The sequence below is a fragment of the Lepidochelys olivacea genome, assembly GCF_965140295.1.
Source record: "Lepidochelys olivacea isolate rLepOli2 genome assembly, chromosome: 3".
In the NCBI taxonomy this organism is placed as follows: Eukaryota; Metazoa; Chordata; order Testudines; family Cheloniidae; genus Lepidochelys; species Lepidochelys olivacea.
The window spans coordinates 19847616-19991794 of NC_140413.1; positions in this window are offsets into that span (position 1 = coordinate 19847616).

Below are 144179 nucleotides of genomic sequence, written 5' to 3' on the forward strand. Positions count from 1 at the left end.
GTCCTGGGTCTACAGCTGGACAGGTCACAGCATTGTGTACATTGTGTAATCAGAAGCAATGATGGGATCACAGAACTTAAGTTCAAATGTCACCTTCAAGATATACTTTTTGTTTCCACATTTAGGCATCTTAAAATTGGCTGTGCTACATGCTTCATATGGTCCCATCTTCATATTCAATTTTGTGTAAGGTAAAACTCCGTCCTGTTAAGGAATCATCACAACTGGCTTTATTTTGCCAAGTCTCATAGGGTATTTCATGCATGTAGGATGACCAGATGTCTCGATATTATAGGGACAGTCCCGATATTTGGGGCTTTTTTTAATATAAGCTCCTATTACCCCCGACCCCATCCCGATTTTTCACACTTGCTGTCTAGTCACCCTACATGCATGAGAGAAATTGAATTTGTAGTTGAGGAGGCATAGGGTTTACATCCTCCCCCCTTTTAGTCATTATGAATGGGCAACACATTTTTCCAGCTGCTAGATTGCAGTGAAGTTACTTCTGCCAACTTATACTCAAAGGTATCTTATTTCAAAACATCTTCCTCTCTAATTCCCTTAATGTGTTGCATAGGGCTGTGGATGAGTTCAGGGTTGGAGCCCAAGTCCATAATCTCTAAAAGGTCATTTGTGAATTGTTTTCTTGTGTTTGAAGGTTTAATACTGATTAAACTCCACCAAATGCAATTGTCAGGAAATTGGGGACATTGAGTTCTTGCGCAAATTCCCACCTGACATGGGTAAAGGTATGTGGTGTAAAGTTAGTGCAGTCCCATTAGTCCCTTCGGAAAATTCAATTTCTTTTCATGTTGTAGCTACTGGTCTTTCCTGTTTTTATGTATATTTCCAACCCAAAATTACCTCAGACCCTGTTTCAGGTTTTATCTCCATCTTTTCTCTCCAATGCCAAACAATATTTAGCAGGGAATATTTAGCACTTAGAATAGTTAAAACATTAAAAAAAGGGGAGTCCAGGGAAGAATTTGCTAAAGAATTGGTATGAAGTTCCAAGACAAACCCATGATTGACTCCAACAGCCTGTTCAATCTCCTCCAGAGGTGAATTTTGTTTCTGGTGTTCTAGCAGTTGGATGTCTGTGCGTCGTCGTGATTATTGGTCCTGGGCAACCTGTTGTACTTTTTGCAGTGTACAAGTCCCAATATTCTGATTTTGACTCATCCTCAAAGCAAAGATAAGGATATAATAAATGAGAAGCACTAGCATCCAGTTCCTGGTTGTGGCCTGCTGGACTCCACTGTTGTAGTTCCCACAGAGGGTTGTTCACCTAGTCCCTGGGAAGGACATTGCTTCTGTGCCCTGGATGGAAGTTCCTTAGCATCCCCCTCCTTAGTAGACAAGATATATATATATAACACCACAACAATACATACACTACTGTATTTTAATACAATGTGCCCCAAAAGTGTTAACCCTAATTCAGTAAGGTTTAATTAAATTCTGCAAAATTTATCTTAATTCCATGAGGCTTTGTTGGGACATTACAAGATATTACGGTACAGCACACATTATCTAACAAGTTTTTGTAATGCACTGGAGACAATTTTGCATTTCAGAATGCGGAGAAAGCTACCAAGGGAGAGGGTGTTCTAGATTTGATTTTTTTGACAAATAGGGAGGGAACTGGTTGAAATTTGGAAGTGGAAGGCAGTGTGCATGAAAGTGATCATGAAATGACATAGTTTATGATTCTAAGGAATGGTAGGAGAGAAACAGCAGAATCAAGACAATGTATTTCAAGAAGGCAGACTTTAGCAAATTCAGGGAGTTGGCTCCTATGGGAAGCGAGTCTAAGGGGAAAAATAGTTCAAGAGAGTTGGCAGTTTTTCAAAGAGACATTATTAAGGGCACAAGAGCATTATTAAGGGCACAGTTCTACTCCACTGTGTAGGAAAGATAGGTTATATGGCAAGAGACCACCCTGACTTAACCAGGAGATCTTCAATTATCTGAAACCAAAAAAGTCTCCCAAAAAGTGGAAACTAGGTCAAATTACGAACCATGAATATAAAAAACCAACACAACCTGTAGGGACAAAATTAGACAGGCCCAGGCACAAAATGAGATTAATCTAGCTGGAGACATAAAGAGTAACAAGAAAACATTCAACAAATACATTAGAAGCAAGAGGAAGACCAAGGACAAGGTAGGCTCATTACTCAATAAGGGGGAAAAGACAATAACAGAAAATGTGGAAATGGTAGAAGTGCTAAATGACTCTTTTGTTTCAGTCTTCACCAAAAGGGTTAGTAGCAGTTGGACATCTAACATTGCGAACTCCAGTGAAAATGAGGTAGAATCTGAGGCTAAAATAGGGAAAGAACAAGTTAAAAATTACTTAGACAAGTTAGATTTCTTCAGATTGTCTGGGCTGACTGAGGACATATCTGAGCCATTGGTGGGTATCTTCAAAGACTCATGGAAGGTGGAAGAGATTCCAGAGCACTGGAAGAGGGCAAATATATAATGGGGGGTGAAAGGACATCCCAGGAAATTTCAGACTAGTCAGCTTAACTTCACTAGCCAGAAAGAAAATTGAGCAAATAATCAAGCAATCCATTTGCAAACACCTAGAAGATGATAAAGTAATAAGTAACAGTGAACATGGATTTGTCAAGATCAAATCATGTAAAACCAACCTTATAGCTTTCTTTGACAGGGTAACAAAACTTGTAGATGGGGTGGGGGAGAAGTGATAGATGTGGTATATCTTCACTTTAGTAATGCCTTTGATACTGTCTCACCTGACCATCTCATAAACAAATTACTAGGGAAATACAATCTAGGTGGAGTTACTGTAAGGTCGGTGCATAACTGGTTGGAAAACCATTCCCAGAGAATAGTTCTCACTGGTTCATAGTCAAAGCTGGAAGAGCATATCAAGTGAGATCCCGCAGGGATCGGTAATGGGTCCAACTCTGTTCATTATCTTCATCAATGATTTAGATAATGGCATGGAGACTACACTTACAAAGTTTGTGGATGATGCCACACTGGGAGGGGTTGCAAGTGCTTTGAAGGATAGGATTAAAATTCAAAATGACCTGTACAAACTGGAGAAATGGTTGGAAGTATATAGGATGAAATTCAAAAAGGACAAACATGAATTACTCCACTTAGGAAGAAACAATCAATTATACACATACAAAATGGGAAATGACTGCCAAGAAGGAATACTGCAGAAAGAGATCTGGTGGTCATTGTGAATCAGAAACTAAATATGAGTCAACAGCATAACACTATCGGGTTAAAAAGTGAACATCATTCTGGGATGTATTAGCAGGAGTGTTGTAAGCAAGACACAAGAAGTAATTTTTCTGCTCTACTCTGCACTGATAAGGCCTCAGCTGGAGTATTGTGTCCAGTTCTGGGCACCATATTTCAGGAAAGATGTGGAGAAAGTCCAGAGGAGAGGGACAAAAATGATTAAATGTGTAGAAAACATGACCTATGAGAAAATACTGAAAAGAATTGGTTTGTTTAGTCTGTAGAAGAGAAGACTGAGAGGGGACATGATATCAGTTTTCAAATACATAAAAGGTTGTTACAAGAAGGAGGGAGAAAAATTGTTCTCCTTAACCTCTGAGATTAGGACAAGAAGCAATAGGCTTAAATCGCAGCAAGGGAGGTTTAGGTTGGACATTAGGAAAAACTTTCTAAACATCAGGGTAATTAAGCACTGGAATTAATTGCCTAGGGAGGTTATGGAATGTCCATCATTGGAGGTTTTTAAGAGCAGGTTAGACAAACACCTGTTGGGGATGGCCTAGATAATAATTAGTCCTGCCCTGAGTGCAGGGGACTGGACGAGATGACCTCTGGACATCCCTTCTAGTCCTACAACTGCTATGATTGTCAGTCTTTCCCAGGCTGCAACACTTTTGAGTTAGGAAGTTGTCATCATGTTTGGATTACGATGTATAATGTATTGTTTCTGCTCTCTGATTGCATGAAACCTGCTATTCAAATCAAGTTTCTGATTAAAAGCCTCTTATTTACACATTGGAAAGTAACTTTAATCAAATATCTCCAATGCAAGCTGTTTCTGTGCACAGTCCTGTCAAGAGATTTGTTCATTAGCCTAATTGTGAAAAATGAACGACTAGGACAGAGGTGCAGAGACATTGGCCAGAGTCTTATATCCTTACCCACACCAAATAGCCCCATACTCCACAAGTAGTTTCATTGAAGTCAGTGGAACTACTCATGAAGTAAGGTACTATTCAGCATGAATGAGGTAGTAGAATCTGGTCCTCAAAAAGTTCATGACATTTAGTAGTCTCAGCAGGGCCAATGGGATGCAGTATTTCTGAAAATCAGGTCACTTATTTAGGTGCTGAAAATATAGAATTTAAGGCATCAATGTCAAGATTCTCAAATATGACTGCTGATTTTGGATTCCTCAATGTTTCAAAGGCCAACTTGAGAGACCTCAAAAGGGGACTGATTAAGAACATCAGAACTGCCATACTGGATCATATCAATGGTACATCTAGCCCAGTAATCCTGTTTCCAATGGTGGTCAGTATCAGAGCCTCAGGGACAGTATACAGAACAGAGCGATTTTTTGGGAGAGCCACACCAGTCTTCCCCTCCTGTCTTTTGGCCGTGAGAGGTCTAGGGTCACCCTGAGCATGTGGTTGCATCCCCAATCATCTTGTCTAATAATCGTCTTGGCCATTGATTGGCCTATCCTTTATAAACGTATCTAATTATTTTTTGAACTCAGTTATAATTCTGGCCATCACAACATCCCATAGCAATGAATTCCACAAGTTAAGTGTTCATTGGGTGAAAAAGTACTTCCTCTTGTTTGTATTAAACCTGCTGCCCACTAATTTCATCAGGTAACCCCTGGATTTTGTATTGAGGGAAAGCGTATATACCACTTCTCTATTCACTTTTTCCACACCAGTCATGATTTTATAGAGCTTTATCATATCCTCCCTTAATCATCTATTTTCTAAGCTGAACAGACCCTAATCTTTTTATTCTCTCCTCATATGGAAGCCATTGACACTCAATCATTTTTGTTCCCCTTCTCTCAATCCTTTCCAGTTCCACTATATCCTATCTGAGCTAGGGTGACCAGAACTGGATGTAGTATTTAAAATGTGGATGTACTATGGATTTATATAGTAGCATTATGATATTTTCTGTCTTATTTTCTATTCCTTTTCTAATAGTTGCTAACATTCTGTTAGCCTTTTTGATCATTGCTGTGCACTGAGCTGAAGTTTTCATACAACTATCCATGAAGACTCCAAGATCTCTTTCTTGAGTGGTAACATCTAATTTAGAACCCATCATTATGTATGTGTAGCTGGGATTATTTTTTCCAATATTCATTACTTTGCACTAATGTTGAATTTCATCTGCCATTTTGTTGTCCAGTTACCCAGTTTTGTAAAACCACCTATAACTCATCACAGTCAGCTTTAGACTTAACTATCTTGCATAATTTTGTATCTTCTGCAAACTTTGCCACCTCATTGTTCACTCCCAGAAAATATGAGCACCTTCCCTCAGAAAATTAAGTCCATTCATAGATTCATAGGCCAGAAGAGCACCATAGTTATCATCTAGCCTGACCTCCTGTATCATACAGGTCACAGAACTTCCCCAAGATAATTCCCAGATCATAAATATTTTAGGAAAACATCCAATCTTGATTTAAAGGTTGTCAGTGATGGAGAATCCACCACAACCCAAGATGTTTCAAATTGGGACCTCCAAAACAGAAGAATCCAAAATCACAAGTCACTTTTGAAAATCTTTGGGTACTTGCAAGGAATATGATATTGATAACATTTGCCTCCATTTCCCATATCCCATTCATAACTAGGGCTGTGAATCTGGAAGAGAGATTCAAAGTTACTCCCCAAATTGCAGTAACTTTATTTTGAGCTCTATAGTTCTAAAATAGAAAGGCAAAAAGGGCAAACATCATAACATTTAAAATGTTTCTGAACTCACTAGTAATCATATTGATTTAATTCATCACACTGTGGTAGTACCATAACAGAACTAAAAGTGTTGGAAAGTTCAGAGGCATTAATCTTCTTGTCTGTGCACTGAAACTCAATCTGAAAAGATAGATGAGGGAGGTCTGATGAATACTGCTTCATTAGGAGAATTTAAAAATGCAATTTGTCTTCATGAATACGAGGGATTAAACATATCCAGCTTTCTTCTGGAGCCATGGAAGATTTTTTTAAGCGGTAACCTTTGATGCAGCATAGTCTTTATGGAAGACTAATAAGTTATAATAGCAAAGAGGCATGGATGGTTTCAACCAGTCTATTTTTGTGATTCAGAACTGTAGGAACACTTGTAACTACAATTTCAAGTATTCTAAATATGATGATGTGATAGCAAACAGAAAGATTTCCCTTAACCACTCTGGTTCTAAACCCGGTAGACAACCATAAAGATTTTAATAGTGCTCGAAGCTAGTGGTGCTAATGTAACCCACACACCTCCTGGGTGTGGTGTTCTGTCCCCTCTAGTGGCACCGAGACCACTTAGAGAGAGATGAATGAGTTTGCTCTACAGCCTTAGCTAATAGCCAGTTGGCTTTTAGCTCATGCGGTAGAGGCTCATGCACTAAGCTCCCGAGATCCCAGGTTCGATCCCAACCGCCAATGACCAGGGTCTGTCGGTGTTACACTAACAATACCGTTTTACCTCCTTAACTGGGGGGGGGGATCTTTTGACTGGACAGTAGAGGAATGAGAGAAGTCCAAATGCATGCTTGGCAGAGTGGGGAACTGCCCCACAACACCCTTCTTTGGTTCTCTGCTTAACGCTTGGCTGAGTAAAGGGGGATGGGGCCTGCTGATTGGCTGATATGTACCCGACTCTCATTCTCATCCCACTCGTATTCTGTGATTGTACATTACATATCCGGAACGAGGAATCACAATGCAGAGGGCCCAATCCTGAGACCACTGAAGTGGTGTGGAGTTGTTACGCTGAAAAGGGCTAGTGGCTCACCTGTTGGGTCCGTTGATGGATAAACACTCAGATCCCCATTTAGGTTGGTTTTGTGTGAGACCCCAGAGGTCAGAGAAACAGGACTTGTGTAGATTTTGTAAGTAAACAAACAACACTAGGAAAAAACCCTGGATTTATGCCACTGATTAGTGATCCAAATGGGAAACTGACCTGCAAATCCTAAAAATCTGCTATGGCTCAGCAAAAGGGCAACAGATTTTTTCCATGGACTTCAATCGGCTTTGGATCAGACCTAGACTTACAGACAATGCTAACTATAATGGAGAAATGAATCTGCCATCATAGTAAGGTGGAAGTGTTGTTTGAAGTGTTGTTGTGGCTGTGTTGGTCTTAGGATATGAGGGAGACAAGGTGGCCAAGGTAAGATCTTTTAGTGGCCTAACTTCTATGGGTGGAAAGGACAAGCTTTTGAGTTTCACAGAGGAAAAGCTCTGGGAAGCTCAAAAGCTTGTCCCTTCCACTAACAGAAGTTGGTCCAATAAATCATGTTACGTGTCTTCTTACACTTTTATTTCTCTTGTGTCTCTGTGGTGGTTCTCATCCCCCACCCCCTATATTTAAGCCTAGGCAGGTTGAGAGGGAGGAGGAAAATGATCAAAAAAAGGAATTTAAAATTTTATATGTGGGAAATGGAGTGTGGTAGTGTACTGACAAAAGTGATTCTAGGCATAGGCAGAAAGGATCTGAGAACAAGACCTAAGCAGCCATGCATAACATGTCTGAAACCACAGAGGAAATAGCTGATAAAATTAGTGGTAACAAGGTGAGCAGTATATCAAAATGGAAAAAAAAAATCCCTCCAGAGAAGACAAGATGGATGAACAGAGCAACGTACTATATGTGTGAGAGTGTGTTTAATACACTCTGCTGTGTAAGACCCTCAGGGAAAAGATCATAGAAGTTATCAGAAAATATACTGTCATTCTAGACTAATGCTACTATCAGATGAAGGGGACCAGAGAAATTATAGATGTATCTGATTCCCATCTGCACGGTCCATAAAGTTTCCCTGAGATACTAATCAAATAAATCCTTATAGCGCTGGATTTCATCCAGTGGTGTAATGATAATTTTGAAGGGGCGGGAGCTTTAGACCCACTTATTGAAATATGTTAAATGGTTACTGGAAATGACTGCTGGCTACCTGCATATCCATTGGCAGGGAGATAGAGTACAGGCAAGGAAATGCAGAATGAAATAAAGCAGGTGGGAAAGGAAAAGGGTGACATGACAAAGGAACAACAGAGCTTTCAACTGAGCTATGTTCCATGAGTCAGTCCTGCATTTTAAACCTTCTGTAGCAGATTGTCGAAAGACTTCAATTTCAAAGTGACAATGAATCACATTATCTGCTACACCATGTCTTGTAGCCTGAGAAAGTTCTTCCATCTGGATTTCTGTTTTGTCAGGCACCATTGAACTGTGGCAAGGAGCATGGTTTCACAGTAAAGCCACATATAATGTTTGTTTTTTAAACCATTGTATTCATTAATTTGAACTGGAGAGGCAAAGTCTGGATCTGAGTCTGAAATTTCTCAAAGTTTGAGTGTTTCTGGATTCTGGACTTTGAATTGGGCTGGTCTCATTACTAATGTAAATATTTTTATAATGGCAAATATTTACTCCTAGGTAACTAACAAAAAAATCCAAACCAAAAGGCTTGCTTGCATCTATTTATTAATACAAGTTTAAAGTCACATAGCTGAGTGCTCGACAGTCATCATAGAATTATAGAATATCAGGGTTGGAAGGGACCTCAGGAGGTCATCTAGTCCAACCCTCTGCTCAAAGCGGGACCAATCCCCAATTTTTGCCCCAGATCCCTAAATGGCCCCCCTCCAGGATTGTACTCAAGATTGAATAGTCAGGAAATGCTGAAGTTAAGGTTGTGTGTTCAACTTTAATTCTGCCCCATGTGTTTACAATCACATGCTATTTTCCCAGACATATAGTGTCCAGTAGTGTGTGTATGTCAAACGAACAAACACTATGAAAATCATTAATGTTAAAAGGAAACAGCATGCCCTGTTTATCCTCTGTCTTACTTTCCTTATCTGTAAAATGGGGATCATTATGCTAACTACACTGCCCCATGGGGGTATCACAAACTTTAATTAGTTAATTTTTGTTCAAGATTCTGAAATAAGCTCAAAACGTAGTGTTTTATTATCTTATTAATAAGCTTAAAGATATAACAATCCCATCACTGGAAACATTATGATATGGCAAAATTAGGGAAGTGAGTAGATCCCAATACATTTTAAAAAGTGCAGACATCATAACAATTTAATATAAAAAGCCATATGAACATGAATATAATTGAATTGGAATATAATGTTGCTATCTTAAACCAAGGGAAAGCACAGCAGGAGGATTTTAAAAGTGATTTGGAAGCAAAATCCTCTCATCAAATTAGAGTAAAAATTCAGTTAGGGACCCTGCAATATAGCAAAGTCTAGTAGAGCTTCTATAGTTAAAGGCTTGTCAGCATTTACATTACAAACCAGTATTTTCTGGGGATTGCAACTCATCTAAAAAAAAGTTTACTTTGGGCTGAAACTTGGCATAAAAATTCTCAGCCATGCAGAAATGTAATGTTAACAATTTTTAAAAATGAAAATTGTTGGGTCTACATTAAGTTTATAGCAAGTGAGTGTAAGAAACCAAGTCTCTAGTTTCAAATGCTATTAAAGGAAATCTTTACTTTTTTGTAAATTTTTAACTTTGTTTGCAAGTCATGAAAGTATTATGACACATATAGAAAAGTAAATATTGTGTAACAAAGCAGGTGTGAGTGTGTTCTCCATTGACTGAGGCGTGATGGTTCAATAGAGAGTCAGAATTTACCAAAACAATTAATAACGTATACACGGGTACATTACTATTTTTATTTTTACCACATTGGTAGTAAGGGACCCGGACTCCTTTATTGTAGGAGCTATAGTAAAAAAATTAGTCCCTGAAACAATCAGCAATCTTGAATGAAGACCAAATTCAACAGGTGGAGGAAACAGACCAATGGGGAAGTCAGGAGAATGGGAGGCTGTGGTAATCATAAAACAAAACATTTTGTGTAAGCTGTGGCTTCAGCTCATCACCTGCCTATCCATGGTCAGATGGGAATGTTACGGAAGTAGAGGTATGTTTTAAGGATGGAGTTGAAGGAGGGTGATAACTTTAGAGTTTTTTGTTGTTTTTTTTAGGGAAGTCTTCCTATGCATAAGGTATGCCACTAAAGAACATAACAAGGAGTTTGTTGGAGAATTGCACTAGAACCATGTTTTTCCTTTTCTGGCTGATGACCCATTTATTCAAAATCAAAGACTTTCATGACCTATAACATAAAATTAAGAGTAAAATCTGTATCAATTATATTAAATTTAAGTCTGTGTCATTTACTCTCTCTCTCTCTCTGTGTATGTTTTTCAAGAGATTGAGAGAGAATCCTTGACCTAGAAGAATATGGATGTGTAGGGACAGGGGAAGGAGCTTTTCTTTGCAATCTAAACATTGTAATACATTTTTAAATACTTCACAAACCCCCTTTCATGACACCTCCTTCCCCAGGAGGTAACACCTAGAAGACAATCTAGGATGACAATGTTGGTGGACAAATGGCATGGTTGAATGTTAGGATAAGAGAATAGATCTGATATGAAAAGCAGCACTGAATACTGAAGAAAGGAAGCTTGTATCTGATCTGGTAGATAAGAAGGAGCTAATGGATGGATGCAAAGAGGGTAGTGATATACACAAATACAGTACTGTTGCAATGCAATCACCTCTGGGGTGGAAAGAGTCAACTGACTGGCACTCAGAACAATGAGAAGAGGGAAAACTTTATTTTTTAAGTTTTTCTTGCAGGTATCCAAAAGAGCCACACACAAAAAGCTGCATGGTATTCAATTTATCTACCTCAGATGGAATATTAAAACTGAAGCTGTGTCTATTAAACTATCCACATTACCTTTTCTTATGTTTTCAACAGGATCCATAAATGTATGAAAAACTGCTAGTTAATCAAATTATGTTCCCAGTTTAACCATATCGAAAATAGCTGTTAATCAAGGTTGGCAAAATATTTACAGTGAACTGAATAAAAAAAAAATAGCAGCATTCAATTTCAGATGAAATAATAGAATCAATAAGCAAGAGACTACAGTTCTCTGGGACCTTTACAGGCTTTCCAAAGTTGACAAAGTAACAGTAATCCAGAGTACATCACCCATGAGATAATCTCATCTCCTGCTTCAGTTGTGATCAGTTTCTTCATCCATGACTGATATCATCAAGTTCTTAGCTTGCTCAGGATTTCTGAAGATATACAGCCTTCCATGGTAACAGAGCTGCAATTTTTGCTGACCATGTACGCTACCACTGTGTCTACTTTTTTATTTCTCTCTCTCTCAGAAGGTCTTGCTAATGTTTCTTTTCATAGATTCATAGTTACTAAGGTCAGAAGGGACATTATGATCATCTAGTCCAAACTCCTGCACAACGCAGGCCACAGAATCTCATTCACCCACTCCTGCGAAAAACGTCTCACCTATGTCTGAGCTATTGAAGTCCTCAAATCATGGTTTAAAGACTTCAAGGAGCAGAGAATCCTCCAGCAAGTGACCCGTGCCCCATGCTACAGAGGAAGGCGAAAAACCTCCAGGGCCTCTGCAAAACATTATACTAGGAGTTGCAATATTTGTATTCTTGCCTTTCCTGAAGAGCTTTCGGAAAAGGACGTAGGCACTTATTTATTCAAGCCTAAGTTAATGGTGACCAGTTTGCAAATTAATTCCAATTCAGCAGTCTTTCACTGAAGTCTGTTTCTGAATTTTTTTGTTGTAATATTGCGACTTTTAGGTCTGTAATCGAGTGACCAGGAAGACTGAAGTGTTATCCGACTGGTTTTTGAATGTTATAATTCTTGACGTCTGATTTGTGTCCATTTATTCTTTTATGTAGAGACTGTCCGGTTTGGCCAATGTACATGGCAGAAGGGCATTGCTGGCACATTAAATTAGGCTTGAATAAAGACTGGGAGTCGATGTGTCATTACACAAAGTAAAACTATTTCCCCATGTTTATTTTTCCCCGCTACTGTTCCTCACACATTCTTGTCAACTGCTGGAAATGGCCCACCTTGATTATCACTACAAAAGGTTTTTTTTTCTCTCCTGCTGGTAATAGCTCACCTTAACTGATCACCCTCATTATAGTAAGTATGGTAACACCCATTGTTTCATGTTCTCTATGTATATAAAATTGTCCTACTGTATTTTCCACTGCATGCATCCGATGAAGTGGGCTGTAGCCCATGAAAGCTTATGCTCAAATAAATTTGTTAGTCTCAAAGGTGCCACAAGTACTTCTGTTCTTTTTATCAAATATTGTGATACTCAAGAGTGTTGGCAACACTGAGTTACAACAATGGAAGATCTTGTCCCACATGTTTGGGAGGGGGGAGGGTTTAAAAAGGGATGGAGAGTAAATGTAAATGAGGCAGAGAAATATAGGAAGTCTGTTGCAGAGAGCAGAAGAGGAATCTTTGCCAGCAATCATAGTGATATTGTGTGAAGACAGAGATTAAAGTAAGGGTGAATGAGGGAGAGCACATCTCCCCCTTCTCTGCTAACTCAAGAAGGAAGGTTCCTCCTCCCCTCCCGGGCTTAAGTAAGCAGTTTCCTGCAACCCAATGGCTCTCAATCAATATGTGTATCCTGGGGGTATGCAGAGGTCTTCCAGGGGTACTCAACTCATCTAGATCAGTGTTTCTCAACCTGAGGGTTTCTGCCCCAAGGGGAGTCATGGGACGGGTTTAGGGGGGTTGCAAGTGCAGGGCCAGCATTAGGGTGAGACAAGCAAGACAATAGCCCAAGGCCTCATGCCATAGTGGGTCCTGAGAAGCTAAGTTACACGCTTCAGCCCCAGGTGGCAGGCTTTGGTTTCAGTCCCAGCGCCTGGGTTTCGGGCTTCAGACAAGGCTAACAAGTGAAAAACAGGCTCAGGTATCACACTGAAATGTAAGTACAATATTTATATTCCAATTGATTTATTGTATAATTATATGGTAAAAATGAAAAAGTCAGCAATTTTTCAGTGTTAGTATCGCTGTGCCACTTTTGTATTTTTATGTCTGATTTTGTAAGCAAGTAGTTTTAGGTAAAGTGAAACTCGGGGGATGCAAGACAAATCAGACTCCGGAAAAGGGTACAGTAGTCTGGAAAGGTTGAGAACCATTGCTATAACCCACTCACTGAGGTGCTGTGTCCCCTACTGCTGGCACAGGCTCCTAAAAGTGTATCTGTATCAGCAACCAGTAGAGGGGGACAGAGTGTTACACTGAGTGAATTCGGGTTACGTGCCCTACATCTCCCCTTCCTCTCTGGTTAATGGGATAAGAGATCTCTCCTATTTGAATCTACTTTCACCATGGCAGGAAGAGACAATCCAGGAAGTTTTTGGAAAGGGTAGGGAACAATTTCCTGGTGCAAGTCCTGGAGGAACCAACTAGGGGCAGAGCTCTTCTTGACCTGCTACTCACAAACTGGGAAGAATTAGTAGGGGAAGCAAAAGTGGATGGGAACCTGGGAGACAGTGACCATGAGATGGTCAAGTTCAGGATCCTGACACAAGGAAGAAAGGAGAGCAGCAGAATATGGACCCTGGACTTCAGAAAAGCAGACTTCGACTCCCTCAGGGAACTGATGGGCAGGATCCCCTGGGAGAATAACATGAGGGGGAAAGGAGTCCAAGAGAGCTGGCTGTATTTTAAAGAATCCTTATTGAGGTTACAGGGACAAACCATCCTGATGTGGAGAAAGAATAGCAAATATGGCAGGTGACCAGCTTGGCTTAACAGTGAAATCCTTGCTGATCTTAACCACAAAAAAGAAGCTTACAAGAAATGGAAGATTGGACAAATGACCAGGGAGGAGTATAAAAATATTGCTCGGGGATGCAGGAGTGTAATCAGGAAGGCCAAATCCCACCTGGAGTTGCAGCTAGCAAGAGATGTTAACAGTAACAAGAAGGGTTTCTTCAGGTATGTTAGCAACAAGAAGAAAGTCAAGAAAAGTGTGGGCCCCTTACTGAATAAGGGAGGCAACCTAGTGACAGAGGATGTGGAAAAAGCTAATGTACCCAATGCTTTTTTTGCCTCTGTCTTCACTAACAAGGTCAGCTCCCAGACTACTGCACTGGGCAGCACAGCATGGGGAGGAGGTGGCCAACCCTCTGTGGAGAAAGAAGTGGTTTGGGACTATTTAGAAAAGCTGGACGAGCAAAAGTCCATGGGGCCGGATACGCTGCAGCCAAGAGTGCTAAAGGAGTTGGCGGATGTGATTGCAGAGCCATTGGCCATTATCTTTGAAAACTCATGGCGATCCGGGGAAGTCCCGGACGACTGGAAAAAGGCTAATGTAGTGCCCATCTTTAAAAAAGGGAAGAAGGAGGATCCTGGGAACTACAGGCCAGTCAGCCTCACTTCAGTCCCTGGAGAAATCATGCAGCATGTCCTCAAGGAATCAATTCTGAAGCACTTAGAGGAGACGAAAGTGATCAGGAACAGTCAGCATGGATTCACCAAGGGCAAGTCATGCCTGACTAATCTAGTTGCCTTCTCTGACGAGGTAACTGGCTGTGTGGATGAGGGGAAAGCAGTGGACGTGTTGTTCCTTGACATTAGCAAAGCTTTTGACACAGTCTCCCACAGTATTCTTGCCAGCAAGTTAAAGAAGTATGGGCTGGAAAAATGGACTAGAAGGTGGACAGAAAGTTGGCTAGATTGTCGGGCTCAACGGGTAGTGATCAATGGCTCCATGTCTAGTTGGCAGCCGGTATTAAGTGCAGTGCCCCAAGGGTTGGTCCTCAGGCCGGTTTTGTTCAATATCTTCATAAATGATCTGGAGGATGGTGTGGATTGCACCCTCAGCAAGTTTGCAGATGACACTAAACTGGGAGGAGAAGTAGATACGCTGGAGAGTAGGAATAAGATATAGAGAGACCTAGACAAATTGGAGGATTGGGCCAAAAGAAATCTGATGAGGTTCAACAAGGACAAGTGCAGAGTCCTGCACTTAGGACGGAAGAATCCCATGCACCGCTACAGACTAGGGACCGAATGGCTAGGCAGCAGTTCAGCAGAGCAGGACCTAGGGGTTACAGTGGATGAGAAGCTGGATATGAGTCAACAGTGTGCCCTTGTTGCCAAGAAGGCCAATGGCATTTTGGGATGTATATGTAGGGGCACTGCCAGCAGATTGAGGGTCGTGATCGTTCCCCTCTATTTGACATTGGTGAGGCCTCATCTGGAGTACTGTGTCCAGTTTTGGGCCCCACACTACAAGAAGGATGTGGAAAAATTGGAGAGAGTCCAGCGGAGGGCAACAAAAATGATTAGGGGACTGGAACACATGACTTACGAGGAGAGGCTGAGGGAACTGGGATTGTTTAATCTGAGGAAGAGAAGAATGAGGGGGGATTTGATAGCTTCTTTCAACTACCTGAAAGGGGGTTCCAAAGAAGATGGATCTAGACTGTTCTCAGTGGTAGCTGATGACAGAACAAGGAGTAATTGTCTCAAGTTACAGTGCGGGAGGTTTAGGTTGGATATTAGGAAAAACTTTTTCATTAGGAGGGTGGTGAAACACTGGAATGCGTTACCTAGGGAGGTGGTGGAATCTCCTTCCTTAGATTTTTTAAGGTCAGGCTTGACAGAGCCCTGGCTGGGATGATTTAGTTGGGGATTGGTCCTGCTTTGAGCAGGGGGTTGGACTAGATGACCTCCAGAGGTCCCTTCCAACCCTGATATTCTGTGATTCTATGATTCTAAGAGTAGAGCAGAGGATTGCAGAGAGAGAGAAAGAGAGAGAGAGAGAAACACACCCACATATGTTTAAAAAATAAAGGAAAAATAATAAGAAATTAGAAACTGATGTTGACAAAAAGCCTAGAGTCAATGTCAAAATAGTGAGAAAATTTGCTAATTTAGTGAGACCTTCAGTAAACTACATAATGATGAAGTGAATAAGGAATTTATATTTACCCATCAACTTTTATATGAGTAAGGCAACAGAGCAATCAGACTTTCAGAAGCAAAAAGCATCTGGAACAGCAGTTAAAATTAAACTCTCTTTGACACAACAGATACTTGATCTTGAAGATTTTTACTTCCTTTTATAAGACTCTGTGTAGTGATTTCCTCCATTACAATAAAATAGAGAGATATTCAGAACTTTATTCATTGCATTGCAGAAGGAAATATTGAAAGAACCTACTTCCCTGGAAGAAACAGAAGAGACAATTATACCTCGTAAAAGACAGTAAAATGCCAGGCTTAAATTAGTATAGCATGAACAGCCATGGGGCATTAATGAAGAATTACTTCCACTTGTGGCTAGTATTGCTGGTGTATATTAACTTGACAGAAATTAACTAGAGATAAACTCATAGTGCCTAATTTACACCTAACCATCCAGTTGAAAAATTTCCATTGAAACTGTTTTTTTTTCCACAGAAAATTTTGTTGTTGGTTTGTTTTTTAGAGAATGAAATTTTCACAGAAAAAGTATCTCCTTTCTGTGGAGAATTTTGATTTTATGTTGCTAAAATAAATTCCTAAAAACTGAAATATTTCAGATGAAACCCAAAGAAATATTTCAGGTTTTGACTGAACTGTTTTGGTTTATGGACAAAATACCTCAGTTTTTAAATTTCTGCCAAAAATTGATATTTTCAATGGAAAATTATGTTTTTATTGACATTCTCCTTGGGAAAACAAACCACTGTTCACCTAGATCCACTTTTAAAGTATGATGTGGCCACGTTTGATAATGGGGTAGCAGAGAGGGCGGAGTGAAAAAGATACAGAGAGGCTGTGAAAAAGGAGCTGAGTGAAGGAAAGACATAACATCCTAGGAAAATCGATGTACTGCATATATGCCTTATACAAATCACTCCAGTATGCCAGTGTAGCTTTGCACTAGGTTGAACCTTTTGGCTCAGTGTTGAATAAGGGGCAGCATGTAACTGCGCTGTCTCAGGAGCAGCCTGTAACTGGCATTGTGAATCTGAGAAAAAATCCCTTCACTATTGGTAATGAGGGAGGGAAAGAGGTTGGAATTATTCACAGCAGCTCTAGAAAGGCTGCAGGGTATACCCCCTGTTCTTAGGGAGTGAGTGGAGGAGCAGACTCAGGCCTCCAAACCCTCCCTATCCCTCTTCGCTCATTTGTTTCATTTTAAGCAGGGGCTGTGCCCACATCCAGATTTATACTGAAGATCCAGATTGGCTGAGCAACAGAGATAGGAGATTTACTCCCCATAACTCCTCTGCTTGTCGCAGAAAGACAGGGCACAATTTAGTCTGCTGTGCACATGTGCATTTGTGTTTCTGTGGCTTCTCATCGCACACAGTTCCCTTTAGTGAGGAAAACAACTGTTTTCTTCCCTTGAGGGAGACGAGGAGGTTAAATTTTAGGAAAAGATGTTCTTGGACTTTGATTAGTTTTGCAAAGCCAGCTGAAAGAGGTTCATAATACTTTGGGCCCCACTGGATTTGTTCATTTCTCTGTGTAACTCCTGGAGACATGGCAGAGAACTGTGCTCTGTTATTTCAAAAGAAAGAAAGAACCCACTCTGTGTGGGCCATAGTAAGCATTATCTTTACTAAATATTGATTTTAAAATCTTTAAGTCACTAAAAGCTTGAAGTCTGTGATTAAATTACTTGTTAATCTAGAACAAACTTGTTCTGCTGTAAACAGAATCAACTCAAATACTCTCAGGAGGCTTCTTTGTCTTATGGGTAAACTAAAAAGGCCACATATTTTTACCCTCAGATACTGGAAAAGCTTTGGGACTGGTAAACATGCAATATTCATCTCTGATGAATCTCCCATCTGAATTTATCCCATAAATTAAGAGAATTTGTTCCGATCGTATCTCCTCTCTCAGGTAAAATAGGTTACAGTTTAGTGCAAAGATCACTGAGTATTATACAAAACTCCCAGGGTGGAGCTCATCCTGACACTGCTTACACTTAAAATGGGACATCCACACATAGAACAATAGTAAGGAATGGCCCTAAGACCCACCGATGTTGGCAGGTGGATCGCTGTGATAGCTACTACTGACAGGCTAAGGATTGTACATATCCTGTTTTATTTACATGTTACCCCATCTCCCCAATACCACCCTGGCCCACTTTGCCTCAGCTGGGTATTATATTGCATCATGTATATTGTAAACTCTTTGGGGCAGGATCTATCATTTATTATGCTTTAGCAGCACCTAGCGCAATGGGTTCCAATCTGATTATGGCTTTTAGGTGCTACCAAAAGACAAAACACCTAATAAAAAATAATTAATATACTGGGTGTTACATCTAGGAGAAATGCAGTGCTATTTCAGTGACAGCCCCATTTCCCACCAAGAAGCCCTATATCTCGTGGGGACATATTATAGAAAATAGTAATCTTTCTAAATACAGTTTGAACTAACTTATAGAACTCAATAGCAGAATACATTTCTTTATTTAATTCTATGGAAATAATGTCATTCTTTATATGGTAGATTATATAGGTTTTTATAGTAATATATTGAATTTATATAGAAAAATTGCTGTCAGGAAAATGCTTTTCTCTCCACAGAAAATTTTTAGGTTTCTTTTGGGGGGAGGGAGTGAGTGAAATATAAAGGAAACATAAACGTTGTTGGACAAAAATCATCAATGTTTAGCTGAACACCTAAAATTTTGATTGAGAAATGCTATCACCTTGCCTCATGCGAGTTGTAGTTCGGGTGCCTCCTGCGTCCATTCTCCTCTGTTCATTGGGCTCCCTGGCCAGACTACATTTCCCATGATTCACCATAGTCTCTCTTCCTGATGCAATTATGGTGTCTTTGGAGATGTTGACCCACCGGGGAACTCAGCTCTAGAGGAGAACTGGGGCATGAGGCAGATGAACTACAAATACTGTGACACTTCAGGATTGAATCATAGATTCATAGAATCAGAGAATCATAGAATAACAGAGTTGGAAGGGACCTCTGGAGGCCATCTAGTCCAAACCCCTTCCCAGAGCAGGACCAATCCCAACTAAATCATCCCAGCCAGGGCTTTGTCAAGCCTGACCTTAAAAACTTCTAAGGAAGGAGATTCCACCACCTCCCTAGGTAACGCATTCCAGTGTTTCACCACCCTCCTAGTGAAAAAGTTTTTCTAATATCCAACCTAACTCTCCCCCACTGCAACTTGAGACCATTATTCCTTGTCCTGTCATCTGCTATCACTGAGAATAGTCTAGATCCATCCCCTTTGGATCCACCTTTCAGGTAGTTAAAAGCAGCTATCAAATCCCCCCTCATTCTTCTCTTCCGTAGACTAAACAATCCCAGTTCCCTCAGCCTCTCCTCATAAGTCATGTTTTCCAGACCCCTAATCATTTTTGTTACCCTTCACTGGACTCTCTCCAATTTCTCCACATCCTTCTTGTAGTGTGGGGCCCAAAACTGGACACAGTACTCCAGATAAGGCCTCACCAGTGTCGAATAGAGGGGAACGATCACGACCCTCGATCTGCTGGCAATGCTCCTACTTATACACCGCAAAATGCCATTGGCCTTCTTGGCAACAAGGGCACACTGTTGACTCATATCCAGCTTCTCGTCCACTGTCACCCCTAGGTCCTTCTCTGTAGAGCTGCTGCCTAGCCATTCGGTCCCTAGTCTGTAGCGGTGCATGGGATTCTTCCGTCCTAAGTGCAGGACTCTGCACTAGTCCTTGTTGAACCTCATCAGATTTCTTTTGGCCCAATCCTCCAATTTGTCTAGGTCTCTCTATATCCTATCCCTACCCTCCAGCATATCTACTTCTCCTCCCAGTTTAGTGTCATCTGCAAACTTGCTGAGGGTGCAATCCACACCATCCTCCAGATCATTAATGAAGATATTGAACAAAACCGGCCCCAGGACTGACCCTTGGGGCACTCCGCTAGATACCGGCTGCCAACTAGACAGGGAGCCATTGATCACTACCCGTTGAGCCTGACAATCTAGCCAAATTTCTGTCCACCTTCTAGTCCATTTATCCAGACCATACTTTAACTTGCTGACAAGAATAATTGTGGGAGACTGTGTCAAAAGCTTTGCTAAAGTCAAGGAATAACATGTCCACTGCTTTTCCTTCATCCACAGAACCAGTTATCTCATCATAGAAGGCAACTAGATTAGTCAGGCATGATTTGCCCTTGGTGAATCCATGCTGACTGTTCCTGATCACTTTCGTCTCCTCTAAGTGCTTCAGAATTGATTCCTTGAGGACATGCTGAATGATTTTTCCGGGGACTGAGGTGAGGCTGACCGGCCTGTAGTTCCCAGGATCCTCCTTCTTCCCTTTTTTAAAGATGGGCACTACATTAGCCTTTTCCCAGTCTTCCGGGACTTCCCCGGATCACCATGAGTTTTCAAAGATAATGGCCAATGGCTCTGCAATCACATCCGCCAATTCCTTTAGCACTCTCGGATGCAACGCATCCGGTCCCATGGACTTGTGCACGTCCAGTTTTTCTAAATAGTCCTGAACCACTTCTTTCTTCACAGAGGGCTGGCCACCTCCTCCCCATGCTGTGCTGCCCAGTGCAGTAGTCTGGGAGCTGACCTTGTTCGTGAAGACAGAGGCAAAAAAAGCATTGGGTACATTAGCTTTTTCCACATCCTCTGTCACTAGGTTGCCTCCCTCATTCAGTAAGGGGCCCACCCTTTCCTTGGCTTTCTTCTTATTGCCAACATACCTGAAGAAACCCTTCTTGTTACTCTTAACATCCCTCGCTAGCTGTAACTCCAGGTGTGATTTAGCCTTCCTGATTTCATTCCTACATGCCTGAGCAATATTTATATACTCATCCCTGGTCATTTGTCCAGTCTTCCACTTCTTATAAGCCTCTTTTTTGTGTTTAGGATCAGCAAGGATTTCATTGTTAAGCCAAGCTGGTCACCTGCCATATTTACTATTCTTTCTCCACATCGGGATGGTTTGTCCCTGTAACCTCAATAAGGATTCTTTAAAATACAGCTAGCTCTCCTGGGCTCCTTTCCCCCTCATGTTATTCTCCCAGGGGATCTTGCCCATCAGTTCCCTGAGGGAGTCAAAGTCTGCTTTTCTGAAGTCCAGGGTCCGTATTCTGCTGCTCTCCTTTCTTCCTTGTGTCAGGATCCTGAACTCGACCATCTCATGGTCACTGCCTCCCAGGTTCCCATCCACTTTTGCTTCCCCTACTAATTCTTCCCGGTTTGTGAACAGCAGGTCAAGAAGAGCTCCGCCCCTAGTTGGTTCCTCCAGCACTTGCACCAGGAAATTGTCCCCTACAGTTTCCAAAAAATTCCTGGATTGTCTGTGCACCGCTGTATTGCTCTCCCAGCAGATATCAGGATGATTGAAGTCGCCCATGTGAACCAGGGTGTGCGATCTAATAGCTTCTGCGAGTTGCCGGAAGAAAGCCTCGTCCACCTCATCCCCCTGGTCCGGTGGTCTGTAGCAGACTCCCACCACTACATCACCCTTGTTGCTCACGCTTCTAAACGTAATCCAGAAACTCTCAGGTTTTTCTGCAGTTTCATACTTGAGCTCTGAGCTGTCATACTGGTACCTTACATGCAGTGCAACTCCCCCACCTTTTCTGGCCTCCCTGTCCTTCCTGAACAGTTTATACCCATCCATGACAGTACTCCAGTCATGTGAGTTATCCCACCAAGTCTCTGTTATTCCAATCACATCATAATTCCCTGACTTTGCCAGGACCTCCAGTTCTCCCTGCTTGTTTCCCAGGCTTTGTGCATTTGTATATAGGCACTTGAGATAACCCGCTGATCGCCCCTCGTTCTCAGTATGAGGCAGGAGCCCTCCCCTCTCACACAATCCTGCTTGTGCTTCCTCCCGGTATCCCACTTCCCCACTTACCTCAGGGCTCTGGTCTCCTTCCCCCGGTGAACCTAGTTTAAAGCCCTCCTCACTAGGTTAGCCAGCCTGCTTGTGAAGATGCTCTTCCCTCTCTTCGTTAAGTGGAGCCCGACTCTGCCTAGCACTCCTCCTTCTTGGAACACCATCCCATGGTCGAAGAATCCAAAGCCTTCTCTCCAACACCACCTGCGTAGCCATTCATTGACTTCCACGATTCGACGATCCCTACCCCGGCCTTTTCCTTCCACGGGGAGGATGGACGAGAACACCACTTGCGCCTCATCCTCCTTTATCCTCCTTCCCAGAGCCACGTAGTCTGCAGTGATCTGCTCAAGGTCATTCTTGGCAATATCATTGGTGCCCACGTGGAAAAGCAGGAAGGGGTAGTAGTCCGAGGGCTTGATGAGTCTTGGCAGACTCTCCATCACATCGCGAATCTTAGCCCCTGGCAAGCAGCAGACTTCTCTGTTTTCCCGGTCAGGGCGGCAGATAGATGACTCAGTCCCCCTGAGGAGAGAATCCCCGACCACCACCACCCGCCTCCTTCTCTTGGGAGTGGTGGTCATGGAACCCTCAACCTTAGGACAGTGCATCTCATGCCTTTCAACTGGTGAAGTCTCCTTCTGCTCCCTTCCCCCAGACGTATCATCTGGGCCACTCCCCACAATGGTATCTGTGGAGAGAACATGAAAACGGTTACTTACCTGTATCTGCGTTGCTGGTACATGGACATTTCCCCTTCTTCTTCTGGAGGTCACATGTTGCCAAATTTCTTCACCGTCCTCCTGTCCCCACTGCGCAGCCTGCTCTGAATCTTCAGAACCTTGTGCCTATAGAAGCATATCCTGACGTCTGTCCAGAAAATCTTCAGTTTCTCTTATGCAGTACAGGGTCGATACCTGTTGCTCCAGACCTTGAACCTTCTCTTCCAATATGGAGACCAGCTTGCACTTTGTACACACAAATTTGCTTCTGTCCTGTGGAAGAAAGACAAACATGGCACATCCAGTGCAGGTCACAACAGCTGAACACTCCCCATCCATATTACCGTCCTACTACGAGCTTCCTTAGGAGATGCAGTAATTACTCAGAGAAGTCGTTAGGGTGTAAGCCTCAGTGGGCTCACCCCAGGTGAACTCCCAGGCAAACTCCTGCTGTTTGCTGCTCTGCTGTCCCCTGCTGCTCAGCTGGTTCCCCGCCGCTCAGCTGCTTCGCAGAGCACCGGCTTTTTTAAACAGCCAGGCTCACCTGAAACAAAACACTCCCAAGTCCCGCCCTTTTCAGCCAACCAATCAAGCACTCGCTCAAACTTTCAAGCTGCCCTCACTACAAACACTCCGATCCTCTCACCAAGCACACACTCAGATACCCAGATACTCACCAACACAGATCCCAGGCAAACTCCTGCTGTTTGCTGCTCTTCTGTCCCCCGCTGCTCAGCTGGTTCCCCGCTGCTCAACTGGTTCGCGGCGCACCGGCTTTTTTAAAAAGCCAGGCTCACCTGAAACAAAACACTCCCAACTCCCGCCCTTTTCAGCCAACCAATCAAGCACTTGCTTTGGAATACTTTTTGGTGTTGGCTGACATTTTTCAGTTTTTGGATGTTCCATTTTTAACAAAAAAGTTGACATTTTTTGCAAAAAAAAAAATCTGTTTAATCAAAAATCTAATTTTCCACTGAAAACGAGTTTTGATGCATTTTTTTGACCTGGCCTTTATAGAACTACTCTTTCAGTCCTGTTGAATTCTTTACGATATTGATATAACAAATGGGACAGTTGAAAGCACAGAAGGGGTAGGGTGGGCTGGCCAAATTGTGCCAGATCCTCCATTTCCATATATCCGCAGTAGTATAAATGAATACTGTCCACTCCGTGACTGCTCCCCATTTCATACCATTCTGGTGACAGTCAGAAGCCAGGAAATTCATACTTCCAAGGGGTGTAGTAAGGGGGAATTTGTGGCAGATCCATTTGGTTCTGGTGGAGCCCCTGAGATCTGTGTCTGATGGTGGTGTCACCAACTCCTTCCACAAGGGTTAGTAGAAGTGCTCAACATCCTCTCCCATTTTACTATTTATCCTGGCCAAAGGAAACAAAAAGCTTTGTGAAATCTTAATAAATAATGTTCAAAACAAGATTTTTTTAATACACTGAGGATAATAATTTTTTCCCTTATGCAAATGTATTGTGTTTACAGAATCAGAGTATTAATTTGATGACTGGCTAGAAAATAAATGAATCAAAATCATAAGCTCTTATGTTAAGTGGACAAAGACCATCAGTCAACTATCACAACTGGTCATGCTAGGTAAATGAAACGCAACAATCTTCAAGTATTAGGGGGTATACATAAGTGCTAAGGTCAAGGATTTAAACAGAGGCAACCATGAGAAAGTATTATCCAGGATTAATGAGGATTTTGCTATGTGTGGGATTTTGTACATGTATCACGATTAATATGAAAGAAGACCATTAAAATAAACTTGCTGTCCCTAAGATTGTTATTATTCAATCATTATCTTCTTTGAAATGGTTTTGCACCTTGGATAAATATGTCTCATTTAATTCATCAAGGGTCTAAGACACCAGCTATCTAGATTTAGCTTTAAATCCTTGCAGACCAAAAGAAATCCAAACAAAACAATTCAGAAAAATGAAACCAAAGTTTCAGTCATGGGTGTCTAATGTTAGGCTCCTAAATACTTAGTTGGGTTCCTATATGGGGGGTGGGAAGTACTGTGCACTTGCAGCTCCCATTGACTGCAGTAGGAGCTGAGGTTGCGTCACTGCGCAGCACTAGGGGCCTGAAATGTGGCCCCCAGCATCTCTGAACATCAGCCTACTTCTGTTTAGGGCGCAGGCTTGAAAATTTGGTCTAAGACAGTGAGTGTAGAGACCCAAAGTGTTTGGTTCCTTTTTTTTTTTGTTTTGCCATCTGTGCCTGTCCAGAAGGTCCGGACCATCTCTTTTAGCTGCAGACCTCACCTCCATCTACATGCACTAGGGTAACAGTTCACAGTAGCAGCCATGTTAGTCTGTATTCGCAAAAAGAAAAGGAGTACTTGTGGCACCTCAGAGACTAACCAATTTATTTGAGCATAAGTTTTCATGAGCTACAGCTCACTTCATCGGATGCATACGTGCTTTGTGTGTATAAAAAGATCTTCTACACTTTCCACAGTATGGATCCGATGAAGTGAGCTGTAGCTCACGAAAGCTTATGCTCAAACAAATTGGTTAGTCTCTAAGGTGCCACAAGTACTCCTTTTCTTTTTGGTAACAGTTCAGTGAATAATGCAATCATGTGCTTATCTTTAAGTATGTGGCTATTGCTAGATAATTAGGCTATAAATAAAATATTCCGTTTTTTTTTTTTTTTTAAACAGTGAGAGTAATTTACCATTGGGTCAAATTAACAAAGGATATGGTAGATTCTCCAGAATTTGAAGTCTTTAAATCAGTGTGAATATTTTCCTAAAGCATATTCACTAGCTCAGCAAGAAGTTATGGGTTAGGCTATGTTTTAGTCATGGGTATTTTTAGTAAAAGTCATGGACAGGTCATGGGCAATAAACAAAAATTCAGGGCCTGTGATCTGTCCATGACTTTTATTATATACCCCTAACTAAAACATGGGCGGGGAGCCATGGGTGCTCTGGGGGGGGGGCGGTTTAAGGGTGCCACAAGTGCTTGGGGAGGTGGCCCGGGACCCCTGCTGGTGCTGGGGCGGGGGAACGCAGATGGTGGCACATGGCCCAGGACCCCTGCTGGTGTTGGGAGGGAGGGCTGGGTAGAAGTGCACAGCCCGGGCCCCCTGCTGGTGCTGGGGGATGGGAGGTTGGCAGGGCTGGCAGGCTCCCTACCTGGCTCCATGTGTCCCTGCAGCTCCTAGGGGGAGGGAAGGCCGGGGGACTCCGCATGCTGCTCCCGCCACAAGCACTGGCTCCCCAGTTCCCTTCAACCAGGAACTGCAGCCAATGGAAACTGTGGGGGCAGGGCCTGTGGGCGTTGGCAGCGCACGAAGCCCCTGGACCACTCTGCCTAGGAGCTGCAGGGACATGCGAGTGGGAGCCGGGAAACCCCCCATCCCAAGCTAGAATCATAGAATACCAGGGTTGGAAGGGACCTCAGGAGGTCATCTAGTCCAACCCCCTGCTCAAAGCAGGACCAATCCCCAATTTTTGCCCCAGATCCCAAATGGCCCCTCTTAAGGATTGAACTCACAACCCTGGGTTTAGCAGGCCAATGCTCAAACCACTGAGCTATCCCTCCCCCCAACCCCTACCCTACTAATACATCCCAGAATGATGTTCACTTCTTTTTTTTTGCAACAGTGTTACACTGTTGACTCATATTTAGGTTGTGTCACCATGCCTCAGTGGATCACAGCTGAGAATACTAAATTCAGAACAAACTGCTGAGAAATGGAGCACCTCAAACTGGTGGTTATTCTTCCATAAGATATAGCAAACCAATAACAAAAGTAAACTTCTGTCTCACCACACTGACTAACAAGAAGTCAGAAATGCAATCTCCTTAGGTATCCCAGCCCTTGTTTCACTACTCAGACACTAGACTTAATGATGAGTGTTTGTTTAAAACCAATTTCATGAAAGAAAGGGTTCTTCTAACCCCTAGAGATCAGCCACACAGACAGGCCAATACATAACTTGGATCTTGCCCAATAACCATGCTGTTGCCAATCCTTTAATGTGTCTAATATCTAAAGGTTTATTTGTAAGAGAAAAGAAAGAGGAGAGAGTTATAATGGTCAAGAAAAACAAATACCTACACTCATTGCAAATTTCTTGGATCAGGTTTGTAGCGGTGATGAAATAAACTGCTGGCTTTAAAGTCTCTGGTAACTTCTAAAAGCTTAGAAGGTCCTCAGTGCATTGATTGGAATATTCCTTCAAGTGTAATTCCATAGTCCAGAGATTAGAGCAGGAAAAGAGGCAAAACTGAGATGTTTCTGTGGCCTTTTATACTTTCTCCCATGTGGAGGGAATGCTTTCAGTCTTAGTTTGTGGAAAATTACAGGTACAAGATGGAGTCCAGGGTCACATGAGCAAGTCACATACCCTTGCATGCTTTGATGAGTCATAGGATCAGCCAATACCCATATTCTGGCTAAGGCGTCCACAGGAAGACTCACTGGGTGGGATAAACTTCTATGGCCCACTGTGTTCATTAATGGGCCATCAACTTGAATGGTCCATCACAATGGACGTAAACTACCTACTTGGTGTTACCCAAGAAGCAAACACATGGCCCTGGGGCATGGTCAATATTCATAACTTCAGTTACAAAAATGATACATGCCTACAAATAGGATAGTCATTTTCAGCAAGTCATAACTTTTCCATTAATACCTTACATGGTATACTTTGTACAAGATTTCTTGCAATTGACTAACAGTGGCAATATTAATGATATAACTGATCATGTTTCAATCGTATAGCATCACAGCTTGTCCACTATGACCCCAGATCCCTTTCTGTAGCACTCCATCCTAGGTAGTCATTTCCCATTTTGTATGTGTGCATTTGTCCTTATTGAATTTCATCCTATTTACTTCAGACCATTTCTCCAGTTTGTACAGATCATTTTGAATTTTAACCCTATCCTCCAAAGCACTTGCAACCCCTCCCAGCTTGGTATCATCCACAAACTTTTATATGTGTACACTGTATGACATTGTCTAAATCATTGATGAAGATATTGAACAGAACTGGACCCAGAACTGTTCCCTGCGGGATCCCACTTGATACACCTTTCACCTTCACTGTGAACCACTGATAACTACTCTCTGGGAATAGTTTTCTACATTGCTCTTCACCCACTTCAGAATAGCTCCATCTAGGTTGTGTTTATGAGAAGGTCATGAAAGACAGTCTCAAAAGCCTAACTAAAGTCAAGATATACCACATCTACCGCTCCCCTCCACCCCCTGCCATCCACAAGGCTTGTTACTCTGTCAAAGAAAGCTGTTGGGTTGGTTTGACATGATTTGTTCTTGACAAATCCATGCTGACTGTTACTTATCATGTTATTATCTTCTAGATGTTTGCAAATTGATTGCTTAATTGTTTGCTCCATTATATTTCCGGGTACTGAAGTTAAGCTAACTGGTCTATAATTTCCTGGGTTGTCCTTATTTTCCTTTTCATAGATTGGCATTACATTTGCTCTTTTCAAATCCTCTGGAATTTCTCCTGTCTTCCATGACTTTATAATCGCTAATGGCTCAGATATCTCTTCAGTCAGCTCCTTGAGTATTCTAGGATATATTTAATCAGGCCCTTGGTCATTTGAAGACATCTAATTTGACTAAATAATTTTTAACTTGTTCTTTCCCTATTTTAGCCTCAGATCCTACCTCATTTTCACGAGCATTCACTGTGCTAGACATCCAATTGCTCCTAATCTTTTTGGTGAAAACCAAAACAAAAACTCATTTACCACTTCTGCCATGTCCACATTTTCTGTTATTATCCTCTCCCCTACCCCCCCCCCCCCGACACCCTTGAGTAACTGGCCTACCCTGTCCTTGGTCTTCCTCTTTCTTCTAATGTATTTGTAGAATGTTTTCTTGTTACCCTTTATGTCTCTAGCTAGTTTGATCTCGTTTTGTCCCTGCATACTTGTGTTGTTTGTTTCTATTCATTCTTTGTCATTTGATCTAGTTTCCGCTTTTTGTAGTTTTTGAGTTTTTGATCATTGAAGATCTCCTGGTTAAGCCAGGGTCATTCCTGTCTTTCCTACACAATGGGATAGTTTGTTCTTGTGTCCTTAATAATGTCTCTTTGAAAAACTGTCTTGAACTGTTTTTCCCCTGAGACTTGCTTCCCATGGGATATTACCTACCAACTCCCTGAGTTTGCTAAAGTTGCCTTCTTGAAATCCATTATCTTTATTGTTCTGTTTTCCCTCCTACCATTCCTTACAATCATAAACTCTACCACTGGATACAATTAACTTAGGCTTGAATAGAGACTGGAAGTGGCTAAGTCATTATGCAAGGTAACCTATTTCCCCTTGTTTTTTCCTACCCTGCCCCCCCCCCAGACGTTCTTGTTGAACCCTGGATTTGTGCTGGAAATGGCCCACCTTGATTATCATACACATTGTAAGGAGAGTGATCACTTTAGATAAGCTATTACCAACAGGAGAGTGGGTTTGTGTGTGTGGGGGGGGGTTGGGGGGGAGAGAAAACCTGGATTTGTGCTGGAAATGGCCCAACTTGATTATCATACACATTGTAAGGAGAGTGATCACTTTAGATAAGCTATTACCAACAGGAGAGTGGGGTGGGGGGAGGTATTTTTTCATGCTTTGTGTGTATAAAAAGATCTTCTACACTTTCCACAGTATGCATCCGATGAAGTGAGCTGTAGCTCACGAAAGCTTATGCTCAAACAAATTAGTTAGCTTCTAAGGTGCCACAAGTACTCCTTTTCTTTTTGCGAATACAGACTAACACGGCTGTTACTCTGAAACCTACCGTTTAATGATCACTTTCACCTAATTTGCCTTCCACTTTCAAATTCTCAACAAGTTCCTCCCTATTTGTCAAAATCAAATCTAGAACAGCCTCTCCCCTGGTAGCTTTCTCCACCTTCTCAATGAATAAATTGTCTCCATTACATTCTAAGAATTTGTTGGATAATCTATGCCCTGCTTTTTCCCAACAGATGTCTGGGTAGTTGAAGTCCGTTATCACTACCAAGTCCTTCCATGATGATGGTGGGTTCTGCTCAATAACAATCCTAAGCAGTGCGGACTGACGCACATTTATTTCCATCATTTGATTTTCTTTCTTTTTTTTTTTGGTGGTCAGGTTCTGTAGTTTCTGCATTGGAGTGTTGCTCTTTTAAGACTTCTGACAGCATGTTCCACACCTCATCCCTCTCCAATTTTGGAAGGCACTTCAGATTCTTAAACATTGGGTCGAGTGATGTAGTTATCTTTAGAAATTTCACATTGGTATCTTCTTTGCGTTTTGTCAAATCTGCAGTGAAAGCATTCTTAAATCAAACAACATAGGCTGGCTTGTCATCTGAGACTGCCATAACATGAAATATATGGCAGAATACAGGTAAATCCTCAGAGTCGGAGACATACAATTTGTCCCCAAGGAGTTCAGTCACAAATGTAATTAACGCATTATTTTTTAATGAACGTCATCAGCAAGCATGTTCTCTGGAATGGTGGCCGAAGTATGAAGAGGCATATGAATGTTTAGCATATTTGGAATGTAAATACCTCGCAATGCCAGCTACAAAATTCCATGTGAACACCTGTTCTCACTTTCAGGTGACTTGTAAATAAAAAATGGGCAGCATTATCTCCCATAAATGTAAGCAAACTTGTTTGTCTTAGAGATTGGCTGAACAAGAAGTAGGACTGAGTGGACTTGTAGGCTCTAAAGTTTTACATTGTTTGCTTTTTTGAGTGCAGTTATGTAACAAAAAAAAATCTCCACTGTAAGTTGCACTTTCACGATAAAGAGATTGCACTACAGTACTTGTCTGAGGTTAACTGAAAAATATTATTTCTTTTGCTTATCCTTTTATAGTGCAAATATTTGTAATAAAAATAATAATGTAAAGTGAGCACTGTACACTTTGTTTTATGTTGTAATTGAAATCAATATGTCTGAAAATGTAGAAAAACATCCAAAAGTATTGATAATAAATTTAAATTGGTATTCTTTTATTGTTCAATGGTGCAATTAAAACTGCGATTAATCGTGATTCATTTTTTTAATTGAGTTAATTCGTCTTAAGTAATCGCTTGAGTTAACTGCGATTAATTGACAGCCCTATATAATACATGTTACTATACATGCTCAGGGGAGATTTCTTTCCTTCAACTCTGCCTGTCTGCTGCCTCATTTACTGCTAATGAAACAATAATATGTTTATTAGATTGTAAATCCTCTGGCGTAGAGAACATGGACCAGATTCTCAGCTGGTATAAATCAGCTTAACTACATTGATATCAATAGAACTATGTTGATTTATACAGTGATGTCACACAATTTTATTATTAGTCTCACCATGTTTGATGTCTTTCTTAAAGCCTCAGCTCCTGGAGGCATGTGATTAGATGAGAAACTCAATTTTTAACCCTCATGGTTTCAGCAAAAACCTTTCAAACATGACCACAGTGTACTGTAAAAACTTGGAAACCAAAAGGTGAATAAAATATATTCCTTTACAAAAAAAAAATCTCATTTTTAAGGCAATCTGATTATTTTGGGGGCCTTATTCGTGAATTTTGAATGCTTGGGATTACTAATGCTGTTTTTACCAGTGGAGAATAAGACTTATATATATATATATATATATATAATATGTATTTCTACTGCATGCCCTCGCATGCTTCTGGGCACTGTTGAAGTAGTAATAGTAATAATAATAATTAATTAGTTGCACAGTAAAATCAGCGGGAAACACTTGATGTCTATTTCATTAGTGAGCCTGAAGCTGAGTAACAAACACACAGGTGTATCTTACTCACAACACATCAGATGTGTGGTTAGGCAAGATACAATAGCTTCCTCCCCACTGCCCCACCTAGAACATGAGGTTGATACTCCAGTGACACATGCTGTAATGTGTTCTTTGAGGATGAAGACTCCAGGGTGGCATATTTGACTGCACTGTCTGAGAGCATCCACTCATCTTTGTGAAGTGAGATATATTGACTTTCAGAGCCATAAATAAGTGGAAGGAAGAAGGAGTTGTCTATTGGTGTACAAGCTGAATATTTCATTATTTCACCTGTGGCAGAGCTCTCTTTCACTCACCTGAGGGGACAGGTGTCCCTGATATTCCTGCTTTAATAAGGTGAGTATAGAGGGAGGCATGTTTTTGCTGCACTATTATGTAGTGAAAAAAATTGCTGGTTGCCTCCATTTTATCTGTAAAATATATTTTAAAAGTAAAAATAACAAACCCATAAATATTGTTGTTGTCTTTGGTGAAGTGAGGGACTGGAGCATGGCCATCAAATTAAATCAGTTTTTTTTAACTATTTTACATTCTTACAAGAGAGAGAGAGAGTCAAAGTTTTACATCAAGTTCTGTAAATGGGGACTCTGAAACAGGAGACCTTTAAAACCACTCATGATTATTGTTACCTAGTGTGTCAAGAATAAGATTTAAAGAATAAGATTTAAAAAATCTGCACTGTTATTCTCAATTTGGCTCTCAATAAGAGGTTCATGAATGACCCCTCAAACTGTTACAAACACAGGATACCTAGAGTTTGTCGAAAATATTTTATCATTTTTTGTTGATGGAAAATGGCTTTTTGGTGAAACTAAAATATTCATGAACAAAAATCTGTTTTCATCAATGTTTGGGTTTTTGTTGAACCCCTAATCCTGAAAACGGAAAATAAAAACGATGAAGGCTCTCAAAAGCTGTTGAAAAACATGTTAATCATTTTTGACAATCTTTTCACAGGAAAAACAAAAATTCCTACCAGCTCTAATGAAACCCCTAGAGATTCCTATGACACTGTTAGAACCAGCCTTCAGTGCTCAAGAAGCAAAATCTCTGCTGGTAAAACTCTATTGAAATCTGTGGAGTAATTCCAACAGAGAATTAGACCCCAAATATTTACAGTGGCAGTGAATAGAAATATTTTCACTAATTTCCATTAATATTGGATTGCTCTTATTTATTTTTTTGTATTGCAGTAGTACCTAGAGGCTCCAACCAAGTCAGGAACCACACTGTGCTAGTGGTTGACAAGCATCAAGTAGCAAAGAGTCCTGTGGCACCTTATAGACTAACAGACGTATTGGTTAGTCTATAAGGGGCCACAGGACTCTTTGCCGCTTTTACAGATCCAGACTAAAACAGCTACCACTCTGATGCTAAGCATCAAGTAGAAGACCCAGAGTTTACAATCAAAGTACATAAGATGTACAAAGTGTGGAAGACAAGAAGTTTTATTACCTTCATTTTACAGATAAGAGATTAGGAGATTTGCAGTCACACACGAAACCTCTGGAAGAGTAAGGAATTGAATCCAGATTAACTAAATTCCAGCCTCAATCCCCAAACCATCCTTTCTCCCTTGGTTATTTAGTGTCATAGATAAAAAAGTAGGAAACAAACAATGTTGATTAGTTAAAATTCAGATACTGAATTAAGCAGACCTCTGTCAGAGTCATTGTCATGGGGTGATTACTGAATACAGCACTGTCATGGACTGGTTCTAGTCTGCAGTATAATGCAACACAGTGATTCTGCCCTACAGCTACTGATAGATTACTGGAAATTATGTCACCCAGTCCCATACGTTGTAGGATTTAGGGATGCTTCAGTCTGGTAAAGAAGACCATGAAGATAAAATTCCTTGAATTTAATCCTCCAGGTGTGGAGAAGCAACAGATTTCCAGTCATCTACGGAATCCAAGTAGAAGAAAGCAAAATACAATAGTAGTTGGGCCTAGCATTCAATACAAATAGATGTGGGTCATAAGAGAAGAGTTAGAAACATATTCCCAAATGCTTCACAGCCTTTTTATTATTTCTGTCACGCATTATGACCAAGCGATATTATATCTGTATTTTCCATACATGTGGGGAGAAAATCCTGTTTTGTGCATGAATGACTTGTTATCTGGAAAGCTCATTTCTGCACTGCTATGTATGCTGCATTTTAGTGAAATGTGCAGTTATGAATACACACCAGACAACTCTTGCAAACAACAAAACATGCCACTCTGTTTAAGGGGTCAAGTGCTATATAATTCACTGACATAAATCAGCAGATAGCATGGTGGAAGCAATGTACATTGTGACATGGTTACAGTATATTCTGAATAGTAGCATTGCAATGTTTTTGAAAAGCTAATTTACCCAGACATGGCATGCTACAAACCACCAGAACACTACTGAAAATAAAAGGGTAATTTGTATGGGGAGTCAAGGCTGGAAACCAGTCTCAAGATTCCATTCTGCATATCTCATGGTTGACAAAGTACCAGGAGTTTTCCAGTCAATCTTTCTTCAATTCCAACTTTCCTTTCATTTACAAGTCTAGTACTTTGTGCTTCCACAATTACATGCAACATTAAAGATAATTTCTTATCATTAAGAGATTGTAGCTTTTCAAAAGCTTCCACTTGATCCATCATAAAGTAAAATACCTGTTTCATATATTAGGACTGTCACCCTTAATAATCTGTTATCTTGTAGGTTACCACACTAACTGTGTAAGGAAAGTCTTCTGTAATTCACACACGAATATAGAAACTTTAGCATTTCCTCTTGGTTTGTTTTTTTTTTTTTTCCAGTCAGTGCCATTGTAGTCTCTCATTTAGGCCTTTGTAAACATTTTCATTATATTTCCCTATGCACCATCTCATCATGATACAGATGTTTCCTTCCCATCTTCCCATTGGTTTCCTCTCCTCTGGTCTTTTGACTTCTCAGGATTCTCTCATGGACTTTGTGGTGGTTACAGGTAAGGTATCAGATCTCTGTTATGGCTCCAGACATATTGACCAAATTGTGACCTCAGCCACTGGACCCTGGTTATAACAAAAAAAAATAAGACCTAAAGGTATATAACTATGAGCTTTACTGATCATGGGTGAGATCCTCACTCTGGCCCCTTTATGTGTGGTGAAGGGACATGAGCAGAGTAAAGGGGATCTAAAAGCCCCATAACCAGCTGGGGGAAGATTCCCTGGCACAGGCATGGTATCGGGCACATTTGAAAATTTTCATGCCGGGGGTTGGGAGGTATACTGGTAGCAGGTGTGGTGGGGTGGGCCTGCAGCACACAGCACTCTGGGCATTCCAAGCTATACTACAGCCTATAAAGTATCCTGGAGAGACTTCCATAGCAGGAAGATCTAAGTTGCATTGGGACTGCTCAGACCCCTGAAACAGCCCAGGTTCAGAAGTGAGAAAAGGTGGCTTCAAACCTCCTTTCCGCTAAGAGACACAGCAAAGAATCTCACCCCATGTCTGCTTTGCGATGGGTATCCATACATTAGAAGGCTTGCCCTGAGATTTCTGGATTATGCTTTTGCACAGTGGCTTTATCGGCTCTATTTGCGTGCCTATAGGTTGGGCTGCAGTAAATCTTCAGGTGTTTGGGGGTTGTTTTTTTGCACTGCATGTGGTTTAGGATCTTTTCTGGTCATTGAAAAATAATTTTGTCACTTAATTCACTCCTTAGTGTGGCACCCTTGATATTATTTTCTCTCGGTTTTCTCTTAACTTCTTCAAACACCCTTTGATTGCATTCGATCTCCACTCTGATGTCAGGATAAAAGAATAAAGCATGCTGTGTTGAGGTTTAATGTGGGATTTTCCTCTGGCAAATCACAGCATTGTGTCCTTCTACTTGTAGTTTATATCACAGAAGATCAAGGTGTTGAGTATCCAAGTGGGGCCATTTTTCCTGGTGGGAATTTTATCCTGTGGGGATCTTTCAATAATGGAGATTTGCCCTTTTTAAGAGATTTTGCACCCACAGGTAGGCCTGCTATTCTGGTATTATTTCTTCCTGACCTGTTTTCCAGTTCCTCTAGTTTCAACAATGTAATTTCCTTAGGTGTTTATCTGTGGAGCCCAGGTTTTGTGCTTGGTCACTTGCCTATCCTCATTTCGACATCTGCAAGAAGGTCAGTTTGGTGTCTAAATTGTATAATTACTTTCTGTGAAATCCAATTTCTCCTCAGCCTCATTCTCTTCAATAGCACCCAGAATCTCTAGTTCTGGGTGCTCCAGGGTAGGTTGCTCTGATGTTAATGCTGCAGAAACTGCTGTCTTTGTGTTCAATGTGGCTTTCTTGAGTGCTGGGGAAGATCACTTTGTGATTAGTCCATGGAGAGCCTGGTTTAGCTTTTGGATAATTTTTCTGGTTCCATTTCTGTCCCATGCACATCTGTCCTTCACGGATCAGAAAAAGATTTCTGAGGAAGACTTTTCTTCAACCAAGACTCTGGTCCATAAGAACTGGATTCCATAGAGCTCAGCCTTGGATTAAGGCATTCATCAACCTTATCTATGTATTTGTACAGCTCCCATCTTGTGGTTTCTGCTGATCAGCCCAGTATAGTACTAACGAGGGTAGTGCAAGGTCACAAGGTGAAGTGTAAAATTTGTTCAATGAATCAGCAAAAACAACAGACAAAATGTTACCTCCAGGAGGTTCAAGACCACCTATTGACTGTTGTTGATGAGTATCAGGAGAGAGAGGTCTGATGTTGTGCAAGCACATAGAGTTCTGATGTTTGAATCTGAGCAGGGACCAGTCTTTAATATATTATCCATACAATATCTTATGAAGTAAGGAAGTACTGCAGTAAGGCGACAAGTCAGTCACAGACGTCATGGATTCCGTGATTTTACAAGACCTCCATGACTTCCTCAAAATTCTACTAATTTAGCACCTGGTGGTGGGACTTGGGCTTAAGCCCCGCCACCTAGGGCTGAAGCCCGAGACCCACCACCCGTAACTTAGTTTTGAGGAACCCGCTCTGGTGTGGGGACCCAGGCAGTTGCCAGACCTGTGTGTATTTCCATGATTTTATTTTTTATTGTCCGTGTCCTGTCTGACTTTTAATAAAAACACCCATATTAAAATCTTAGCCTTACTTATGAGCCAGGCAGAGGGGAGAGTGTGGTCTTATCTCATGTGGCCAAATAGGACCAGGTTACAATCAACGCCCTTCGTAAATATAGAAATAAATATTACAAACTAGGAGAAAATTGTAGAGCTGGAAATTATTCTGGGTTATTTGCATGGTCCACCTGAAGGGTGTGATTGGAGAAGATAATTAATCATTAGTGATCTGTTGCTTCAGATTATAGATGGTTACAAATATGTGATTTAGTGGTGATTTTTTTTTTTGTTTTCTTTATGCCGTACTGAAGATAAATGTTTCAACTATAAAATTAGGCACCATTCTGGAAACAGATGGGGTTTGAAATTAACAATAATAAAGTTAACTTCCTGCATGGAATGGCAGCATGTTTGCAGTCTATCCAATTTTTGTAGGCTGATTATTAATAATATTAATTAATTACTAAATAAATACAAAATAAGAACATTATCAAATGTGCTATTCCATTGCATCATAACTTTCCATTTATGTCTTCTATGATGAAAGCTTTGTGGGTCAAGCACTTTTGATATTCGTGGATTGTCCAATGTTGAGAAAATTGTTGTTATTTAACACATAATACTAGAAAAATATTTTGGAGTGTTTCTTTACAGGCATTAGGTTGCAGATTGATGTAGAGTATGGACTAGACCCTTTCACATTTGAGGCTTTGCAGGATCAGCTTTTTACATGACTCCCTGAACTTGCTAGAATGTTTTGGGCTCATTTGAACACACAGAATGAAGGAGTTTGTGAAGGGAATCCTGTGATTTGACTTACAGGTCCTGGAAGCCACCTGGTTCCATCTGGATAAATGTCAGCCCCTATTCTGCAAAGCACTTGATCATGTGCTTAGCTTTGCTCATCATGGGATTAGCCCCATGGACTCATTGGTGTTAGTCATGTTGTTGGGGGAAAGGGAATGTCTGTTTGGTGGAGAGAGGTTGGCCAGTTTCCCAAGCCATGCAAAGAGTGTCACTATTTTGTTTTCTGTAAGCATGGGCTAATTTTCACAAATGCATCAAAGCTCAGTTTCAAGGCTCACTTCAAATGGGTTTAAGGCTTGATACAGGTATTTCATACTGCTCTAGTTTTTGCATGAACTCTCCCACAAATAAAAATCCTGAAGAAAATAAATTATTTCCTGAGACTAGGTCTTTGGACTCCAGGAGAGGACTATAGGGGGACTCTAGCTATTTCTCAACACTAATAATAACAAACGCCTTTAGGAATCCAATGCATTAGCGACATTTAACACGCTTGGCTAGCAAACAGGAGTGGCTAACAGGGGACTTATGTGAGGAAGTTCTCCAGGTGAAGGAGGAGCGATTACATGACCCTTGGGGTAAGTTCATTGGCTGTAGTGTTTGTGTTTTGTGGTGTGTTTGCTGCTCGACTGAAATATACTGTGTAGTCTGTTTATTTGGGGTACCATGTGCTGACCATGTGGGTGCTGAGCCTAGCGGCCTGCTAGGCAAGGCTTAGAGCTGAGAGCTTCTTGATGAGGCTTTGGTCCCTAAGCCCTTTAGCACCCATCAACCCTTAACTGGGGGGTGGGGCTATTCAGGAAGACCAGGGCTTTAAAGAGCCCGCTTCTGAGAGACCAGAGGAGCTAGCGAACAGGAGTGGCTAACATGGGAGTTTTGTGAGGGAGTTTACAGGGGGAGTATGAGGGGAGCTAGATACACTTAACATTCCTTAAACTTTTCTAAACTTAAAGCCAAAAACACCCCCAATAAAAACAAAGGAACAACAAAGGAACGAGCTTCAGGAGTTAAAAGATAATGCAGGCAGAAGTCCAGCAACGGAGTGTGGGCTATCTAGTTTATTGCACGCAATGCAGCATGTATGATTACCTGCCCTATGGGCAGGTGGCATATGTGTGCATTCAGCACAAGGAGCTCCTGGCCCTCAGAAACCGCGAATGGGCTTTGGAGACTAGAGAGGCTGAACTGGAGGAGCTAAGGGAGACAGAGAGGTGCATAGATGAGACTTTCTGGGACACAGTAGAATGGTCCCACCCCCGGTCTGACAGCCTCTGTGCTGTTGAAGAGGATGAAAGTCTCAGGGAAGGAGAACATCCAACTGGAGCCGAGGGAAAAGATCTCATAGTCGGGACCCTCCTTCCAAATGACGTTGTGGTTTCCTCTCGCACTGAGGATACCTCTCCAGGGGAGGGAACTCCAGTTATTAGGAAGAGACAGGTATTAGTAATGGGCAAGTCGATCATTAGAAACACAGATAGCTGGGTTTGCGATGACCGGGAGAACCGCATGGTGACATGTCTGCCTGGTGCAAAGGTTGCAGATCTCCCGAGACATCTAGCTAGACTTCTGTGTAGTGCTGGGAAGGAGCTGGTGGTCACAGTACATGTAGGTACCAGTGACATAGGGAAGGATAGGAGACAGGTCCTGGAGACCAAATTTGGACTACTATGTAAGAGATTGAAGTCCAGGACCTCTATGGTAGCATTCTCTGAAATACTTCCACTTCCATGTGCAGGGCCAATAAGACAGGCAGAACTGCGGAGTCTCAATATGTGGATGAGATGATGGTACAGGGAGGAGGGGTTTAGATTTATTAGGAACTGGAGAATTTTTAAAAAGGGCTCCAGAGGTGATCCTGGCAATTACAGGCTGGTAAGCCTGACTTCAGTACTAGGCAAACTGGTTGAAACTATAGTAAAGAACAAAACTGTCAGACACATAGATGGCCATAATTTGTTGGGGAAAAGTCAACATGGTTTTTGTAAAGGGAAATCATGCCTCACCAATGTACTAGAATTCTTTGAGGAGGTCAACAAGCATGTAGACAAGGGGGACCCAGTGGCTATAATGTAATTAGATTTTCAGAAAGCCTTTGTCAAGGTCCCTCACCAAAGGCTCTTACGCAAAGTAAACTGTCATGGGATAAGAGGGAAGGTCCTCTCATGGATCAGTAACTAGTTAAGAGATAGGAAACAAAGAGTAGGAATAAATGGTTAGTTTTTAGAATAGAGATAGGTAAATAGTGGTGTCCCCCAGGGGTCTGAACTGGGACCAGTCATATTCAACATATTCATAAATGATCTGGAAAAGGGGATAAACAGTGAGGTGGAAAAATTTGCAGATGATACAAAACTACTCAAGATAGTTAAGTCCCAGGCAGACTGAGAAGAGCTACAAAAGAATCTCTCAGAACTGTGTGACTGGGCAACAAAATGGCAGATGAAATTCAATGTTGGTAAATGCAAAGTAATGCACATTGGGAAACATAATCCCTAATATACATATGTAACCTTCTGCCCGTCAGAGTTGGCAGCAACAAGGGCCGGGTTCAATATCTAGGGGTTCCATTCCAATAACACAATGCAAACCGGCTCGAGCCCCCACCCAGTGACCTGGGACAAATATATACCACCCCCGCTGGGCGCCTCCAAGAGGCAATACTTCCCCTCTCGCAAGCACATAGTCTGAGTGTAGCAAAAGTCTTTTAATAACAGAGAGAAACAATGTGGCATTATGTTGGGGAAACACCACCAACAGGATTCATAACACAACCCATGAGCAAAAAAAACCCACCCCAGGCAAATTGGGGCATGCCCTTTTCCCTTTGGTTCTTGAGTCCAGCAACCCCAAATCACCCAAAGTCCCAAAAGTCCAATGCCCCAAAAGTCTCTGTCCCTGGTCAGGGCAGCCCCAGAGTTTGAAAGTTTATCTGCGGAGCTTTACCTCCCAACCTGGGTGGAAATGGGACGGGGATAAGAGGTACCTTACGTGATCTGAAGCTGACCGCCCCATAGCGGCACTCCACTCCGCCAGCCGCCCCACAAACTCCTTCGCTCAGCTGCGCTCCGCTCCGCCAGCCGCCCCACAAACTCCTTCGCTCAGCTCCACGGCCCACAAGCAGCTCCTGCCATCCACACACTGCTCTGCGTCGAACTGCTTCACCAGCCGTCCCGCAAACTGCTCCACAATATATCTTCAGGCTCCCCCACTACTTAACACAACACTCAGTGATTTCAGCTCTTAGGTGAATTCAGCTTATAATAGGGGAGCCCCAGTGCTGGTGCACTGTCAGCCCAAAGTGAGCTCAGCAGCCTATAACTAGACTTCTAATGAAATCAAAATTAGCTCTGATATTCCACAGTGGAGAGAGGAGGAAGTGCAATTAGCATGTAAGGCCCTCACCAAGGGGCCCATGCCACCAAGTATTAATACTTGTCCCCAGCCTCTCTCCATTCACACAGTTTTGGAACCCATGACCCTTGCCTAGCGAGTGCTACTTAGTTGATGGTGAATCCCTCCATCATAACAAAAGGCCACGTACAGTTCCAAGCACAGTTCCCATAATCAGGGTAATAACAATTTATTCTTCCTGCCCCAATAACAGAGACACTGGGGATCCCACAGCAGCCAAAGTGACCATTTGGGCAGCTATGGTCTCATTCTAGGCGTGGTGGGTGTGCCTATGCAAATGAGATCGGCCCCTGAAGTTCTTTTCCACAACTTGCCACACCTCACCACCAGATGTCAGGGTGGAGCTCATCCTGACACTGCTTACACATATAAAATGATGGGTCTAAATTACCACTCAAGAAAGAGATCTTGGAGTCACTGTGGATTGTTCTCTGAAAACATCCACTCAGTGTGCAGCGGCAGTTAAAAAAGCGAACAGAATGTTGGGAATCATTATAAAAGGGATAGATAATAAGACAGAAAATATCGTATTGCCTCTATATAAATCCATGGTACGCCCACATCTTGAATATTCTGTGCAGATGTGGTCACCTCATCTCAAAAAAGATATATTGGAGTTGGAAAAGGTTCAGAAAAGGGCAACAAAAATGATTAGGGGTATGAAATGGCTGCCATATGAGGAGAGATTAATACAACTGGGACTTTTTAGCGTGGAAAAGAGACGACTAAGGGGGGATATGATAGAGGTCTACGAAATCATGACTGGTGTGGAGAAAGTAAAAAAGGAAGTGTTATTTACTCCTTCTCATAACAAAAGAACTAGGGATCACCAAATGAAATTAATAGGCAGCAGATTTAAAACAAACAAAAGGAAGTATTCTTTTTCACAATGCACAGTTAACCTGTGGAACTCCTTGCTAGATGATGTTGTGAAGTCCAAGACTACAACAGGATTCAGAAAAGAACTAGATAAGTTCATGGAGGATAGATCTATCAATGGCTATTAACCAGGATGGACAGGGATGGTGTCCTTTGCCTCTGTTTTCCAGAAGCTGGGAATGGGCAACAGGGGATGGATCACTTGATGACTACCTGTTCTGTTCATTCCCTCTGGGGTACCTGGCTTTGGCCACTGTCCAAAGACATGATACTGGGCTACCTGGACCTTTGGTCTGACCCAGTATGGCTGTTCTTATGTTCTAACACATACCACTCAATTTATAAAATCCTTTAACAGAGTTACAGCTTGTGGATAAAAGAAGCAAAACAATGAACCACGGAAATACAAGAACTACAGAAACAAGCTCCCTAAACAGTATGGAAAGAGGATTTTTTTGAAGAGCTTTAACAAAGGCAAGTAAGCGATCAAAACAAGTATTTTTGAAGGAGAACAGCATACTGAAGGAAATATCCCTGGTGCTAAATCAAAGTAAAGGCTGCCTGAGTCACCAAAGCATCTGAGGAAGTGAGCTGTAGCTCACGAAAGCTTATGCTCTAATAAATTGGTTAGTCTCTAAGGTGCCACAAGTACTCCTTTTCTTTTTTCAAAGAATAACTTCAGCCTTTAATTTATTTTTCAGTCATCTTAAAAAACAGAAGTCCATAGGACTCTCCACATACAGTGGTTTGTTTGCTGGATCTGCACTGTGAAAATAATCAAAAGGCAGAATACTCATGGGTAGCTACAGAACAACAGAATATTTCTTCTTTTAAAAAAATGAGAAAAGCAAATTTTAATCAGAAGAAAATTTCAATACTTTTTTATTTTTCATGATAGAAAAGAAACAAGTTATCAGCTATCATTTGGGTCAGGGTAAATTACAACTGCATTAACTTTCTTTTCTGTGCCCTGGAATGTATGTTTCCCCATAAAATTACAGGGGAGATACTGGATACTCTGCTACTGCTGGATTCATTTCTAAAGCACTTTCTAAATCAAATGTTCATTATTATTATTTACATTACAGTCATGCCTAGAGGCCCCAAATGAGGTCAAAGCCCCATTTTGTTACTGTATATTATTGTTTATTATTTGTATTGTGGTAGCACCTACCCCCAGTCATGGATCAGAACCCGGTTGTGCTAGGCGCTCTACAAACATGGTCTCTCTCCCACAAAGAGTTTACAGGCTCAGTAATCCCATTGTGCAAGACACCATCCATACACATAGTAAGAGACCCTACTAATCTAAGCTCCACCACTGATTTGGTGTGCAACCTGGAGCAAGTCACTTCAGCTCTCTGCATCAGTTTCCCCAGCTGTAAAATGAGGTAATAATACTAGTCATTCTACCTCACAGGGTGTTAGAAGGATTAACTAGTTAATGCCTGTCCAGTGCTTTGAGCCTGTAAAACACTGCATAAATGTTATGTGTTATTGCTATACAGTTATTATTAATAACAGCAGAGGCAGTAGTTAGAGCTAGCTAGAAAACAGCAATTCTGTTTCGTGATCCATAGCATGGTTCTCAAATCGGTTTTCTTTCCTCTGCAGAATGGAACTTGTCTCAAAAAAGGAAAGAGAGAATTATTTAGAGGAAGGTCTTGAAACTTGCTATGCCACACCACATGCTAGTGCCCAAACCACTAGGTTATAGAGAGTCTCTCTGATTCTACCCCTTGACATTTCATCCTGAACAACAAAGCCTTCCTGAGAAAACTGTCATGGAAATGATATATTTTCACAAAATAGCATTTTTCAGTGCTATACCATGTTAAGTCAGATCTTACAATGCAATGAAACGTAGGCACTGCAGTGTACATGCCATATGGCATCAGACTCTAAAAGAAACATTGATCTTTTAAAGTGATCTTGTAGTCACTGTGGAGGTTTTGGCATGCCCTTCTTCACAGTAGGATGATCTTTAATTCCAGTCCACACAAGATTCACTATTATAATTCAGACACTTGACAAGGAGATATAGTACATAGCCAACAACTTTTACCCAGCCGTAAAAAGCCTATATAGTTGACCTTCTCTCCAGTTTACCAGGGCTGCACAGATTTGTGTGTGTCAGCCAAAGTAAGGAGCTAGAGAAAAGGGATGTGGGGCAGCCCTCCTGCTTCCAGTAGTTATTTCCTTTTTACCTGAATTATTATATGGCAAATCAATTATAATTGATTACCCCCACTTAGTACTGAAAGGCCTTTAGGACATGTGCACCACTACACAGGGAAATCTGATGTGGAAATTAGCTCCCTGTTCATTGCAATAGGCAAAAATATGACTGTTGAATTTGAGCAGTGTTATTTATGCACTAATACAAAATTTACAAGTATGTGTTGCGGGTGTTGCTTCACAGTCAGAAATCAAATTACACTCCTGCTAAAATACTGGCAGGCTGGTATCAGCTACTGCTGCTGCTTTGCCTTCTCTGACTTTTCTCACTGTTGCTGCAAATTAAAAAGGAGGCCACTGCTGCTGTTTCTCTTACCAGCACCGTGTTCTCCTCCCTTGAAAGCAAGCAGACTGTCTGGGTTATCTCATGGCACAAAAAGAACAGAACACTTAATTGCTGCTGAAGTGCTTGTACAAAAGGTCACCAAACAATACGAGTTAGAATTATGGATTGTAGAGCAGGGTCCAGCAATTTGTTGGTGTACCAGATGTCTGATATATAGAAAATAAAGCGAAAGTAGGATAAACTTGATGGGAGAGGTCAGAAACGAGCTAACCAGCCATCCATAAAGCAGGTGTTCATGAAACAACTTGAAAGAAATCATTACAACATCTCATCTGTGTCCTAGAAAATGTGATCAGTGTTGTTACTGAGTATGCACAAACTGTGGGGCCTAATAGATCTGTTAAGAATGAGCCCAGCCTCCCACCTTGCACTTGAGGCGACAATGGAAAACTCAGTACTTCCTGCTATGTCGAAATAATCCACATTCCTTGTAGTGAATGATTGAATGGAAATGAGGTCTAGCTCAATGATGGGGAAATGAACATGCTGTATATGACAAATGATAAAGCTGAAGATATTTTACAAGCATGATCTTTTAAATAAAGTTGAACAAAAGGCTCTACCTCCTCTCTTGGGGCTTTATATTGCCTCCCATCACTATCACCTTCCATGTAAACTGAATAGCAATACTGAAGTCCCTGGTGGACTTCCTGGAGTCTCTTCCTCTCCTGTTTTTTGGGGTAAAAACCTAGTTTGAGGTATTTTTATTGGTATTGTTTTTGGTTTGTTTGGGTTGATTGATATGTTTGTATGTTACAGGGCTTTTATTTATGTATGTATTTATTAAATTTTTAGGGGGAGGATTTGGGTAGATGGGGCGTGTCAATGTTGGGTGAGAGTCATTTTTCCTACATTGCAAATGTTTTTTCAAAGATGAAGGCTTTGCTGCATTTCCTAGAGAAGTTGTTCCATAGCTGGATCCCTCAACCAAGAACACTTTGTCCTTCCTCACATGCACTTCACCTTGGGCTTTGTGAGCTGCATTTTGTGTAGTGAGGAAATCTGTATTCAAATGAAATTCCAATCTGCCTGAGCTTCTATACAAAACTTAAATCAAATTCAGTCTTACTTTTTAAAAAAAATTGTCTTTAACTCTCTTCAGTCCAGTGAGTCACTCCTGCTCAGAACTATGCCATCCTTCCTTTCTGCCCTCCCTATCTAAAGCAAGGCCCAGGCTACACTGCTGCTTACGTTGATGTAAGTTATGTCACTCAGGGGGGTGAAAAAATCACACATCCCCCGAGCGACATAGATTACATTGACCTAATGCAATATCTACACCACTCTATGTTGGCAGGAGACTCTCTCCTGCTGACTTAGCTTCCACCTCTTGGGGAGGTGGACTACTGAAGTCAACGGGAGAGCGCTCTGTCATCAACTTATCAAGTCTTCACCAGATCCACTAAATCGTGACCACTGCATTGATCACAGCAGTGCTGATTTAGTGTGCCAGTGTTGACAAGCCCTGAATGTCTAAAGCTTTAAAGTCTATATGTGGGAAAGGTGTATTAAAGTACCAGTTACATGGGAAGCTTCATCAACACCTTTCTCCGTCCACATGGAGAGTCAGGATTACCTGATTTTAGGTGCTAATGCTGCCAGGATGCATGCTGATTTCTTTAAAGCTAGCAAGCCTTTGATTAGGATCTGAGAACAAAGGTAAAAAGACAAGATTTTTTATTTTCCCATTGATTGATGAATTAATTAAAGACATCTAGATGGAATTCTTTAATGCTATAAATGTGCCATGTTGATTGTTTTTTAGCATTGTAGAAACATTTTCTGGATTAAGTATCAGTCCAACATTGTTTTCCAAAATAAAGCAATTAACACGGTATTAGATTGGTATACATCTGTAGAAAACAGAGAGACTCTACCATGGTAAATAAACAGGCCTGCAAAATCCCTAGTAAAAGCCTGATTTTCTGAGATGATAAGCAACTGCACTTCCCATTGATTTCTTTGTTCATTCTAGGTGCTCACTACCGCTAAAAATCAGGCTCTATATAGGCAAGAATCCAATGAGAAATATGTATCAGTCTTAGCACAAGAGCAAAGACTACAGGGCCAGATCCTCAGCTGGTGTAAACTGACATGGCTGAATTGAAGTTAAAAAAGCTCTGTCAATGTACACCAGCTAAGGATCTTGCCCATATCTTTGCTTGTAACTGATCCAGGAACACTTTATTTTTTGGCTGGCTCACTTTAGTTTTTCTTTTTCAATGTTCCCTTGGCAACAGACTGGCAAATTAACCAACTGTATATCAGTGGAAAAAAGGGTTACAGATTGAAGGGAACCTATGACGTCTACTGCTTTCTGTTAAGAGGGACCCATGCCTGAAATAATTTTGTCCAGGAGAATCAAAATAAAAGCTCCATAACTGCTCTGAAAATTAGGCCTGTTGTTTTTGCTATATTAAAGTAAGATGATGTATCAGCAGGTGCTAATTTTGCATTGGTAGCTGGCAACTTACCATGATAGGGCTGATTTGACTGACATGAAAAAAATGATGTACCTCTAAATCAATTTTTATAAAAGAATTGAAGCCAGTGGAAAATGGATGATGGAAACTCAGCGGAATAGTCTGTTATTTAAAAAGGACTTGCTGAAATATTTTAAAGACTGTAGTGTTCTCTACCCTTGTTCAGATGAGTGTAACTTTTCCTTTCATTGGTTTGACCATCCATGGCCGGAATTCCTTACAATGCTTACAGCTTTCTATTATTCCCAAAGTATATTTTATTAAGCTATGTTGGTTTTGGTGTAGACACTGTGGACATTTAAAACACATTGTCCTTATACAGGAAATGTCCAGCATTTAAAAGAAACAATTGTAGCAGGCCTAGAGTCCTAATCCTGCTTCCTAAAACCATTATAAGTCAATAGTAAGGGAAGCAAGAAAAACTCAGACTGGAAAAGTTAGCTTTTTGAGCTCATCAACAAACTGTTTAGGCAGCATTTAACTTGGGCTTGTATGGCTTCAAGGACTGGCAACAATGGATTAAGGACCTGACTCTCCATTGCCCTACACTTTGTGTTGTCATTCATACAAATGCAAAGTGGGTACAGAATACTACCAAATCAGTTTTCTAGCACTTTGCACTCAGTTTGCATTGGTATAAATGATGGTACAAGGTGGAAGTCAAGAGTGAATCAGGCATAGAGTCTGAGGGCATGTCTACATTTGCCATTTAAAGCAGAAAAAGTCCCTTTTTTGTGCAAAAACCATGGGAGTGTCTACACTTGCCAATGACTTTTTGCAGTGAAACTCAGAAGTTTCATAACAAAAAGAAAACCACCTCCACCAGAGGCATACAGATCTTACCGGTGATGCTTTTGCAGTGATCTGCAAGTGAAGACATGTTCTTCCTGTTTACACAGCTTTTGGCCTCCTGAGGATATCCCACAGTGCCTAGGTGACCACTCTAGCCAGCAGCTCTGCTGCTCTGTTGCCTGGTAATCAGGCATCCACCCTTCCCCCTATAAATTCCTGGGAACTTGGAAACTCCCCTTCCTGCTTTCTTGGCAAATGCTCACTTATCTGGCCAGGTGACAATGCTTGCTCCACGGAGCAAATGATCCCCTGCTTGGAGCAATGCTGAGCTACTGGAGCTGATCAGTGTGTGGGAAGAGGAGGCTGTGCAGGGACCCAGGATGCCCCCCAATCAACCCATCCCCCCTTCCCACAAGACCCATCGTCAAACTGGAGAGAGCTGCACTGTGGGATAGCTGCCCTAGAGCGCTGCTCTCATCATCCCTATCACCGGTGAAACTTACAGCGCAAAAACTCTGAAAGTGTAGACATAGCCTCATATACCTAAGTCACTATCTAAACAATATATCTGACCCTAGTAGTGGTTACTGATAGCTGTAGACAGTGTACATGTAACTAAGTGTGGAACTGCATAGAAGTTAGAAGAGAGAGTCATAAAAATGGACAAAAAAAAAACCCCTTGACTTTTTTGTGATATTTCATTTCAGGTTTTTGTTACAATTTTGTTTTTGTCATTTTTCATTTTCCAAGCAGCACCAATTAGACATGAAAAATACCTATTGGATGTGTCTATCTTAGACATTTACAAAAGCTTCCATGATCATACTGTCTAGAGCCTCAGTTTGACTCTACTTGGAGTAGGGAGTAACAATTTGTAGGACCAGGCGCATATGAGATTCCACTGTAAGAACAAACTAGGCCCCTGATCCTGCAAAGACTTATTTTTGTACATGTTTAAGTTTATACACTTCAGATATCACACTGAGGTCAGGAGGACTATTCTCCCTGTGTATAGTTAAGCTCTTGTATAAATCGTTGCAAGATCAGGGCCTAAACTGTGTTTCTGAAAATCCAGAGTAATCTTAATAGATGGGCATCACATATTGTTCATGATTGGCACACTGCAAAATGGGATGAGGTTGGTTTGGACGAGTAGTCAGAATATTCAAATGATCATCCAAGATATTCTCTGAACTCTCTGCACCTCCTGAGGGTATAAAATTAGATTGGAAAATCTCACAAAACAAGCTTTCTTGTGATATTTTGGCATTCCAGTTATGGCTGGTATGGAACAATGTACAGGGTGTGGAAAAATAATAAAATAGATAAATGGAACCTTGGAAAAATCTTAGTTCAGATTTGGCCTGAGTGTCTGCTTCACTTATCCAGTTATTATTTTTGTCAGCCATATTTTCCATCATAACATGCCATCATTGGCAGGTGCCCTTTTCACTGGCTAGATGCTACCTACATCTGAATGTCCTGGAATGGTTGCTACAATGGGAAGATTTTATATTAATGTTTTTTTAATGAGGTCATCCATCATAAAATGATCATATTGCCTTAGTTAGAAATCAATACTGATGGGACAATAAAGATGAAACATTATATTATAAGTCCTTAGTACATTACAGACTACAGTTAGCAATAGTAGCGATTGCTAATAGAAAATGAAAAATAGCTAATATAAAAAAAAATTGTTCACGTGAGATGATAGATCTCTCTATTTGGCAAGAACAGGGAACAGCAAATCATTTTCTGATTGTAATGGGAGGAACTTTATACTAGTTTTTTATTAGCATTACAATCTTTGGCACTGGATAGAATAACTGTATAACACTATCTCTTCTTAGTAATGTCAGTGCATATATATATATATACATAGAGAGAGAGAAAGAGAGAGAAAATGAGACACACGCACATAGGGATGAAATCCACCACCTGTACAGAGGCCCAACACAGTAATTATGCATCTCTTACATCCATTATTATTTTTATTACACCTAGGTGCCCAAACCACAATTGGGGCCCATTTTTTTGTGTGAAAAATCACAATTTTGCAAATATCTGGCCTTCCTTCAATCTCTCTTTACATTAAAAAGTGGCATTGCACGCTCTTCAGCCATGTCACCAGAATGGACAAAACCATCGCAGCACGTCATGCTCTCAAACTTTCCATTGACACGTGAAGGGGTGCATGTGCTGACCCTACCTGGAGTGCCCCACACCCGGCCCCCACAAGAGGTTTGTGCGTTTGTAGGATTGAGCCAGGTCTGGGAAATTCACTACAAGATGTCTGGTGCAACGCCATCAACCATGGTTACTCTGGGTGGGTGCAATGTTTGAGGTTGATTTTTTAAACTTCTATTACTGTAGTAGCTCCTGTGATGTTGGCAGACAAGGTGCCAGCTCATGCCAAAGCCCCTAGATCTTAACTGAACACTGGCAAATATGTAGCTGGAACCAGTCTGGCTCACCTGTGTGTTAGGATTGTTAAAATAGGTAGTAGAGTTATAAAAATATTACTAATGTTTAGACTTTATGGAATGCTTGTAAAAGTTGCTGCATGAATTAATCTCACTTCTAATATCTGTATCCCATGATATATGGTAATATTTGAGTGTTTTCTCTGTAACTGTGAATCACCAAGCAGGAGAGGAGCATTAATGAGTGTGAAATACTAGATTCAAACAGAAGGTGTTATCTTCTGCCCAACAAAAGAAGGCCCATCAACACCAGATGAACCATTGTGGAACATCAGAGGACAAAGAGATGTGCAACTGAATTCCTCCCAACAGCTGAATTAGCAACTCGAAGCAGAAAGAGAGAAAGAATAAAAAGTCCTAACAAGGAGGAACTGTATTTTTTATGCTGCTTGGACTCTGAGGGGCAAGGATTACTAAGCATAAGCCAATGTTCCTTGTGCTTAGCCTGGGTTAGCCCTAAAGGACATATAGAGTTTGCTTATTATAGAAACTTCTATTACTTTTTTAAACTTAAGACTGGAATTCATTTGTGTGCATATATGTCTACATGTTTTAACCTTGTAAATACCTCTCATTTCTTTTTCCTTGTTAACAAAATTTTCAGATAGTTTATTATAGAATTGGCTAGAAGCATCTTCTGTGTGACATCAAAGATGTAATTGAACTAGGATAAGTGACTGGTCCTACAGGACTGGGAATAACTGAATATGGTTGTGATTTTTAGTGTAGGGGACTGTCATAAATATAAAGGGAAAGGTAAACCCCTTTGAAATCCCTCCTGGCCAGGGGAAAGCTCCTCTCATCTGTAAAGGGTTAAGAAGCTAAAGGTAACCTCGCTGGCACCTGACCAAAATGACCAATGAGGAGACAAGATACTTTCAAAAGCTGGGAGGAAGGAGAGAAACAAAGGGTCTCCGTCTGTCTATATGCTGTTTCTGCCGGGGATAGACCAGGAATGGAGTCTTAGAACTTTTAGTAAGTAATCTAGCTAGGTACATGTTAAATTATGATTTCTTTAAATGGCTGAGAAAAGAATTGTGCTGAATAGATAACTATTTCTGTCTGTGTATCTTCTTTGTAACTTAAGTTTTTGCCTAGAGGAATTCTCTATGTTTTGAATCTAATTACCCTGTAAGGTATCTACCATCCTGATTTTACAGAGGTGATTTCTTTACTTCTATTTACTTCTATTTCTATTAAAAGTCTTCTTGTAAGAAAACTGAATGCTTTTTCATTGTTCTCAGATCCAAGGGTTTGGGTCTGTGATCACCTATGCAAATTGGTGAGGCTTTTTACCAAACCTTGTCCAGGAAGTGGGGTGCAAGGTTTTGGGAAGTATTTTGGGGGGAAAGACGTTTCCAAACAGCTCTTCCCCAGTAACCAGTATTTGTTTGGTGGTGGTAGCGGCCAATCCAAGGACAAAGGGTGGAATATTTTGTACCTTGGGGAAGTTTTGACCTAAGCTGGTAAAGATAAGCTTAGGAGGTTTTTCATGCAGGTCCCCACATCTGTACCCTAGCGTTCAGAGTGGGGAAGGAACCTTGACAGGGACCATCTATACCAGGGATCAGCAACCTTTGGCACGTGGCCCATCAGGAAAAGCCGCTGGCGGCCCAGGACGGTTTGTTTACCTGTAGTGTCCACAGGTTTGGCCAATCACATCTCCCACTGGCTGCAGTGGACCATTCCAGGCCAATGGGGGCTGTGGGAAGTGGCATGGACAGGTAAACAAACCATCCCGGCCCGCCAGCAGATTTGCCTGAGAGGCCACGTGCCAAAGGCTGCCAATCGCCAATCTATAACAAAGGCAGGCTTACCTGTGTGGCAAGATAGATCAGAGTAGCCAAGGGGCTGCCTGTGACTTCATGTAAAGTCTGTTATAGTGCCTGAGGAGTTTACACTCTCTTGAGCCACTGCAGGACAGCTTGACCCCTCCAATCAAGAATGAAGTGGTGCCCAATGCCCACACATACAAGGACCCTTTTGATAGTTAGCTCAGTTCATGTTTGTTGGTACTTTAGGAATAGTTTTGTCATTATTCTGATCTAATGAAAGTCACTGTACTTCATTTAAAAAGCATATTAGGGTCACTGTATTTTCAGAAACAATTTTGGAACTCCAAATTTCAAACTCAATTTCATTGCTGTCTGCAGAAGTATGCACCTTGCATTTTGCGGTGATGCTGGGAATCCCTTTCCCAGACTTCAAAAAGAGCTTTGTGTGGCTCAAAAGCTTGTCTCACCAACAGAATTTGGTCCAATAAAAGATATTTCCTCACCCACCTCGTCAAATTAAATTTCAGGTTGTTTCATCAGATTTCAGTGAGAAACTTTACATCAGGCCAGATTCACTACAGGTTATGCCCTGTTTCACAAAAGACAAGAAGAACATTGATGACCTGGGTTGAATTTTGTGTTTGGAAGGAAATCCAAGACTAATGCCTTGTGTAGTTCCGGAACTAAAGTCTTGCACACTTCTACCAGAAAACCAAATGAAATCCCCCCAAAATGTCCCAGCATCTTTCATTCTGGTGGTCTTTTAAACTGATATCTCTGCTATTTGGGTGCTCAGCTACTATAGGACTGCCGGTAAGTACATACCTAGAATATAAATTTAACTTTTAGAGGAAGCTATTCTTTTCCCATTTTATTCATAGTTTGAAGAAACCCTCTTTTTTGCTGATGTAAGAAATCCTCTGAGATAGAGCAGGAGTAATTTTATCATAATTAGGAAGACAAATCTGAGATGAGGTTCAATCCAAAGGTCTTTTAAATCTCCAAATATAACTTTGCCAGATAGTTTAACTCAGCATAACAGCTCAAGAAGTCCAGCCAGTAGGAATCTGTCATTTCCGCCCAGATTATCACAGTTATAATACAAAAGTGGCATTATGCATGGAAATTAATTTTATCACATTGCAATATATGTTCTGATTCAGCAGCACTCTTCTCTACAATGTAATAAAGCAGGCAGAAGTGTAAATCATTTAGTAGACTATAAGCATAATGGGAGAAAGGACAAACCAATGTGCAGGGTGGATAAGAATGACATCAGTGTATTCTCCTTTGACAGATTAAATTTAGTAAAATATTGGAACTTGAAGTTATCATAAGTGTGATATGATCTCAGAAGGAAAAATGATTTTCTGAAACTGCAGGAAAGAGGTCAGTATGTTATTAGCAGTTCAGAACTAACCATTGCCATATAAAAGGAAAAGCATTTACGGCAAGATGATTGAACATCTCCTTTTAAAAGACCCAATGTCAGGTATCTTTAATAACTTTAATTTTAAAATACTTTATTTGCTTTAAAAAATTCCAGAGGATATAGCTTCACTCCTTGTTTTACTGTATTCAAATCTCCCGTGTAGTTAATGAAGGTCAGTTTAGATGCACTATATTAATGAAAGAAATCCTAATTAGACCATAGAGGTCTATTTAAAAGGGCCCAAACCTACAGACCTTACTCTAGTAAAGCCCTCATTTAGGGCTAAATTGTGGGTACAAGAGATTTAGAATCCTAAGCCTCATTTTCAAATGTGATTTATGTACTTAAGAAATTAGGCACTTTTGCAAATGGCTCCTAAGTCATATAAGCACTCAAGAAAAAAATTAACTGGTGTGTTTACAGCCTTGGGTAGGGGGAGAAGTGAATATACAGGAGCACCGGGATCAGAGGATCACCAGATGGTATTGTGCCTCTGAGATTCAAGGCCCCAGTCCAGGATAAAGACCCTATTCTGTAACACAGGGGTCTCAAACACACGGCCCGCGGAGTTATTTGCTGTGGCCCACCACGCTCCCTGCGCCCCCCGAGTTATTTCCTGTGGCCGCCAAGCTCCCCTCACCCGTCACTCCCCCTCCCCCGCAGCACGCCACGTCCTCATTCCTCTACCTACCTCCAGGCACTTCCCACTGCCAAACAGCTGTTTGGTGGCACTTAGCTCTTTCCAGGAGGGAGCGGGCAGGAGCGGAGAACTGTGCACTCAGGGGAGAGGCAGAGAAGAGGCGGGGAAGGGGTGGGGATTTGGGGAAGGAGTTGGAATAGGGGCAGGGAGGGGGCGGAGTTGGGTTGGGGACTTTGGGGAAGGGGTTGGAATGGGGGCGGGGAAGGGGTGGGAAGAGGCAGGGAGGGGCGGGGCCTCATGGAAGGTTTGGAGTGGGGGTAGGGCTTTTGTACCTTTATATAAAAAGGTGTCCATGATGCGGCCCTCGGGCCAATGTACTAGTCCTCATGTGGCCCTCATGGGATGATTTGAGTTTGAGATCCCTGCTGTAACAGGAAGACAGTCCCTGAGTCAAATAATTTATTATCTAGGCTTATGATAAGATGCATCAGGTGGCTGAGACTAGCAGATGAGGAGCATGTGTGTTGGAGGAGTGGGTTCATGGCAGTAATAAATGAGTTTTTTTCTGCATAGGGCAATGAGACAATCCTGTTTTGTAGATGTCATGGCAGAGCTGAGTCTTAAGGAGAGATATGAAGGAGAGTAGTGTGATGGTTTTACTGATTTTGATGAAGCTGCTATTTCTGCATTTGCCAGAGGGTTGCTCTAGATAGTTTGTTATTCTGGTTTCTTGGGAAGGGGGAATCTCTCCCCACAAAGGGCTAGCTTTTGTCCCATTAACCAGGCTGAGCAGGACTTTCCTCAAGAGTTCAGTGCAACTATCCAAGAAGTAAGTTACTATTCAACATGATGGGTCTGGCAGTGGGGGGAGAGGGAGAATTGGGACCAAAGTGTTTGTAGGGAGAGGTTTCCACGAGGTCTGAAAGAAAGGAGGAGCAATTGTAATGCCAACACACCCCAGTCATCGGCAGGCAGGTAGGATCAAACCTGGGACCTCTGGAGTTAAATATACGAGCCTCTATTGCATGAGATAAAAGCCATATGGCCTTTAGCTAAGGTGGTAGATCAGACTCATTAATCTCTTCCTAAGTGTTCTCAGTGCCACTAGAGGGGACAGAGCACCACCCCCAGAAGGTGTGTATGTTACATACTCCCCCTGGCTGAGAAGGTGCGTCCCGAGCTTCAGAGACTTCCCAGTTGAAATCCCAGATGAGCCCCCAATTGTAACGCCGACAGACCCCGGTCGTCAGCGGGCAGGATCGAAGCTCCGACTTCTGGAGCTAAATACATGAGCCTCAACTGCATGAGGTAAAAGCCATATGGTCTTTAGCTACAGCTGTAGAACAGACTCATTAATCTCTCTCTAAATGGTCTTGGTGCCACTAGATGGGACAGAACACTACACCCCAGAGGTGTGTGGGTTACACAATGTCCTGTTAATTCAGTTCCCTGCTGCCCACAGCCTTGAACTGTTTGCTACTGGTTTCATCTTGTCCCTTAGCTAAAGTTGACCTTATGGTTCTAGGCGATGGAAAAAAAATGAAAATGTGACTTATTTGTTATGCCTAAAGGTACTAACTAAGTATAACTAAAGTACAGGTTAAGTATAAGTACAACTAAACAAATAGACTGAAGAAAAACTAAAGATGGAATAGAGCAGAAGGTGTTAGATCAATTTCCCAAAGGTTTTTCAACTGCTATCAAATTGCAAGATCAGACAAGAAGTCAGATAAAATATTACAGCATAGAATGGGAATTGAAGCATAAAAGTTAGAAATAACCAAAGTATTATATGAAAGCTTTTAAAATATGTATAAAGAACACTAAAATATGCTGACTGTCTGCTGTGCACACTTTGCATCCATTTCCCTACCAGACATTAAGCTCTGCAAAGCAGAGTTTTGAATCTGAGTATGAAAACCAGCAGATCTTCATACCTGGTGTTTAAATCGATATTTGGGTATCTGTTTTGAAAGCACAGCTCCACTCTGAAAAGTGACTGTCTTAAGTACTGATATGGTTCCCCTTACTATAGTATACATATGCCCCACACTCTTTAATGTATTTATCCTTGCTACACCCCTGTTATGTAGAGAAGTATTATTATCCTGATTTTACTATTGGGGAACTTATAAGACAGAGAATGAAATCCTGGCCCAACTGAAGCCAATGGCAAAGCTATTCACTTCAATGAGGCCAAGATTTCATCCAGAAAAACAAAGGCCAGGATTCACAAAGGGACTTAGGCATTTTGGCACTCAGGGGGTGTGTGGGGGGCACCTTTTAGGCACCTAGAACAATATTGGGATCCACGAAGTCAGAGTTAGGTGCCTGGGTTCCCTATACAATAAAGGGAGAGAGATAGGCACCTAAGAATGTGATCCACAAAAGCCAGCATGCAAGGAGGGGAGCCACCTAAGCTAGCTATGGGAGATGCTGAGCAGAGAGTGTGTTCTAAATCCCACCCATTTCACATCTATAGATGCCAGGCTACAGGGAGGCACCTATCTCCGCTAGCTGTCCACTACAATTAAAGAGTCTTTGGGCCAGAGAGAAAACAAGAATGGCTCTGTAGCCTGGTGGTTAGGGCACCCAGGCGGGAAACTTGAAGTCCAGTCCCACTGCTCCAATGACTAATTATTTATTCACATTGCAACAGCTTCAACTGGGGATGGGGCTGGACTTGCTGACCTCTCAGGGCCCCTTCCAGAATATCCCTTAGCTCAATGGTTAGAGAACTCTCCTGAAAGGTAGGAGATCTCTGTTAAAATCCTTTACCCCCTCTGGAAGAGGAGGGAATTGAGTGCTGTAACCACTAGGCAAAGCCAGATTGGGAATGGGACCCAATCTGGTAGGCGCCCTCTGAACACACCTATTAGATCAGGCCCTGCAAGCAAGGTAGGTGTTTGCCCACCTAGCTTCCCCTGATTCACAGATCACTGTGGGCCTTAGCTGGAAGATAGGTGCCCCTAGAGTGAGGCAGCAGTACACACGTCCAGAGGCAGAAATCTAAGTGCCAAGAGAGTTTAGGCACTGACAGGGTTCAATGGGAGTTTTATGTATCACAATGAAACCTAGGTACCAAGGTGAACCCCACCCAAAGTGATTGGCCCAAGGTCACACAGAAGGTCTGTGGCAGAGGAGAGATTTGAACGTGGATTTCCTGTGTCCTAGAGTAGTGCCCCACCCTTCTCAGCTGTGAAAACTGGCACAACAGGGTTCCATGTTCAGTTCTCATGACTCAGTCCCATAATACATTTGTTCCATTTACCGGTAAAAGGATGTTTTTCTAACTGCTGGCTATGCAAAATCAGCACCCAATGTGAATGTCAGACTGTATTTTTTATGCTCTACATTATTGCTTGCCACCATTAATAATGATGGCTCGGCGGTGTCCCTACCCTCGGTTTGCCAGAAGCTGGGAATGGGCGACATAGGATGGATCACTTAATGATTTCCTGTTCATTCACTCTGGAACACCTGGCATTGGCCACTACTGGAAAACAGGATACTGGACTAGATGGACCTTTGGACTGACCCAATATGGCTGTTCTTATGTTATGATTACACAGCTGGGCCTAATTAGAAGTGAATGAGCCTGAGAAGAATCTAGCACATTCTCACAGGGCTGTGTTTGCAGTGCTAATAGGAGTGAGAAGATATTCAAAACCTCTTGTAGTCATGGTGGGCTAGATTGTTCTGCCTGGGCAAAGCCCAAAGTAAGGGGCTGCACATTGCTGTCCTGCCTTAGGAACATCCCATGAAAGGAACTATGTCACACTGAGCCTGGATCTCTTCCCTGCTCTCCTTTTGCTCCAGGAATAACATAACAGCCTGTGTTGACTCAGCTTTCCAGACCAGTCCTTTGCAGAGAACAGGGGAAGAGGAGAAGTATGGAGACACATGGGAGAGGAGGATGCTTTTGGGAATTCCTCCAAACTTTATGGAGACCCTGAAAGTACTAGCCCACTCAGCCTCTATGCCAAGAAGACCAGAATGATCTTGGAGCAAGACATGTTGGGAAAAATTGGGCTATGTGGTGAAGACGAGAGCCAGGCCAAGACATGGCTGTGGGATGGGGGCTAATAAGGTTCATATGATTCAGATAAAAATCACAGGCCAGATTGCCAGCTGTTGTAAATTGGCATAGTTTATTGAAATCAATGGAGCTGCATTAATTTACACCAGTGGGGGGGCCTGGCCCCCAAAACCTTTAGGAGCATTAAAGTGAAACCTAAATGTTGAACCTTTTGCATTTTGTCACTTGCTAACTGAAATCTATTTTTATTACATTCTCTCTCTCTTTGGGGGTGTGGGGGGGAGAGAGCAGGGCACCTGCGAGAAGGAGGGGCGAGGTTCTTAACTACAGTGCTAACAATACTAATTATCTCAATACCTCATTTGTCTGCATGGAGAGCTAGTATTTTTTAAACTATTTGGTCTTCTCAGTTTACTAGCTAAAGCAAATTTGCTCGCTCGTTCAGCTGCTTCTTTGTCATTTGTTCTATCAATAGGACAATTGAGCACAGCCGTTGAACAGCCACTCTTCCTCTTGTGGATCTAAATGAGTGTATTCCAGTCTGTCTGTAATGCACAAAAGTTTGGAAAGTACAGCTCACACACCAAACTCCCAGTATAAGGCTGAATTCTAATAAGGGTTCATAGAATCATAGAATATCAGGGTTGGAAGGGACCTCAGGAGGTCATCTAGTCCAACCCCCTGCTCAAAGCAGGACCAATCCCCAATTAAATCATCCCAGCCAGGGCTTTGTCAAGCCTGACCTTAAAAACTTCTAAGGAAGGAGATTCTACCACCTCCCTAGGTAACACATTCCAGTGTTTCACCACCCTCCTAGTGAAAAAGTTTTTCCTAATATCCAACCTAAACTTCCCCCACTGCAACTTGAGACCATTACTCCTTGTTCTGTCATCTGCTACCACTGAGAATAGTCTAGAACCATCCTCTCTGGAACCACCTCTCAGGTAGTTGAAAGCAGCTATCAAATCCCCCCTCATTCTCTCTTCTACAGACTAAACATTCCCAGTTCCCTCAGCCTCTCCTCATAAGTCATGTGTTTCAGACCCCTAATCATTTTTGTTGCCCTTCGCTGGACTCTCTCCAATTTATCCACATCCTTCTTGTAGTGTGGGGCCCAAAACTGGACACAGTACTCCAGATGAGGCCTCACCAATGTCGAATAGAGGGGAACGATCACGTCCCTCGATCTGCTCGCTATGCCCCTACTTATACATCCCAAAATGCCTTTGGCTTTCTTGGCAACAAGGGCACACTGCTGACTCATATCCAGCTTCTCGTCCACTGTCACCCCTAGGTCCTTTTCTGCAGAACTGCTGCCTAGCCATTCGGTCCCTAGTCTGTAGCTGTGCATTGGGTTTTTCCGTCCTAAGTACAGGACCCTGCACTTGTCCTTATTGAACCACATCAGATTTCTTTTGGCCCAATCCTCCAATTTGTCTAGGTCCCTCTGTATCCTATCCCTGCCCTCCAGCATATCTACCACTCCTCCCAGTTTAGTATGATCCGCAAATTTGCTGAGAGTGCAATCCACACCATCCTCGAGATCATTTATGAAGATATTGAACAAAACCGGCCCGAGGACCAACCCCTGGGGCACTCCACTTGACACCGGCTGCCAACTAGACATGGAGCCATTGATCACTACCCGTTGAGCCCGACAATCTAGCCAGCTTTCTACCCACCTTATAGTGCATTCATCCAGCCCATACTTCTTTAACTTGCTGACAAGAATACTGTGGGAGACAGCGTCAAAAGCTTTGCTAAAGTCAAGAAACAATACATCCACTGCTTTCCCTTCATCCACAGAACCAGTAATCTCATTGTAGAAGGCGATTAGATTAGTCAGGCATGGCTTGCCCTTGGTGAATCCATGCTGACTGTTCCTGATCACTTTCCTCTCATGTAAGTCCTTCAGGATTGATTCTTTGAGGACCTGCTCCATGATTTTTCCGGGGACTGGAAGAGGTGAGGCTGACTGGCCTGTAGTTCCCAGGATCCTCCTTCTTCCCTTTTTTAAAGATTGGCACTACATTAGCCTTTTTCCAGTCATCCGGGACTTCCCCCGTTCGCGACGAGTTTTCAAAGATAATGGTCATGAATCATGTAGGCAACACAATGAGAACATTTGAAATGGTGTTTGCATCGGGTATAAGAGTTCAAATGTAATGGATTTTTAAGTAATTAGCATGAGCTATTTATCACCCTGAGTTATACTGAAGTAGTAGCTGAATATAAAAATAAAGACAATGATGATGATGTTGTGCATAAATTGTTCATTTCTTGCAGTGTTGTTTTTTTGTTTTTGGTTTTAAAGTCAGTGCCTAGGGAGGCTATCCAAACTGTCAGTGAGAATATGAAATATCTATGTGCTCTTTTTAAGATGTTCTTTTGTCATTTACAAGATGACGGGCTACTTCACTGCTAGCTTCGGTTGGGTATAATGCAGTGCATCCATAATGTAGCATGTCCAGGACATTTTAAAAACATACTGAACATGTTCAGCTCGTCTAAGGAGTCTCACCAGATGATTCCTTCCCTAGATTTCTCTATAGCAAGCCTATGAGTCTGTCATTAAGGCACAAGACTGGCTGTCAGGTTTTTACTTCTCGTTCTGCCATTGACTATGTTAAAGGGGTCTTTAATTTAGCAGGCTAAGGGTTAACAACAGCCAATGCCTGAAAATTAGAGCCAGACAAATTCAAATGGAAACAAAGGCACAATTTTTAGCAGAGGGTGTGATGAACCATTAAAACAAACTATCAAGTGCAGTGGTGGATTCTCCATCTCTTGATGTCTTCAAATCAAGACTGGGTGTCTTTTTAGAAGAGGTCACAGCCTTATTATTGGGTAACTTACTCTTAGAATTTCATCCAGCAACCCCTACAGGCTATGTTCCATGTTATACAGAAGGTCAGACTAGATGATCTAATTGTCCCTTTTAGCCTTAAATTTTATGAATCTATGCCTTCCTGTGAGACTTTAGGGAAGTTACTGATCCTCTCTGTGCCTTGCATCGGCACCGACTCGATAGGTGCTCCAGCGGAGCACCCACAGAAAAAAAATAGGGGTGTTCAGCACCCACCAGCCACAGCTGTTTTGCAGACCCCCAGTCAGCTGTTTGGGAGCACCCCTGATTAGCTGATTGAAGGCATCACCAAACAGCTGTTTGGTGGCTGGGAGAGGGGATTTAGGGAGGGCTGAGAGCAGCAAGCAGGCAAGGCCCTCTGGGAGCAGGGGGAGTGGGGGCAGGGCAGCCCCTGGGAAAATAAAAACTGAGTGCCTAGGGTGCCTTGATTTTCATCTCTGAACGAAATAAAAAGTATGTTGGGAAGCTTAATTCCTAACGTTCATGTAGTGGATAGAGTTTGTCAGATGAAAACTGCTATAAAGGTGCCAAGTAATACTTTAATGACTAAAACCCTGATTTACTGATAAAATTATTGGCCCTTATAAATCAATACTATGAAAATGAGGTGTTTGGGGAACTTTTTCTGAGAACAACTTGAAAATATAAGTTTTGAGTTTTCAGAAGAGCTCAGGGTTGGTCTGACTCAGCATGCTTGGCAGTCAAGGGTAAAACTCCAATTGGCCCCAATAGGAGCAGAATTAGGCCAATGCTGAATGCTTTTGAAAATGCCACACATACTATTTAGAGCTAAATTTTGCTCCTGGATGTACCCAGGGCTCTCAGTGACTTCAATCTGACTTGCTTAAGGAGTAAACACCTTGCGCTGCCCTTCAGTGAGCACCTCTGACTGACATTAACAGTGACAATGATCAAATCCTGCAGCAGCTATTTCCTTCTTGATTTCCTCAGCTGTAAGGGCTGGGCTGCTGTGATGCAGGACCTTGGGGGGGGGGGGGAGAAGGAGAAATAAGAGTGGGATCACTCCAGAGAACCTTATCAATCAAAAGTGTAAATAACACTTAGAAATAATATGAAAAAAAGGACATTTACTAAACAAGAACTAACAGTTACTATCTACATGTCACTAATTAGTAAACCAAAAAATGAAGCATGACTATGTGGTCTAGAGTGCTGGAGAGCTATCCCGTGGTGAGTGTTGTGAGCCTGATGAGTCATCCCTGAGCCTGAGAGTTCTGAGTGCTCTGCGCCGGATGAGTCATCTGAGATAATTACCCATGAAACCTGAGGGCCCAGCCAATCCAGAAGCAAGGTTCTAAGCAGGTGACCTCAAAGAAGGTATATAGGCTTTTAATGAAAGCAGCCACTCCAGTCTGCTGAAGGTCACTACCTTGTTGAGAATGTGCCATGCTACAAGGTAGTTCCGACAGACTACTCCTGTTCCTGTTCCAGCCTCTGCCTGCTCCTGCTCATGCCACAGCCAGTCATCCAGCTGTCCTGGTAGTTTGAGCAGACTGGTCCCTATATTCTTGGCTCCAGCAACCAAGACGGAAACCCCTGGCATGTCTGTCATTGAGATGACAGAGTTGGTCCACAACCTTCAGAATCAACATGTCCAGCTGCAATGGAAGAATGCTCCCTTCCACTCACACATCCCAGCACTTCCAGTACTGCCGCATACAGTCCCTCTGGAACATGGCAGAAAGGTTCCACTGCTAGAAAGATTTGATGGGAACTGCCAGAAGTTCTGAAGTTTTATTAAATAATGCCATGATGTATCTTGGTGACCAGATTAAAGCGGGGCTTATCAGTTTATTGACTGGTGAAGCCCCAGACTGAGCCTCACCATTTCTGGAACAGGCAAGCCGACCCTTACTAATTTTGATCAATTCAGCCATGCTTTTTCCATCCTATTCAATTATCCAAATCGTACTTGGACTACAGAAACTGCCTTGCAGTTTCTCAGACAAGGCCATCATCCTATCTTGGCACACATTGCCCACTTTTAGTGTCTGGTTGCCAATGTGGCATGGAACGAGGCAGCCCATTTCCACCAGCATCTGGACAACAACATAAAAGATGAATTGGCCCAGGGTGAGTTCCTCACTATTCTGAACTCATTATCAAATTGTGCAGCTGTATTGACAGTCCTCTGTCTGGAGGATGCCAAGAAAGAAGGGGGCACACACACAACCCCAGCCTAGCCCTGCTCAGCTTCAGCCATTCACACAGGCTGTTCCAGAGCTGGAGACTATGCAGACTGATCCAGCATGAAGTATCTCACTGCTTAGGAACAGCAGTATTGGCAGCAGAATGGCCTGTGCCTATATTGTGCCTATATACTACTTTGCTACTGAGTATCCCTGTAAATCCTGGCTGTTAGCAAATCTGGGAAACGACCACATCCAGAGGGGTTGCAGCTGGATGTAACCATGGAATTAAGTACTCCACACACAGGGCCCTTCTTTCATCATGGCTTTGGCAGGCACAAACTGTCATCCTCCATTCCTGCAGGTCTTGCTCCACCTCTGTGTCCCAGCTACACCTGAGGGGAGCTGAATCCAGATTCTGGTGCTTCTAGTAATTTAATGGAGTGGGGTTCGCGAAAGCTAACCAACTGCCAGTGCAGAAGAACCTCACCCCAGACCTAGTGGAGTCAATTGATGGCAGCGAACGGTCCTGAGTTCCAGTCACCGATGAAACCTCACCCTTTAAGGTCAAAATCCAGGACCATCAGGAAACTCTGCAGTTTCATTTAATCAACTCGCCACATTTCCTGATCAGGCTCAGCATTCCTTGGCTCTCTGTGCTTGATCCAGACATCTCTTGGAAGATGAGAGAGGATTCAAGATGAGCTACTCCTGTCAACTGTGCCTAGACAAGTCAGAAGTCCATAAAACAAGAAGTACAGGGGGAGAGAAAGGTCACTGCCACAAAATAAATGACAACATCTTACCCCTGTATAGATCTTATGATTGCCCCATCGACCTCCAGCCAGGGACCTGAATTCCATTTGGATGGATTTATCCCTTATCAGAACTAGAACTCAGGGCCTTACGAGAATACCTTGACAAGAATCTAGCAAAACATTTCATTAGTCTGTTCATGTCTCCCACTGAAGCTGTGATTTTGTTTGTTTAAAAAAAATGGCTTCTTGCATCTTTGTGTAGTCTATTATGCATTGATCAAACTCAATATTAGGAACAAGCATCCTTGGCTTTTGATCAAAAGGGTGATTCAGGCAAGGGACTTAAAAAGCTCCATCTCTGTGGCACTTACAATCTAGTCCACATTTGGGATGGCAATGATTAGAAAACCACCTTTCACGCTCCTCATGGCCATTTTGAGTACCTCGATACGTCTTCCCATCTCTCCAGTGTCACAGCCCAACACTTGATCAATGATATTTTTTAGAAATGTCCCAGAGCAGTTTGTGGTGATCTATCTGTCATGATCCACAGATCTCAAACTTGTCCTGCTCAAGCCTGTGCCTGATCCTACTGAAGACGTGGCTGGTCCCTGGGCTGTCCTGACATATGCTCTTCTAGATTCAGTCTAAGGTAGCCACCTTTCTACAACACTGTCTAGGTCTAGACTATGTTTGGACTATATGCCTGCACAGGGCAGTAAGAGCTCCCCTTCAACTCCAGTATGGACTTCCAGGACCTTGGGGCTGGACACAGAGGAAACGTGGCAGCCACTCCAGAGCAGGTGGATGAGGAGTGGGCAGAGCCTTGGCTCCCCCAGCAATAAGCCAGCCAGCACTGCAAGCCAGCATATGATGGTGCTATAATTTATTACTGGCATAGGCCAGCAAATTACTTTCCCCCTGGAACAAGAAGGAAGCAAGATAGGAACTATGGCCCAAAGAAAAATCTCACAGGCACAGTGCCTTCCAAAGCTACTCTTGCCTTAGGACTGTGCCTAGAGGTAAGCTCTAACCCTTACTCAGAAGGTGAGTTTTGCCATTGCCAGGGTTTCCTAAATGTTGTTAAATCAAGATGGTGATGATGTTGGAGGAAGTTTTTCTTCCAGTGATTTGCTTGAAGGGAGCAAGGGACTAGTTTGTGGAAAATCAGTATGGAAAGGGGCTCAGATAACATGGTGATGGGTGACCTTATAAAAACTTGGCTAGCTCGATGGGGTGGTCAGGGGTAGAGGTGGAGCTTTTCCATTCTCATCTAGGCCAGATAAATCCCCTGTGAGTTTGGCTGCTGCTCAAATGTGCTGTGTGTGTTTGCATGTGTGAGAGAGAGTGTGGAGGGGAAGCACTTCTTGCGCAGTGTACCTGCCTCACTGAATGCACCTGCACCATCTGTTTCCTCGGATACAGGAATCTGATCAAATACATACTGTGCTTCTGCTTTCTGAAAACCCTGCACTCAAGGATCATGTGACTCACAACCAGAGAATACATTAATTAGGTCAAACCAAACTTTCCTCTCTCCCCCCAGAAATCTTCTTCCTCACCACAGCAAAGTTCAACACTTTTTGTTTGCAATCAGAATTGCAGCATCTCTCTTGTCACAGGTTCTTTCTTAACTGGTTTTTGCAGTTGTTGCCATAGTAGCAGGGTGGTGACTTTTTTGACCCGAGAGGGAGACGGTAAAGTCTCAGTAGCTCTCAGGCTGAGGTTTTGATTGATCTACTCTGTCCTGGAATTAATTCTTCCACTTATTAACGTTTTCTGTTGAATTAAAACTTTGAGACCTGATGAGCCTAAATTGATTCAGATTGAATGCAAGGCACAATTAAAAGGATGACTAGGGGCCTGATAGAAATTAAAAAGAGCTACAATGAAAACAGCAGCTGAACCTGAACCTGACAAGACCATACATATCAGATGATTGATCTGGGGGAATTACTCATTGAATGTTCCATTTCCCCCCCCCCCCCCTCTCTGCACTAGATATACTTAAAGGAACATTGTGGTGAGAAAAAAAAGTGTAGGCCCAAATCCAGACCCACCTTGCACAGCCTTAGAAGCCCTGGGCCCAAAGTGCAACGCGAACAATATGTTTCTGTTGTACAGAGCAGACAGCCCACAGAGGGGCCCACCCACTGCTGTGCACTGTAAAGAGGAAGGCTGTCTGCAGTGGAATTCTGAAAAGGGACGGCGGTATGTTGGGACATGGTGAGGGCATAGTCAAGTGGTCAGTGAACAACAATCATAGTTTGAGGCCAGGAGAGAGCATTAGATCATTTAGTCTGGCCTCCTGCATAACACAGGCCATTACATTTTACCCAGTTACCTGTGTATTGAGCCCAATAACTCGCATTTGGCTAAAACATAACTTTCAGAAAGGCATCCGGTCTTGATTTAAAGATTGCACAAGGTGGAGAATCCACTACTTTCCAATGGTTAATAACCCTCACTGTTCAAAATGTGTGCCAATTTTTTCTTATTTGCATTTGACTGGGTTCAGCTTCCCCCAATGTCCTTTGCTATGCCTTTTCTGCTAAGTTAAGGAACCTTTCAATACCTGGTATTTTCTCCCCATGAGGTACTTACACACTGTAATCAAGGCACCTCTGAATCTTTTTGATAAGTTAAACATATTGAGCTCTTTAAGACTTACTGTAAAGCATTTTTGCCAGCCCTCAAATAGTTTTGTGGATCTTTTCTTTACTCTCTAATTTTTCCACATTTTTAAAATGTGGACACCAGAACTGTACACAGCATTCTAGTATTGTCTCACCAGTGCTGTCTAAAGGTAAAATTATCTCCCAGCTCCTTCCTACCCACCACTCCCCTGTTTATACATCCAAGGAATGCATTAGTGTTTTTGCCTTAGCATCACACTGGTACTTCATATTCAGTTGGTGGCTATGACCCCTAAAACCTCTTTCAGTCATTGCTTTCCAGACTGCAGTTTTTAAGAACAGGTTGTACGTACACCTGTCAGGGATCATCTAGGTATACTTCATCTTGCCTCAGCACAGGGCACTGTTCCAGCTGATCTTTCAAGGTGCCTTCTAGACTCACATTTCTATGTTTATGACTTTTTTATAGCCAACTCATAGGTTGTCTAACCTGCAATTGCTACAGTTGCCTTTTTAAGGGCTCAGTCCAAAGACCATTGAAGTCAGTGAAAAGACTCACTGGGCTTCGGCTCAATTCCACCTGGGAAGAAAAGGTGGGCAGCCTTGAATAGTTTTTAAAATGTACATTTTAAAAGACATTCCACACCTTGATTTGATTAAATGCAATGTTGCCTGCCTAGATGGGAGCCTCAATATATTTGGATTTTATTATTTATTCTAAGCCTGTACCTGAGCAAGAGAAAAAAAATGAGGTGGAGACTCAATACCACCTTGTAGCAGGGTGGGACTCACCCCTGCAGTGCCTCTTGCTGGTCATCCAGGGAATTAGCATTTCCAGCCTCCAGAGCACCCTCTGCAGGCCAGTGTCCCACTTGCCACTGAGACCCTCAAGGACCCCAGTTGCCCCTTATCTTTGGGTGCTGCCTCCTGGCAGTACACCCACTCACTGGGTCTCCCCACCCAGGGGAACCCCCACCCACTATCCCCACCTCACCTCAGTCTTTGGCTACTGCAGGTAACCATCAAGCCCCTGCACACTGGGGCAGACTGAAGTGTATAAGCCAATCATCACAGGCACAGGGGGTTTGGACCAGCTGCCTCTGCCTACCCTGGGCTGCAACCTTGCACCCTAGTACCTTTCTGGCCTTTGACAAGGCTGCAGCCTGGGGCTTTTCCAGGCAGGAGCTCCCCAGCCCTGCTCCCCTCAGGTACTCTGTTCAGCTTCCCAGCAGCCACACCCTTCTCCCTCTAGAGATAGAGAGAGACTGTCTGCTCCTGGCCCACTACCACCTTATAAGGGCCAGCTGGGTCCTGGTTGGGACATGGCCACACCTAAGGCTGCTTCTCCATTCAGACTTCCCTAGCCATAGCCCTCCCCCGGGGCTGCTTTTAACCCCTCCGGGCAGGAGCGTGGTGACCACCCCACTACACACCTGTTGTATAATTAAATCAAATAGATCCTATGGAAAAAAAATAAACCTACATTGCCAGGGCACAAGGGGTCAAACAATAAAGTACCCATTGCTACCTGGCAAAGTAAATCACACTAACAGGCTGCTATGGCACAAGTAATAGCAATGTTTTAACAATGAGAACTCTATCGTACATCAGAGTAGGATCTGTACACTGAGAAATACTTATCTCAGCCTCTGAGTATAAGCAGACAAATGCCATGTGTGGCCCAGTATGTGACTTACATTTCCCTGGGGGCTGTCTTTCTGGTGGTAATTGTCAGGCATTTTTCCTTCCCCAAGCTGCCTATAAAGATATTGCTTGATCATGTCATCTGCTTTCATCCATTATCAGGGGGTAGCCGTGTTCATCTCTATCCACAAAAACAACAACAAGACTAACATTTATTTGGGCATAAGCTTTCGTGGGTAAAAAACCACTTCTTCAGATGCAACTGAAAAAGTGGGTTTCTTACCCACAAAAGCTTATGCCTAAATAAATCTGTTAGTCTTTAAGGTGCCAACGGACTCTGTTGTTTTCATCCATTATGTGAGTGGTGATAACGGGTCAAGTCCTGCAGTTCTTTACTCAAGCAAACTCCTGCTGGGGGTGCAGTTGCACCCTGAGCTGGGAGGGGGACAAAGCTGCACCTACCCAAGGGAAGCTCAGGGATGATTTATGCCTCCATGTATAACACCAACAGACCCCGGTCATTGGCGGGCGGGATCGAACCTGGGACCTCTGGAACTTAGTGCATGAGCCTCTGTCTACAGCATGAGCTAAAAGCCAACTGTAAGACTGTAGAGCAGACTCATTAAGCTCTCTCTTTAAGTGGTCTCAGTGCCACTATATGGGACAGAACACCACAGCCAGGAGGTGTGTGGGTTACACGTGCTCATCTCTACACACTGGGAGTATACTGGGCCTCCTCTGTAGTCCAGTGTGGACTGATGTGGGGCCATGGCCCTTTCTCCTCCTCCTCTCTGCTTGCCATACCCTGTGGGATATAAAATAAGCAGGCTTCATATTCCCACTAATGCAGGGATCCAAATTGTCTCTGGCCCTTGCCTGAAGCATGAGAATGGTCGGGGAGGAAGGCTCATTCCGCCTTCCTCCTGTGCACAGGTAATCTGGCTCTGAGAATTTCCAAGATGGGATGGTGTGGCGAGCAGGGGTGTGTGTGAGGGAGCTGACTCCCTGATTCTGTGGGTAAGCACCATGCCAGAGCAACGTAAAACTGCTGACTTGCAGTTTTTACTTGTACAATAAACCCTGAACCTATCCATGATTTCCATGTCAGGGTGGCGCTCTGGCACACCACCACCCCCAGACATCTCGCCTCTCCCGCTCCCTGAAACATTCCCTACCTGACATGTCCTTGTATGTCAGAAGTGGGGAATCAAAGGTGCAGAGCCCAGAGCTACCACAACTGTGCCAGCAGGGAGTAAATTCATCACGTCAGAGTGTGTCTCTTTGTTGTTTGTACAGCACCCAGCATGACTGGGGTCCCAAGGCACTGCCATAATAATAATAGTTAATAATAAATAATCCTCTGCTGCTAAATTGCTGCCAGTTTCTGTCCCCTCAGTGCCTCTTGGCTGGTGCAAAGGAGCTGGATCCGATTAGAAAATCTGACCCAGTGTACTGACTTCAGGCTTTGGGCTATTCTGTACCTTGACAGATGGACCTTGGATGGTTATGAGACTATTTCAGAGCAAAGAGGCAACAAATCAGCCAGCATGAATACCCAGATTTCCAGTTGGTAATTACACTCCTGCACCTGATAATGTTCCCTTCTTCTCTAGCTTTCTTTCTATACATTCTGCACTTTCACAATACCTTGGGTTCCGTAAAGCTTCACTGTAAGTGCTGAGGTCTCCCTTCTCCCACTCTACACTCTTGTAATCTGCCCGTTTGAGCAGAACCAGGGTCTGTGTTGCCAATGCAGCACACATGGAAATGAAAGACTTGTGATTTCTCTCACCCAGGCTTTTTAGCTGGAGTCCATCTGCTCACCAGTGTCTATTTGAGAATGCACAGCACCTCTTTCTTCTTTCCTAACAGCCAGGGAATGGGTTGAAATATTCAAATAGCACTTTTGAACTGAACCGTCGCTCTTTATTAAATACAACAATTTGTTTCTTCTTCTGAGGCTAAAGAGGAGCTGCAAAGGAAAGAACTGGCCATTATCACAAACAGGGCTAAATTTTCAGTGGTAAGCAAACCTTTACCTTTAGCACTGACTCCCATTGATAACTACCACATATCTAAAGTTACCCATGTAACACTTTGAAAATGTCACTTTTGTTGATGCCCATTATGCTGTTAGAAATAGAAAATCACATTATATCATTATTTTTTGAGCAGAACTGCTCATTTCATTCATTGGGTAGTTCTGCTTAAAAGCACAGGGCAGAAGGTTTAGAAAGGTTAAATATCACTAAACCTAGGTTATTTCTTCATTTAGCAAAGAAATGTTGTATGATGTTTTACCCACAGCTAAATGTGAATGCAAAAATTGGCTGCAGGCTATTGCTTGGAACGTAGAGGTGCTAGTCAATATGCATGCATTTAAACTGAAAACAGACAGAGCCATGGAAACACTATTTCCTATCACCATGTATCTCTTACCAGTCTATTGTAGTGCCATAGTGAACATTTTACAGCTCTCATACAGAAAAAAAGATAATTGACATTACACAAAGCAGCTGCTAGACACATTCATTTGCTGTCACTTTCACTTCCAATTGCCATGGCTGCTGTCATATTTTGCTGCTTTTAAAGGTGTGTGTCTATTGTGTATCTTCCTCTGCTGGATTTTTCAGAAGAGATGTAAAATCAGAAGCCCTGAGCACTTGTTGTCCCGAAAGGTCTTATAAACCTATATGTCCAGGTGCTATTGATGTCATGCATAACTCCTTCTGACCTAATGGTTTCTCGGACACACCTGGAAGGGGCCTGAATTTCAGGATATTCTATGCACCCAAACTTTGAAAATCAGCTTCTTTAAGATGTCTTGAGTGGGGCACCTGACGATCAAGGCATCCAAAATCAGTAATCACTTCAAAAATCTTGGCCTTGGTGCCTAATGTCAGACACCTAAATAAAAGTGGGCTAATTTGCTGAAGTACCAAGGACCTACACCAACTATGGATTTCTATGATAGCTGTAGGGATTTGCTCTCTTAACAAGACCACTTATTTAGGTGCCTACATTTGGACTGAATCTATCCATCTCATCCACTCAGTCTATTTAATCTTATAAAGCTCTCATCACCACAGTATCTTGATCGGTTCCATGTAGAGCTGGTCAGAAAAATAAAATAAAATCACAAAAATGTTCATTAACATTCTCCATCCAAATGTTGTTTTCACTGAAATTTTCCAGCCAGCTCTACTATTGCGCCACATGGCAACTCAATGACCCAGTCATGGAGTTTGAATTTGCAGCCAACCAGAACTCAGTATTAATAAAATAGAGAGCAAGGAACTGGATAGTTAATGATTGCTGCTCAGGTCTGAGGCTTGGATCCCAAGCAGAATACTTCTTCAGAGCTTCTTTCTCTTTCTTCAAGGCAGTAAACAAGTTCAAGCTTACTTTAACACATGACAATTTGTAACCCTTCTTGTTTAGGGGCCTATATTTCTTCATCCACCATTTATACTCTGATTCACCCTGTACATGTACTGTGCCTTTCTAACTGTCTAATTTCGCTTCCTCACCTTGGGTCTGAGCCAGTGCCCAGTGAAGTCAGTGGAAAGACTCCCACTGGTTTCTGTTAACTTTGGATTAGGCCTCTTACCCACTGTAGGTGAAAGTAATTTTCTCTATGTTCCTAATTGAACAATTGAGGCTTACTGTGTTTACATTTCAGAGTAACAGCCGTGTTAGTCTGTATTCGCAAAAAGAAAAGGAGTACTTGTGGCACCTTAGAGACTAACCAATTTATTTGAGCATGATGTTCAAATAAATTGGTTAGTCTCTAAGGTGCCACAAGTACTCCTTTTCTTTTTGTGTTTACATTATGACTGCTAACAATGGGACAGTGGAATTGTGTAACATGATGTGAACTTCTCTTTTATTCTGTTATAACCATTTTTGTGTGTTTGTCTACGTCACATGCAAACTGACAACACATTGATGTGGTTAACATTGATGACTAACTGATAAAGAACAGGAGACATATTGCAGACAAATAATTTTCGGCCTCTGATGATCATTGCAAGAAAGCTTTTGAAGAGAATGTTTTGCATAAGTCACCACTTCTGAAAGCATTATCTTCTCACACTTTTGGCAGGCAGGGCATTGTCCAAGTTATTCACCTCATGAGTACATGATTCAGTGTGTCTTGTGCTCTATATGAATGTACATTAGCAGGGCACCATTACCCAAAGGCTTGAAAAAAGGCACTTAATTCTTAATAAGAGTGTGCACTTGATGGCCAGGGCTGGCCCACAACATTCTGGCACCTGAGGCAGGGAGCTCAAATGACGCCCCCATGCCCCCTCGCTTGGGCCAAAACTTTGAAAGGTCTCAATTCTGCCTTCTTCCTGTTCTACTCCTCTCATGATACTGCTCTGCTACCTACCCCGATAAAGGAGAACTAACAACTTAAAATGACTTATTCAAAAACTTTAAGTAACACTTAACTTTCAAATGCCTGAACAGCAAATGTAACTTTTCTTGTATGCATAGTAAATACTGGCATTTTTATCTGTTTGAATAATCAAAGTGGTGCATTCCATGCTTTCTTGGTTGCAAAGATTTGAACTGCTTCCTGCTGAAGGTCAACAGTTTGGGCCAGCTCATGCTCTATTGAGATGGTTGGAAGGTCAACCAGCCTCTCCTATGTCATTGTGGAGCATAGATGTGTTTTTATTAACTTCAGCTTGGAGAAGCTGTGTTCTCCTCTGGCAGCTGTTACAGGAAGTGTTAGAAGTATGCTTAGAGCAACAAAAGCATTTGGAAAGAGGGTGGTCATCTTATTTGTGCACATGTATTACAGAACAGCCTTTGGAGTTGATCCTGCTGAAATGTATCTTGAAGGGACTTTCAGTTCATCACCTAAATCACTCACATCAATATCGCGCATGTCATCATGTGTCAACACTGTCTCTAGTGCCCGGCATTGCTGGTGTAGGTCTTCTTCAGGTATAGTGAGGAGTTTTGGAATATCATACAACATCCCAAATAAACTGCTGTGTTCCTTGAGCTGCATGAAACATTCTTCAACTGACTGTATTGCACAATCTAGCACCTGATTAAATAATTCAACTTCGAATTGTTTTTTGGGGTCTCTTATGGGATTATCCCGTGCCTCGTAATCAAAATGTCATCTTCTTCGGTGACTCTTGTATTCTTGAATGGGTGGGAAAATAGCCTGTTCTCCCACGAACAGTTCCTGTCAGAGCATTATCCTCCATAATGGCAACTATGGCATCATCTGTCTTCCCAGTCTGGTGTTTGATAGGCTTTATCACCTCCATTCGACTTTCCCATCATGTGGCACTCAGTGGTTTCAGTGTCAGAGAGGATGTTCCAAGATGTTGCTTCAAAATTTGCCATTGATGAGTTGATGCAGAAAAAAATACATAGATGCTTTGAATTACATTAAGAAATTCAGCAGCCTCACTAGAAGCTGATGCTGCATCACTGACCACCAAGTTCAATGAATGAGAACTGCATGGGACACTAAAAGCTCAAGGGTTTAACTCTCGGATCTGTGTCTGCACTTCTCTGTTCTTTCCTCTCATGTTGGCACCATTATCGTAGCCCTAACCTCTCATGTCAGCTATCGCAATTCCCATATCTTCCAGCTTTTTAAGAAGCACATTTGTCATACCAGCTCCTTTAGTATCATCAATAATAATACATTCTAGAAAATGCTCTCTGACAGTCACCATTGCAGGGACATTTTCACTAGCTTCTGTTGTTGTCACAAAACACATCATTAAAGTCATTTGTTCCGTATGGCTGATGTCAGATGTGCAGTCCAGAATAACAGAGTAATATCTTGCTGACTTCAGATCTGCCACAATCTTCTGTTTGACTTTTGTAGTCAGTAACTGCATGATCTCATTTTGAATTGTTTTTCCAAGGTAGTGGTGTGTGTACATTTCTTAGGTGGTGACACTTCTTAGATGCTCCTGGAGTACAACATCAAACTCAGCCATCAGCTCCACAGTTTTAAGGAAGTTTCCATTGTTTGGCACATACAGCTGATCTGAAGTGCCATGCAGTGCTAGGTTTTGGGTCGTAAGCATTCTCACAATAGCAATGAGCCTTTTCAGAACATTTTGCCAGTAAAGAGACTCTGATGCAATCTTCCCTTGATGCTGATCATCTGTGGTGGCCTTTAACCATAGTCTCATCTCAAGCTCTTTCCACCTATGGAATGCTCTCTGGTGATTTGCTGCCTTCTCATGGCATGCCAGATTTCTAGCCAGATTTTCCCAGTCCTTTGTTCCTGCAGAACCCAATGTGGCTGGAACATTAGACTGGAAGAGTTTGCAACAAAAACAGTATGCAGCATTCTGGGTTTTTGAGCACATAAGCCACGACCTCTCCACTTTGTCACCATTGGGGATTTCATGCCAGTAATGTGTTGGATGGAAACTTCTATTTTCATTATCTTTGGGGAACATGAAGATTTTCACTTGCTGTGGCCCATGCAGTACAAGGAAGTCCCTCAGGCTACTGCTCAAGTGGGTCCACAGTCCTGGATCATCTAGACTTAAGGAACTAAGCTCAGTAGCAGCTGTTTCTTCCGCTTCTACCACACTTTTCTCTGATCTACACGTTTCTTCAGGAATGTGCATGGTTACATCCATTTGAGATGGAGATATGGATGCTGCAGTAGTTGCCAGGTCACCTGCACCCTGACTAACTGGAAGATCAGGCATCTCCTCACAACTCACAAACTCACTGGGGCCAGAAGGCTCACTGTGAATATTTGTGTCTATGTATCTCAGGAGAGCTCCTTCCTGCTTAGATAGAAAAGCTTCCTTTGCTTTCTTTCTTTTTCTGAATGCTGCCCCAGAGGGGTGTTTTCTTCTTTCCCTCATGACTGCTGTTCTGTGCCAGCTATAGTGGCTCTTAACACTCAGTTGAAGGGGACAAATAAGCAGGCTGGTAGCAGGGCCTGAGTGAGGGAAGATATCAGCGTCTTAAGGGGCCTAACTAGCTCCTACTACTTCAGTTGACTGCCTGTTCTCCTCAAGTGGGTTCAGGGAAGAAGTGGGAAACAGGAAGCTCCCTGAGAAGCTGGCGTTAATCAGTCCAGGCTCCTGGGGGTACTAGAGAGGTACATAAGAGGCTTCTCCTCCTCTCTCTCCCTGCAGCTTCTGCTGCTTTCTGTTATTCCCTCTCACCTTTTCTCCTGTCTGCCTGTTATGTCTCTTGTGACCTCCTTCCTCCAGCACAGCACTCCACCATCTCTTGACATCTAGAGCAGAGAGAATACATATGCACCAGCAACAGACACAATTTTCTACACTCTGGGTCCTAGTGGTGCCCCCCACAGTCCGGTACCTGAGGCGGCCACCTCAGTTCGCCTCATGATAAGGCCCACCCTATTGATGGCTACCACTGACAGCATAAAGATTCAGTGATAACACAGTACATAGGTTCAGATATGCAAGAGTAATAGCCAAAAGTATGGATTTGATTCTTAAAGACTTCCTTACTCTCCATATGAGGGAAGTTTTTGACTCCCCACCTTTCAATTACTGAATCCAAGATAGCTGCTCAGCATGTGCCTTGGCATTGCAAGCTGACCTATCAACCACACATGCTGAAAAATGAGCCTAGATTTCAATAGACTTGTTTTTTGTCAGTCCAGATTTCTCAGAAGCAGAGGGAAACAGGCCTGTGAAACATCATTGCTGAAGAGTGAAAACTCCTGTTGCCTTGGTAATATATTGAAATTGTTGAAGGTGAAGAAATGGCCTGTGGGGGTCAGGCATAGGGCAGCCAGAGTGTCTTTTAAATAATATGGAATAATAATGTTACTTAGCATTTATAGAGCATGTACATTTACAGGTGAAGCATGGCATTACATTTATTATTAATTAATTACTATTTATTATTGTTATTGTTATTATTCCAAAGGAAGAAACTGAGCCAGGGACACTGAGTAACTGAAGTGGGGCTCAAAAGTGCACACAAGCCTTGTATACACAAATAGACGCTATGTTTTGAGATGTTAACCCTCTGCGAACTTCTGAGGAATTTAGTCATACATTTTCCACTCAACATAAAAAAAAAAGAAAAGAAAAAGAAATAGCGTGCCTAGACTTTACAAAGGGAGAAATAAGCCAAATCCCATTTTCTTTGTTGGGATAGTACGAATCTCTTAGAATCTGCCTGATGGCCACCATCACCTCTTTATGCAGACATTAGCATCCCATGCTGCCATGCTCTTCTCATTATTTGATTACTCTCATGGCACTTTTTTTTCTCTCAAGCCTTGTAGCCTGCTCTGAAGTCTTGGTCACTGACTGCAGGAGAAGAATCTCAGAGTAGTGCAGCTAAGAATCCCAGCATGTTAACCTTTACTCAACAAACCCATGACAATGTACTTGGGGACAAATTTAAAGGTGACAGCTGGATAAATGGTTTTATGTGTTGCCTGTTAGTGTAAATTGGTTGGTGCAAATTATACACTGGTGGGACAGAAGACTAGAGCATGAAAAGCAATCATCGGGAGAATGTAAGAGAAAACCCTCTTGCATGTTGTTTATCCTTGTAAAAGTCTATTCCCTCATCTCTACAGCATGTGACTTATACTGTAGTACTCCAACTTAAACTCACTGATGCTGAATGACACCATCCTACTGAGTTTAACTGATACCACCATTTATGTGACTTCTGAGTTTGGGCTTTAGTGTCACACCAGGTAGCTCTTTGATCTGAATATTTTTCACATGGCAGAGAAGAGCTTTGCAGAACTAAAAGTCTAGTGGACTTTTTAATGTGAAAATTTTGCTTACAATGTAATGCTAGAGTGACTACTATGATTAGCATGACCAGTCCACTGCATTGTTGTGTGACACACTAAGGGCCTGGTTCTCATTTACAGAAGGTTTTTACATCAGTCCAACAGTGTAACATTGCATTTACACCCACTTTACACTGTCAGAGTGCTGTATGTAAAGGGCTTTAGTGGAAATAAATATTAGGCCCCCTAGACTTTAAGAGCTTTTGTGAATTAGGCCAAAGGTGAAAAGTCACCATTTCATCCAGTAAACACAGTTCCCAGATCCTTAGCTGGTGTTAAAATTGAAGCCAATGGAACTTTGCTGATTTACAGAGCTGGGAATCTAGTCAATAATTTCTGTGGTGAGAAATCCACCATTGAACTAATCCGAGATCTGTGCCCTGTGAAAGTTAAAAATGAACTTCAGTGCTCACTGACTTCAATACTCAGTATCTTGAGGGTTTGCTGCTAGTTTCTCGTAGAGCACTTCTTGAAATAATCTTTTTTCCCCTTAAAGGGAAACTTTTCTCCTTTTCCCATTTGACTCACTAGGTGTCTAAGAATTCTTTTCAGAGGATGACATTTTGTTTTTCTCGATAGCTAACAGATTTTTATTCACTTATTATTCCTGTGAACTTTCAGTTCCTAGTCCTTATGGAACGAGCTGCCACTCATATTTTTAAATGACACTGCATAATAGATTCATTGTCTGCTGGTCTATTTCCTACACTGCTTGGTGCATCATAAGAATACAGTTACTTTCTTGTAGCTACATGCTATTTAACCTTCACAAAAATCCCTTTTCCCTGGTTTCTTTTAGTAAGAGAATTATTTTTCCCTCTCTCTACACAAAATATTGTATACTTGTTCCAGAGATATTATGGAAGAGATTATAATTAACATCAGATTTGAGGATGTATATGAATGTTACCCAATTAGAGAGAAATCATCAGACAGTTTAGATTTCCTAAAAGCAGGCTAAATGTGCGCACATCCATCATAGATGCAGTATGCTGGTCAGTCTAATTTTTTGATGTGACTCCTTTCATTCTATTAATATTATATATTATTCATATAATAAATATCTGTACGATTATGAAAATAAAACACTGTTGCTTCCCATACTAGTTATATAATCCACCTCCTCATCAATGAGGCTGGTAGATTTATATGAAATAACTACCTGTGATTGATGTTCCCCGCTTCTGCTCTCTACAGGGCAAATTTTGATATAGACATTGTGCCCAATATTATTACAGCTATAAAAACAAATGTGTTCTACCTTGTGGTTATATGGCATATACTCAGTACTTACAGCACAAGGTCAGCAGTTATACAGTGATTACATGGTTATTTATGTCTAGCAGTATATAAAGTGCTAAGAAAAAGATATCCAAAAGGTAATTAATTCTAACCATTTTATTTGTATGATAAAAGAAATGAATCAGTCTGCAAAATAATGGTGCTGGAGAATTAGAGAAAAGGGGGAAAATAGCAAGACAAAATGTTAAACTGCTAAACTGTCTGGGCTAGAATGTGGCACTTTTTCTTCAGAGACACTGTTCTGAGGCACATTTCCCTCCCAGGTTTCCCCTTGTTCTGTGGGAGTAATATTGGCATATACCTATACTACAACAGCCTGTGAGTGTGGTTCTTTCCTGACACTCTCTAACCACCTGCTCTGATGATGCGGGGAGTTAGTGAGAGTGCAGTGTTTGCTTACTCAAGTCTTACACCCCAACTCAAGATCCAGGTAGCTTGTGTAGGGTTGCTAGGGGGCTTCTTACTCCCCAGGAAGAATTGTGTAGTCCATGGCACAATCTAGCCCTTCAGTAAGGAAAATATGAAGACACAATGTATTTAAGATGCATTTATAGGGACATGGCAGTAATTAAGAAATTGAGGAGTCATATGTTACAGTGAATCAGATTCAACATGATAAAGTATACTAACAAATATGAGCTAATGTATGAAGAATCCAGAAATATATCCCATTTTAGCCAAAATGTTTGTCACATCTAATTAAGACATTAGAATCAACTCCAACCATCACTTTAAGTCTGAACCAAAACTTTTCTGTGGTTCAAACAATAATTTCCCCCCCACCCGATTTTACATACCTCTTCACTTCCTATCTCCATTTGGAAGTGCAAATACTTGAATGAGGTCAGCCCAGGATTTATATGATATGTTAGCATTAGAAAAATATGACAGCTAAAAAGGAATAAATAACTATAGCTGAACTGTATACAGATGGTAAATTAGTATAATATAGTTTTGCAGAGACATGTCTTTACAGCAGTGTCCATTATGAAAGAAAAGTGCCTTTAACAAGTGTTTGTGTTTCTTCCTTCCAAATCATGTGCTAATATGAGTCCAAGGTGAAGGTTATTGCCCAGGGTGCAGTAAAACAGCACCATTATGAATATTATTCTATTTTTAGCAATTGATATCTCTTGCCCTCCTATTCCCATCTTTTTTTCAGGATTAGCCTTGTTGTATGTACAGACTTGAATTTCTCCTCTTAGTTTGAATTTGACTCTTTTCCATCAACACTGCTGGAAGCCAACCCTATGGCTGTAGGATGAGAGTAGTGACAGAATGGCAGAATGGTGATAGCTGTTGGAAAAGTTAAAAAAATAATAGGGAGAGCCAAGGAGGAGGAGAAGAGAAAGAGAAGGGGCTGTTTACAGTTGACTTCAGTGGGATTTGGATCTGGCCCTAATTCCTACTGAGGCTTACCACTCTGTATCTGCAGTGTTCTCAGCCTTTCTGGCTCATAGAGTAAATTGCTAACAGCAGTCTCTGGACGGAAACCCATTCCCCAACCAGTTGGAGCTTCTGAGCAATTACCATACTAGGCTGCAGGACTGGCTAATTGTACTGATGTTCATTTAGTTGCATGTTGACCAAATTACCCAATTTTTAGAAACAGCTTACCATAAACCAAGTCTTGCTCTATATTCTCCTCACCTAACATCATTCTAAGGGTATGAAAACCCTACAATATACCCCAGTGCTGCATGTGTTCAAGGGCCACTTTGACTGTGGGGAACTATGTGGTCCACTCCATTGTAGTAATAGGAGCCGCATACTCTCCTCCATTATCTGGTGGGGCACAAATAGAGGGGAAAAGCCTTGCAATATGTGGAAGGGAGGGATAGACACTTTTTTCTTGATAGTCTCTCCTTCACAATCCCAAGAGATGGCAGAGACCCCACAGTGTGAATTCCATATGGTAAAGCAGATGGGAGAATAGCTGCAGTTCAGGGAATGGGATTGTGCAGAGACTGCACACTTTTGAGGAGAAATCAGCAAGGGAGCTATTCAATTCCTATTGCAGTCAACGAGCTTTCGATTGGGCCCCTATTGCTGACCTGGCCAGCTGTGCCTGTCCTCTGAGCCGTGGTCCCTGCTACAGAGAGATCACAGGTGTCAGCTCCATAACTCATGGTGGCTCTTTAGGGTAGGCCCAATGGCAATTAAATAAATAATAATTAATAATGCACTCAGAGCTGGAATCCTCACTAAATCAAAATTCCTATTGCAGTAAATGGGAATCTAGCTCCTGATACACTATCGTTTATGGATATGTTTACCTTTAAGCAAAAGTAGTCCCATTAACTTCAATATGTGTATTTGTAACTCATTGGCTGTTGTATTGATTTCAGTAGGACTACTCAGATGCTTAAACATAAGTGCATTTGCTGGATCAACACATTAGATTGAGTAAGGGTTTAAGGATGGGGACCAACAATAATAATAAATATAATAAAATATATAACTACAATAGTTACACTAAAGGTACAGCTAAACTGAACACCACTGGCAGAGGTAGGGTTTCCATATGTCCAGATTTTCGCACACAGAGCCCCTTTTTGGAGCCTGCTTTTCTGTCTGGGTGGGGTTTTCAGATAACAGCAAATGTTTAGGTTTTTGCAGAGCAGATATTGCAGCTCAGAAAGAGCTTCCATTGGTCTGCTTCCCGACTGGACCATTCCCCTGCTTCCACAGCTGATTGATCCATTCTGCTGTATCCGCAGGTGACTGGTCCATTCCCCTGAAAGCCACAACTTCAGGATCCTGTCCACCCAGGCCCCAGCTCTCCCACTGTGAGAGGGTCCTGCAAGAAGGCACTGATTGATGGTTGGCGCTGCGTCCTGGGCTTGTGCCAGCCACCCTGCCACCATGACAGGTATCGACACTGCCCTCCACCTCCAGTGAGTATCCCGCCACAGGTACCCCCTCTCTAGCTCGCCCTCTGCCCCTCCACCTTCCCCAACTTCCCTCAACTCCCCCTCTCCCCCACAGTGTCCTCTTTTTGGAAACCTGAAATATGTAAACCCTTGGCAAGGGTATACAGGGTATGTGTAACTACACACTGCAGTGAAAGGCAGGCTTCATTCACACCGTGGTGTAGCTACATTTGACACTGAAAGGCTGTGGTAGGGTGAAGGCAACAGGGAAAGGCTCCAACAATAGGGAGCTGTCAGAGCCTTGCTCTGTGAAGAGGAAAGGCCCCAGCAGTTCCCTGCAGCAGGAAAGGCTCCAGCAATGGGGAGTGTAGATTTGGGAGGCACTAAAAATAGCGGTGTAGACATGAGAGACACTGATTGGGTGTGTAGAGGACTGTGTAGGGGGCATACCTTAAGGGTTATGGGGTGTGTGATGGGTTGAATCACAGAAACCCCCTTGGGAACTACCAATCGATGTACTAAGACTACTTGTGCTCCTGCTTTTCTGCCCTAGCAGCTTAGGACTTCAGTGCCTTACCTGGTTTGAGACACACCCGCTAGCCTGCTGCAAGCCCAGACCCAGGTCTGAACCATGTTCCCTAACAGCTGTAGGCTTAAACTGAAAGCAATTTAAGAAGTGTTCCTGTCTTTAACACTCATATGCCCAACTCCCAATGGGGTCCAAACCCCAAATAAATCAGTTTACCCTGTATAAAGCGTACACAGGGTAAACTCACAAATTGTTCGCCCTCTATAACACTGATAAAGATATATGCACAGTTATCCCCCCCCCCCAGGTATTAATACAAACTCTGGGTTAATTAATAAGTAAAAAGTGATTATTAAATACAGAAAGTAGGATTTAAGTGGTTCCAAGTAATAACAGACAGAACAAAGTGAATTACCAAGCAAAATAAAATATAACATGCAAGTCTATGTCTAAGACTAAGAAAACGGAATACAGATAAAAACCTCACCCAGTAAGCTTCCTTTTACAGACTAGTCTCCTTCCAGTCTGGGTCCAGCAATCACTCACCCCCCTGTAGTTACAGTCCTTTGTTCCAGTTTCTTTCAGGTATCCTTGGGGGTGGAGAGGCTATCTCTTGAGCAAGCTGAAGACAAAATGGAGGGGTCTCCCAGGGGCTTAAATAGACTTTCTCTTGTGGGTGGAGACCCCTCCTCTCTCCTATGCAAAGTCCAGCTACAAGATGGAGTTTTGGCATTACATGGACAAGTGACTTGTCCATGCATGTTGCCCCCATACTAACATTCAGTGGGGGTGTTTTAGTTGCTTGCTCCCAGTACTAAAAAGGGGGAAGGGTCAATGGGGAATCAGGACCCTGAAACTGACAGCCCCCAGGAACAATGGGGAGAGGCCAATGCTCCAGGTCAGCCTGAACGACAGGGCGGGCAGGCTAATCAGGGAGTCAGGAAGCCAGGGAGGTCCCGTCTTCCGTGTGAGCTGGAATTGCCTTGGTCAGACAGAGTGGGGCTGAGCTAAGAAGAAAGCAGGGGCCCAAGCTGAGCTGGGGAGCAGAGCTGTGCCAGATCCCCAGAGAGAGCAGACCCTGTCCTGGGAGCAGAGCTGCAGCCACAAAGCCAGAGGCACAGCCCAGAGAGAGCAGACTTGTCCTGGGAAGAAAGCTGCAGCAACCAGAGCCAGAGGGGCCAGAGAAGCAGCCCAGGAAGCAGGTCAGTGCTGGGAGCAGAGTCACAGAAGCAGCCTGCAGATCAGACCTGTCCTGGGGGCAGAGCTGCAGCAACCAGAGCCAGAGGGGCCAGAGAAGCAGCCCAGGGAGCTGGTGGCAGAGCAGCAGCAGCAGCAGTGCAGAGACAGAGTGGTGCAGCTGGGGCTGGAGCAGTCCAGAGCTGGGTGCGGTGAGCAGCTGGGGAGAGCGAGGGGGACCCTGGGCAGCGGGCCCAGCACAGGGAGACGCCTCAGCCAAGAGGCTCTGGAGGCCAGGCTTGGATCGTAACCCCAACAGGCGGGGGCAACACTGGGAAGAAGGGTCCTACCACTTAGAGCCTGAGAGCGTGTGGGCACCACCAGAGCAAGTGTCCAGCCCACAGCATCCTTGCAGCACAGCCAGGGCCTGAGAAGGAGGCCTGGGACTTACAAGGAACAGACTGTGAACTGCCCGGACATTCCAGAGACACTGTTTGTGATGTTCCGTGCCACGAGCGGGGTGATGTGTTTCCTTTAACCTTTCCCATTATTCCTTATTCTTTTTAAAATTAAGTGTTGATTAAATAACTTGCATTTGCTTTAACTTCTATGCAATGGTCAGTGGGTCAGAGAAGTGCCCGGGGCAGAGAGAGTACCCCGGAGTGGGGACACCCTAGCCCCTGTCCTAGGTGACCACAGCAGGGTTAGAATACAAAACGGATATATGCATGCAAATAGGATTAATAGATTCAGTAGATCATAACCTTTACATAGATATGTTACATGGCCTATGTAGCATAAAAGATATTCCAGTTATATCATATATATATTCATAAGCATATTTCCATAAAGTCTTATGGGGGGCACTGTCACAGTGTGTCTTTACAGTACTCGCCTAAGCAGTGCCTCACTGTCTACACAGCTATTTACACCCATGCTAGGGGAGCGTGCAATGTATGTACTCTACTTGCCACTGTGAGGATTGTGCAGCGTACACATACCCTTAGATAAGTGTTTCACAAACTGGGGTTCGCGAAATGTTACAGGGGGTTCTCGGGGAAAAAATTCCCTAATGGCAGACAGAGCTGTCCCTACAGACCCTGGGCAGCACGGGACCAGCAGCCCCGGAGCCCCTGGACTGCCAAGACCTAAGCAGATCAAAGCAAGCATATCTATCACACTGAGGAGATTTAAACTTCAAGACTCCTTATAAGAAATGGAGAGAGGTGGATATTTTTTGCTCTTTTTAAAATTAAATAGGAAGCTAGTATTGTTTTAAAAATTATTATGAAGAACAAGTTTAAGCTTTGTTGTAACGTGTGTTGTTTGCCTGAACTCCTCAAGACCTGAATGCTTCTGTAGGAGGAACTGTTTGAGTTGGCTTCTTAAATACCTTCATGCTGTTTCACATCTGATGCTCCTTGATAAAACATAGGAGCCTTGTCTTGTAACAGGCTCATTCAAAGTGATACAAGCCACGAAAGTGAGATCTTGGAAGAGTGTTGCTGTTTTCATAATGTAATAAAAATACTGTAATGATAAATATTAATAATAAATAGTGTGAAATAAGCATGTCATAAAAACAAATTTTATATTTCCAAGTTCACTGCTTTTATAATTTATACTCAGGTAAAGGAGAAAATTCCTGGAAATATTCATTTTTAGGAGGGGATTTGCGAGACTTGACATTTTACTGAAAGGGGTTCACAGGTTGTTAAAGTTTGGGAACCACTGCCTTAGATGGTTACCACTGTAGCTTCAATGATGATATATGCCATAAGATAGGGCACAGTAACAGTAAATACATACATCTCTAATTTTTATTTTAATGCATGCTATACACTAGTTTGACTTCCTTCTGATAGATATTAATCAAAGATACATCTGGTAATATTTACTTCCCTGATTTTTTTTTTAACAGGAACAAACATTTCCATTACTAATATGCAACCAGGAATTATGTCCGGGCCTGCATTTTGTAACTACAGTGGCTATAGTGGCCACTTATTGAAACAGCCTGCTTGAGACTGTCTTTGAGGGAAATTTCTACTCAGCCATTCCCCTTACCCCAAGTTCTTCATATAGCACTTTCATTGTCACACCCCTTCGAGCAGAGCTCATTATCTTCAAAGTCTAATCAATGTATATAATTGCAAACCAAACAATGCTGAGCTACCTCATTGTCTAACTAAACCCAATTTCCCCTAATGTAAATGTACTCAGAACACTAAGGCAGTTTATATTAGAGGGGGCACCCAAGCAGCATTGTTATATTTGAATGCTATTATTGCAGCCCTGTTTCTATCTATGGGGTTTATAATTCAACCATTTTAATTTGCTTTAGGCTGAGCAAAATTGGCATAGAAGCTCTTGAGCCAGATGCTGGGTTTTTTTTTTTTTGTGATATTTTTATTTCCCTGCAAAATTTAAATGCAATGATTTTGGCTGTTTTCTACTTATAGAGTGGCAAAGAGTTTTGTGCGAATTTGGGACATTTCACTAGTACACAGCCAATGAAAAAGTCCACTAATTTTTGATAAAACCATTAGACATGCTATTCCATTGTATGGTGCAGTAGTGCTTTTTAGTGTCTAACATGAAAGTTAGGATGGTATAGATATCTGTGCGAACTATGCTGATATAAAAGGTTGCAGCTCCATTGACGTCAGTAGAGTTTCATCCATTTATACCTGCAGAAAATTCAGCTCATCTAAATTTTTCTTCAACCTTCTCCTCATCGATATTTTGTGCTTATGTAACCCACACACCTCCTGGGTGTAGTGTTCTGTCCCGTCTTGGGGCACTGAGACCACTTAGAGAGAGAATTAAATGAGTCTGCTCTACAGCCTTAGTTAAGAGCCAGTTGGCTTTTAGTTCATGCTGTAGAGGCTCATGCACTAAGCTCCAGAGGTCCCTGATTTGATCCTGCCCACCGGAGACTGGGGTCTGTCGGTGTTACACTTGCTTGTTATTGTATTTCCTGAGATACACGTGGCTAAAGATTTTTTAAAGACCCATCTCTTTCTGACACTTGTAGTTATGTGCACATATAAGTGTGAGGGCCCTTCAGAGGAAGCCCAAAGAAAACCAGACTGTTTGCACTGTAATTTAATGATAATAAAATTGTGGCCATAAATATTTGTGGGCACAAAGTTGGAGACCTGGCTGTCTTAGCTGGTACTGAACAGCTCTTTGCAGGGCTAACAATCACTCACTCCACCTTTCCGTGATTCCAGGAAGGTGAGGTTCTATAAAGCACTTGAGCTGTAACTTACTTTCTGACTCTTTTTTGTTATTGATTCATCATTTAAGGCCAGAAGTGACCATTAGATCATCTGTACTGACCTCCAGCTGTGTGAATTCCATTTATGCATAGACTTTAGCTTTTAGAGTGTTTGTTTCCTTTTTTTGTTAGCTATAAGGAGGCAGTTTTTGGTACTCTTTTTATTTATTTGAACATATTCTAATTACTTCATTATAACTAATGGAAGTTTCAATAGATATATTTTGTTTACAACACATGTATTGACTGTCACGTGGAACGAATATTGCTATACAAAGCTCTTCTCTAGTAATGGATCAAATTCACCTGTATCTATATCAGCTTATATGGCTTTTTGGATCACAGAAAAAAGTCAATTACTAAACAAATTGCCCCTATACCCACTTCTTCTTTCAGACTTACATTAGGGTTCAATGTATCACCTTTAGTCAGGCTGACTAGAACCTTACTACATCCGTAAATCCAATTTAAATCAATGAGATTATTGGTGTAGAAAGACACTTCTCAACATGATTTAGAAAGCCACAATTAGACCCTTAACATCAATTAGAAATATATATATATATATAACATTATGGATTTAGGCCTTGATCCTGCAAACACTTACACATATGCTTATCTTTAAGCAAGTTAGTAATCCAAGTGAAATCACTGGGTCTGCTCATGTTTGTGGAATCATAGTCATAGATAGCTAGATCTATAGCAATGTAGATACTGGCTATTGAAAGTCTAGAAGCATGATTTTATTCCTTTTATAAATAACTGGATTTTTTTTATTCTAAAATATCTGACTTATAACATAGGATCAAATGGGAAGAAAATAATATTAGGGAAGTTAAAGAAAAAATGACAGTTTTGGAGACTCAGCAGTATGAAGGATTTTGCAATGCTGCCTAGGAAAACTGAATCATCTGAACACAGATTCATAGATACTAAGGTCAGAAGGTCATTATGATCATCTAGTCTGACCTCCTGCACAACGCAGGCCACAGAATCTCACCCACCCACTCCTGCAAAAAACCTCACCTATGTCTGAGCTATTGAAGTCCTCAAATCGTGGTTTAAAGACTTCAAGGAGCAGAGAATCCTCCAGCAAGTGACCCGTGCCCCATGCTACAGAGGAAGGCGAAAAACCTCCAGGGCCTCTGCCAAACATTATACTAGGAGTTGCAATATTTGTATTCTTGCCTTTCCTGAAGAGCTTTTGGCAAAGGATGTAGGCACAGACATGGAACTTGTATGTAAAAATGTTATGAATACTCAGAACTAACCATTTTAATAACATTGTGTATGACCTGGTCAGGGAGGTAAACCTACTGTATAACTAAAGTGGGTTCTTAGAATTTCCTGTGTGTCTGTTGTGATGTAGTTTATATTGGGGATAGCAGAATGTTTATGATCTGCCCATAAAGTTCAAAACAGAGTGGGGTCTATACAGCAAGATGACATCATGGTTTCCCTGATAAGAACAGCAAGCACACACTTGGAAGACAATGGCATCCTTCCAGACTTGTAGAAGAGACTGTAGGGAGCTAGTCCTACTAGGTCCCCATGTAGAAGATGGTTAAGCCCCTGGTAAACTAGACAAGCATGTAGTGTGCTTTATTATTTTTTTAGATATGTGTTCTCTGAAATTCTTTTGTTCTAAATAAATAATAGTTTGCTTTAGAGAGGGCTGTCTGCATAGGTGCTGGAACTTAGGGTACTGGGGACCACCCTGGTTTAAAGTGGTTTCCATCATATATTTGGTTTACAGTTTGGTTCAATGGCTGTCAACAGCACCCAAATTATTCCAGCACCTGGGTTTTCTTGCTATGTTAACCAGTCATTGCTCTCAGATACAGCTGATCAGGATTTTGTTTCACAAACCTCTGTTAGTCAAAAAATGCTGATTTGTCAAAACTGAAATTTTTTACAGGAATGGACAGGTTTCGACGAATGTCTCAACTTAAAAACAAATTGAAATAATGTTTTAAAACTGTCAAAACGTTTCATTTCAACTTTTTTAAAAACAAATAATATGGTTTTCTGGGTTGAAACAACTTTTGTTGCCTAGCTGAGCACTTAGGCCTGCAAATGCAAATCCTGGCAGATTCTGTAGTGGATCAATATATACTAACATTACTTGGGCCCAAATTTTCTGCTGGCATAACTCCATTGATAGCAATGGATTTACACCAATAGCGAATTTCACCCTCATGTTTCTCAACAACAGGAAAGAGGTATCATTGCTACCATTGGGTACAAAAATATAAAACCATCTCTAATTCTTTAATATATATGACACCTTGTTCATCACCATTTTATCCTGTTTCCTCAATTGGACCTTTTTTTTTTTTTTGTCTTCCATCATGCTCCCCTGCATTCTAGCCAGCCTTCTCCTCTGGAATTAACTAACCATATTTCTCTTTTGCTAGTGATAACTTTTAATTAAAGGAAGCTTACAATGCTGGTGCCAATCACTCTGCTCTGAAACTGGATAGCTCTTACCTCAGTTATTTTCCATTATACGGCATCTTTCAAACTATGATCAGGAAAGTAAGACTTTAGGGACCTGGATCTGTCTTGACCGGTAACTAAGGAATTAAATGTTGCTCAACCCTCTGTTTTGGAGGCATTCTTTTTTGTACTTTACACGATAATAACCACAGATGAGGCGTATCCAAAAGAATAGGTCTATTTATTTTTGTCCAAATTTCCTTCCTTTTTCAGAGCCTTGATTCTCCATCACTTTGTTCTTGGATTTGCTTATTAACAATGTATTCATTTTGACCTTATTAAAGAAAAAGAAGACTCTTATTTGATTTAATCCTTAAATGAATTTAAAAAACTAAAATAACATAGAATTCCTAAATCATTGCTTTCTCAATGCAGTTCATTGTTTATTTTGCAGCAGTACCCAATCCATAGGGATCAGGACCACAATGTGCTAGGCACTATGCAAACAAAAAGGAATACTTCAGTGGTGTTACTCATCTGGATAATGTTCAGTATTACCAACCTCAAGCAAAGTTAAGCACATGCCTAACGTCAAGCTTAGGAGTAGTCCCGTGAAAGTAAATTGGACAACTTACATACTTAAAGTTAGGCAAATGCTTAAGTATATTTCTGAACTGGCATTATCCTAACAATCAATAAACCTTTTCTTGATTAATCCTTTGTGATAATGTCTTAGGCCTGGTCTATACTTAAAGGTTTCACTGGCATAGCTAAGTCGGTGGGGGTGTGTGTGATTTTTTTTACCGACCAACCTATCACAGATAGTAAAACTCAGTTATCTGAATATAAGCACTTCTATACTAATATAAGTGCATCTACACAAGAGAGTTTTGCCAGAATAGCAATTCTGATATAACTAGAATGACAAAACCCTCTTATAGAAGTCAAGGCCTTAGAGTAAACTGATAGTTACTCCTGACTTCATTTCATCCACTAAAATGGCACAGTAACTTGTCTTTTCAATGTAGGACTCATTTCCTTGCAATATATCTAAAACGGAATGATTTATTCCTTCTAGCATTCAGGTGCTATTTATCTGACTAGCAGAGCTGGTTGAAAAATACCTTTTTGTTTTGTTTTATTTGGTTTGGTTTTGGTTTTAAATATTATTTGTTTAAAGCTTCCAGGGGGGAAATCATTTTTAATGAAAAAACTGAAACTGAACATTTATCAAAACCAATATTTTTGATTAAAAAATCTGTTTTCATTTAAAATAAATGCTTTTCTAAAACAAAAACCCAAAACTTTTTACAACAAACTGAATTGAAAATTGAAAATATTTAACAGAAAATGAATATTTTTATGAAACAATTTTTTTTCTTAGCAATTTTCTACCAACATGAAATTTTACTGTAAAGTTGTTTGGTTTGGTCAAAACTTCATTTGTAAAAAAAAAAAGGATTGATGATCTGCTCTTCTGAACAGCAGGTTAGATTCCACATCAGAACTAATGTCTGTTATTTATTATTGTTTATTATTTGTGTTGCAGTAGCACCAATGATCCCAGTCATCTAATTAATGTTTACTGTGGTAGTGTCTGAGGGCCAACCCAGAATGGGGACCTATTGTGTTAGGTGCTGTACCAAACACAGAGAGGTAGATGGTTCCTGCCCAGAAGAGTTTATACTCTAAATAGATAAGACGGACACAGGGTGGAGGAAGAGATCTAACACAGAAGCAGAGCGAACAATGTGATGGCAGCAAATGGCCTGTTAGTTCCATGATGGTAACTGATTATTATTATTTATTTTGTTGGTGGGTTCAGTTAGGAGGGGATCAGCTAAATGGGAAGAGAAGTGAAAGGAAGAGGGGACATTGGAGTGAAGAGAGATGAAGTGGGACTGCGAAGAGGATATGAATGGCAGGTGTGGAGTGAAGTGGTGGTGGAAAGACAATGAGGCAGGAGGAAGGTTGGGGCAAACAGCTAATCTGTACAGGGCAGAGAAAGTCCATTCAAAGCTGTAGACATTTCTCCAAATACCCAAAGAACCACAGCGCCCTGCTTTGCGGCTTCTGCAGCTTGTTCTACCAGCAGGAGTCTCTGACTGGCTTCTTTCTGCAGATTTCCTCCAAGGCCATGTGGTGGCGCGTGGGCAGAGGTACCACTTGAGTCCTAGTGCCTCCAGAATGGGAGGGGTCTTCCTTGGCACAGCTGTGGGTCTGGGAGGGTGCTCGGGAGTGGGGCGGCCATTACATTTCATTGTAGGGCCCCATTTGACCCTCTCGCCCCCCCTACAGCAGTCCCTACTTTGGCTGCTTCTGGTCCTACCATCTTCCACATCAGAACCGATGTCTCTATTATTTATTTATTTATTTATTTTATTGCTTGTATTGGGGTAGTACCTAAGAGCCCCAGGCCTGGCCCAAGACACCATTGTGACAGACGCACGCAACAAAAAGATGGTGCCTGCCCTGAAGAGCTTTGAATGCAATGCTGATAATTTTACAAAGGCTGCTCTAACATGCACTACCCCCCCCCCCCCCCGCAACCAGTCATGAACCAGTATCCCCTCCCTCAGCTGTGCCAAGCACTGCTACAATGCTTCTGAGTAATGGGGTCTGATTGGTGCCAAGGCCTTGGGCTGAATTTCACCCGGTATACAATATTTGAAGCCATTGCTTTTGATCTTTCTTTTTTCTTAATCGTATTCTTTTCTGGCCAGCCACCCTTATCATAGAATGTAACTGTCTATCAGTTCAGTTCTCTCCTGTTGCATTAAAATCATTCAGAGATACTTGCCCACCTCTAAGGGAGGATGTCTGAATTTATTTTCCACTTCGGACATCATATAGTTTACCTAGCAGGTTTTTCTACCCAACAGGAAAATAGAAGCGGGGTGACAACAGTAGAAGTAAGCCTCAGTCTGGATTTTTAACCACGTGAATTCTGGCAAAGATCCTGTTCAAGTTCAATTCTCAGTATGGATTCGACCTTTAGATTTTAAACTCTTATTGGAGCTGGTTGGAAAAATGTTGATGTGGCAAAACAATTTCTTTGTTGGAATTTTCCAATTTATCAATATTGAAATATTTTTACATTTTCCCATGACACATCCGTAGTCATGATCATAATATAATAAATGTTGTGTTTCAAATAAATGCTTTCCTACAGGTAATTTTGTAAAAATAAATGATTTAGTGGAAAAAAAAAAGAATGTTGGCAAAATAGCATTTTCCAATAGAAAACCATTTCAAAGAAAATTTTCCAACTAGCTTTATTCCAAATTAACACAAACAACAAACAATGAGAGCCCATGAATAATAGCAAAATAAATGTGTATTTACAAAAAGTATTGCAAATCACCAGCTTTCCTGTAAAAAATCATAATAGTTGTCTTTATTGTCCTCATTTGACAACTGCCATCTTGGCTAACACACCAGACATTAAACTGGAGAACTCCAGAGCTAAAAGCATGCATTACTACAGATTGAGCTAAAGTTCTCTAACTGGTACTGTTACAGACTCATATATCTTTGGATCAGGCACAGAGGGGATCCTGTAGCACTCTCACCAATGAGTAACGCTATCTCCTGAACCCTTATTTGTGGCAGTGTCTGAAACTATCAATTCTTTTAGCAGAGGAAATGAATAATCACCCCCAAACCAGCGTAGTATCCTTACAGACCATAGCTGTGAAAGTGTCTTTTCATTCCTATCTGAACAGTTTTTGAACCACATCCTTTGCTTTGATAATACACATGCAAGAAAAGCCATATCTACATTTTCTCTTACCGTGTATTAGAGAGCTCAGATAATGTAGCAAGTTCTGCTGACTGAAATCACTCAAACGAATATGACGATCCGTGTATTATCATATATTCCTGATTCTGCAGGTTCCCACTGCAAAATCATGTTTGATGCCTTCAGGAAAACAGACTTTTGGTTTATAATCAACATAAGTTGGGCTTTATTTTCTAAAGTGATATATATATAATCTCTCTTTGAGGCTGGACCAAAGTGGCTTGTTTTGATAGGTTTATAAAGTCTACAATTTGTTTGATTTAAAAAAGGAGTACTTGTGGCACCTTAGAGACTAACAAATTTATTTGAACATAAGCTTTCATGAGCTACAGCTGACTTCATTGGATGCATGCAGTGGAAAATACAGTGGGGAGATTTTATATACACAGAGAACATGAAACAATGGGTGTTACCATACACACTGTAACGAGAGTGATCAGGTAAGGCGAGCTATTACCAGCAGGAGAGAAAAAAAAGCCTTTTGTAGTGATCATCAAGGTGGGCCATTTCCAGCAGTTCACAAGAACGTCTGAGGAACAGTGTGTGTGTGTGGGGGAGGGAGGTGGAGAGATAAACATGGAGAAATAGTTTTACTTTGTGTAATGACACATCCACTCCCAGTCTTTAGTCAAGCCTAATTTAATGGTGTCCAGTTTACAAATTAATTCCAATTCAGCAGTCTCTCGTTGGAGTCTTGTTTTGAAGTTTTTTTGTTGAAGAATTGCCACTTTTAGGTCTGTAATCGAGTGACCAGAGAGATTGAAGTTTTCTCCGACTGGTTTTTGAATGTTATAATTCTTGATGTCTGATTATTGTCCATTTTGTCTTTTACATAGAGACTGTCCAGTTTGGCCAACGTACATGGCAGAGGGGCATTGCTGGCACATGATGGCATATATCACATTGGTAGATGTGCAGGTAAAGGCTGACAAAGAAGGTGCTGTTATCATCATGAATAGGTCGGAATATGAACGAGAGGCTGCTAGGCGGGTTTCCAGCACCACATTCTACAAGCCATTACCCTCTGATCCCATTGAGGGTTACCAAAAGAAACTACACCATCTGCTCAAGAAACTCCTTGAAAAAGCACAGGAACAAATCCGCACAGACTCACCGCTAGAACCCCGAGCAGGGGTATTCTATCTGTTACCCAAGGTCCATAAACCTGGAAATCCTGGATGCCCCATCATCTCAGGCATTGGCACCCTGGCAGCAGGATTGTCTGGCTATGTAGACTCTCTCCTCAGGCCCTACGCTACCAGCACTCCCAGCTATCTTCAAGACACCACTGACTTTCTGAGGAAACTATAATCCATCGGTGATCTTCCTGAAAACACCACCCTAGCCACTATGGATGTAGAAGACCTCTACAACAACATTCCACACAAAGATGGACTACAAGCCGTCAGGAAGAGTATCCTTGCTAACGTCACGGCAAACCTGCAAAAAGAAAAGGAGTACTTGTGGCACCTTAGAGACTAACAAATTTATTTGAGCATAAGCTTTCGTGAGCTACAGCTCACTTCATCGGATCCACTGCATGCATCCGATGAAGTGAGCTATAGCTCACAAAAGCTTATGCTCAAATAAATTTGTTAGTCTCTAAGGTGCCACAAGTACTCCTTTTCTTTTTGCGGATACAGACTAACATGGCTGCTACTCTGAAACACGGCAAACCTGGTGGCTGACCTTTGTGACTTTGTCCTCACCCATAACTATTTCACATTTGGGGACAATGTATACCTTCAAATCAGCGGCACTGCTATGGGTACCCGCATGGCCCCACAGTATGCCAACATTTTTATGGCTGACTTAGAACAACGCTTTCATCAGCTTTCGTCCCCTAATGCCCCTACTCTACTTGTGCTATATTGATGACATCTTCATCATCTGGACCCATGAAAAAGAAACCCTTGAGGAATTCCACCATGATTTCAACAATTTCCATCCCACCATCAACCTCAGCCTGGACCAGTCCACACAAGAGATCCATGTTCTGGACACTACAGTGTTCATTAGCTAATTTAATTACCACCACCCTATACTGGAAACCTACTGACCGCTATGCTTACCTACATGCCTCCAGCTTTCATCCAGACCACACCACACGATCCATTGTCTACAGCCAAGCTCTACGATAAAACTGCATTTGCTCCAACCCCTCAGACAGAGACAAACACCTACAAGATCTCTATTAAGCATTCTTACAACTACAGTACCCACCTGCTGAAGTGAAGAAACACATTGACAGAGCCAGAAGAGTACTCAGAAGTTACCTATACAGGACAGGCCCAACAAAGCTGTGACAAAGTTCCTCCTCTACTTTGGTGGGTATTGCGCTTATTGGCGGATTTGCTTGCCTTGGAGCTTCACGGCAGCCCTCAGTTTGGCAGTTTTTGTGAATCCACAGTCCAGGTCAACTCCTCCTGTGTCTGACCAGGAGTTGGGAGGTTTGGGGGGAACCCGGGCCCGCCCTCTACTCTGGGTCCAGCCCAGGGCCCTGTGGAATGCAGCTGTCTAGAGTGCCTCCTGGAACAGCTGTGTGACAGCTACAACTCCCCATGGCCTCTTCCCAACACATTCTTTATCCTCACCATAGGACCTTCCTCCTGGTGTCTGATAATGATTGTACTCCTCAGTCCTCCAACAGTCCACGTTCTCACTCTCAGCTCCTAGTGCCTCTTGCTCCCAGCTCCTTACACGCGCACCACAAACTGAAGTTAGCTCCTTTTTAAAACCCAGGTGCCCTGATTAGCCTGCCTTAATTGATTCTAGCAGCTTCTTGATTGGCTGCAGGTGTTCTAATCAGCCTGTCTGTCTTAATTGTCTCCAGAAGGTTCCTGATTGTTCCGGAACCTTCCCTGTTACCTTACCCAAGGAAAAGGGACCTACTTAACCTGGGGCTAATATATCTGCCTTCTGTTACTCTTCTGTAGCCGCCTGGCCTGACCCTGTCACAAAGCAAATAACAGAACGCCACTTGCCATCACCTTCAGCCCCCAACTAAAACCTCTCTAGCACATCATCAAGGATCTACAACCTATCCTGAAGGATGACCCATTACTCTCACAGATCTTGGGAGACAGGCCAGGCCTTGATTACAGACAGCCCCCCAACTTGAAGCAAATACTCACCAGCAACCACACAACAAAAACACTAACTCAGGAACCTGTCCTTGCAACAAAGCCCGTTGCCAACTGTGTCCACATATCTATTCAGGGGACACCATCATAGGGCCTAATCACATCAGCCACAGTATCAGAGGTTCATTCACCTGCACATCTACCAATGTGATATATGCCATCATGTGCCAGCAATGCCCCTCTGCCATGTACGTTGGCCAAACCGAACAGTCTCTACGTAAAAGAAAAAATGGACACAAATCAGACATCAAGAATTATAACATTCAAAAACCAGTCAGAGAACACTTCAATCCCTCTGGTCACTCGACTACAGACATAAAAGTGGCAATTCTTCAACAAAAAAACTTCAAAACCAGACTCCAACGAGAGACTGCTGAATTGGAATTAATTTGCAAACTGGACACCATTAAATTAGGCTTGACTAAAGACTGGGAGTGGATGTATCATTACACAAAGTACAACTATTTCTCCATGTTTATTCCTCCCCCCACAACTGTTCCTCACAAGTTCTTGTTAACTGCTGGAAATGGCCTACCTTGATGATCACTACAAACGTTTTTTTTTTCTCTCCTGCTGGTAATAGCTCACCTTACCTGATCACTCTTGTTACAGTGTGTATGGTAACACCCATTGTTTCATGTTCTCTGTGTATATAAAATCTCCCCACTGTATTTTCCACTGCATGCATCCGATGAAGTGAGCTGTAGCTCATGAAAGCTTATGCTCAAATAAATTTGTTAGTCTCTAAGGTGCCACAAGTCCTCCTTTTCTTTTTGCGGATACAGACTAACGTGGCTGCTACTCTGAAACCTTTGATTTAAAAGTGGAACTTGAACAAATAGAACACTGATACTGAAAACAATTTACTTGGCCAGTCATTTTACATATTCCCTTTGCTAACACTGAGGAAATTGTTGCAGTAATGGATAAGAACTCTCTTTCTATCAGCCCAATGACTTCTCTGCATTCATGTTGCAAGGAAGTCATTCAGTCTGTCTGTCTCTTTCTGTTGTTATTTTTATTTTATTATAGTAACCTATAAAGGCAGCAACTGAGCTGAAAGCCTCATTTTGCTGAGCTCTGAGTCACTTCCCTGAAGAGCTTATCATTACAGCTAGCCAGGAAACAGAATTTCTATCCAGGGAGATTTTTCAAGATTTCCAAAAAATGTTCCCCTTCTCGAATTGAGACACAAATACAAAATATTGAACAGTTTTGGAAACCAAAATTCTGACAAAAAATAAGGATAGTGTCCATCAAAATGTATTGACAATTTCAGTATTTCATTTCAGTTTTTATCTTTAATTTTTTACATTATTTTACTATAATTTAATTTAAATTTCAAAATAAAAAGTCATTTTTATCTGAAAAACTGAACTTTTTTCATTTACAAAATGTCAAAATTGGATGTGTTGACAATTTCAAACTTTTTTTCAATTTTTTTTTTCAAAAGGCGGAATGTGTCAAAACCAACACTTTCCTGCCAGTGGTTTTGATTTGGATGAACTGGCATTTTCTGATTAAAAGAATTTTTGCTGAAAAATTCCTGATTGCCTCTATTCACCATGTAAACAGAAAAGATAGTCAAAGGGTAGGAGAAAGGGGGCAGGGAGCATAGAAGCTCTTGCTCCCAAACCCCCATGCTTGTGGCTCTTTGTCAGCCTGTGCTCCCACGGTCTACAGCTCCAGGGCAGCCTGCATTGTACACTGTACATTGTAAATACAGTATTGTACAACCAGAAAATTGGGACCTAAGATAGAGTGAGAATGACTTACCCAAGGTCACAACGCAAGTCTGTGGCGGAGCCAAGAATTAAACCCAAATCTTCTTAGACCAAGTCCAATGCCCCAACCAGAAGACCATCCAAAATATTTGTGTTTCTCTTTAGCCAAGTATTTCTTATATCAAAGCCATGTTCCTTTGTTGGCAACATCACAGTCTGTCATTATACGGGTTGTGGTGAATATTCTATTCAAGTTACATTAGAACAAGCATCTGCTTATTCCACATAATGTGTCCAATATTATTCTGGGAAGTAAATTGGTGTGAAAACCAAATAGCTGTACATGCCAATAACAGAATTTAAGGAAGGTTTTGCACCTCAAAACTGTAGCAAAGTTAAAAAAAATCACCAATTAAAAACTTAAACATTAAAAGTGTTCAAAGTTACTACTGCACAGAATGTATCCTATACACATAAGAGCTATAGGCTGCGACTTCAGACACAGTCCTGTGCAAGTTGCACCACCTTCAGAGTAGCCTTGGGAGACACTGTGCCTTTGACTCACAGTGTCTCCCCATATTCCTCCTTGCTCCTGCATGTGGGAGAAGATGGAGAAAGGGGAGCAATTTCTGACTATTCTGTACTAACAGCATATTATGACACCCACCTACTCACACTGGCAGGTGAGTAGTGATTTGTGGAGCCAAAGCTCCACTTATTGCCTCCCCTTCTCCGCCCACCAACTCAGAGAGACAGGTGCACCTACACATCTGGACCAAAGGTTCAGGTATTCTGTGCAAGTGTGTTAACACAGTTCTTCCTCTCTCCTCTGAATGTACCATCCAGGTCACAGCTTAGCTGTAACATGTGCAATATACCAATACTAACTACATATGGATAAACATACATACATACATACTAGTTTCGATTATGGGAGATTTCAGGTATAAAAAGCTAGTTTTGCAAAACCAAAACCATGGAGGGCTGAGCTCCAATTCCAACTTTTCTGCAGCCCCCAGGCTGAGAGGGAGTTGGGATATGTTATTTGTTTTTTCAGTTTATCTGTTTACAGAGAGGGAGTGGGAGTTCATGTTACAAAACTCCTTGTCGTTCTGTTTCTTGTTTTGGGAAACTAAAGCCAGGATTGTTTCATATTTTGGTTGTATTTAGCTGAAGCCTTTTCTCAACTTAAATCTTTTTATTAATAGTAAGGTGTTATGTGGAAGTCTAGTTTTAATTCCAAAGCTCTGAGGGTGTTCAGATCCTGAGCTTTCTTTCAAACGTAGCTTTGTATAGAATCAAAGATATTAGAGATCAAAACATATAAACTAACTACTATCTTTGCCTGCCAGTGCAGGGTTGTTCCTTCACTCAGGAAAGACCCATATTCCATCATTTTACAACACAATGGCCTATATCTGTGCAACTGCAACTGAGTGAATTATATATTACACTTCAGTGAGGGCAAAACATACCCCATTACTTAACCAGAAACTTTATGGAAAACAAGGGGAAGATAACTGGGGTCAAAGTCAACTATGTATGAAAGTTTCCCACCCAACCCCAAATATGATGATTCTTTAAGCTTGTCAAGGTTCCTTCCCCACTCTGAACTCCAGGGTATAGATGTGGGGACCTGCATGAAAAAACCCCTAAACTTATTCTTACCATCTTAGGTTAAAAACTTCCCCAAGGTACAGACTTTGCCTTGTCCTTGAACAGTATGTTGCCACCACCAAGCGTTTTAAACAAAGAACAGGGAAAGAGACCACTTGGAGACGTCTTCCTCCAAAATATTCCCCCAAGCCCTACACCCCCTTTCCTGGGGAAGGCTTGATAATAATCCTCACCAATTGGTACAGCTGAACACAGACCCAAACCCTTGGATCTTAAGAACAATGAAAAACCAATCAGGTTCTTAAAAGAAGAATTTTAATTAAAAAAAAGGTAAAAGAATCACCTCAGTAAATCAGGATGGTAAATATCTTACAGGGTAATCAGATTCAAAACACAGAGAATCCCTGTAGGCAAAACCTTAAGTTACAAAAAGACACAAGAACAGGAATATACATTCCCTCCAGCACAGCTTATTTTACAGCTATTAAACAAAAGAAAATCTAATGCATTTTCTAGCTAGATTACTTACTAATTTAAGAGGAGTTGGAAGGCTTCCATTTCTGATCTGTTCCCGGCAAAAGCATCGCACAGACAGACAGACCCTTTGTTCCTCCACCCCTCCAGATTTGAAAGTATCTTGTCCCCTCATTGGCCATTTTGTGTCAGGTGCCAGCAAGGTTACCTTAGCTTCTTAACCCTTTACAGGTGAAAGGGTTCTGCCTGTGGCCAGGAGGGATTTTATAGCACTGTATACAGAAAGGTGGTTGCCCTTCCCTTTATATTTATGACAAAGCTACTAAACAGCCCCATGTTTGCCTTCTGCTGTTTTCATGACGGCATCATTAACAGAGCCCTGTGTTAACGAAGACTCCAACTGGTGCCAATTCCATTCTTTCATTGCCTGCCTTTTATAGCCATTGCTAATTTTCTGAGCTCATAACTTCTAATTCTACAGTTGCTTGATAACCTCACAACAGCTTTCGCTACCATATTTGCATACAAATATATGATTTAGAAAGACAGTTTTATCCCATTAGACATACTTGCCTTGCCCACAATTGTTTTATGTTTTAATCTACTAATCAAATGGGGATGCTAAAGTAACAGGAGCACTGTGATGTCCTGAGGTATATTATATTACTTGTACCTGTGGTATAACGGTGCAACACTTGCCATATTAAATTAGAAACTCTTTAATATTAAATTTCAAAGAGGATATAGTTCTACTGGGTATGAAGATTACTGTGGAGAATTCCAAATATTTTTAATATTATGTACAAGAATAACTACCACCACCCAGCACCCCCCACTATTCCCACATAACTCTGTTAAGGGACCATTAAAAATCCATTAAACTTGTTAGTTTGTATAAGCTTTCAGGGAATCCTACTACAAGTTTTGTTATTTCAATACTTATTGAATTATATTAGGGAAAACAATCTCTGAGCTATGAGACTTTACGGGAATGGCTTAAGTGAGAGATATCTCGGGTGGTTTTGGGGACTGGTGGGTGGGTTATAATAGCAATTGTGTGATTGTATTTTGCTTTATGGATTGTTGTTAAAGGAAATTGCTATTTCTGTCCCCTAAGGAAGCTCATATTAGAATTACCAAAATGTTAAAAAGAGAGGACAGTTTTATGGTAAAGGCAAGGATAGAGGATTCGGGAAATCTGCATTCACTTCCTGGATTGGACATGGACGTCAGCCAAGTCAGGTAGGGTCTACTTCTTTAAGTGCATAACACTTGCAATTAATGTCAATTTCAGCTGGAGTCGCCGGTGCTCAGTACCTCTGAAACATCAAACTCTTAACCTCTCTGTGCATCAATTTCCATCTGTAAAATGGGGATCAGAATACTTATTTCCTCTATTTTGATACTAAGCACTTTGGAGCAGGGGCAGTCCATTACTTTGAGTTCGTACAGTGCTTAGTATAATTTGACCCCAAACTCACTTTGGTCCTCTAAGTGCTTTTATGATAAAAGAATAAATAAATAACAACAACACTAATAATGAAGTAATATGTATCTATGGAAAATTCTTTTTTCTGGCTTCATTGGTATTTGTCACAAAGTCTTCCATTAAACTAGCTGGACACTCGTTTCATCAGGAGGAGGTGTAACGCTTTCATTGAGGAGCTGTAATGCTTCCATAGATTGCAGAAGGAACCGGGGGTTTGGTAGGGGTGAAGTGTTGGGGACAAGGAGATGCCTTTTACTGTGCTCATGTCCTCAATTCATTCAGATCTGACTGAGTTATAACCTGCTAAATCCCACCGTTTCCTTGCTGGAGCTTTTTAGAGACTGACTGCTAAAATCCATTAGCATTCTATCAGACCTGTGCATGAACCGCCCCTGCATCTCATTTCAACATGCCACACTAAATTGAATCTCAGAATGAGAAACAGGCAAAATGGAGCCCTCTCTAGCTGCTACTTCTGCTGTTTGGAATGGACTTTAGTCTAGCAGAATGTGAGCTAGACTAAGAACAAGGGTGTCATGAATTCAAATCTTGCTTCTTCTGCTGACTGTTGTTAATAATTCTGTACCTTTTATGGTTCTTATTGTTGAGCAAGGTCTCATACCCTATTGAGAGATTAGTAAAGCTGGAAACAGAACCCAGATCTCTAAAATGTGGACCCAAAATTTAGCCACACTGTCTATCAGGAAGAATCTGCCAAATCTAAGTACTTGTCTGCCTGCAGGGATTTCCCTACATCCCAGTTGAACTCCCCATTCCCCCCGACCCCGTGGTCAACTACTTGCAGCAGTGTTGCCAATTTAGTTGTTTTCCACCCCTCAGCCCCCTGTAAATTTGAACACCCTCTCTCATTTCAATTCCTGGCAGGGGTGGCAAGTTATATGGGTCTGTGGTGCCCAGGCTCCAGCAATATTCAGAGACTGGGGGCTTGGCTCCACCAGTGTTTGGTGCCGGGTCTCTCCTCTGGCTCCGCCTGCCACCCCCACACACCTCCCCCAAGTGTCCCCTGGCCCCCACTTGCTGCCCCCATGCATCTCCCCTGGGCTCTGGAGCATCCCTGCCTCTCCCCGCAGCTCCCTGCTGCCTCTGCTCTGCTGGTTCCCGGCATCAACTGCCACTGCAGGATCCTAGTACCCTCAATTCACTAGTGCCAGGATGGGCTGACCCTGCCCCTGCCCTTCTGCCTTGGACCCTTCTCTTTTCCGATGGGACCCTCCACCAGCACAGGCCCCACCCACCGCCGCTCGCAGTCACTGCTCCTGCCCCATGCTGAGCAAGGGGCAGCCCCATTCCCCACCCCCAGTGAGGCTACAGTGAGGGGCAGCAGCAGGGGAGGGGGTGCACATGTGATGGCAGCCCCCCCACACCCACCACAGGGAAGGCAAGGGGGCTTCCTGGATCTGAGAGGAGCCCCAGGAGCACGTGCAATGACAGTGGTGCGAGGTGAGTGTGCTGCCGGGAGGGAGAGGGGGGCCCCTCCTCTCTGGCCTGCCTGCACCCAAAACTCCTCATCCCCAGCCCTGCCTCACCCCAAAGCCCGCACCCCCAGCCAGAGCCCTCACCCCCACACCCCAACCCTCTGCCCCAGCCCTGAGTCCCTCCCACACACCAAACCCCTCATCCCCAGCCCCAGCCAGAGCCCTCATCCCCCCTGCACCCTAACCCTCTGCCCCAGCCCTGAGTCCCCTCCTGCATCATGAACCCCTCATCCCTGGCCCCACCCCACAGCCCTCACCCCACACCCCAAAACCCTCATCCCCAGCCCCACCCCACAATCCTCACCGCTGCACCCCAACCTTCTACCTGAGCCTCTCTCACACTCCAAACGCCTCATCATCAGCTCCACCCCAGAGCCCTCACATTTTTACATTATTTTAAAAAATATATATTGGCTTACAAGGCAGGTGTGTAGGAGTGGGTGGGGGGAGGGCAGGACTTGGACCTGTTCTGGGCACCACCAAGAATTATACAAACCTTCCGACCCTGATTCCTCGGGACAAATACAAGTGTGTTGTCTATATAGTGGGGCTAGTCATATATGATCATTGTTAGGATATAGATATTCAGGCCTGCCTGTAAAGGCTTATACTTTAAGAATGTAGATATATGTTTATCATTTAGCTAGTAATAGAGGTACACAAGAAAGAATCTGTGTAAGGGCCTTCTCTCACTGTGACAGTCTGAGGCCCTGTTCTTAGACTAAGGCCTTTGGCTAAGCAGCAGAGGCAGCTATAAGCTGGGAAGCGACCGGTCACATCCTCACATTCCAAACTAGTCAATATGGGGCTATTAGGAAGGTGATTCGATATGTCACCTCCAGAGAAAGGGAAGAGCCTAGAAGATGTAAAAGGAAATTTAGGTTGATAGTTTTCTGCCTAGTAAGAACTCACTTATCGATAGACACAGCTGGGAAACACTGATGTCTTTATAGCTGTAGTTGTGAAATCCTCACTTCTGTTTTGTTATTATAGTTCCCACTTTGCTATTGTTTATTTGCATGGTTGCTGTCTGGTTCTGTGATTGTTTCTGTCTGCTGTATAATTAATTTTGCTGGGTGTAAACTAATTAAGGAGGTGGGATATAATTGGTTAGCTAATCATGTTACAATATGTTAGGATTGGTTAGTTAAATTTCAAGTAGAATGATTGGTTAAGGTATAGCTAAGAATATTACTATATAAATTAGAGGCAAACAGGAAGTAGGTTGGAATTCAAAAATAAGGAAAAAGGAAGTTGCATTTAAGCTTGCTGGAAGTTCACCCCAATAAACATCGAATTGTTTGCACCTTCGGACTTCGGGTATTGTTGCTCTCTGTTCATGTGAGAAGGACCAGGGAAGTGGGAGATTTCAGAGTAACGGCCATGTTAGTCTGTATTCTCAAAAAGAAGAGTACTTGTGGCACCTTAGAGACTAACCAATTTATTTGAGCATGAGCTTTCGTGAGCTACAGCTCACTTCAGGTGCATCCGATGAAGTGAGCTGTAGCTCATGAAAGCTCATGCTCAAATAAATTGGTTAGTCTCTAAGGTGCCATAAGTACTCCTTTTCTTTTTGGAAGTGGGAGAGTGAAGGAATAAGCTCTCTAACAATTATCTAATTAAAGAGGAAGATTTGCAAAGTCACAAATGGCAATGAGGTCAACACAAAGCACATGCACAAGGGGACAGCATTAAGAGAATTTCAGAAGTAACCTTAATTCTGACATTCACTGCCTTTGAATTTTTGGCTTTGCAACCTCACTAGCATTCATTCTGTATAATGACTAGACGCCTCACACGCTCCTTGCACTAAATATAATAATAATCTTTAGTGTCTCTTGCAGCAACTTTTCACAGGTTGGAGATGAGAAGGATTTTCTTAACAACTATTAGACACTGGAATGTTCGACACAGGGAGGGGAAGACACTTCAGGTGAATTTAAAATGCTTGAGAGATCAATGTAGACAAAAATATTTCTGTTTGAAACTGGTTGCATAAGATGAGTTAGGAAGCCTTTTCAGCCTTTTTCCTCCACGATTTAATGTGAAGATCTTTTTTCCCCTTTAGGTTATTCAGTAAAAAATATACCTGCATTTTATTCGGAAGGTCGCAATTATTCTCTCTTTCTGCGGAACAATTAAGCTGAACTACCTGGTGCTGTGATTGCAGTAGGTTTCAGAAGCCACTGTAATGCATTTAGCTGGGTCAATACCTGGATAATAGACAAGATTCCTCAGAAAATAGTGCAGTAATTCTGAGGATGGTATTGCCTCCTCCGTGTCAGTACACGAACAATGCTCCAGCAGGATGCTGGAGGGCACTGCCTTTCAGAAGTAAGGACCTGGGCACTTGTACTAGTAATTAGGAACCCATGCCACTTTTCACAATAGGGAGTAGGATTTCTGGACAAATTTCAATTTGGCTAATTACATTCTGCCTACCTAAGTTCTCCCCCTACAAATTCAACGGATGGCATTCTTCATTCCCTGCCCTGCAGCAAACTGTTGTGTGCTGCTGCTCTGCGCTATTAAACAGCTGATGCAGTTCATTCTATAGGCATCTACGCTGCAATTGATGATGATAATATATCATTATGGTCCTGATCCTGAAAACACTTAAGCACGTGAATAACTTCGGTCACATGAGTAGCTCGAATGATACTAATGTCTGTCAGCACTGACTCAATGATGCCACTCGTATGTAAAGTTACATTGGTGTTTGAGTTTTTAATCCTGACTGCTATACATTTAATAAGATTGCCCAAGTGGGAATTTTCTATAGAATGGGGGAATAGGCACTCAAATCCCAGGAGCATTCAGTGGGAGGCAGTGTGATCTAGTGGCTAAGAACTAGAATGGGACTCAGGAGACATGGATTCTATTCCTATGACTGCTACTGGGCTCACCTTTGGAAAGTCACCTTCCCTCTTTGGGCCTGAGTTTCCCCATCTGTAAAATAGGTCTAATGGTATTGATTTCATTTGTAAAGAGCTTTGAGCTCTGTAGATGAAAAACACTATGTCAGAGCTGCTGGGTATTATTATTATTATTACTTAACTCCCTTAGGCTTCTTTGAAAATCCCAGCTTTTGTCAATAAAAACCTCCCACACAAAAATCTAGGATTTGTTTGACTGTTAAGACTTGCACTATATGTAAAAGAGCAGTATGATTGCTCAGAGCTCCAGTATGAAACTGGAGAAAAGCCTGTTGAGAGTCTTTGGGTTAAGTTTAGAGCCTAGAGCAGCAAGGGTGATGTCATGGTGAGCGTTTGCAAAAGACCACCAGACCAGGAGGATGAGGTAGACGAGGCTTTCTTTGGACAACAGAAGTTTCCAGATCATAGGCCCTGGTTCTCATGGGGGACTTCAATTACCCTGACATCTGCTGGGAGAGAAATACAGCAGTGCACAGAAAATCCAGGAAGATTTTGGAAAGTACTGGGGACAACTTACTGGTGCAAGTGCTGGAGGAAACAACTAGGGGCCATGCTCCTCTTGACCTGCTGCTCACAAACAGGGAAGAATTGGTAGGGAAAGTAGAAGTGGGTGGCAACCTGGGCAGCAGTGACCATGAGATGGTTGAGTTCAGGATCCTGACAAAAGGAAGAAAGGAGAGCAGCAGAATACGGACCCTGGACTTCATAAAAGCAGACTTTGACTCCCTCAGGGAACTGATGCGCAGGAGCTAATATGAGGGGGAAAGGAGTCCAGGAGAGTTGGCTGTATTTTAAAGAAGCCTTATTGAGGGCACAGGAACAAACCATTCTGATGTGTAGAAAGAATAGCAAATATGGAAAGTGACCAGCTTGGCTTAACAGAGAAATCTTTGGTGAGCTTAAACACAAAAAGGAAGCTTACAAGAAGTGGAAACTTGGACAGATGACTAGGGAGGAGTATAAAGATATTGCTCGAGCATGCAGTGGTGTAATCAGAAAGGCCAAAGAGAAACTGGAGTTGCAGCTAGCAAGGTATGTGAAGGGTAACAAGAAGGGTTTCTACAGGTATGTTAACAACAAAAAGGAGGTCAGGGAAAGTGTGGGACCCTTACTGAATGGGGGAGGCAACCTAGTGACAGATGATATGGAAAAAGTACTCAATGCTTTTTGTGCCTTGGTCTTCATAGATGAGATCAGCTCCCAGACTGCTGCACTGGGAAGCACGATATGCGGAGGAAGTGAGCAGCCCACAGTGGTGAAAGAACAGGTTAAGGACTATTTAGAAAAGCTGGACATGCACAAGTCCACGGGACTGGATCTAATGCATCCGAGGGTACTGAGAGCATTGACTGATGTGATTGCAGAGCCATTGGCCATTATCTTTGAAAACTTGTGTCGATCGGGGGAGCTCCTGGACGATTGAAAAAATGCAAATATAGTGCCCATCTATTAAAAAGGGAAGAAGGAGAATCTGGGGAAGTATAGACCAGTCAGCCTCACCTCAGTCCCTGGAAAAATCATGGAGCAGGTCCTCAAGGAATCCATTTTGAAGCACTTGGAGGAGAGGAAGGTGATCAGCAACAGTCAACATGGATTCACCAAGGGCAAGTCATGCCTAACCAACCTGATTGTCTTCTATGATGAGATAACTGTCTCTGTAGATATGCGGAAAGTGGTGGACATTATATATCTTGACTTTAGCAAAGGTTTTGATACGGTCTCCCAGAGTATTCTTGCCAGCAAGTAAAAAAAGTATGGATTGGATGAATGGACTATAAGGTGGATAGAAAGCTGGCTAGATCGTTGGGCTCAATGGGTAGTGATCAACGGCTCCATGTCTAGCTGGCAGGTGGTATCAAGCGGAGTGCCCCAGGGATTGGTCCTGGGGCCGATTTTGTTCAACATCTTCCTTAATTATCTGGATGATGGGATGACCTGCACCCTCAGCAAGTTTGCAGATGACACTAAATTGGGGGAAGAGGTAGATACACTGGAGGGTAGGGATAGGGTCCAGAGTGACCTAGACAAATTGGAGGATTGGGCTAAAAGAAATCTGATGAGGTTCAACAAGGACAAGTGCAGAGCCCTGCACTTAGGACAGAAGAATCCCATGAACTGCTACAGGCTGGGGACCGACTGGCTAGTTCTGCAGAAAATGACCTGGGGATTACAGTGGACGAGAAGCTGGATATGAGTGAACAGTGTGCCCTTGTTGACAAAAAGGCTAATGGCTGAATTAGTAGGAGCATTGCCAGCAGGTTGAGGGAAGAGATTATTCCCCTCTATTCGGCACTGGTGACGCCACAGCTGGAGTATTGTGTCCAGTTTTGCCCCCTCCACTCCCTCCCCACTACAGAAAGGATGTGGACAAATTGGAGAGTCCAGCGGAGGGCAACGAAAATGATTAGTCATGGGACACATGACTTATGAGGAGAGGCTGAGGGAACTGGGCTTATTTAGTCTGCAGAAGAGAGAGTGAGGGGGGATTTGATAGCAGCCTTCAACTAATTGAAAGAGGGTTCCAAAGAGGATGGAGCTTGGCTGTTCTCAGTGGTGGCGGATGACAGAACAAGGAGTAATGGTCTCAAGTTGCAGTGGGGGAGGTCTAAGTTGGATATTAGGGAAAAACTATTTCACTAGGAGGGTGGTGAAGCACTGGAATGGGTTACCTAGGGAGGTGGTGGAATCTCCATCCTTAGAGGTTTTTAAGGCCTGTCTTGACAAAGCCATTGCTGGGATGATTTAGTTGGGGTTGGTCCTGCTTCGAGAAAGGGGTTGGACTAGATGACCTCCTTAGGTCTCTTCCAACCCTAATCTTCTATGATTCTATGACTCTGTGTGTAAACAGAAATAGAAAATAAGCAAATGTACATATGTCTGCTGCTCTTTAAGAATACTGGAATTGCCATTCTAAATTGGAGAAAGCAGAGAAAGGTATAACACAATCCAATGGCTGGAAGTTAAAGCCAGACCAATTCAGACTGGAAATAAGATTTAAATTTTTAACAGAGAGAGTAATTAACCACTGGAAGAATTCACCAACAGTTGTGGTGGAGTCTCCATCACTGACCATTTTAAAATCAAGATTGGATGCTTCTCTGAAGGATACACTGTAGGAATTATTTTTGGGGAAGTTCTATGGCCTGTGCTATAGCGCACAATGGTCCCTTCTGGCTTCAAAATCTATGAACCTGTGGTCTATCTAATCTAATATCTCATCACTGTTGGTGGCTAGAACCAGATATTTCACAAAAACGTGTGAGAAACTCTGCAATATAAGATCACCTACTCCCAGGGGAATTTCCTTCTAACCCCTAATAGGTAGAGATTGGCTGAAGCCCTGAATTGATTCAACTAATCCTGTTTATTTTTATCTATTATTTATATTATTCTTTTTAATACTTACTATCATAAATCTTGATATTCTTGTAATCCATGTAAATGTCTAATCCCCTGGAAGAATCCTGCTAAACTCTCAGGCTATGTCTACATTACAGACATTACAGAGTGCAGCTGCAGCACTCTGAGGTCTCCTGTGTAGCTGCTTTATGCCGGTGGGAGAGAGCTCCTCTGGCAAAATTAAACCACCCTTAGTGAGCAGCTGTTGCTATGTCAGTGGGAGAGCATCTTCCACTGACATAGCGCTGTCCACACCGGCGCTTTCATTAGTGAAACTTATGTCGGTCAGTGGGATGTTTTTATCACACCCCTGACTAACAAAAGTGCTAGCATAAAGAAAGCCTAAGCGTCTTATGGCAGTGAGTTCCACAGAATAACAGTGCATTGTGCAAAAAAGTATTTTTTGTGTCTCTTTTTAATTGGCTATCTTACAATTTCATTGAACATCTCTTGCACTTGTGTTATGAGAATTATGAGTAAAATCAAATTCTAGAGTTACTTTCTCTATAGAGTTCAGTATTGTGTATTCTTCTCTTTCATCTGCTTGCAAAAGTAAACAATTCCAGTCATGACCTGGGAAGTTAGGGTCGGCTATAGTCTCTAAGGTGCCACAAGTACTCCTTTTCTTTTTGCGGATACAGACTAACACGGCTGCTACTCTGAAACCAGCTACTACAATGCATCTTTTGATGATCGTTAAAATATTACAGGTAAGTTGGTGTTTGGGTGTAGTATGGAGGCACACTAAGTTTGTGGTCTCATCTTTTTCTTTATTGCACATTTGTTCATATCACAAAATCATCACATAATTTGTTACATTTGGTAGTCTTTACACAAGAGAGCTCCAAGATTCAAAGAATAAAATAATATTTTTCATTTATATAACACCTTTTGTAAGTCTGAATAAAGGGACCACCTGCAGTACAATTTCACCCTCGACTGAAGTTCCGTCACCTTCTGAATGGAATGCCAGAGCTGTTTAGTACAGCCGCACTACACAACACTCTATCACAGGAAGTAGCAATTACCCTCATCCAACTGAAACTGTGGTGAGAACTTTTGATAGGTAAAATATATTGATATGAGCTGGTCAGAGCTGGTCAGAAAAATTCCAGCAAAAGCTTTTTTGTCAGAATTTTCCAATTTTGTGATTGCATTAAGCTTCTCTGGAAACCAGCCAACTTTTGAAACCTGCTCGCCAGGGTCTGTGACCCTGGAGCAGACAGACATGGGCAGGACTTTCAGGATCTGCAGACCACCGAGCCACGTGGACCGTACTGGATTTGGGGATGGCAGCACTTCCAGCATCTCTGACTGGGGTGGCCAGCCTGGTGTCCTGTCTCTGAGTTGGGAACCCTGGGGCTTTATCTTTCATGGAGAATTTCAAAGATTTTGGGTTTTGTTCTGAATCAGAACTAAACCAAACTTCCAAATATTGAAATCCTCCACGAAACAGAATTACCTTTCTTCACACAACTCCAGTAAAGATGTAGAATCATAGAATTTCAGGGTTGGAAGGGACCTCAGGAGGTCATCTAGTTCAACCCCCTGCTCAAAGCAGGACCCATCCCCAATTTTTGCTCCAGGTCCCTAAGTGGCCCTGGCAAGGATTGAACTCACAACCCTGGGTTTAGCAGGCCAAACCACTGAGCTATCCCTCCCCCCGCACTGTGAATGGGAGTAATGATTGTATAGGCAGGTCAGGACTAGATGCATTGTCGGAGCTGTGCAAACAACAATATCCCATCCACAGCAAGTGCTGCCAGTGTTTCAGTTTCATAAACACCTAATTCACATACACAATTTGAAAGGAGGGGGAAAAACTCTCACCCCACAAAGCAGTATACGTATATCCGATAGACTATTTAAGCTTATTCTTCTCTCATCTCCTCTGAAACTTATGAGCTTTGAAAAGCTTTTGTCTCAGCTAGAAGATCCTTCTATTTACTATACCTCACATAAAAGCAGATTGCTTCTTCAAAGTGTCTGATCTTTGTATGTGAGAAACAGAATAGATTTGAAATATGCTCGTACTTAATTTAATTTCAATTTCTTAAAATTCTTTTATCCAATATTCTAGATATATAAATAAGTGAGGTAATCATTTCATGGGCTATATCATTTTCATTATTTCTTCTGTACACACAAAAGCCAAAGCTCTTTTCCTTTAACATCATGTTTTCTTATAGGCCATATAGGAATAATATTGGGACATGTCCCTTTAGCCTTATGAGATTATTCCAGACAAAATTAGCCACTTTATGAAAAAAGCTGACAGGTAGTTAAATCATATCATATTGAATACACGCCAGCCGGTAAGAGCAGAAGCAACCAAACAGGGATTGCTGCACCTGGGGGGAAGGGGTAAAATGGGGCCCAGCCAGGTGTAAAATGGGGTCAGTTTTCCCTCCTGCACTGCCCTGGACCTAGGACTGTGCATGGGAGATACCCCTGCCATATTCTGGGAACAATGGGTACCAGGTAGTGCCTCCATCCCTACCATGTGGCTTTGCAAAGGAGAGCCAGCCAGAGATTCCAGTCAGGAGAAACACAAGCAGCCAAAGCAGGGACTTTTGGTCCTTTGGACATTTGGAGAACTTTCTATGGTTTTGAATGGACTTTTTCTGCCCTGTGCTGATGGGCAGTGTGCTCCAACCCTCCCGCTCTCCCGCTCCCCATGCCCTCTCTCACACTCCCTTCAGCTCAGCTTCACTTGACCCTGCCCCTCTTAGCCTCTTCTCCCCTGCCCTGTCCCCTTTCCCACATCCCTTCTCTTTTCTTTCCATTTAGCTGATCTCCTCCAATCTAAATCCATCAGCAAATAAATAAATTAATTGAATAAATGATGAACTAATGTGATGTTTGCTGCCATCACATTGCTCACTCTGGGGAAGTGTTAGACCCGCTTCCCCACCCTCAGTCTGTCTTGTCTATTTACAGTGTAAGCTTGTAATGATGTGGCTGGAGCAGTATCCCCTTGTGGACTTTCAACCACAGGTCTCCCAGGGGGAAAAAGTCTCTGTCTCTGGTGTTCACTGAGTTGGGCTTCAGCCCACTGATTAATTATCCCTGGGGGTAAGGGTGGTGGTGGGGGGGGGGGGTGGCGGGTTGGAGGGCCTTAGCCCTGAAGTGTCCTGAAACAAAAAGCAAATCCAACTCAATACTGGGCCACCCACCAGTCTTCCTATGGGGCATCCCTTCCTTGTCCTTCGAGCTTGCTTCCCAGACAGTCTCTTATTTTGGCATTGCTCATGTCTTGGGGTCTAACTGCTCCATCCAGGTGTCTGCTCCAGCTAGAAGCATTGTTTCTCTTACCTCTGCAGGCAAAGTTCCCTTCAGGCAGAGAGGCAGAGCTCCATCCTCCTTCCTGGCTAGTCTGTCCTGAACCACTACTACTACTCCTTCATATTATGTTTTATGGTGAAGCATAACTGCCACCTATTTTATTCCTTATGCATTCATGCCACTACACTCTTTTACCCTGCTCTAAATGCTTAAGAAAATGTAGTAGAGTTTTTCTGTGTTACCCTACTTTCCTGAAACTCTCACTAAACTCAGCCTGTGAGTCTAAATTCTTCATAAAAAGCCTTTCTTTCCTGGAAACACTCCCTGCATTCCCATAGCGGGTGATCAACCATTTCTTAAACTTGCGTATGTTACACAGCTCATCTTTGAGTCTATTCAAGAAATATAAATGATTATTCAAACCAGAGTTGCCAGTTACAGTCTAAATATGAGCACTTCACTGATCCGCTAATAACCCTGGAGTATCATATTATCCTCTATTTTGGGGCATACTTCATAGAATCTTCTTCCTCTTTCCTCCTTGCGCCTCATTTCTTGCCATTTCTGTTTTAAATCCTTTTTTAAACTAAATTTTAAATTTTGTTTAATTTTAAATTCCTATGTACTCAAATGAATTTTTGTATCAATTTTATTCATTTTTAAAAACACTTTTCACTTCCTTATCTGCCGTTTCATTGACAGGGATGCCAGCAAGTCTGGGAATCTATGCGAATACTATGTTCATGGCCAAACATACGAACACTGTTGTCAAAAACAATATTTCATTTATTAGACCACTCTGCTTTCTGAAGTACTCATTTTAATTGCCAATAATTCTTATAACAAATCAGAAAAGATAATAGCCACTGTAGGCTATAAGTCCTTTATCCTGTTCAGTGCTACCATTATTCCCATCAATTCAGCCATCATCATGGCTACGCAATTAGATAGTCTTTTAGATATTTTAACTCTAATCTCAGGGATTCAAAAGGCTGTTCCCACTCTACCTGATTTTTGATCTTTAGGTCTGTCAGTGTATAGTTGGCAATTGTGACTCCATTTATCATATATGAACTCATAAACTTTATCCATCATATAGGACAACTCTTTCCCCCCTCCCCACTTTATTTTATTATATCATTCAATATCCACAACTGGAGGCACTGAACTGAGTCAGACTTTCTTCTTTTAGTTCCCTTCCAGGCTGGTATTGGCTCCAGATATAGTGGAGTGGGGTTAGCTGGGCCCACAGGCTCTCCTTCACCCATTCTCTGCTGGTTTGGGTCCTCTCTGCTCCATCACAATCCTTGAAGGGGGCCATTTAGGGATCGGGGCAAAAATTGGGGTTTGGTCCTGCTTTGAGCAGGGGGTTGGACTAGATGACCTCCTGAGGTCCCTTCCAACCCTGAGATTCTATGAGTCTATGATTACACAGCTCTTAGGGGCAGGGCACATCTTCTATTACTGTGTGTTTGTACAGCACTTAGTACAATGGGACGTCACTCTTGGTTGTCCGTTAGCCTGTACTCTAATAAACATATTTAATAATAATACAAACAAGGGGACAGATCTGAGTATTGATAACAAACTCTGACATTTTCTGATTTTTGAGTGCTTGACTTTGTAACCTTAACAATGTTCTATTCATGTAGTTTTTTGGTATGAACTATAGAATTTGTTGAAAAGCAATGTTAGACTTCAGGCAAATATGGACATAAGTCAGAGCCAAGGTGCCCCATAAGTACAAGCATCCTCTCTAGTAGCTTGGATTAGGGCCTGCAGAGGCATACAAAGCAAGATGTACTGGGAGGCTCAGAGTGTGATGCGAGTTAAATATATTTTTGTTGTTGTTGTTGTTGTTACTATCTGTATCACTGAATCATCCAGAGACTTCAGTCAGGCCCAGGGCTCCATTATGCCAAGGCATTGCACAAGCCTATAGGAAGAGACAGTTCCTGCCTCAAAGAGCTTATAAATCTTCCCCCCACCTCTCTCCCACATACTCTCTAATGTGGGTTAAACTTTGTAGCCCTGTGATGCTATATACATGATCAATGATAATAAATAGAATGTATTCTGTATGCCATACAATTTTAGAAGTCTAAAGTATGAACTCCTGTCTTTTCATAATTACTGATAAAAGCCCCAATTTGCTCCAGTTTGAATGTAGTTAGGCTTAGGGGGTTAAGTCTATTCTGTTTTAAAAGAAGAAGAAAACAGAGGATTTGATTGTTCATGACATTTTGTTCAGAATCAATCATTGTCGGCTCAGGTTAGACTGATTTACTATGAGCCTGCCATAGAAAAGATTTGCCACAAATGCCAAGGCTCTGAGCTATTTCCTCTGCGCTGAACATAATGATGGATTTATCATTGCAATCAAGATGGTAAAACAGCATGGTCCCCTGAATAGAGCACCAGGCAAATTGATCACAACAGCCCTGAAGTTATATAAGGGCTTTGTTTATCTGGTCTCAGTCTTCTGGAATAGTAATCCAACATAAGATAAAACACTCTGATCTTTACAGAAGTTTGGACAGGTTTTATCTCCCCAAAAACATATATAGTGGAATAGTATTTACCAGGGAGTAAAATAACTACCCATTAAAAAAAAGTATATAATAAAATCCAGTCCAACATATTGTCCAGTGGTAGGAAATACCATTATTACCATGGACAGTAACCACCAATCTTACAGCATTCTCTCAATCCATAATTGAATATTCTGTAATAGCTTAGTATGAAAGTGAATAATGTGGGAACCAGAACATTTGCTTTTAATGTATTACCTTTTCATTACAAGCATTCTTTCCTAATTCGATAAAAAGATGGTGACAACAGGAAGTGCTTCCAGACCCTAAGTACATTAAAACTAAAATGAAATATCTGCCCTTTCATGATTATGCAGCAGCAAACTTGGCTTTTGCACCAAGGTGACAGAAATAATCAGTCTTTAGCTAACACTTTTCAGTCATAGATCTCAAAGCACTTTGCAAAGGAGTGTAAACATTATTATCCATTTAACAGATGAGGACTCTGTGCCACAGATCTTGGTATGATCCCGGATTTCCTAATATTCCTTCTACTCTATTGCAACTCTCTGTCCTGCAAAGGTACCAAGAAACTCGGATAAAACAAAGGAAGGAACTCACATGAGCTCTCTGTACTCTTCACTGGATATCCATCTATCTGGGACTCCAGCTATCTCAGAGATTTTCTCTGCCTCTGGTAATCACAGTGGCTGATGTATAAACTGGAACAAGGCCATTCTGGGTAAAGAGTATCTTCTCACCCACAGCCAAAATTAGCCAAAAATGTATCCCATCTTCCTTCATCTTGCTCCTGTGAAAATAGATGAGATTTGATGTGTGGGCTGAAGATGAATAGAATAGGACTATTCTGGACCAAGAGCAGACAGAGTCCCAAGGTTGAGGACCCCTCATAGTTATCAACTGATGCCCTAAAGCATGACATTTGGTTAGCTCTATGCTACAGAGCAAAACTAACATTGCTGGGGCAGATCCACTTCTAGATCATCTAGGTCCTTTACATTGCCGCAGCACTGACCAGGTGTAATATAGTGCTGGGATAGCCAGCTCTGCCCTTTCAGTCCCAAGTCAAGTGTTTGTGTTGGGATGGGTGGAGTATGGCTGCGGTGCTACCACACTCCAGCTGTTATCTGCTAGAGTAATGGTACCTAGACTACTTTAAAGAATGCAGGGATAATGTAGAACAGGTTCCTTTTCGGCCCTCCCTCTCCAGGACTGCCAGCAGACAATGGGCATAGCTGAAAAGTCCAGTCCATAATCATTAAATTGTATTTCTCCTTCCCTCTCCAGCTCCTGCTCCTGCTGCTGTGATTCTGCTGTCTCCTATTTCTCTTTCCATCTCTAGCTCTCTTTCTCTCTTTGGAGGTTAATAGGATGTAGCCCATCAATGATCTTGGGCCAAACTGTTTGGCCATCCCTGATCTAGAATCCATCTAATGAGTGAACAAACTCTTGATGCTTGCAGCTATGGGCCAATCTGATTTTGTATTAACTTCAGGAAGGTCAACATGGTCTCTAAATGTGATAAATGTCCCATTCCTCAAACTGCTGATGGAGAGCATAGACTAGGTGAAAGATCTAGGCTTGTGCAGAGACAAAAATAGGTATAACTGTATAAAAGGAGTTAACTGTTAGACTCTCTCTCTCTCTCTCTCTCTCTCTCATTTTTTAATGTCTTTTCTGTGCCAATGTTGGTGCTCAAGGAGGAAACCAGTCTCTTCTGTCCTTCTCTGTCACTTGCTGCTGCTTCCTTTTTCTCTATGGTGTTGAGATTGGCAATTCTGGTCTCCTTGCTAAGGGTTCTCCTTAAAGTTTATCTTGGGTGCCCACATTTCCTCATACACGTTGGTATCCACATGATCGCACGTGACATTATTGACGTGAACTGGGACAGTATAGATTATTGTTGCAACCAAGGTCCCGTAGTGGCACCAAATCTTGTATAAAGGGGGTCAAATAAGGTGTCTAAGACAAGGTTATGGTTTGCTGGTTATGGTTATGCTATCTATATGTGTGTATCATTTTTGTAGTTGAAGTTATGAATATTGGCACTATACTGTCTGTAGTTCAAACTTATGCTATGCTTCTGGGTGACACCCCAGACAAGTTGATGTCAGCTCTGCCTAGCCTGCTTGATGGCCCATTAAGGACTATTGGGTATACAAATGACCCACTGAGAGAAGGCAGACACACCTTGTGACTCAGCAAGGTATGCAGGGACATGCCTATGGACAGAATTCTGAGGTGTTTCCATGCCATGTGATGGACAGCTTGTCTTTGGAACAGGGAAAGAAAGACCACATGGCCAGAGACTATAAAAAGCTGCTGCAGCTCCTCCATCTGGTCTTCAATCCTGCTTCATACCTCTGGGGGGACTTTGCTACAAAAAGAAGCTTTACACAAAGGACTGATGACCCATCCCAGCTGTGGATGTACTCCAGAGACTTGATTTGAACCTGCAGCTTATTCCATCATTGCTACAAGCCTGAACTAAGAACTTTGCCATTACTGTATGTAATTGATTCCATTTAACCAGTTTTAGCTCTCATCTATATCTTTTTCCTTTTATGAATAAACCTTTAGATTTTAGATTCTAAAGGATTGGCAACAGTGTGATTTGTGGGTAAGATCTAATTTATATATTGACCTGGGTCTGGGGCCTGGTCCTTTGGGATCAAGAGAACCATTTTTCTTTTACTGGGGTTTTGGTTTTCATAACCATTTGTCCCCATAATGAGTGGCACTGGTGGTGATATTGGGAAACTGGAGTGTCTAAGGGAATTGCTTGTGTGACTTGTGGTTAGCCAGTGGGGTAAAACCAAAGTCCTCTCTATTTGGCTGGTTTGGTTTGCCTTGGTGTGCATAGAAACCCCAGCCTTGGACTGTAACTGCCCTGCTTTAAGCAACGTGTCCTGAATTGGTACTCTCAGTTGGGTTCCTCCAGAACCAGCATCATTACACAGCGTCATGTAGAAGTCTGTGTGTTGGTATCCAGAGTACATGCCCCAAATAAGTCTTGTGTTTCATTATGATTCTGGTGGAAATGAGCGGCTGGGTGGTGATTTCCTGGGTATCTTCGTTGGTGATTATATCTTTCCTACCAATGCCCAGAATCTTTTCTGTCTAACGTTTTAGTAGATCTCCAGCTCCTGCAGCTGTATGTTAACACCAAGATTACACTGGAACTGAAAATTCTCAGATTTGATTGCTGCTGAATATCTTTGATTTCCATATGCTGTTGAGTATAATGAATGCTGTGGATGCCTTTCCTATCCTTCTTATCCTCTCTTTTCCTTCTTGAGGTCTCTTTTGGCTAATATGGTGCTTCTGAGGTAGCTGGACTGTTCTACTTTCTTCATATTTTTGCCTTCTAATGTGATGTTACTGCTTGATGTCTGGCTTTCAGTGATGTTTGTTTTATCATAACTCATTTTAAGCCCTGCTTGGCCTGCTATTTTTATATTATATTATATATATATATATATATATATATATATATATATATATATATATATATATATATATATATATATTATCTTACTGAGTGTAACAACTGGAGAACAGTTACATTAATTGTTGTTGCAGGGAAAGCTGCAGCGTGATACTACACAGGATGAGAAAGGCAGTGGATTTAAAGCGTAGAGAAGAACTGGCTACGTTCAGTCCCAGGAAACCCTATGTAGATCATCATAGAAGGGTATGTCTACACTGGAAACTTCAAAGCGCTGCCGCAGGAACGCTCCCTTCAGCAGCGCTTTGAAGTGCGAGTATGGTCATGCGCGAGCGTTGGGAGAGAGCTCTCCCAGCGCTCCTGGTCATCCACCTCCACAAGAGGATTAGCTCCGAGTCCTGGGAGCATGTGGAATATTCTTCAGTCCTATGGGATCCCAGCTAAAGTCATTAACATCATCAAGGCCACATACAGACATGTGAAGCACTCTGTATGCTTAAGGTGAACAACAAGTGGTTCAGTGTGGACATTGGCACTGTTGTTTTGTATTGCCATAGGCTGGATAATGGAGAAGTGTATTAGCAACACAAATACTGGTGTAATGTGGGTAGATGGCAATTGCCTAGAAGACCCAGACTTTGCTGATGATTTTGCGTCTTTGAACGACAGCCCTGAAAAGTTACAGATAAAGATAGACTCTGCATGGGCTCTATAAATTCATTTCTTTGCAACTCAGTTACAACTGAACACAAAACAAATGATGTATTTGACAAATTTAGTCTCTTTCTCTCTGCATGGACATTCTGTGGGCAGATTGTTATTTCTTCATTGTATTCATCATTTGAATGTATCCAATTAATATTATTTCAATTTTTTTCTCTATGGATTGGTCATAAATAGTTGAAATTTGAGCTGTATTGCTTAAATACAATAATGCTCTGTGACTCAATTTCCCCATCTATAAAATGAGGATAATGATACTTTGCAAAGTGCTTTGAGTTCTTCTGCTGAAAAGCATTATATAAGAGCTGGGTATTAATTATTATTATTATTAATAATAATTATTAAATCTGATAGGTTAGATAATAAACATGGCTTTATCTCTCTTTTGTGACTGGACAAGCATGCAACAATTTCTGACATGAAAACTTGTGTGCTGAATGCAAAATAAAGTTTCTATGATTACTCACCCATGCAACTTTGAAATTTGCTTTCTGCAATTTTTGCTAGTTAATGCTATCAGTTCAAGGTTTGAGGCAATAAAACACACAAGGTTTTGAAAAAAGCTGATGTGAATAAATTTAAAACTCAGAGGAGTATTTGTGAACATTTTATTTGCATTATTCAGCCAGCTCTGTTTTTGGGTTGCATGAAAAACCTTCAGGCATAATGTTGGACCTTATTCAACAGGGATGTGATTATTTCTGCAGGTGCATAGACGGGTAATGTGGCTTTTAAAGAAAACGGATGTGACTCAACTAGAGGGTGTGTGAAGAGGATGCAGGATGCTAGCATAACACACAGTTTCATAAGTGTTTAAACTACTTCAGAGGTAAAATTACCAGGTTTATTCTGCCAGCGATAAGAGTGATCCAGAAACTACTTATTAGGATACTGGTGTTTCCCGTATTACATATTACAGCATATTTGACACTCATCTCTCATTCATATCTGTTCTTTAACCAGACCAATTTTCAAGACAATTTTAAAAAGGGAGAATACAGTTATCTACTCTGTGCTTCAGTTTTCTGTAACATTGAAATTTTGTACATACAGATCCTGTGTAGTTTTCTTAAATTGTATCACAAAAAGCACTTTGTAATATGACATGAACTGCCCTTTACTCAGTCCAGCGACTAAATGCCACCATTGTGGCCCTAAGGATGTTGACTGGGCCTGCAACTAGGAGTAATTCCCAGATAGAATAGATGGGCTTGAGCCAGCATGCTAAGAATAGTAGTGCAGCCTGGGTAGCCATCCGAGTAGAGTTCAGCCTAGGCCCCCTGAACACATATTTGAAGGGCTAGCTTGAGCTGTTTACTTGAGCTGGGAATCACACGCCCAACTCCAAGTGCAGACATATCCTTACTTCTGTGCATTAATGGCTGCATCAACATATATATCTCTACAATAAGGTTGCTCAAAAATTCTCCATCAAAACTGTTATTCTGCAGGAAGATTAGATCTTCAGGTAAAGGATTTGTGTGTGTGTGTGTGGAAAATATCTGCATTCTGTTGAAAATTTTGATTTGTTGTTGAAAAACAATGTCTGAAAACCCCCCAAAATGGGTTTTTCATTGGAAAATCAAAATATTGTGATTCTGAATCTTTCACAATGCCTCATGGGAGTTGTAGTTTGGGTGCTTCATGTTCCCATTCTCCCCTATTGGTCAGGCTCCCCAGCCTGACCGCATCTCACGTGACAATGCGACTACCATGATGTGTAGTGTCTCCTCACTAGAAAGTGAGACTATAGCACATCATGGGAGATATAATCCACCCAGGAAACTTTGCCTGTAGAGGAGAATGAGAACATGAGTTACTTGTACTACAACTTCCCTCAGGCACCAGGGCACTATTTCAGACTCAACATATTTCAAATTTTCAGCTGAAATATTTCACATTTCAATTTTTCACCAACAACTCAAAAGTTTCCATGGAGGGGTGGGGGGGAAACCCCACATTTTCAAGCCAGGTCTAATTCACACACATACATATCTACCTTTCCATACACACAAACATATTATACCACGGACAACATGCCGGCCACGTACTTTGAGGCAAATGCGTGAAAGTGGAAGGTAGGCAAAGAAAACAACCACAGCACCACAGTTTAGGGATCTTTTTCCTCTTCACATCTCTCCGTTTGTTTCCACTCTTTATGTTCTGAATTCTCTCCTATGCACACTGGCAGCGGGGTTGAATTCTGATGAGACTATAATCGATGTAATGCTGGGCAGTATGTTGCCTCAAGGATTTAACAGGAAAATAATAGTTGCCTACCACTTTCTCAGCTATCAGGAAGGTTGGGTAACTTGATTAAACAGGGGCATTTTGTCCGTTTCCAGACAGATTGCCTAGTCCAGGCAATTAGTTTATTTTCCACAAGGATAAAACACAATAGAAAAAAAACTGAATACCTTCCCCCCAAAATTGCTTACTCTCTTTTGACATTCTGTTCTTGCATAGTGGGAACTAAATCTCAGTAATCTTGAACTGACTTCAGATTGACCTTGAAACTCACAAACTACATTACACAACGATGTGACCATGAGCAAACAGAAGAAAAGTGTTCACGAAGGCAGCAACAAGCCCAGAACGTACTCAGAGCAAACGGATATTAAACAAAAAGAGCATTGTTTATATAGACGATTCTTTTAATTTTGTGTAGGCTTTGGAGAACCAAGACTTACATAGGGAAAATAAATAATATTCAGCACTTAGCAGTCAGCTGTAAAACCTTGCAATTTTACCTTTGGGGTATTTGCTATATTCTTTCAACTTCCCTATAGTTACTATAGGAAATACCAAAATACAATATAATTAGGGTTGTTCAAGTGTGAAAATGTAATTGATTATCAGCTACTGACGATTGGACCCAAAAAGTAATCTCTTACATATAAATACATGATTAAATCCATTCTAATTCAGCAAAGCACTTAAGGACATACTTAAGCCCCATTAAAGTCAAATAAGCACATGCCTAAAATGTTTAAACGCTTTGTTGAATAGATATGGCCTGCTAAATTGGGGGCTACACTATTACTGGTTATTTTTACAGCTGTTTTTATTCAGATTGATTTTATTCTAGGATCACTAACTATTCAGAAGAACTAAATAAAAAAAAAATAGAACTAATTCTAACCCGCTTCTAACTCTTTATTTCCATTGCTGGAATGTGTTGTCTTCATTGACTGCCATTGGTTTTAGTTCCTGCTCTATTTTCCACTGTGCCAGGCACGCATCTTGTTGAGATTGCAAAATGGTGTGTGATACCGTTGCCACCTCTTCCTACTTCGGTCCTATGGCCAATTATTCCCATTGTTAAGAATGTGCATAGTATTTCCGGTTTGAACTTTGCTGACTTCTACTTCCCGCTGTTGCTTCTTGTTATGCCTTTGTGCGCTACCTTAAAGAGCCCTGTAGGATCACTTCCTTGACCTCTTCTCAATTCATGATGAGCCAAGATTCAGAGAGGAAACATCTGGGCCAATGATGGCCTTCCATTGTGATTCAGCCAGACCTTGGTAATGTATGCAAAGTCAGGAACTTCATCAGTGATCAAATCCTGGATGGTGATAACCTTTTTAGCCACTGATTTTGCAGTTAAGTAGCATGAATCAAAGTGTTGCATTTTTGTCAATCAACACTGTGTGCACTGAATAAGAGATAGCAGCTGAAACCTGACATTACATACATCAAACATGGTCTGGACCTTAACCGCTCTCTCTTTTTGCATTGGTTCTTTTTTCTCATCATTACATTATAAAGAACAATTGATTCCTTCCTGGGCTTCCATAAGCAGACCTCATGGAAACATTGAATGGGTGCAGGTTCTCAAATGGATGTGTGATTAGGGCTCGTGATGACAGACTGCCAACTGTTTTATACATCTAGGTTCTTATGCTGAATCCCTCACTTCTTCAACTAACATCTTCCCCATTTTCCCCATGATTGAACTAGCACAATATTTCAAGGCATTAAAGCAGATTCTTATCTGTAAAAGTGTTATTTTTGCCCAAGAAAACAAATATGAAATGTTTGAGAAAGTGGAAAAATATTCTCCCTAAGTGGTGTTCCAATCTAAAGTTGACTCTATCTCTGGCCAAAGGGTAATTGTTTTGCAACTTTCAGATGTTCAGATATGTTATTGTCCACACAGCTCTCTCTAGAATAAATCCGAACTGTACCTGCTCCTTGAAAAAAGAAAAGGAAAGGGACAAGCTGAGTTAGAACTGTCAAATTCCAAACCTTTTCCAAATGCTATAAACTGTTACATAGACTATCATTTTACTATTATTGCCAATTAAGACAAGGTGAAACACATGAAAAGATTTAACTGACGTCCTGAACTAGAGCAAATTAATTAGGAGGTTATTATTGGTGATGGTAAGTGTTTTATCATGAACACCTTTGTATTTGTTTTTGTTCTTGTCATGGGGGTATTAGGTATTTGGTTATTCTTCAACTCAGATAAATCTGACCCCTCCCCAAGAACCAGGAAGAGAGATTTAGAGGCTCTCATCACTGATTCTGAGCTGCCATGCTTTCTCAGGTTTGCTTTGCCTTCCTCTAATGAGAATTTACTATGGAGTCCAAAAATATCACTTCCAGGATTTTCCATAGAATCATAGGCCTGGAAGGGACCTTCAGAGATCATCTAGTCCAGTCCCCTGCACTCATGGCAGGACTAAGTATTGTCTAGCGCATCCCTGACAGGTGTTTGTCTAAGCTGCTCTTAAACATCTCCAACCATGGAGATTCCACAACCTCCCTAGGCAATTTATTCCAGTACTTAACCACGCTGACAGTCAGGAAGTTTTTCCTAGTATCCAACCTAAACTGCCCTTGCTGCAATTTAAGCACATTGCTTCTTGTCCTATCCTCAGAGGTTAAGAACAATTTTTCTCCCTCCTTCTTGAAACAACCTTTTATGTACTTGAAATCTGTTATCATGTCCCCACCTCAGTCTTCTCTTCTCCAGACTAAACAACCCCAATTTTTTCAATCTTCCCTTATAGGTCATGTTTTCTAGATCTTTAATAATTTTTGTTGCTCTTCTCTGGACTTTTTCCAATTTGTGCACATCTTGTTATACCAATAAAATAAAAACCAGCAGGATCTTATTAAAGGGGAAAAGGCAAAATGCCACATTTATTGTGAATACAGAAAGAATCATAGTAAGCAGTTAGTTATAGCTATAACATTCCATTCAATCTCATATTTATTCACACATTCATTCATACACACACACACACACACACGCACAGGTTCTGCAAGGTTGTTATCATAGTTACCAGCCTTAGAGTTGCTCATGCCAAGCCACTGGCCAGGTGGCCTGAATATGAGGAGGGAGCAGGGCCTTGTCAGATGCTCATCTGATGCTCCTGGAAGTTGTTTTTTCAGAATCAGACCCCAAAGTTCTCACTTTCTAGAGTCCATTTTTATAGGAATTTCTTCCTATGCCAGTCTATGGGAATTGCTTCATCATGCTGTTGCTGAATAAATCAGCAGATGGCACATTCCTGACGGCTCTGTGCTGCCAGATGTTATCTTGTTCTTTCGTTCTCCCATCCTTGAGGCTGTTGGGTGGATTCCAGTCTGCCCTCCGGGGGTCCTCTGGTTGTTTCCACTTGACACCTTCTTCAGCCGATGGACACTGGATTCATAGGCTGGCACCTCCCTGATCATTCAGTTATTATCCACACCAAGCATCCATCCACATACATCCTCTATCTCTATTTTAATCACAATTGTTAACAAAGCGAGATGAATACAACAAAAAGGGCGGGGAGTCTCTGGGTGCTGTTTCTGTTGTTACAGAGTATTGCTTTGAGTCTCTCTCTGTCTGAGTAGTTGTTGTTACAAAGAATTGCTTTGAGAACAGACTCTGTCTTAGAATGTACTAACACAATTAGCAGCTTGCAAGTTTCACACAGAGAGGGAGAGAAACAGTACCAAAAACCAAGAGACCTCTTAATTAGTAATACCCTGGAATTTAAACTATGGGGAATCAAACTCATTTCTGATTTTAATACAGAACTTCTTTAATATGATCCAACAATCTTTCCTGAAACATGGTGGCCAGAATTGAACACAATACTTCAGTTGAGGCCTAATCAGCACAGAGTAGAGCAGACAAATGACTTCTTCTGTCTTGCTTACAACACTCCTGCTAATACATCCCAGAATGATGTTTCCTTTTTTTGTAACAGTGTTGCACTGTTGACTCATATTTAGCTTATGATTCACTGTGCCCCAGATCCCTTTCCGCAGTGCTCCTTCATAGGTAATCATTTCCCATTTTGTATGTGTGCAACTGATTGTTCCTTCCTAAGTGGAGTACTTCGCATTTGTCCTTACTGAATTTCATCCTATTTACTTCAGACCATTTCTCCAGTTTGTCCAGATCATTTTGAATTTTAATCCTATCCTCCAAAGCACTTGCGAACCTCCCAGCCTGGTATAATCTGCAAACTTTACAAGTGTACTCTCTATTCCATTATCTAAATCATTGATGAAAATATTGAACAGAACCGGACCCAGAACTGATCCCCACTCGATCTGCCCTTCCAGCTTGACTGTGAACCACTGATAACTGCTCTCTGGGAACAGTTTTCCAACCAGTTGTGCACCCACTTTATAGTAGCTCCATCTAGGTTATATTTCCCTACTTTATGGGAAGGTCATGTGAGACAGTATCAAAAGCCTTACTCAAGTCAAGATATACCACATAGCTTCCTCCCCACCTAGGAGGAGAATTCTAAATTGTGCCTTTACACTCATGATAGCACAAAGTGTTTTTGTGGTGGGTTTCCAGCACTGCCTGAAAACAGGAGGCCCTTCAGATGTGTAAAATAATTGTAAAAATAAAAAATAAACTGTAACCAGAATGCCTTCACCTTTCTTTAGAGCCTTCAGATTTGTCTATATATGCAGTTATTTAGTTGAATTGATTTTTCTTCTCTAATCAGCAATTAGATAACACAGCCTAAGAGCCGATCCTCAACTGGCACAAATCGCACCATTGCATGATAATCAGTTGTTGGGTGCCTGCCTCAAGACCCCTGTCAGCCTGATTTTCAGAAGGTGGGTGCTTAGCTTAGATTGAAAGCTCTTGGGTGACAGGAACTATCTTTTTGTTCTGAGTTTATAAAGCACCTAGCTGAGGTCCCGTAAACCGAACAATAATATGCACTTTCTGAAAATCAGAGGATGAAATCCTGGCTCCACTGAAGTCAGTGGAAGATTTACTACTGGAACCAGGATTTCCCCCACCGTTTTTAAGGTGTCTTCATGGGTGGCGGGTGAACCGGTGGCTGGGGAGACTCGTCCCTGGACGGCCCTGCCCGAGGACTCACCCATTTCCCCACCATAGTCCCTTCCCTCCTCCCCATGACCAACAGCCTCCTCCCCCACTCCCAGCCCCGGAGTGCCGGATGGGCGGGCAATGCATGCCTCGCCCCCCACCAGCTCCCAGAGCAGGGCGGGCAGGTGGTGCACCCCCCACCCCACCCCCCAGCCCCAGTGGCTCCATTCCCCCCTGCTCAGTGCTGGGTGGCATGGCCCCAGCACCTGGAGGCCCCCCAGTACGAGGCAGCGCCAGCCACCCAAAGTCCCAGTCGCCCCAGCCCCAGCAGGCTTCCCTGAAGAGGAGCAGCCTGCCTAGGCTGGGGCCAAGGGGGAAGGGCAAGCAGGAAGGGGCTTCAGGGAAGAGTGTAGGTGAGGCCATGCCAGGCTGTTTGGTGAGGCAGAGCCTTCCCCAGCCTATGCGACATATCACCCATGGATGTCTTGATTTGGGCAGTCCAAAACTGAAGTATCCAAAATCACTTGTCACTTGAAGTTTTAGGCCTGCAATAATTGGGGATGTACCAGAGAGTTATTTTCCTGCCTATTATATAAACAGATGATTAATATAAATGCTGTGACATGTTCATGGGGAAGAAAAAATAAGATTGTTACAAAATCCTTGGTGGTTATTGCAGTAGCTCTGCTCTTGAGAATATCCAAAGGACAAATTTTCATGCACATATCTGAGATCTGTCTCTTTTTTATTTCCTTTATTCATTCTTTGCCATAGCTGATGACATGGATATTATTTAGATATTATCATAATCACTACTAAGGCATGGACAATTTTATTATATAAGTTTCGAGTAATTTTTAAGGGACTAAAAATGGTTCTCATTTAAATTCATTAGCTGTTAATATACTGCACATTTTGTAAGAAAGTAGTTGAAGTCTAACTTCAGAGTGAAGCTGAAAATGCTTTAGCTTTTCAAGGCGGACTCATTTTCACATTACCTTTTGGTTTCAGCCAGTCAGGTTTATCAGAATTAGAAATGAGTGGTACATTAGTCTGAAAATCACCTTTTCAGACAACAATCATTGATTGTCTCACAGTCAGCTATATTAGATTCATTTTGCTAAGCAGCTGAGAAGGGGGGACCCCCAAAGAATCTAACATCTTTGTCTGCTTAAGAGCTCCCAAGCTGCGAAACCATCAAGACCACCTACGCAGTGTGAACAATCAATCAGCCAGGCAAATTGCAGCTCATCTCAGGCAGTGAGGTTTGAATAGGAATGTAGCTAGAGTTGAAGAACAGTGATGGATTTCAGCTGGCCTTTCAGCTATCTCACATCACCATCTAATGTCTAAAACATATCTTACTAAAAAAAAAAAAAAGCTAGATGGATAGATACTCTTGAAGAAGTTAATGTCAAGGGCATCACCTTTCTTAAAGTGTCCCCTGATAATCCTCACTATTGACTTGGAAAGTTTGGCAGAGTTGCTTTCACTGCGGACGTCTAAGGCTTTGTCTTCAGTGCAGAGTTAACTTGTGCCCTTACCTGGGCTTTAGCTGAGGAAAACCGATGACCGCTGACATTTAGCCTGGGCTAGCTGACCTGGCAGGGGGTGAAGGTTAGAACTTGGGCTTTGCTTTAACTTGGGCTGGAACCTGCCTCCTTTGCAGTGAGGGTGCAGTCTAAATCACTCAAGTGCTGATAATCCAATATACCTTCCCTACAGTTCCCCGCAAAGGACAGAAAAGTTCACTCATAATTGACTGAGAAGGCCTCATAGGGTATGCCAACACTGCAACTGGAGTTGTGACTGCAGATCAGATAGGCATAACCATGCTAGCTTTACCCTAGCTAGCATCACTAAAAATAGCGATGAAGATGTGACGAGATGACCGAGGGCTAGCAATGCAAGGACATATCCAGAGTTCCAGGCAGGCTTGTTCAGCCCCCACAAAAGCCCATTCTACTGCAGCGTCCCTGTTTTTAATAAACTAAATTTTGTTTCTTAAAATGTTTTATGGCATGGCAAAGTGTAGCATATAGTGCTGTGAATACATATCTGAGCATCCAAACTAAAAGTATTTGGACAGATTGCTAAAGTACTGTTTGAGTTTAGTGCTCACCCTATCAGGGAACAGAACACTATTTGAGTCAGGAGATCACTATCACCGCAAATAGCAAGCTAGGAATATTACATACACAGAGAGCAATAGCCACAGCAAATAGTTTGCGACCAGAGTGTATGCTGAAAGATGTTTACATGAAAGATTCATGGAATAATTTGGAGTAACAATGACAGTTGTAAATATCAAAGTCTGCTCCTGGGTAATTCACAAACAGAAAGAGAGGCTAAATTCATCAAATAAATTGTTTGCTGCAAATAGTTCTCCCAGCTTTTTTCAAGTGTGGCTAATTGACTATCAGTAACGTATAAAAAAGCTGAGAGAATAAAAGTATCATACGACTGTCATTCTATTATGTAATTGAGGATCATTAACTATATTAATGACTTTACTAATTCATATATTGTTAACCAACCATTAATGCTTTATTTCAGGCACATACCTTATAAGCATTCCTGACACAGGTTTGGAACAAGATTCCTTATACAAAAAATACTCTGCATAGACTAAATCTTGCTTGCTGAGCTAGTGCAAGTAGGGTTGCCAACCTTCTGACTGCAGAAAATTGAACACTCTAACTCCACCCCCTACCCTGCTGCCCCGCCCCTTCTCTAAGTCCCTGCCCCTGCTCACTCCATTCCCTCTCCCTCCCACGCTCGCTCTCCCACACACTCACTGATTTTCACTGGGCTGGGGCAGGGAGTTGGGGTGTGGGAGGGGGTGAGTATGTGGGCTCTGGGATGGGGCCGGGGATGGAGGGGTTTGGTGTTCAGGAGGGGATATGGGCTCCAGGAAGGAGTTTGGGTGCAGGAGTGGGATCCGAGCTGAGGCAGGGGGTTGGAGTGTGGGAGCAGGTGAGGACTCTGGCTGGGAGCTCTGGGGTGTGGTTGGGGATGAGAGGTTTGGGATGCAGAAGGAGGCTCTGGGGTGGGGGGCAGAGCTGAGGGGTTAGGAGTGTGGGAGGGGGCTCCAGGCTGGGGCAGGGGATTGGGGTGCAGGGAGGGTGAGGGCTCCGCTGGGGGTGAGACATCTAGTGTGGGGCTGGGGATGAAGAGTTTGGGGTGCAGCAGGGGGCTCCGGGTTGGGGCCTAGGGGTTTGGGTGTGGGGCGGGGGGGTGCAGGAGGGGCTGCGGGGTGTGGGCTCCGGCCAGGCAGTGCTTACCTCAGGCGGCTCCCGGAAGCGGCCAGAATGTCTGGCTTCTAGGTGGAGGGGCCAGGGGGCTTTGTACGCTGCTTGTGTCTGCAGGCGCCGCTCCCACAGCTCCCATTAGCCATGGTGCCTGGCCCAGGGGAGCTGCGGAGCTGGCACTTGGGGCAGGGGGCAGTGCATGAAGCCTCCCTGATCGCCCCTATGCCTAGGGAATTCAGGGACATGCCGGCCTCTTCCAGGAGAGGCACGGACTAGGGCAGGCAGGGAGCTGCCTTAGCCCCGCTGACCGGACTTTTAATGGCCTGGTCAGTGGTGCCATCTGGAGCAGCCAGGGTTCCTTTTCGACTGGAGGTTCCAATCATAAACCAGATGCCTGGCAACCCTAAGTGCAAGTAGCCAACTCATGTGAGAAAGCAAACAGGATTTGGTCCTAAGGGGGACTTTGAGGTCGGGATCTCAAACATAAATCTAACTGCTAAGGTGTGTTTCCCTTGAGAAAGGAAAATGGAGACATACATAACTGATGTTTCAGGAAGGCATGTTTGTACTTCCAACTCTTGGGGGCAGAGGGAGAAGGGGGGTAACCCTGGCAGAACAGAAGGAAAGAGGAGGCCAGTTCTGCAGAAGATTTTCTTTAGTAATGCTGCCAAAATTCTGTAAGTAACGGATTTTAGCATCTGTCTTGTGCAAATGCTGATCACACAGGTTAGACCTGCCAAGGGCTCTGAGCTTGTGCACTCCACTCTACATACCTTCATGAATTGGTGTTCCCTCCTTATTGAGGTTGATTGCAGTCTCTGGGGGTTTTTTGATAGTCAGTGACCTCTTTTTTCTTTTCTTTTGGTTTTTGGTACCCCAAACATATAATAAATGAGTCCTCAGCTTGCTTTGCTGAATACTGCTTTTTCTTAGCTATAATTTACAGAAAGTAAACCCTTCTCACTTGGGAAATAGTCATGCACCTAATCTAAAGAGTCTGTTAGAGGCTGGGTTAAATCTCTTTGAAACTGGTGCAGGTAATAGCAGCCTTCCTTTCAGAAAAAAAATGTAAAAAAAATATTAAGCTCCTTTACCAAACCGGAAAATTGAAACAATAACAGCCTCCACCCAAAACACAGACACATGATACTGCCCAAAGCAAAAGCGCATGTGGGTGGAGGGGTTAAGCTGGGTATGGTTTTTGCAGAGGGGAGTGTATGTGTGTGAGAGAAGCAGCAAAACACACCACACAGAAAGACTTAAACCAGGTCTACACTAAAAAGTTAAATTGACTCAGCTACATTGCTTATGGGTGTGAAAAATCCACACCCCTAAGCGACATATTTAAGGTGACCTAACTGCCCAGAGGAGACAGTGATGAATAGAATTCTTCCATCGACCTTGATATCGCATTCTGGGGTGATGGATTAACTAGAGCAACGGGAGAACCCCTCCTATCACTGAAGCAAATGTCTGCACTGAAGCAGCTATAATGGTGTAGCCAGAAATATAGTTTTAGAGAAAGAGCAGAAGGCCAAGGGCACAGCCAGAGCAAGCATTGAATCATGGCCCTTAGGAAAAATTCTAGAAGTGATTTGGAGGCATAGTGGCTTGGAGCTGTGAGGGAAGAGACTATAGAATCATAGAACTGGAAGGGACCTCAAGAGGTCATCTCGTCCAGTCCCCTGCACTCAAGGCAAGACTAAATATTATCCAGACTATCCCTTACAGGTGTTTGTCCAACCTATCTCCTGTTGTTGATTCCTGCTACGGTCAGGGAAACAGGATTTTGTGTGTTCTTCATAAATAAACAGGATTGTATCAAAGAAAATGCCTGACTCCAACATCATTTTTTGCCTTTTAGCTGAAGCAACAAGCAGAACCCCACATTTTGCTAACCGCTCAGGTCAAAAAGGAGTAACAATGCTGTGTTACCAATTGCTGTAAAGTGCCTGTTCTTCTAAAAGATGTTTTCATTGGTTACAAAATGGGGTTCAACCCCAAATATTATAAACATTGGGCCAAATACTAAAAACCTGATTATTTAGTTATTAGGCTAAGATTTTGCCATGGCTATTTTTAGTAAAAGTCAAGGACAGGTGTAACGATGCTGGTTTTGGCAGAACCCAAATGAGAGTGCCAATTCAGTACAAATTGCTTCAAGCAGGGCAGTTACAGACCAAGGCTGGGGTTTCTATGCACACCAAGGCAAACCAAACCAGCCAAACAGAGAAGACTTTGTTTTACCCCACTGGCTAACCACAAGTCACACAAGCAATTCCCTTAGACACTCCAGTTTCCCAATATCACCACCAGTGCCACTCGTTATGGGGACAAATGGTTATGAAAACCAAAACCCCAGTAAAAGAAAAAAGGTTCTCTCGATCCCAAAGGATCAAGCCCCAGACCCAGGTCAATATACAAATCAGATCTTACCCACAATTCACGCTGTAGCCAATCCTTTAGAATCTAAAATCTAAAGGTTTATTCATAAAAGGAAAAAGATAAAGATGAGAGCTAAAATTGGTGAAATGGAATCAATTACATACAGTAATGGCAAAATTCTTGGTTCAGGCTTGCAGCAGTGATTGAATAAACTGCAGGTTCAAATCAAAATTGGTAGAGCCAGAAGAGTTCCCAGAAGTCACCTACTACAGGACAGGCCTAACAAAGAAAATAACAGAACGCCATTAGCCGTCACCTTCAGCCCCCAACTAAAACCCCTCCAACACATTATTAAGGATCTACAACCTATCCTGAAGGATGACCCAACACTCTCACAAATCTTGGGAGACAGGCCAGTCCTTGCCTACAGACAGCCCACCAACCTGAAGCAAATACTCACCAGCAACCACATACCACACAACAGAACCACTAACCCAGGAAGCTATCCTTGCAACAAAGCCCGTTGCCAACTGTGCCCACATATCTATTCAGGGGACACCATCACAGGGCCTAATCACATCAGCCACACTATCAGAGGCTCGTTCACCTGCACATCCACCAATGTGATATATGCCATCATGTGCCAGCAATGCCCCTCTGCTATGTACATTGGTCAAACTGGACAGTCTCTACGTAAAAGAATAAATGGACACAAATCAGATGGACACAAATCCAGTCTCTACGTAAAAGAATAAATGGACACAAATCAGTCAAGAATTATAACATTCATAAACCAGTCAGAGAACATTTCAATCTCTCTGGTCACGCGATTACAGACATGAAAGTTGCGATATTACAACAAAAAAACTTCAAAACCAGATTCCAGCGAGAGACTGTTGAATTGGAATTCATTTGCAGATTGGATACAATTAACTTAGGCTTGAATAGAGACTGGGAGTGGCTAAGTCATTATGCAAGGTAACCTAATTCCCCTTGTTTTTTCATACCCTCCCCTCCTCCACATCCGATGAAGTGAGTATAGCTCACAAAGCTTATGCTCAAATAAATTTGTTAGTCTCTAAGGTGCCACAAGTACTCCTTTTCTTTTTACTCATACAAGTGTAAATATATACATTGAGGAACAAAGAATGTAGGGCATACTCATGGGGTGTTAGACTCTATCCTGGGAATAAGTGACTCTGAAAAAGACATGGGATTCATGGTAATTAATCAGCTGAACCTGAGTTCAGTTCTGTGACCAAAATGGGTAATGCAATCTTTGGATATATAAACAAGGCAATATCAAATAGGACTAAGAATATTATTAGGGCTGTTGATTAATTGCAGTTAACTCACGCAATTAACTCAAAAAAAGTAATCACAATTGAAAAAATTAATCACAATTGCAGTTTTAGTCGCACAGTTAAATAATAAAATACCAATTGAAATTTATTAAATATTTTGGTTGTTTTTCTACATTTTCATATATATTCTGTGTTGTAAGTGAAATCAAAGTGTATATTTTTATTATAAAAATTTGCACTGTAAAATGATAAACAAAAGAAATAGTATTTTTCAATTCACCTCATACAAGTACTTTAGTGCAATTTCTTTATTATGAAAGTGCAACTAACAAATGTAGATTTTTTTTGTTATATACCTGCACTCAAAACCAAAATAATGTAAAACTTCGAGCCTACAAGTCCACTCAGTACTACTTCTTTTTCAGTCAAAGACAAACAAGATGGTTCACATTTATAGGAGATAATCTGCCCTCTTCTTATTTACAATGTCACCAGAAACTGAGAACAGGCATCTGCCTGGCACTTTTGTAGCCAGCATTGCAAGGTATTTACATGCCTAATATGCTAAACATTCATATGCCCCTTCATGCTTTGGCCACCTTCCCAGAGGACAGATGATGCTCATTAAAAAATAATGTGTTAATTACATTTGTGACTGAACTCCTTGGGGGAGAATTGTATGTCCCCTGCTCTGTTTTACCCACATTCTGCCATATATTTCATGTTATAGCAGTCTCAGATGATGACCCAGCACATGCTGGTCATTTTAAGAACACTTTAACTGCAGATTTGACAAAACGCAAAGAAGGTACCAATGTAAGAGTTCTAAAGATAGCTACAGCACTCGACCCAAGGTTTAAGAATCTGAAGTACCTTCCAAAATCTGAGAAGGATGGGGTGTGGATCATGCTTTCAGAAATCTTAAAAGAGCAACACTCAATGTGGAAACTACAGAACCTGAACCACCAAAAAAGAAATTAACCTTCTGCTCGCGGCATCTGACTCAGATAATGAAAATGAACATGCGTCGGTCCACACTGCTTTGGAGTGTTATCAAGCAGAACCCATGAACAGATGGACGCATGTCCCCTGAAATGGTGATTGAAGCATGAAGGGACATATGACTCTTGAATATCTTGTGACGCCGACTGCAATAGTGCCATAAGAACACCTGTTCTCATTTACAATGTCACCTGAAAACAAGAAGCGGGCAGCATTATCTCCTGCAAATGTAAACAAACTTGTTTGTCTGAGCGATTGGCTGAACAATAAGTAGGACTGAGTGGACTTGCAGGCTCTAAAATTTTACATATTTTTATTTTTGAATGCAGTTTTATGGTACATAATTCTATGTTTGTAAATTCAACTTTCATGATAAAGAGATTGCACTACAGTACTTGTATTAGGTGAATTGAAAAATACAATTTCTTTTATTTTTTTACAGTGTAAATACTTGTAATAAAAAGTAAATATAAAGTGAGCACTGTACACTTTGTATTCTGTGTTGTAATTAAAATCAATATATTTGGAAATGTAGAAAACATCCAAAATATTTAAATAAATTGTATTCTATTATTGTTTAATAGTGTGATTAATTGCCTCATTAATCACGAATAATTTTATTAATGCTTGACAGCCCTAGATATTATGTTGCCTTCTCATTTGGCACTGGTGCAACTGCTACTGGAATACTATGTCTAAGTTCCAGTGTTCACAAGAAGGATATTTATAAACTGGAGAGGGTTTAGAGAATAGCTGTGAGAATTATTATTTATTTGGATTATTGTGATAAAAAATTGGAAAACATGCCTTATAGTGATAGACACAAAAAGCTTAATCTATTTAATTAAATAAAGCAGTGGTTAAGGAGTGATTGATCACAGTCTATAAGTACAAAAATTTGAAAATGAACTCTTTAGTCTAGACAAAGTATAACAGGATTCAGTGCTGGAAGTTGAAGCTAGACAAATTCAGATGGGAAAATAGGCATAAATTATTAACAGTGAGGGTAATTAACCATTGGAACAATTTATCAAGGGTTATGGTGAGCTCCATGCATCTGATGAAGTGGGTTGTAGCCCATCAAAGGTTATGCCCAAATACATTTGTTTGTCTCTAAGGTGCCACAAGGACTCCTTATTGTTTCTACAGCACTGGTAATTTTCAAATTAAGATTAGATTTTTTTTTAAAGATATGCTATAGTTCGAACAGGAATTAATTTGGTGAATTTCAATAGACTGTGTGATAAAGGTCATCAGACTAGATGATCGCAGTGGTACCGTCTGCCCTTGGGATCCATGAATCTGAATACTGATCTCATTTACACCAGCACTCTGTTCTAACTAGATTGTGCATAATAGGCACCAGCCAGAATAGACACAATGCCGAATTACATTGGCCGAATGGGATCTTATTTGAGCACAAAACCTCGCAGGAATCACAGGTGTTTGGGAGAAGAACATATCATCCCTTAAGACTGTTAAGCATGCCTTGCACCTCTGCATGGTGCAGAAGAGCTCATGTTCTGAAGAGCTCATGCACTGAATTTGTACTTGGCTCCTACACAGAAGGATATCTGTCCTATTCATTTAAGGGCTAGGCACAGTCAATGGAGCGGTGTGCAAGCTGCTAACCAGTGCTTTTCAAGAGGAATGGGTTGAACACTCTCAGATTTGATGCATCCTGCCATAATTTTACATATTAATTGGTACAGGAAACTGATATAGGAAGTCTTATTAGAGATCATAACACAATGTATCATTTCTTCATGTGCTGCCATATATTTTGTTCACTTTTGACATTATGACATAATTCAGAGTAATGCACTGTGTGATGTGTCTGACGGCACCACATCAAATTAATAGAGAAAAATAGTGTGAAACATTAAATTGCTCGTGCTTCTTTGAAAACTCTAAGCACCCCCCAAAATGTCACCAAAATATTCCACTTGGGCAATTTGGCACCTTTGTAATTAACTTCAAGATTTTCTGTGTGATCAGTTTTACAGAGACTACCCTGTATTTCCTTACAAGTTATTGTATGCTGCAATTTACTGTATACATGCAAATTAAAAGATTAGAAATGATAATATCTTGCAGAATCCATCAGAGACTCACAGTTTCTCAATAGCTCTGTCTGTCAATCTAGTGACTAGCAATTGCCACCAAAACATTCAACACGGTTCTGTGAATTTATTCCATAGATATGCAATGAGGCAAGATGGACTAGAGTAGTTATGAGATTCAGTAGTAATAACCAGGAGTTACAAAGCAATAGGGTCAGACAACTCCTAATCTCTGAGTCAATCACATTTTCCTCAGTTGCACTATAGGTGTGCATGTGTGTGTGTGTGTATACACACACACACATATAATCTTCATGGAGATCTTCATGTCACCAACTCTTGGTGTGGTCTTTTGAGGTGTCTCAGCTTCTCCTGACTGACCCAGCTTAATTTGTCAATAGTCAGATCAGTTACTGGACCCTCACCTCCAGTTACATCTATCAGCTCTTCAATTTTAGGATGTGCAATCTCCAGGCTGTTTTCTTGGACGCAGCCTGGTACAGGGCTGTCATCCCTTTGCATTCCCCAGGCTTTTCTGCCTTCCTTTCTTTCTCCCCTTTAGAGTAGGTCTTCTCTATTGGTTGCAGCTGTGGATGCCTGCCTTCATGACTGGCAGTTCTGGCAGCTACATGGGGAGGTGTTTGCTGTTTAAGCTGTTTGCTTGTAAACAGGAGGAACGCTCCTCCACACTCTGCCTTTGGTCAGTATGGGGTTTGTAGACCCCATTACACAACATAAAATGATAGCTCAATCAATCTCTTCAGATCTCCTGAATAATGGAGAGAGGACAGAATCAAAACCACTGGATATGAGAACACCGTCAATTATCCAGCTTCTAGATCTGATCTTCAAGGCTACCACCTCCCTCCATTCTGAGCAGAACCAAAACACTAGATGTAAACACTGCCAAATATTAACAAAAGGCCTGATTTTCAGCCATGCGAAATAGCTTACTGGTTTGTGTGTATGAGTGGATGCAATGCATACTCAATCTACTGACGAAGCGGTGAAGATTTTTTACAAGAATCATAAATAGCCCATAGCTAACATATAGACCTTTTCATCCATCCATATCAAGGTGATTTACAAAAGAAGATGAGTATCACGATCTCCATTTCACAGATGGAGAAACAGAGGCACAGTGAGGGGAAGAGTCTTGACCAAGGTCATGCAGCAGGTCAGTGGCAGAGCTGGGAATAGATATCAGTTTTCCTGACTCCCATTCCTGCCTTATCTAGATTAGAAATTTGTAATTCTGGGGACAAGACCATGGTCACATACACTTCATGAGCATAGTACCCCTAGATTCCTATAGCCAAGGCATACACTGTTACAACAGCACTGCTGTAAAATGTTAACCTTTTAATCCATCATGGAATTATACTATTTCTCTCTCCACAGTGTTCATGTAAAACAAAAAAAACTATGGGGTTTGTGGGGGTTAGATGTTTTGGGGTTTTTTTAAAGCAATTCTAGCATCTTCAACTGCAACTATCCTATTTATTGTAAGTCATACATCATACATTTCCACAATGAATGATATTCAGGGTTTTTTTGTTCAGAGACAAAAGGAGGCTACATTACCCTTATGCTCCACTAGTTTTTCTTTTCAGATTTCAACACAGGGCTCAAAAATAATATTCACATTATGGTTTTACTTTGCTTTGTCTACAACTTTCATGTACATCATTACTCATCAATGAATCACCTTGAGTGGTATATTGCTGCTGTGAACTGCATTTTTTGCTGGAGTTCTTGGGGTATTAGAAAATTGCTGGGATATAGATTTTCAAAAATGTGTACAACTTGCAATTTACCTCTGCAAAACAGTTAAAATTGCACACTCAGGCCCTAATTCAGGAAAGTACTTAAGCATGTGCTTAAATAATAAGATGGGTGAACAAGAGTGCCTAGTATTAAATGAGGATACTGATATACAGTAATAGGCATCACAGAAACCTGGTGGAATGAGGATAATCAATGGGACACAGTAATATGAGGGTACAAAATATATCGGAAGGACAGAACAGGTCATGCTGGTGGGGGAGTGGCATTCTATGTGAAAGAAAGTGTAGAATCAAATGAAGTAAAAATCTTAAATGAACTAAATTGTAGTATAGAATCTCTATGGATAGTAATTCCATGCTTGAAAAATAAGAATATAGCAGGAGGGCTATATTACAGACCACCTGACCAGGATGGTGATAGTGGCTGTGAAATGCTCAGGGAGATTAGAGAGGCTATTAAAATAAAAAACTCAATAATAATGGGGGTTTTCAACTATCCCCATATTGACTGGGTACATATCACCTCAGGACAGGATGCTGAGATAAAGTTTCTTGACACCTTAAATGACTGCTTCTTGGAGCAGCCAGTCCTGGAACCCACAAGAGGAGAGGCAATTCTTGATTTAGTCCTAAGTGGAGCACAGGATCAGGTCCAAGAGGTGACTATAGCATGACTGCTTGGTAATAGTGAGCATAATATAATTAAATTTAACATCCCAGTGGAGGGGAAAACTCCACAGCGGCTCAACACTGTAGCATTTAATTTCAGAAAGGGGAACTATACAAAAATTAGGAGGTTAGTGAAACAGAAATTAAAAGTTACAAGTACCAAAAGTAAAATCCCTGCAAGCTGCGTGGAAACTTTTTAAAGACACCATAATAGAGGCTCAACTTAAATGTATCCCCCAATTTAAAAAACATAGTGAGAGAACCAAAAAAAAAAAAAAAAAAAAAGCCACTGTGGTTAAACAACAAAGTAAAAGAAGCAGTGAGAGGCAAAAAGGCATCCTTCAAAAAGTGGAAGATAAATCCTAATGAGGAAAATAGAAAAGAGCATAAACTCTGGCAAATGAAGTGTAAAAATATAATTAGAAAGACCAAAAAAGAATGTGAAGAACAGCTAGCCAAAGACTCCAAAAGTAATAGCAATTTTTTTTTTAAGTACATGAGAAGCAGGAAGCCTGCTAAACAACCAGTGGGGACACTGGATGATCGAGATGCTAAAGGAGCACTCAAAGATGATAAGGCCATTGTGGAGAAATTAAATGAATTATTTGCATCGGTGACAGATCTGAGGAACTGTCCCAGATGGAGGTGTCATTAGAGGAGGTTTTGGAACAAATTGATAAACTAAACAGCAATAAGTCTCCAGGACCTGATGTTATTCACCCAAGAGTTCTGAAGGAACTCAGATGTCAAATTGCTGGACTACTAACTGTCATCTGTAACCTATCATTTCAATCTGCTTCTGTACCAAATGACTGGAGGATAGCTAATGAGCTGCCAATTTTTAAAAAAGGCTCCAGCGGTAACCCTGGCAACTACAGGCCTGTAAGCCTCACTTCAGTACCGGGCAAATTGGTTGAAACTATCATAAAGAACAAAATTGTCAGACACATAGATGAACATAATTTGTTAGGAAATAGTCAACATGGTTTTTGTAAAGGGAAATCAAGCCTCACCAATCCACTCGAATTTTTTGAGGGGGTCAACAAGCATGCGGACAAAGGAGATCCAGTGGATATAGGAGGATCTGGATGACCTTGTAAACTGGAGTAATAGGAATAGGATGAAATTTAATAGTGAGAAGTGTAAGGTCATGCATTTAGGGATTAATAACAAGAATTTTAGTTATAAGCTAGGGACGCATCAACTAGAAGTAACAGAGGAGGAAAAGGACCTTGGAGTATTGGTTGATCATAGGATGACTATGAGCTGCCAATGTGATATGGCTGTGAAAAAAGCTAATGTCGTCTTGGGATGCATCAGGAGAGGTATTTCCAGTAGGGATAAGGAGGTTTTAGTACCGTTATATAAGGCACTGGTGAGACCTCACCTGGAATACTGTGTGCAGTTCTGGTCTCCCATGTTTAAGAAGGATGAATTCAAACTGGAACAGGTACAGAGAAGGGCTACTAGGATGATCCGAGGAATGGAAAACTTGTCTTATGAAAGGAGACTCAGGGAGCTTGGCTTGTTTAGCCTAACTAAAAGAAGGTTGAGGGGAGATATGATTGCTCTCTATAAATATATCAGAGGGATAAATACCAGAGAGGGAGAGGAATTATTTAAACTCAGTACCAATGTGGACACAAGAACAAATGGATATAAACTGGCCACTAGGAAATTTAGATTAGAAATTAGACGAAGGTTTCTAACCATCAGAGGAGTGAAGTTTTGGAATAGCCTTCCGAGGGAAGTAGTGGGGGCAAAAGATCTATCTTGCTTTAAGATTAAACTCGATAAGTTTATGGAGGAGATGGTATGATGGGATAACATGGTTTTGGTAATTAAATATTCATGGTAAATAGGCCCAATGGCCTGTGATGGGTTTTTAGATGGGTAAGATCCAAGTTACCCGGGAAAGAATTTTCTGTAGTATCTGGCTGATGAATCTTGCCCATATGCTCAGGGTTTAGCTGATCGCCATATTTGGGGTCGGGAAGGAATTTTCCTCCAGGGCAGATTGGAAGGCCCTGGAGGTTTTTCGCCTTCCTCTGTAGCATGGGGCACGGGTCACTTGCTGGAGGATTCTCTGCTCCTTGAGGTCTTCAAACTACAATTTGAGGACTTCAATAGCACAGATATAGGTGTGAGGTCTTTTTTAGGAGTGGTGGGTGAAATTCTGTGGCCTGCATTGTGCAGGAGGTCAGACTAGATGATCATAATGGTCCCTTCTGACCTAAATGTCTATGAATCTATGAATCTATAGTGTATTTAGATTTTCAGAAAGCTTTTGACAAGATCCCTCACTAAAGGCTCTTAAGCAAAATAAGCAGTCATGGGATAAGGGAAGGTGCTCTCATGGATTGGTAACTGGTTAAAAGATAGGAAACAAAAGGTAGGAATAAATGGTCAGTTTTCAGAATGGATATAGGTAAATAGTGGTGTCCCCCAGTACTGGGCCCAGTCCTATTTAACATATTCATAAACGATCTGGAAAAAGGGGTAAACAGTGAGGTGGCAAAATTTGCAGATGATACAAAACTACTCAAGATAGTTAAGTCCCAGGCAGACTGCGAAGAGCTACAAAAGAATCTCACAAAACTGGGTGACTGGGCAACAAAATGGCAGATGAAATTTAATGTTGATAAATGCAAAGTAATGCACATTGAAAAACATAATCCTAACTATACATATACAATGATGGGGTCTAAATTAGCTGTTACCACTCAAGAAAGAGTTCTTGGAGCCATTGTGGATCGTTCTCTGAATTCATCCACTCAATGTGCAGCAGCAATCAAAAAAGTGAACAGAATGTTGGGAATCATCAAGAAAGGGAGAGATAATATCATATTGCCTCTATATAAATCCATGGTACGCCCACACCTTGAATACTGTGGGCAGATGTGGTCACTCGATCTCAGAAGAGATATATTGGAATTGAAAAAGGTTCAGAAAAGGGCAACAAAAATTATTAGGGGCATAGAACAGCTTCCATATAAGGAGAGATTAATAAGACTGGGACTTTTCAGCTTGGAAAAGAGGCGGCTAAAGGGGGATATGATAGAGGTCTATAAAATCATGAGTGATATAGAGAAAGTAAATAAGGAAGTGTTATTTACTCCTTCTCATGATACAAGAACAAGGGGCCACCAAATGAAATTAATAGGGAGCAGGTTTAAAACAAACACAAGAAAGTATTTTTTTCACACAATGCACTGTCAACCTCTGGAACTCCTTGCCAGAGGTTGTTGTGAAGGCCAATACTATAACGGGTTTCAAAAGGGAGCTAGATAAATTCATGGAAGATAGGTCCATCAGTGGCTATTAGCCACGATAAGCAGGAATGGTGTCCCTAGCCTCTGTTTGCCATAAGCTGAGATTGGGTGACAAGGCATAGATCACTTGATGATAACCTGTCTGTTCATTCCCTTTGGGGCACCTGTCAAAGGACAGGATACTGGGCTTGACTTATGAGGAGAGGCTGAGGGAGCTGGGATTGTTTAGCCTGCAGAAGAGAAGAATGAGGCGGGATTTGATAACTGCTTTCAACTACCTGAAAGGGGGTTCCAAAGAGGATGGCTCTAGACTGTTCTCAATGGTAGAAGAGGACAGGACAAGGAGTAATGGTCTCAAGTTGCAGTGGGGGAGGTTTAGATTGGATATTAGGAAAAACTTTTTCACTAAGAGGGTGGTGAAACACTGGAATGCGTTACCTAGGGAGGTGGTAGAATCTCCTTCCTTAGAGGTTTTTAAGGTCAGGCTTGACAAAGCCCTGGCTGGGATGATTTAACTGGGAATTGGTCCTGCTTCGAGCAGGGGGTTGGACTAGATGACCTTCTGGGGTCCCTTCCAACCCTGATATTCTATGATTCTATGATTCTATGATGGACCTTTGGTCTGACCCAGTATGGCTGACCTTATGTTCTGAACTTTAAGCACATACTTTGCTTTGCACCTTCTTATGCTCCTGTGCCAGTGCACTAGCAGGGCCATGATTTAGCACTAAAGGTGGGATTTTCAGAGAGGCCTAAGAGAAATAGATGGCCAACTCCCATTGACTTTAAATGCAATGGAGCACCTAGCTCCCAAAAGGGCCCTTTGAAGATCCCAACCTAAGCTCTGCTATTACAATTAAAAAACAAAACAAAAATGGTTAAAACAGATTCATGCTAATGTGATTTAGAGTGTGGTTCTATTCTGTGGAAAAAAAAAAAAGGCATATCTGAAAACACTATTGTGGAGTTCCACAGACCAAGTCTTCCAGATCAAATTTGCACGTTTTTTTTTTCCTGATGTTGAGCACTTCAATCTTCTCCAGGAACTGAAAGTCAAACTGGTCTCTTTTGTATATATGCACTGTGAGAAAGATTCTGCAGGCCAAATTCTGTGCTAAATTAATAACCATTCTCTTATTTGTTTTGAAAATTAAATATGTTTATTGTTGTCACTAAAGTAAACAGGTATTACTGTGTGCACACAAAAAAGAGCTCTGTCAGGTAGACAGCTGACCTATTTGCATCACCACATTTCAGAGTAGAATTGGTTTAGATCAGTGGTTCTCAACCTTTCCAGACTACTGTACCCCTTTCAGGAGTCAGATTGGTTTTACGTACCCCAAGTTTCACCTCACTTAAAAACTAGTTGCTTACAAAATCAGATACAGTATTTACATGCCAGATATGCTAAACATTCATATGCCCCTTCATGCTTTAGCCACCATTCCAGGGGTCATGCTTCCATGCTGATGACATTAAAAAAATAATGTGTTAATTAAATTTGTGACTGAACTCCTTGGGGGAGAATTGTATGTCTCCTGCTCTGTTTTACCTGTATCCTGCTATATATTCCATGTTATAGCAGATGCGGATGATGACCAGCAAGTTATTCGTTTTCAGAACATTTTCACTGCAGATTTGAAAAAAACGCAAAGAAGGTACCAATGTGAAATTTCTAAAGATAGCTACAGCTCTTGACCCAAGGTTTAAGAATCAGAAGTGCCTTCCAAAATCTGAGAGGGATGAGGTGTGGAGCATGCTTTCAGAAGACTTAAAAAAGTAAAACACTGATGCGGAAACTATAGAACGCGAACCACCAAAAAAGAAAATCAGCCTTCTGCTGGTGGCATCTGGCTCAGATGATGAAAATGAACATGCATCAGTCCGCACTGCTTTGGATTGTTATCGAGCAAAACCCATAATCATCATGGATACATGCCTCCTGGAATGGTGGTTGAAGCATGAAAGGATATATGACTTTTTAGTGCATCTGGCACATAAATATCTTGTGACGCCAGCTAGAACAGTACCATCAGAATGCCTGTTTTGACTTTCAGGTGATACTGTAAACAAGAAGCAGGCTGCATTATCTCCTGCAACTGTAAATAAACTTGTTTGTCTGAGTGATTGGCTGAACAAGAAGTCGGACTGAGTGGACTTGCAGGCTCCAAAATTTTGCATTGTTTTATTTTTGAATGCAAGTTTCTTTGTACATAATTCTACATTTTTAAGTTCAACTTTCATGATAAAGAGATTACACTACAGTATTTGTATTAGGTGAATTGAAAAATACAATTTCTTCTGTTTTTTTAAAGTGCAATTATTTGTAATAAAAATAAATGTAAAGTGAGCACTGTACACTTTGTATTCTGTTTTGTAATTGAAATCAATAAAAGAAGGAGAAGGGATAGCTCAGTGGTTTGAGAAGTGGCCTGCTAAACCCAGGGTTGTGAGTTCAATCTTTGAGGGGGCCATTTAGGGATCTGGGCCAAAAATTGCGGATTGGTCCTACTTTGAGCAGGGGGTTGGACTAGATGACCTCCTGAGGTCCCTTCCAACCCTGATATTCTATGAATATATTTGAAAATGTAGAAAACATCCACAAATATTCAAATAAATGGTATTCTATTATTGTTTAACAGTGGGATTAGTCACGATTAAATT